Source organism: Rhea pennata, chromosome 6 (genome assembly GCF_028389875.1).
Source record: "Rhea pennata isolate bPtePen1 chromosome 6, bPtePen1.pri, whole genome shotgun sequence".
NCBI lineage: Eukaryota > Metazoa > Chordata > Aves > Rheiformes > Rheidae > Rhea > Rhea pennata.
In genome coordinates, this window is record NC_084668.1 from 15,976,432 (window position 1) to 16,120,610 (window position 144,179).

Below are 144,179 nucleotides of genomic sequence, written 5' to 3' on the forward strand. Positions count from 1 at the left end.
GTTGTTCTGCATAGGCAGAAGGTGAAGAAGAATTGGAAATTTAACTGACTTAATTTGAAATTTGCCTTAACTCTAGCTATGATGAAGGAAACATGCCCCATTAGCAGAGGGAATGTCACCATCTCACAGTTGAATGAGGTATGGACAAACAGTCCATCTACTCAAACAATATTCATGCCTACTTCTCTTGTGGTAGCCCCTAGAAACCAATAACCATCAGCAGCCAATTTTAGAAGTTTTTATGGAGGCAGAGGTAGATCTGGACCCTGTTAGGAATTGCTTCTCACCCACAACAGACAGCGGCAGAATAAAGAGGCATCTTTCAAGGGCAGTGAATGGATTTATTCTCCAACCATCTTCACAGATATAGGCCCTTCAGTCAGTAGCCATTCAATCGGGAGAAGCACCAGCTTTACAGACTTTCTAGTAGTTTTTCAAACACAAAATGGCTGCACACATGGATCAGCTGCATCCTGTGTCTGATGCCCAGCAGTGACGATAGATTTAGTCTTGCCCTGATATTTGAAGCTGTCATGCAGTGATGGACACAACACTGTAAGGTGATCTTACGAGGTATTTGCTATTGCTGAACCTCCCAACTTTCCTCAAGGAATGAAAATCTGTGATTTCAAAACAGATGCGATGTGAAACGTTTAAGGGAAAGAGTCTTTGCTTGATACTGCAATATAAATGGCCTCTGGACTTTCAGCCACAAACTGCAGCTCTGTCTCAGCCTTGACTGTAAGACCCCTTCTCCCTCCCTGCAACATGCTGCTCCCTTTCCTCCAGGACCATCCTTCACACATCTTTCTCACAGCTGCTCACAGCTACCTCCTGCAACCTCCACAAGCCTGGTAGACCCTGACATGGAGACTGCTTTCAGTGCCATGCTGCTCCTGGGGCAGCTCTCCACCTCAGCAGGACCATTTTGCATGCTGACCCACCCAGGTCAATCTACTTGCAAAGAAGAAATGTGCCCTTGCACAAGCATGTCAGTAACACATAAGGGTTCCCCCAAAGGTGGTCCAGGGAGCCACCAAGAATATCTTGTCTGCAAAGCCCATGAAGTGTTTGGCACACTGGCTATTTAACATTGGGCTGAGTTCAGGAGCAAAAAGAATCATACTCCTTATAATGCATGGATCTCTGCCATATATCCATCCCTTTATAAGCACCTGGCTTGATCCTATTTCTTTTACTATATTTCACAGTGTGGGTATAACCAGTTCTGTAGCTTTTACTCACCATGGGGTGTTGCAAATGGACTATTTTGGACCTGCAGCCTGGGCACTTTTACACCACTGAAATTTGTTTTGTCACAGAATCCATTACAGGGAAATGGTGCTGTGCAGCACAGCAACTCTTTTGTACCCCTGTAAAATATCATATAAATCTACTAGTCTAACTGCCAGGAGGGACTGCAAACAGGCTAAGGGAATTCTGTGGGAAGCCAAGGCTATTAAGTGCTACTGACAGGACTTTAAAATAGAGGCAACCGCTGGTTCTTTTAAACTCTGTGCTAATGACTGTTACTCACTCTCTCCCCAGCTCCTCGTTTCCCCTCTTTTCTTTCGAAGGGGTAGCTCATCTTCTATTTTTTTGCTGAAAAGCCAGCCCAGCAGTCATTATCCTCTGCCTTTTTCCGTTTGGCGGCTGGACCATACACCTGGGCCTGACCCAGCCTCAGATAGCACAGCTTTTATCCTCTGAGGAACAGGCAATAAAACTTGCTTCCACATACTAAGTAAAGCAGAAAAGAAATTACAAAGCTGGCAGCTCCAGGGCTTTATCCTAATTACAGAGCCTGTTTCCCCAGCTGAGATAAGGCCCATTAGCTTTTCTCCATCCCATCAGGCTGACCAACATCACCTGCAGGCCAGTTTAAAGCCCCAACAGGAGGCTAAATGTGGGGAGGATGCTTTTCTCTTTTTCAGAGCGGGGGAGGTCACTCCCCAGTGTTCTTTTTGCCTTGATTTTTTCCCCCAAACCTGGGCTGAAACACATTGAAGAGATGAGAGCTGCACAGGAGATCTGTGTTGAAGGACAGCAACCATGACATGGCAGCAGCAGGACCATAGCAAAAGCCTTGCACGCAGTAGTGGTAAGTCCTACGTGATCTATAAAGGAGTTGCTTCTAAGCAAGGGCTTACCTTTGTCCAAGTCCAGCTCCAAAATCAGCTGCATCACAGGCTATACCAAGTGGTGAGCAAGATCTGAAGGCTGTAAGAAAGCATCAAGTTTGACAGTGCCCAAAGAAGACACCCTTAGCTCTGTGTGTCCAGCAGTTAAAGATGGCCTACTGCCTTATCCTTCCTGGTACCTGAAGGGGTAAAGTCTTATAACACTGCCTCTGGTATTGGTGAAAGACATTTTACCCTCTCTGGAATGGCATTTGTGAGAGAGATGTTTTTTTCCAGCATGTCCTCAGGGGAAGACAAACCAATAGGAGACACACATCAGCCTAGCATGATAGGCCTTTGGCAACAGATTTCCTGCTGAAACAATGTGGACGCTCATGAAGATGAGGAGGAGCTTAGCTAATCCCACAGAATGCCCTAGTTACCACCCAATGCCTGTTGGCAAGGAAAGAGTAACCATGACCCCAGCCCACAACAGGTACTTGTGGCACAAGGGTGCCAGAACAGATAACACCCCCATCCACTTTGATGCAAACCTGTGCAGGTGAGAAATGCCACAAGGGTTGACTTCCCATAAGGGGCCATTGTGCAGGTATAAGGCCTTGGAGGTAAAGTTTTGTATGTGCAAAATGCCTCCAAAGAATATTGCCTGCCCATTCAAGCTGAGCCCAGGCAGGGGTTGGGCTTCCTACAGACTAGGGGAGCAGGAGGAATATAACATCTGTACATAGAAAAATATGTTTTATCCAAATATTTAAAGAGGAGCAATGTGTTACTAGCTCTTGATGAAAATTACATATAGTGGTAATCAAAACCTATTTAGGGATTAAATAGGACTTGGGGCAAGAGACCCCTAAACCAGCTGCAACTTTTACCTTCTCAAGGTCCTGGGCTTCCATGACCTCCTGAGATCCCACAGCAAGTCTGGGTGAGAGTAAAGACTGAAGTCAGCTCTCCTGAAGCCCCATCTAGCTGAACTGTCTTTCCTGATCCAGTCCTTCCTCACAGATGATCTCTAAGATTTCAAATCATTTTTCAATAGTAAAGTAGCAGACCCATCAGATTATAGATTTATCATGTTTGCTGTACCTTAGCATCTGGGATTTTTGTAGTTGCCAGCTCGCCATGACACAAGGTGAATTACCAGCATCTTGCAAATGGGAGCTCCAAAAGCATCGAGGCAGCTCAGGCACCAAAACGCCACTGATTGCAATAAGCATTAGACACTGTCAATCCCCCCCAGGCACTTATCTGAATTTTCCAGCACCTAAACACCTTTGAAAATCCAGCTCAAACATTATGTTGTAGCCTCCTACCAGGTTGTCTGAATCATTTCTTAATCGGCACAAAAACCTAGCAGCCTCTGTGCAATTATCCAGCTGACAGCTGCTTCCTATATAGCAGAGCTAACATTTGTATGAGTAAGTATCAAAGCGAGACAGCTTTTGTACATCAGCACAGGAATATTTGGCCAGAAAACAACTAAGCAGTCTATCAAAGCTGATGCATGTAACTACACAGGCAGCAAAAGATGGTTTCCAGATATGACACAATGTATCTGTTCACCCTTTTTTTCTTCTTTTTTTTCCTTCTCCCTTCCTCTCCTCCCCAAGCAGCTAATTAGAGCTTATCTTACACCTGAAGACTGGCTCTTCTACCTGAAGCAGAAGCACTCTAGAACTGTCATTGCTATGAAACACAGCATGGCCCCAAGCAGCAGTGTCACATTGCAAAGGCTTCCCCCAGCTGCTGTCCTGCAGATCAGGGTAGTACCTAGGGCTGGTGAACAGCTGGTAGCTTTGCTGCTGCCCCTGTGCCAGTGTAATAGTTCACCTTTAGTCACAGAGAGAGTAATTTTGTCTTGTTCAGCTCAAGATCTTTTTGTTGAGCAAGTGTGATGGTGGACACCAGCTCTGGCCAGAAAACAACCTCTCAGCTTTAAAACCTAGGCTAAGTCCACATCCTTCCTCTAAGGCCATAGGCTAGCAATGTTCCTCTATCTCGTTTAAATATCCGTCCCTAGTCATATGGACCAAGGCATCAAAGTTGCTTAGATATAAAATTAACAGTTCTATACACAGAGCTGGGAGAGACACAGGCAGGAATAACTTCAGTGTCGGATGCGTGTGGTCTGTTGAACACACACACATGCAGGATACGTTTGAATTGCTACAGCCTCCATAGCGAATGATGCTCCCATGACAGCTGATACCTCAGAGGGCTGTGTCCTCCTCAAGCTACAGTCAATCCCTTTACTGATAGTGTCATTTATACATGCACTAGTAGATGAGGGATAAGGAGAAAAATTATTCCTCTTCTTTTTCATGTGCTTTGATGGAACCTAAATTAGGCCTTGCAGGACCTGAAGAGTGCCAAAACAGTAGAAAGTTCAAGCAGGAAAGAAAAAAGACATTACAAATTTAAGCAACTGTAACCTCCTTCCCCCCCACCTCCCCCAAGCTTAGAATTAAAAGCTTTTAAAAAGCCTTGGCTAGACACATTGAGTCATCAAAATTTAAAGGCAGAATTATTTCAAAGGAGATGCTAACCAGACCTTTAACTCAATAATGGAGGAAGAAGGGAAGAAGTAGGGCAGGAGATGATTTAAAAAAAAAAAAAAAAAAAAAAAAAAAAAAAAAGCCCTTGGAAGCCACTGATAGATTTGGGCTGGTTGAATTACTGTAGTTATTGACAGTAATACTTCTGAGTCACTGCAAATCCTGTGCTTAATCTGCAGTGTAGATTACTAGAAAAATGCGCAACTGGAAATTGCATGGGATATTTTTGAATAAGCTGGGTCACTCACACACTGTCCTCTTCTGAGCAGCTTGCTTCTTGGGCTTGCAGCCACAGTGCCAGAGGCTCCGGTCCCATAAAGTCTGTTAAGGCTTGGATATGTGTTTAAGTGGGAAATGATATTACACACTTTCCTGAGACTGTACGTGCTCTGTTAAAGGTTTGCAAGGAGCTGAGTGAATAAGTTTAACCAGTCTTCTACAGATGAAAGCTGAGGCATCTGCAAAAAGTAACCAGTAAAACCAAGCCTATTACTAGCAGGCTGCAGTTTGACCTGCAGGGCTCTGTCCTGGCACTGGAACATTTTTAGGGTGCAATAAATTGAAACTAGAAAAGGTTAAAAGCCACTGAGTGACCCAATAAAGGAGGGAGCTGGCTGCAAGGATCTCTCCTTGTAGGAGGCAGATCCCGATGATCTGGCCTCTTTCCACTCCAGTCACTGTCTCCCTTCCTACATTCTTCCTTCACTTCTGGGAAAATGCAGTTTTCCACAATTCTTCTGTTTCCCACACTAAATTGTTTTACAGCATTGCACAATGGCTGGTGTGCTCCATTTCGGAGGGGCTAAGAGCAATGCATGATACGGTGCCCTGATTCCCAAAGGGTGATGGCCTACCTAGGGATGGGTGCCTTGGCAGGGGTGTACACAGAAGCTACAGGAGCATCTCCAGCTACATTTTGATAGGTGAAATTGTCACATCTGTAAAGACCTGTTAATTAAAGAATAACATACGTTTTCTTCCCACTAAACATGCCTTCCTTTCTTGTCCAGCATCCCATACAAAGTTCTTTCAATGCTTACCTACTCAGTCCCCATGTGTCTTATTAGTGTTTGTAAATTCACCTTTGGTTCTAGCCCTATCTTTCATTTAAAAAATGGGCTTTTTCAGAGAGAAAGCATGTCTCTGACCAAAACCCTGCTAACTGGAAGTTTCCATGTTCCCACTATGTATCTGCAGATCGGGATTGTTAAAAACAGTACACTTTTTGTGACTGGCTCTTAACAAGAGAACCATGTTCAAATTACTCCAGCATTTAAACCCACAAACAGGCTTAACCCCAAACCAGCTAGAATCAAATAAATCTTATTTGATTTGGATCTCTTCTTTAATCCAAGGAACAAAGGCATCAGTGGACATTCAAGGGTGAAAAGGTCTAACTGGGATTCATGCCTCCTATGCTTTATCCACCACTGGATCCAGGATCCTAGGGATCAACAGGACTGGTGCTCTTTGTGACTCTGAAAATTGGCTGTCATCAGTTTTTCCCCTGCCCTTTCATCTATTTAGCCTAGTAAATAAAAAGTATTTGAGGTTTGGGTACATTATTCTTGAGATTCAAGCCCCAGTTTTAACACCTGAAAAATTTCTGTAGGAAGTTGATCTTTGTCTTTCAGGCATCCTAACTGATGTCAAGAAATTCTGTGTTTGGTTCTTTTTTTTCTTTTTTTTCTTTTTTTTTTTTTTTTCCTGACTATTTTAATATGACCGCATCTAATTGAGCAGACAGTTGCACTCTCTCCCTGCCTTGGGTTTCTTAAGTCTCTCTAAGTCCTACTGAATTCCCTCATGCTAATGGAAGCAAAAATAGTGCAAGGCTGGGGCCTTTCTCCCAGGGAATGCTCCCTTTCTAAGCCAAGCAAAGCTGGTCAGCATTTTCTCCAGCTGGGTAAACTTATGTCAAAAAACGTTGATTTAACAGAATCATTAAGTTTTGTGGAACATCACTAACTTCACTCAGAATTTTTATAGTAAAAATGTTATGGCTAGTTTTGGAGGTTTTGACAATACAGTTTTTACTTGCACAATAACATCATGTAGTTAATTTCAGAAAACAGGTGTTTATAATAAAATGGAAATGTTAAAACAGGAAAATAAAGAAAACAGGAGTTTGGCAGAATGATATTCTGCCAAAGAATATCCGAAGTGAATATCCATTCTGCCAAAGTGAAACTGAACTTTGGTTTTTCATCCCAATTTGCTTTTAAGCCAAATTGGGAAGTCTCAAACTAGCTGTCAAGTAGAAAATGAAGCTTTTCTGTCAGCTCCAGTCCACATTCTTCCTTGCATCTGCTTCTTCATTCACAAGGCATTTTTGGTCAGAACAATAATGGCAGTTTCAGACTTGCAGTCTTAACAGGCAATTCCTATGAATTGAGAAAGGTGTAATTCTTGCAAAGGGTCTGGGAAAATGCACACAAAGCTGTGCTCCTAGGGCTTCTTCACATAGCTCAGGCTCCTTTGCTTGCAGCTGACCTCCCTTGCAGATGCCATGAAATACCCATGTAGGGTAACACTTACAAAGAGCTTGAGCATCAACGTGAATCACAATCAAGTGATCAGACCATTTTCATAACTGTATGTGTAGGGAGGAATCCAACAACTCAGTCTAGCTGTGGGCAAGGAAGACCTTCCCAGCTGCCCCCCCTCCCCCCAACACATCAGGAAGCTATTTATTTATACATTAGTATTATTTATGATAAATGAAGTGTGCTGTAAACCTAAGGCCGGAAGAGGCTGTGCAGATGGAATAAGATGCTCCTCAGATGGCTGCTCTAGGGAGAATGAAATGTTTGCACAGAGCTAATTGCCTCATAAATTGGTTTTATTCTCCTGGCTGAGGCTAATGTCTTCTTCTAAAGTTAATAAAAAGAACTCAATTTGCTGTTTGTTCTGGATTCTGTACTAGCTAAAAGAGCTGCTCAGGGGCTCTGAAGGGGCCCAGATGATTCCTCAAAGTCATTGCAACTTGGATGCTAAGTGGTGACAACCAAGGTGTTCCCTGCCTATTTAATCTGCTTTCCAAAGATGCTATTATATTGGATATCTTAGGTATCCCCAGTAAACGTTTGAGGAAAAGCAATGAAAATTGGCAGCTTCCCACAGTAAACCCCATGACGGTTTGGGGTTTGAGAGAACAGGGCACATATTTATGCCACAAGAGCATAGCAGGCTTCAGTACCACAGCAGTGCTCAGGCTAATCTCATTCTGTTTTGTAAATAGCATCAGAGATATTAAGAGCTGAAGAATCTTTCACACGGTCTCTTCTGTACCCATCCATTTCACAGGTCAGTCTCATCAGCTAACTAGCCAACAACCTGAGTTAAAAGCGTGTCCATCAGAAGATCCAAGTCTGAGCAACTCTACAAAGTTTCATCAAGTTGAGCCTGCAGAGTTGCACACAAAACTGATGTTCATTGACAAAACCCAGCTAGCAGGCTGGAGTTACTACATCTGCAGATACATAGCTCAAGGTCTCAGCCACAGCTAGAAGCAAATGAAAGAGCACCCATATCCACTCTTTTGCCATGTTTAGGTAAGAAACAACCAACTATTCACAGCTTCTATCCATAATCCAAGATGAAGAGCAAAGAGTGAGCCCCTTACAACCCAAACTCCTTGCCTTTTTAGCCAGGAGGAAAATAAACCCCTTACCTCAGATGTGCCCAAATGAAATTCCTGGAGAAATGAGATGATCTGGATCTAAAAACCTGTGGACCTCCTTTTAATTTATTTTGAATATCTCTTCTTTTTCAGTTAATAAACTTTTCTTCTTGAAGAAAAAAAAATCATTATCAAAACCTCCTCCCACAGTGTTGCTCTAAGCAAAAACATAGCCTGTTCAGGGTGGGCTCTTCTTCCAAGGCGATCCTGGGGATAGCCTGTGCTGTATTGGCTTCTTTCTCTCTTGCTTTAAATACAAAGATTTCACCCAAACATCAACATGAATAGTAAGAAATGGCAAGAAGTGGGTTCAGCTGGGTCGGTATCAAGATAGGAAAGCTCTTACCAAGCATTTGTGAGATTCCCAGCACTGTCAACTCCAGGCGTCTTTCCCAGGGATGCTGTGCAGAGGCATGTGTATGACACCAGGTTTGTTGGTGACATTTGCGGCATGTCTCTGGGGCCAGAAAGGCTTTAGGGGGAAGGTTTAGAGCAGCAATCCCAACCCCTCTTGATAATAATCATAGTGGCAGCCACCACGCTATGAACATGATGCCGCTGCCTCGTGGAGACCCCACAGCAAGCCAGCCCCCTCTCTCATTGCTCATAACAGCTAATTTGGGCAACTGAGCAACTAAGACCAGGGCAGTACTCAAACCAGATTTAATGTGAACTCAAATTAGATCTTTTATTTTTCTTGGGACGTGAGGATATGTTGCTAAATAATAATATGCTTGTGTGTGTATACACACACACACACGTATGAAGACGCACCTTATTTATTTTTGTATATATGGGCTGTTCCGGGTGCTCTGGGCCAACCACAGCCTTACGCTGCTGGAGCTGTGGTTAGATGCTCTACACAGCCACATCAGTGTCATTACACCAGCTGCAGCCACCACACATAGAGGAGCACTTTGATAATCTGAGATAATCAGGAGGGTGTTAAAGCTACAGATTCTTAACCAGACACAAATTTATCTGGAGTTTAAAAAGAGAGAGACAGAGAGAGACAGAGAGAGACAGAGAGAGACACTCAGTGGAGGACATCTTAGCAGATGTCCAAGACAGTTGCTTGAAACTTGACCTCCTCCTGTGTATTGAAAGAGTCAAGTCCTCTCCAGGAAATTCTGCTGAGATTAATTAAATAGGAATATGAAGTAAGAAAGAAAGGCTAATTAGATAGAAATGTGAAGTTACAGGATATGAATGCTGATCATCCTAATAATAGACAATAATGCTCTTAACGGGAGTTAAATTGTTTGTTTAATGGATGGAATGATCTATAGTTATATAATATATATGTACTTAATAGTAAACATTTAATTACCAACTTTAGTTGCATTTTTCTTGTGTGCGTGGAGGAAAGCATTTCATAAAGAGTGGCTAGATAGGAATAATTTACACTCCTGCAAAAAAACAATGTGTGCCTCATATGTGGAAGAGCAACCGTGTCGAGTCTCAGCTGAATGCAGAAAGCCCAAGAGAACCCAGCAAAGCCCAAGAGGTGCAGTCAGCAATGCTGGGAGCTGCCAAACAGGGGAAACACACAGAATGAAATACATGTCCCCCTGATATGGTACATCATTTCCTCTCCTGGGCAGAGCATACAGCCTCTCCTGATGCGCCTGCCTATGGCAAAGAGGGCTGGGAAGCAGAGGATGGGTACCCGACTCCCCAAGACAGCTCCAGGAGTGACTTGGTAAGGCACCAGGAAGACAGCTACATGTTGCAGAGAGGCAAAGCCAATCTCCAGTGTGGATTATAAGGAAAAGCTGTCAGGGCTGAAGGCATGCCTGGAGAATTTGAATCCTCATGTGATCAGTGAGAGCAAAGCCACTGCCTGGCCCCTAAAACACCCTGGCTGCTCCCCTCACAGACATGGTACTTGGCCTTTCCTCAGATTTCGCAAGAGGAGTCTGAAACCTTGCAGTTCGTATGCTAGGAATTATATGTCCACGAAGAAAAAGATCTCTTCCTTCTAGCATTTGTTTGCTGCTCTGATCTACCTGTTCTCCCAAGGAAAGATGTTAGTTGTTGAGATTTACATAAGGCATTCATCAAATTCGGGTTGTGTTGTACTGATGTAAGGCACTCACCGCTTTCAGGAGTGCCTCCGTGTGGCTGGATTGACGCATACCTAACCACACCACTGCCCTCAACAGCAAATACCATGTCTTCTGCAAAATCAATAGTCAAGTCTTTCCTGAGAGCCTCTAACAGAAATGTACAGTGGTAATCCTGGATACGAGAGGGCAGGTCACTCCAGGCAGCCTGCAAGTAAACAGCCCTATTTGATCTCAGAGGGGCACACAGCTCTGGTTAGAGACAGTGGAAACAAGGCACAGGGATTTCTGAACACCTGAACGTAAAAGCAGGCTCCACTCCACTGTAACAGCTGGCATCGTGGCAGTCACAGAAGGTGCCCTAAAGGGAAACACGATTTGCCGGCCCAGGACACAGGATCAAAGTCTTCCAAGTCCAACAGGGTTGCACTGCTCCTTTTATTGGCGTGGAAGTAGCATGGCTCACATCGCATTCATTTCACACACCTTGGACGGGGTCATGCTAATCAAAGGACACGAGTGGGTACAGTTTAATTTTAATACCTTGCGTTCCTGCTGGAGCTCTTCTCCTGTCTTACTGCAAAGTAGCTGGGACAGAGGCAATAACCTGCACTTGCTCCCAGCAACGGGATGAAACGGGAGAAAAACTGCAACAGCCAAATTCTACTGGCAGGATACAAGCAAGAAACAACTTCCCTTCCGATCTGAGAAGCTCTGAGAGACAGCCCAGATCCCCTGCCCGGCAGGGTCATCTGTAGAGTAGATTGATTTATCCTGCTCAGATTTCAGAAACTAGTTTCACTTGAATGTCCTTGTTATCACAAAGCTCTGCCACTCCCATGTGTCTGATGTAGCCTAGCTGGTACCTGAATATCTGTAAATTAATTCATGAGAAAATACCCAGGCAAGCAGAGTACATATGAGGAAGTTGTTCAATCTCAGCAACAGCCTGTGTTTCCAACTGCAGGTAGACATGGGATATAGCCACTTCCAGGAAGAGAAAATCAGAGAGCCAAAGAGAGTTAGATCCTATAGCTAGTAAGTCCCCTTACAGATCTAGCCCCCTGGCATTTGAGAAGAATCTCACCAAATACCTATCGACAACGTATCAAAATAGCTTTTAAATTCTGTCCACCACTTCTGGCAGACAGCTGTGCCTTGCACACAGCTCATTGCCTCCTAACCCGGTGATAAGTGATGCTACTCCACTACTTGCACTGCCAGGCCAAGGAGAGAAGGCTGGCCATTAACTGCCAGTGATGAGCTAATTAATCACAGGCACTTGCTGAATTCCTGCTCCTGCACCATTATTAATAGCTCAGCGGATTGCGCCGTGCAGCGGGCAGCAGACAGCAGCTGCCTCACCTGTGGAAGTGCCAATGCTGCTCTGCAAAGGGCACCTGTGTCACCCAGCCAGAAAAAAAAAAGAAAACAAAAGGAGAAACAACTTTACTCCAGCAATAAGGGCCTCCCTAGAGAGTCCAGCATCTCACCACCTGGGTCCCAGCGGCTTTTGGTGCTGAGCTGCAGGGCCTTATCTGCACTTGGGTGGCCTAGGCATGTGTGCCAAGGGACTGAAGGGAAACTCCAAGTCAAAGAGCAGGTATTAGGGATCTGGCTGTAGTGCCTAAATCCTGCTCCAGATGTACAAATCTTATCCAATGTCTGTGTGACCCCATCCCCAAAGACAAGCACAGCCTCATCTCACAGTGGGGTGACAAGGCTAAAGGCACCCACTACCTGCCCGCAAGTCTGCACTCATCCAGAAACACATGAGCAGACAGGAAAAGCAAGGGTTAATACATTCCCCTCCATCCTGAGCAAAACCCTAGCTTGGCACGAACCTCTGACATGCATTCAAGCAGCCTGGGCCAGGATTTGTTGCTTATTAACAAGACAGTTAAGGGACAGCTCTCTCCCAGCTCCAGCAGGCCATGTATTTATCACTCCAGCTGACCTTGCCTCCACTCTCTCACTCCTCAGGAGATGCTATTAAAATTCCAGCAGGGTGAAATCGCATCTGTGGTCTTGCCTACGTACCACTGGGTTGCCAACCTCCAGGCTTCAAAACTCAAGGGACAGCAGACAAAAAAAACCAAGCAAATAGATTTTAGGAAAAGTAATTTGGACATTTTAGATCTTATATTCTTTTTCTGTTTTGACTTTTAGGATTGATATTGTAGACCACTACAGCCACTTGGGCAACAAACCCTTTAAAACCTCAAATTCCATTCAGCTAGAATAAATTCAATTCTCGTTGTACCAGTGGCATCAAACTGAAGTGTAACATTTTGACTGCATCCTGTGGTATCTTCTCTCCTCAGAGCCAGGTAGGTTGTTCAGATAAACTAACATCCCATGACAAGGGGAAAAAACCCTTTTGAAGGCCACCACTTTGGGCCCTGACAAATAGAGCTACGCATGCTGCAGGAGACTCGGCATCTCTCACCAGGCATTCAAGGTGAACCTATTCATCCATTTCCCCTCTGCCACATCCTGGCATATATTGTCTTTCTATCTCTATATGCATCTCTTACACACAAACAAACCCTAACTGCACAAAGCAGCAAAAATTGCCCTGGCTGCTTTGATGTTAATGTGCAGCCTCCAGGTGCTTCTGTAACTCATCATGGACCTTTACAGGAGACTGATTTCCTCGCTTCAGCTAAATCCCCTGAGCACTCACAGGCAGTAACGCCAGGCCCACACAAACAGCGCCGAGGCTTATATTTGCATCCTGCTGCTCGTACCTGCTGGGCTCACAGCTATGGTGGCACAGCTGGCCTGTGGGCTATCTCTGGCCAGGACATTGCAGCCCCCAACATCCAAGTTTTCCTCAGGCAGCACAGGGTATCATCATGCTGAAGGGTCACCCTGGTGGGATGTTCGCCTCCTTTCATGCAGGGATGCCCGAGCAGCTGGGTACAGTGAGTTTGGAAGAGCAGTGCCAGAAAGTGGCACAATCATGCCAATGTACAGGTATTTACCCACTTGTGCCCAGGTGGTCCCTGGTGTATAGGCACTAGCCATTACCAAGCAAACAACCCCGGCATTTAATGTCATAGGCATACAACACTGCGGCCGCAGCCTTGCCAGCCTCCAGGCACCCCAGCCTAGCCCTGGGCTTCTTCCATCAGTAGAGGCTTCCTCCAGTGTATTCCCATGGTGAGGCCCTGATCTGTCACCATGATCAGGGCTCCTCAATGCTGGTCGTGGGAGACCCACGAGCCTCTTCCTGCTCTGAACATGCACTGCAAGGGCTCACCTTGTTACAGCATGCACCTTGCCAGCGAGCTCAAGTGCCGCTTGTTTGGAGCAAGTGGGCATTGCTGGGAATGAATCATACAGCTGAGCAGAGGTGGCTGACAGTGAATTATGCACAGAGCTTCCCCTCAGCCACCTTCTCCCCTCCCGTTTTCTTTACGCTTGTGGGTGATGGAAACAAATCTTCATGAGGCAGGGCAAACTCAAGGCGTGCATGGAGCCCCCCTGCCTCAGGGCTTATTTCCTGCCCTACAAGCTTAGCTCCCAGTCCTTGCAGAGCAGGCCTGGCTCAGCCTGGTATGAGCCATCAGGCCAAGCTAAGACAGAGCTTAAGTCACCAACTGCAGCAACTGTTTTGGAGCACAGCCTGCCTCTTCCACTCCAGCCGCTGCAGGACTTGATTCAGATCCATTTGAGTACCACAGAGGTGAAAGGCTAAAAGGCACTAAATCCTCTACGCCACCTGGAAATGAAGGAACTATGCAAATATGGTGTGGCCAGCTCTCCGCTTTGGTGCTGGGGCTTGCACACATACACACATTAAAACAGTCTGGCAGGCCATTCATCAAAGTGCTAATTGGCACCAGTTTGCATCAGATCGTATTCCAGCCCTTGGACGGTGTTTTCTGTTTATGCAATATGGTCTGCGTGCTCCTGCACAAGCCTGTTTGGAATCAGGCTTCTGAGGGAATGCCCCAAGGATGGTCTGCTATGAATTGTGGATCCCTCTAAATCCCTTCCATCTCAGGATCCCAAACACTCTGGTTGAAGGGCAGAAACACCCTTTCTACAAGTGGAGAAAATGCCCAATCAAAAGGCAGACCTCAAAGCCAACCCAAAAACTAGAGCCATCACCTACAAAGACAGCATAGCAGCAAAACCTGGAGCTTTCCACCTAAGACTTCCAGACAAGAGCTCACTTCAGTATGGCAAGGCAGAAGGGAGCTGGGAGATGTCCTGGCCATTGGAGTTAGGCAACCAATTTGGTGTCATACTCCCATCAACAAACTTACCTTAAATAATGAAGATCACATCACCCTAGAGTCAGCAGCTATTCAAAAAGCAAAGGTCTTGATTCCATCAACACCTTGCACTCTTGTTGACAGGTCCTTACAATAAGCAGGCCCAGAGACAGCTGTAAAAAAGTTTATTTTGCCATTGTACTCATTAAGGGAAAGACCGAGAGAGCCAACACTGCCCTTTCCATTCTCTCTGTTGTATTTACTCCCAATTTTAATGGCACCTGGGCAAACCAAACCCCTCTACTCAACTCTTTGAGGAGATAAAAGTCCTGAACTGTTTCAGCTTCCTAAAATAAAGGAAGAAAATGCAGGGAACGGGGGAGAGTGGGAAGAGAGATAGAAAGAAAAACTGACACAGGACTTAGGATGACACAAATTATATTTCTGAACATTGCCAAGAAACAAAATGGGACAAATCCATCTAGTACTTGTCACTGGAACTGGGCGTCACAGCTCTGAATACATTGGGAATTGTTCAGCTTTGTTTAAACAAAACAAAAAATAAAATAATTAAGAAACACCCAAAAAGCAAATATTTCTCAGGTCATTGTCATTAAACTCAGAGACTGAACTAACAGAAGGAAAAGATTGCCAATACGTTGCCAAAATCATCTCAATTTGATTCAGTTAAAGAGAAGCAATAAGCCCAGGACTGCATCTGGCAAGTTTCACATAATGACCGTCTATGTGCAATGCAGACTAGGAACACGGTTAGCAGAATACACTGTAAAAACAGGTGAAGGAATTACAGCTGTAAGATGCATCAAAATATCAGCTCATACAGACCAGTCTTAACAGATGTAGTTTCTCCATTTAGTTTCATAAATAAAGTTTCTGAAATGACCCTTAAATATGGAGAAAACCTCCATTTTTCAGCCTCCGTGTGCCAGCCTTCATGCCAGCCAGAGACCCCAACTTTCACAAGGGCTGATGGGCACAACCCACCCCTGGGCACCATTGGAGGACAGCCCTCTTTGGCAGGAGTTTGCTGCTCAGAAAGGCCTAAACCAAATGACGCAAGCAGTGAGGTGTCTTTGCAGTAGCCCCAGGTGCAAATGCACTGAGGTATGTGTAGCAAGAAACAACCTCCCTTTGGTAACCCAAAGAGGAAAAGCTTTTGCTTATTTTCCTGACATCAGCATTATCAAGCTACAATGCACACTATTCATTGTTCGACACAGGTGTGTGTATCTTGTAGTTTAACACTTCAGGCTGGTGAGAAGTGCACTACAACACTATCATCCTCTGAGAGCGTGGAGCAGCTGGGAAGCAGGAAGAGCTGGAGAACGGGGCCAGGTTCAGAAAGACCTGGAGGCTAGTGAAGTCAAGAGGCCTTTACGCACTCTAATATCTATACTGATTTTGCTCTCATCGATTTTATAGCATCCATTTTATGGCAAATTTAGGGCATCCTCTGCCAACTGCACCTCCTCAAGGTCAGACTCTGAGTGGGGTCAACAGCCACAAAGGGAGCAGAAGATGCTCCTGTGAGCCTAACTGGAAGATCTTAGCTTCTCTCAGCTTAGGATAGAGAGCACAGAGCAAGAGATGCAGGAGCCTGCACCTGCATCGCCAAATCAGGCCAAAAATACCACAGCAGCCAAACAATAGAACAGCAAAGGAAGTTAAAGGAATGCAGCACTGGGGCCACTACTGACCCACACCATCCGGGGAATGAATGAAAATCTAGGCACTACACCAAAATATAATCTCTAGTCCCTTGCGGGCACAAGGCCTCAGTGTCATACTGTTCTTTCTTGCCTCAACTAAGTAGTATTTATTTACTTTCCTGCACAGATAGGGCTTAAGGGACATAACAGCCTGACCATTCACTCCTTTGTGCTAGCAAGGATCCTCCCAGTTTTGGAGCTTTTGACTCAGCTCAGTTCCTGCCCTATGATCTAAAGGCCTTGAAGCAACTTTCTATCTTTTATCCACTCCTGTTTTCCAGTGTCTAATCTCTTCTGAAGATGGGCCACTTGCAGCACACAAAAGGAGTGACCTTCCAGAGTTAAAATTCCTCTAGATTCAACAAAAGTAGTGATAAAGGAGGGGCCAATGCTTGATATGGCCAACAGGCACCATTCAAGGAAGTACACATGCAAAAGCCTCATTGACTTGTATGGCACTTAGAGCACCTGCTTCTTTATATTGCACAACTGCAGTTAAAATGACAGGAACCAACGTGATGCTGAAGACTTGCCTTTGCTCCGAGGACAGCTATGGACACACATGCTGGATCCAGTCCTCACTAAACCGTACAGGATAGTGCAGAATGGGCCAACCATCTGCTCAGAGGAGATCAGGGAAGCTGCAATCTGACAGGAGAGGGCTGTGAAAAACTAGGTCCTAGAGAAAGGGCACTGTGATAGAAGCACACAGGCCTTTCCTCTGGGGGAGTGTTAGCTTTTCCTTGAAAGGGCTGAGATTCCTCTGCTTCCACTAGCAGACGTTTATCATTTGGGGGAATGGACTCCACAGTGCCCAAAACATCCATTATAGAGGCTAAGAGCACTCAACTCCCTTGGCACAGAGCAGAAAAGACGTTTTGCACAGGACACATGTCTACATTATTGATCTCCTTTGAACCAAGAGATTGGGCAATCAAGGCAATCACCCTAAAATGAAAAGGTAATTTACCATCCTTCTATAGGATCTACTTAAACTTGTGTCTTTCCCTTTCAAAAGACTACTGAGAAACGAAACAATGATATCCTGATTTTGGGTGAAGGAAGGAGCCCTTACAACCTGCTCCAGGTCATAAAAGAGAGACCTCCCCTGACTTAGAGATCTTTGCCTTGGCTATTCTCTTTGGGGAGGAAGACATGGTAAGGGTACTACATTTGTGACCTAGAAAACTGCAGCCAGTGGCTTCAAGGAGCTAGTCTAACTTTATGATTCATTTGCCACAACCCAAGTACCTGGAATGAAGCCTGCACACTCCTTTTTGTTATGTGGCCTTCACAGCCAAGAGCAAAGGTTGTAAAAGCAGATGGTTGAGAAATGCCCACACACAGCAACACAGACAAGGCAGAAGTCCCACCTGGAACAATGCATTCATCTAATCTGGGACCTCTTTCCCTAATTCTACATAATAAAGATGTATTACTGACATTAAAATAGAGAGAAATAGGGAGAAAGAACAACTGGGTAAGTGATAATTCCCACTGAATGACAGGATTAGGCTCAAGCTGGAGAAGTGTCATAAATTTATGGTCATAAATCTATGACTAAATAGACTGATAGAGCAAGAAAGTCTTTCTAAACCAGGTTACAAAACCAGTCAAGGGCAAGGGCTGACAAATGCTTTTATAGTTCACCTGGTAAAACACTCAAAGAGGAGGTTAGATTGAAAAATGACAGCTTTGCTGGGGCCAGATACCCTGCAATCCTAAAAACATGCAGCGTAACAGTCAGTGGAGCACAACTGGGCAACAGGCTTCTTTAGATTCTCTTGAGTATATAATGTATTCACAAAAAAAAATAGTTTTGGGTTTTTGGGTTAAACAAAACTATCTGTCAGATTAAGGGAAGGGGAACAAAGCGCAAAAAGACCAGTATTAAAACATTTTAAGCATTCTCAAGACAAAAGGTTTCACATTTTTGCTTCAAAACAACTCTTCATAGCCCAAGTATGTTTAAAGTCATAATGTTTTTAAAAAAATGAAAAAGTAACTCTAAAAACAAAATGCTGAAATGTTTCATTTTTGATTTTTATTTTGATTTTTCCCCTGTTTCGCCTCCCTTAAAAAAAAAGGAAAAAAAAAAATTGTTTCAGGTCACCCTTACAATTTCAGGTCATCCTTACAACTTTTTTCCTCCAGATTTTTCAGTTTAGCCTGCAAACTGAAAAACCACTGTGGGCACAGCCTACCTGATAGTTTACTGTCCCTCTGTCTATATCAATAAATCCTAAGCCAAAGTAAATGGGAAGTTTGTTTCACCAAGTAATATCAACCACAGTCAAGGTATTTAGCTGATGTAAAAATACTGAAAATCAGAGGAGTTGTACCTGTTTACAATGGGCTGAACATGACCTAGGAGATGATAGATTTCCTGGCTCTAAATAAACATCATCTACAAGCTTCCGGCTAAGCCATCTTACTCACATATAAGGCAATTTATAAACTCTGAGTCCAATCCTGCACTTTCAGACTCTGAGATGCACTTGCAATCATTTATATGCAAGCAATGCAAGATCTAGGCAACCCCTCCTACCTGCTCCAAGCAAGGGTTTTGGGGGGTTGGGCATGAGGAAGTGAGCGAAGATGCAATATCCCTCATACTAGTAATATTTGAGCATCATTCACATGACCTGAAAAAACCATCCCTTTTGTGCAGAGTGTTACCACATCTGCAGGGACAATACAGTACTGGATAGTTGCTCTGCAAGCTCAATAATACAAAAAGGCCTTAAAAGGATTTCTTTTGGGATAGTCACCTGGTTCAAGCACAGCAGAAGACAACAACAACAGCAAAAAACCCACAATAAATTAGAAATCAGCACAGCTTTCTAAATGCTCTAGAACAATTACTTGCAAGACACAAATCATAGCTCTGGTACTTAGAATCTTGTCTTTTTTTAAAAAACGATAATCCACAAGTTTTGCATAAAAATAAACATTTTAAACTGAGCATATTATGTTAATTGGATCAACCCGCTTTTTAATATATATATATTTCTATGTATATTTAAATGTATTTTTTTTTAAGATTAGTCTTTAAACAAGTAATGGGAGTCACAAATGCATAAAAATAGATATTTTGGAAAGAAAGAGCAGTAATAAAGACAATCTTGGCCAAAAAACCCTATCACACAACTAAACAGGGCAGTATTTGAAAGCAATGGCTCACTATACTATAACTTGAGGAGTCTAGTCCTTCTGTATTGTGAGCAATTACTCCTAAATACCACCTGTTTTTGGAACAGCGGTGTAAAATATAAATTCCTTCAAATCTATTTAAAAATAAGGAGGGGAGGTGGATGGAATTTGGGCACACCAGATTTTGATATCTATTATATCGCTGTAAATACCTAGTACAGATCATTTCCCAAGTTGAAAGCAAGTGGAACTCCAGCAGTCCTTGCATTTACAAGAATATAGCTTCAGATCAAAATCTGACACTTCCCTTCAGACCAAAATTGTTTTTAAAAAAATCTACTACTGCCCTACAATGTTTTTTTATATTATCCAACAAGTAATGAAAAGAGATCAAAAAAGGTGGGATTTTCAGTAGTGTGTGTCAGCATTCTCTGCATCTTTGACAAAAGCCAGCTTCTAACAGTTAGAAAGATTATTTCATAGAGTGATCCTGTCCCTTTGCAGCAGGAGGTAACCTCACTGTTAAAAATCCCTTCAAGGCAAAAAGATCATGGGGATAAAAAGAAAAAAAAAAGAAAAAAACATAAAAAATGATAATAGCCTGACCTGCTTGCCAGCTGCATCAGTATTCAAGTAAAGTTTAAAGTACCTTTGTGGGATGTCAGAGTCTTGGAGGGTCAGAACTGGCTTATTTTAACAAGTGTAATACATAGTTTGCTTTTTTAAACTAAAAAATAAAAATAAAGAAAACCCTTCAAAAACAAACAGGAAAGGTCTAGGAAAATTCTCAGCATCAGTTTTAGACCACAGAGCATCATCTTGACACTGACAATTTGATATTCTTGCCTTCCTCTTCTAATGCATTAAAATACCATGAAGTCATGCAGCCATTTCAAATGAGTATTTTAAGAACACAGTTTTCTTGGAGGTTAACTTGCTCACCAGCACAACACTGGATAAATCTGATCTAATGATACTTCATTTAAAGAATGCTTCAAAGGAAAATAAGAAATTCCACAAATAGCAATTCAAATTAAAAACACAGAAAGCAAATTGGTTTTTTCCTCAGTGTTTTTTCTTATATAGCCTTTCAAGGGAAAAAAATTTCTTACATTATCCCTTTTCCTTAAGGGTACAATATTTAACCAGCCAGATTTGATAGCTATCCTCCATCTAAGCTTTTCTGAATCTGTTTATAGGGGTTAAGGGGCAGGGGATTCCCTCTCCTAAATTTCAGAACCATCTGAAGTTTCAGCATCTGCTTGTTTTGTCTTGTTTCTCCTCTTCAATTTGTCACTCCTCTTAGCATTTCACAGGTCAATACTACTTTGAAAATTTCAGTTTCTGCATTTGGAAAAACTCTAGACTTAGCACAGCTTCATGCATTTCATCTCCTCCATGCCCTTCCCACATAGCTTCTTTTTTCTTTAAACGTATAAAATCACAGTCTGCGTAACACTGTTTTAAAGAAAGAAAATAAAACACACGCGCACCCACACACACATACATTGTATTGGTGAAAACTATACACTAAATATTTCTTTTGAACAGCGTAACAGATATTTTGGCCTACTGTAAATTGAACACATGGGGAAGGCTGAGTTTTTACGGTTGCCATGCAAGCCACCTTCAAGACAAAACAGATGAACCCACCCAAGAGCAAATGGAGCTTCTACTCTCAAGTCATTAGACAAATATTGCCTTTCTAGGGATCAGACTGACATCTCACCAATTTAGGCAATGCAGTGTTTACAGAACCACACTGAGTTGCTTCTGTATCAATTTGCTGAATTCAAACGCTGTTAAATCAAAGTGGAAGAGAGTATTTGACTTATTATTAATATGTATGTATTTTAATAATACTTTGAATTTCAATTTACTTCTAAAACCTTGCCCTTTGAGAAGAACACACCCTTTGAGTTGACACTTTTTTAGGCTTCTGTTCCTTTAAAATTCTCATCCTTTCATTTTGCTGTTCTTTTTCAAAAATCTACTGGAACACTTGCTCTCGCAGCTGGTGGGCTCAGGCTTTCACTGCACCCGCTCTGTGAAATTTTCTGGGAAAACCCCTCGGCATTGGTCAAGTTCCTTATGCTGGATCCAGTCAGACTCCTTCACGCCCATCAGCCATCCTTCATCCTGGGAGGAGAAGACAAGAGATCAGATACTGAGGGACAGGTGAGAGCAGGGAATTTTCTTAGGGAATGCAGGCCAAGGAGACATCAAGGCATATCAAAGCCATGCTCATAGTTGGCTTGGAGATGATCCAGGAAGGATTGAGGTGGGGAGGCCCTCTGGGAAAGATTTCCTTTTGCCTTTTAAACAGAGAGAAGACCAAATCCCACAGGAGTCAGTACCAGAATTTCTATCTAATGCAGAGTGCCTAGTGACAGTAAAATATTGCAAATAATTAGTAAGATGCATGTCATAATTTATACGCACTGAAGCAGGACAGATTCTGCTAAAGAAAGTTCCTGGAGTTATGGAATGGGAATCACCTTCCCTACTACCACTAATTAATCTGTTGGGGTCTAGCATTCTCCACAGTCAGAAAACAGATGGGCACCTCCGCAGTGCAATTCATCCCTTCTGTCTTGGGCATATGTCTCTGAAAAGGGTGAATCATCTCCTGGAAGAGCTCATGCTCCAATCAGGGCATCTGGGTGACTAGCATTTTAGACAGCTGAAAGAGGCAAAGTAAGTTTTGCTTCCAATGCTAAAAGCCTGGGGAGATGAGGAGCTCAACTGATCTCCCCAAAACCCTGTACACTGTTCAGCTTGATGTAGAATGTAGTTGGCAAACTGCCCATCTGTGTTACACATGTCAGTCTTGAGGTCTTTCACAAGATCCTCCCTAGCCACCAAATGTATGGATCTACAAATCAGGATGAATTTTCACTGAAGTGAATAAAGTCCTGCCTGGTAGAACCTGTCTAAGAGGAAAACCAACTTCCCACCCTCTCCCTGATCTCTGCCATTTGCTGAGTACTGACATTTCTGCTCCATCTGAAGCATATAAGGGACAAAAGGTACTCAGGGTGGGAAGGCTGCACTGTTTGTAGCTCAGGTGTGCATCTACTCTGTTCTCTGTATACCTTGGAGCTGCCAGCAAGGAAGCATCCCATTAGCATGCAAAAGTGCCCATTCATGTGAGTCATTTGCAGTGGGAAACCTATCGGTTAACATTGCAGCACAAGGTGGCAGAGCTACATGGAGGATCACTGTCTCCAAACATTGCAGCTTGCTCTGCATCCACCCCTCTAGACAAAGCATGCATTAGGCTCATTTAGAGGTACATCATCACATTCAGCTACATAACTTGCCAGGACAGAAATGATCAGACAACCAGATGCTCTAAGCTGTAGGAAATGGAACATGCATGCTGGCAGAAGTTACCTGTGAGTTTACCCAAGGCCAAGCAATACCTCGTTTCAAACAGTCTTTAAAAACATGCCTGCACTGCATCAGGAGCAGCCTTCCTTAGGGGATAATCCACAAGGCATGTATGGCTTCTCATTGCCATTTTACAGCTTCTGCCCTCTTGTCCTGTGTTCTGAACATTTGATGTAGCAGCAGCACAGACCAGTCACTGCAGTCTGAGTTCCCTGCACCTTGCAGGTGGTGCCTGGTGCCTGCAGGCTGAGTTAGCCCTTACTGCTGCCTGAGATTTGAGCATTCAGGAGATATCATGGGAATGGTGCAAGACAGAAGCCCATCTGCAGCAGGCAGCTGCAGGGGCTATGGTAGGACTGACACACCATCAATCAGGAAGACAAACAACTGGGTGGAGGACACTGGGCCCAGATGTTTGGAAGACAGCTTCCTGCTCACAGCACAGCAAGTACAAAAGATCATCTATCTGCATGTAACATCTGTGCAATACAGCATGAATTCATCCCACCACATCCAGCTACAGAAGTCCTCCTCAGCTCTAGGGATTAAAGGTAAGAACTCAGAGTTACTCTTGCCGATCTTGAAACAGCTTCACTTAAAGCATCAAGTTAGAAGCATTGCTGCCCTCAACTCCTCCCAACAAGAGAGATGAACCTAGGCCTGGCTAACGCACCTACAAGCTGGCACCTAATCTGCGAGATGGAGACATGGTCACCCTAAGCTTCCTCCACTCACGTGCACAGTTCATGCACCTGTTAACAGCCAGCATTTTCTGGCTGAATATGGTCAGGGTTAGGGAAATGAGCTGGAGCACAGGATACACTGTAGGAGGGTTAGAGGGCTTCAGTGCAGCTACAGCATCGTGTTAGCAACACTCAGAGCTCACCCTCTGCAGCTTGGAGAGTCTTGAGTTCATGGCTGTTGCACCCACATCCAGCTAGAGCGCAAACATAGGGCATTGAAAAAAAAAACTCTGCTCAATAAATGCCATCTCCTACCACTGAAACTAGGAGAGCTCCCACTCATTTCCCATTCAGGAAGACTTCTGTGAAAGAAGTGCTCACAAATCCCTGGCCAGGGCCAGTCCCACTCAATGAAGAGTCCTGTATCTAAAAGGAATCACTGCTCCTACCCCATACAACCCTTCCCCCTAGAGCATCTAGCTCCATGGGAAAAGCCAGAACATTACAGTTCCCATTTAACAAGCAGCAGCAACATAATTCACAAAGTCAATAGCTAAGCCACAAAGATGACCCACATCTTCTGTGGCCAGTGAACTACATCTTCCCTTTAAACCAGATCTCTTCCGGGCTCAGCCAAGCACATATATCTAGCATCTTCTGAATCAATTTGGAGAATTTCTTTCCTTTTCCAAACAAAAGCCTGGAGACTTGAGCCTGAGTTTTTACAAAACTATCACCTCCCTCAGCCAAAACAATGAAATTGCTACAATATCTATCAGCTGGAAGCCCTTAAGCACAGCAACCATAGCAAGCAGGGAGAATTTACTAAAGGCTTTTACAAATAGCTCAGATTAAAGAAAACCATTGCCAGCTAAATTCAGGTTAGAGCTGGAAAGGGATATGGTTTTTTGGAGCTGAACATCCTCCTCCAGCCTTTGGTTCTGCTGCCATCTCCTGGTCAAACACTCCTTTAGAAATAGGCACTGCTATACAGAGTATAAGACAACACCAACAGCGAGCTCCTTTCTTAGAGCTCCAGCATTTCTCAAAGGGGGAGAAAACATCACCATATGCAGTGGGTCACTCCTACTAATGCCACAGTCAACAGCTGCAGTGGTCGCAGAGGATGTCCATCAAGTTTAGGAGCACCAGAGAGGCAGAGTAGGGACTCTGTTGTGCTCCCTGATCAATGAAGCTGTCTTAAACACCCTGATAAGGACAGGAAACCCTGGCTACTTCAGTGCTTTACACAAGATAATGACTCCACTTTCCAATCACAAGCAGAGTGCTCTGCCATTGCAGGAAGCCAACTCCAAGCTTAAGTACAACCTGCCTCTCCAGCCAGCTCCCAGCCACAAACTGATGGCTCTGCACCCAGCCAGCAGACTGTTAGTGGAGAAAGAAGCAGTTCTGGAAATCCCTTTGCTCACCCCAGCCCAGGCATCCCCCACTCACCTGGTCCTCAGGGTTCTCAAATGGAATCACAAGCACAACATCCCCAGCCTTCAGCTGCAGCTCATCACTGTCAGTGGCTGTGTAATCATGCATGGCCTGGACCTAGGAGAAAAGGAGAGGAACACTCTGGTGAGGCCAGCCCTCTCCTGTCCGAGTCTGCAACACAGCTCTGCACTTGCTTGATTCACAGGATGACTCAGGTTGGAGGGCACCTTGGAGGTCCTCTGATCCAATCTGCTGCTCAAGGGAGCACAAGTTTAGATCACAAATATCATGTTATAGGGTAATAATCACTTTCCTCGAATTAGTAGCTACATAGTTATTAATACAGCTCAGTATGTGGTTGCCCTTTGTGTGCCCTTTTGCTACAAGGGCATCCTAGTGACTCTCTCATTCAACTTCTTACCCATCTTCCGGGTCCTTCCTCAGAAGGGTTGAGTTCTCATGCTATGGGCCTAAAATCTCATGGGGTAGAAAGCCTGCATTTACCAAAAGCTGCACTGTGTTGTTTTGCAGCTGGTCTGCAGGAATATTAGGAATTATAGCCTCCCAGCTTAGTCACAGAAAACAAGGAGAAGAAACATAGGAGTATCAGTTTGGAAAGGACTACTTTCTACAGTCTTGATTCAAAGGTCTCACATTAAAGGAATCTCCTAGGGGAAGATTCCTCATGTGATCATATCCTGCCATGTTTTCTCTTTGGTATTCAGCCTAATGTGTATCAACATCAACATGTTACAGCTTTCCTACTTCAAACCACAGCTCTCCAATTTAAGATCTACAGTCAAATGCTGCCTGTAACCAAACTGAGTGTGCTGAGCCTCCCATGTTCCCCCCAGTTTTTCTACTCTTTTACTTTTGGTAGCATCTCCCCGAAGAGGCAATGTATGGACATGACTGAACAGAATAAAAGCATTTTAAACAAACAGAAAATGAGACTGTCATCTCCCACTTCCAGGACACAATGACTCTTTATTGCCTTGCTGCCATATTTTGTAACTCGTGTTAAATTTACGGCTTACCCTCACTCAGAATCACTTCTTCCTCCACACCTTCAAAATAAGTTGCAAGTACACTACTGCATATTCAGAATCCCCACCACATTTCCCTGTCTAATCTTATGTTTTTCCCTTTTCATCCTGACTTTTTGATCCCCCCAACATGAAACCCTGTCCTTACTGGTGTTTCCAACTCCTCACGTATTCCTGTTGGCAAAGTTCCATCTGATACTTGCATCAAAGAGCTAAATCTTTCCAAATCTGGTTTGGAATCCCACTTCCCATCTACCACCTAGAGTCTGTGACTGATACCACCACTCCAGAGATCAGAAATAGCTGCAGAAGAGAGAAGGAGTGGCTGCGTTTTATAACATAGCAGGCATTTATATTACAATACTTTTATACTGTCCTTTGAAAAGGAAACCGAATAGAGTCAGGAACATGTTGCTGGAGAGGATGGGACATCTCCTCTTCAACTTCTATTCATCCTTTCAACATGACCCCCTATTACCATGCTGACCAAAAACAGTTAATTCGTTACCGAGATGGTTCACCGCCACCGCCCCCACCCCTCCCAGCACACACTCACCTTGAAAAGAAACCCTGGGGGCATGTCAGCTCTTTCAGAGGAAGCTGCTCCTTCCACGGTGCCATTGACTGTAGCAGGGAAAGTTTCCACAACAACAGCAGGCAGAGAGCTCTGGTATTGGGCAGCAGCCACAGAAGGAAAAAGCACAGCTGAGAAAAGGGACTCCAAAATGGCAGTTCCTACTCCCACATTGAAATACTCACACTAAAGACTATTCTGGACCTCAAACATATTTGAGGTGTCAGTGGGTTTTCCCAGCACACTAGTCAGTGACAAAAACACCCCAAATGACAGCAGAGGTGGCAGCGAGAAAAGGCAGGACTGGTGACTGGTGTCTTCCTTTGCTTTGGGCTGCAGTGGAGCAGAGAGGTTTTGAGGGTTTTAACTGGGACCATACTGCCTAGTATTTCCTATTTACAGCCATCACCACACAGTTCTATAGAGCCTCTGTAGAACAGAAAAGTTGTAGGTGACGGCCTGGAGAAACCAAGCAGCAACAAGATGGGACTTATTCCAGCCCCTGTAAAAGGGTGGAAGTGTCAGAAAGAAGAAACCTGGAGATTCAGAGGCTACCAGCAGAACCCAGAGGACTGGGAAGATAAAGTAAACAGCAGGCAAAGGGGCACCCAGCGGACAGCATAAGCCTAACACAGCACCTGTGGGCAGGCTTTAGGATACGGGTGAAGGAATAGTTTCTCTATCAGATCTTCCTGCAAAGCATCTCCCTAAACATCAAACAGATCCTGGCTTCAATGAGCACAATAAAACACAAGGGCTGAGTCTGGCCTCTGAATAAGAGGACTGTAACTGCTGGAACAGCAGGGATGTGCTTTTCCAAGCAGTCGCACGTCTCTTTCCAGCCCAGTCTCCTGCACGTCTGCTCTACCACGAAGGGATCTGACAGAGAGAAGGGACTGCATTCTTTCACGGTGCTTACCGAGGCAGATCCTGAATCGGCTTCAGTTTTAGATGCTTCAGCTCCAGCTGCTGCTTCTGATCCAGCTGCTTCAGCACCTGCATGAGCTGCTTCTGCAGGCTGCAATACAAAAGCCACCCAGGTAGAGTTATGCTCATTACAGCTGTGTGTGCAGAAACTGCAGCTTATTCTGAGCATTGTACGCTGTTGACTGCTGCCACTTGCTGACAAATAGGTGAGGAACTTCAGGCTCTTGCCAGGCCCCTCCACCCCATTTCTCTGTAACCTAGTGAAACGGTAAAGCCTGTATTCCTTAATTCTAGTCACACAGCAGACAATACTCAAGAGAAAAATCACTGCCACCTCAAAAATCCTGCATGCCTCTTTCTTTGTAGAAACTTACAGACCTACCTTATAGATGCACAGTGTTACCACATCTAGATCTCCCACTTGTATGTGAAATATGTGAATACACAGGCCTACTTACATGCCAAGGAACAAATGTCTGTAATAGGCTAGTTCTAAGGATCAATAATCAAGGATTATTTAAGCCTTCACATACTCTTGGAAACAGAAGAGCCTGGTAATGACATGCCCAAGTATGAAAAATTCTCTGGATTCAGCAGCCTCGTGACATTAGCACTGAATAGACTAAATTGAAAAGTGTGTTAATTTTCAATAATAAAAAAAACCCCCAACTTGATTTGGGATGAGCCTACACAGTCATGAATGTGGATTTTGCTCTTAATATTCTGTTCTTAAAAAATTGCTAGGAATATTCTGCAGAGTGCGTGCACACGTGCATGCATTTGTGTAGGTGAGGAGATTCTAGCACGCATAACCACGGAGAAATATTCAGCATCGCCTACAAAGCACTGCCTGGCAGAGGTTATTCTAGGAACCCTGAAAATTATAGTTTCTATACATGACAAAGGACAAACCAGATAAACACCTGTGATAAACTTCTGGCTGTTCAAGTTCTTTTTCTCTCAACTGAGGCTGTGTTAACTCTGTTCCAACACAAAATTAAACAGATTCACTTGCCCATCCCTTACACTCCCAGAAGACACTAAACAACAGAAGTGTCACAAAGTAAACCTGTTCGCAGATGTTGCATCCAACTGGGCTCAGCCAAGGAGCAGTAATTTCTTAAATAGTGTTAAACCAACTTATGTTGAATCATATGATGGAATCACCTCCCACTACATGTCCACTTCTACACTATTTCTCTTTGGTGAATAGCTGAAATAAGGATCCTATTGGCTGTCCCCTACAACAGTAAAGGCGGCAGTCGTTGGTAAGAGATGATTCAATAGGCATAGCAAAGGTTCCTCTTCTGAACAGTTTTAATTTCTTCAGTTCTCTTTAATCTCTTCCCATCTACTAACAGAAATTGTAGATGCAGGAACTTAGTTATCTCTGGTAGCACTAATGCTGCTTATCGGCCCCTTTGGAGATTCACCAGGCAGCATCTAAGAAGACTCCCAACAAAAACCTTGGGAGTCCAGTTCACAGAATCACGAAAAGGTGAGGTGGGTAGGGACCTCTGGAGATCACCTAGTCCAACTCCCCTGCTCAAGGAGGACCACCTAGAGCACATTGCCCAGGACCCTGTCCAGATGACTTCTGAGTATCTCCAAGAACAGAGACTCTACACCTCTCTGGGAAACCTGTTCCAGTGCTCAGTCACTCTTACAATAAAAAAAAGCTTTTCCTTACGCTCAGACAGAACTTCTTGTGTTTCAATTTGTGCTTATTGCCTCCCATCCTAGTACTGGGTACCACTGAAGTGTCCAGCCCCATCCTGTTTACACCTTCTTTTCAGATATGCATTGGTAAGATATCCTCCTCAGTCTACTCTTCTCCAGGCTTAACAGGCCCAGGTCTCCCACCTTTCCTCATGAGAGATGCTCTAGTCTTTTAACCATCTTACCAGTCTTTCTCTGGACTTGCTCCAGGAGCTCCATCTTTCTCTTACCCTGGGGACCATCTTCTAACTTGTGACCCAAGCATCTTCATTGCGAGTCCATAGTCATTTGTTCTCTATACTACATAGTGTGCAAGACCCTTTGTAGAATCTAATCAGAAATCTACTTTATATCTGCAAAATACCTGCTGCTGTATCTGGATTTCCCATTTTTAATACATGTGAATATACAGGTCTTGGCACACCTATCCAACTTATATATCTGGTCCACAAACGCCCCTGAATACAGTCACATCCAAAGTAAGGCACTGTCCAGATTTCTTAATGATGTAATTTTTATAGCCCTAAATCCTACAAAGCACTTTTGCCCAGGTTCAACTAAACAGCGAAGCCCTTGCCTTCCACCAATTTTACTGTAAACCTAGATGCTTTTTTGAACCTGGGTTCTGCAGATACTCCTAGCCCGCTCCATGGTGACGGAAGCCCAGGCATACAGTCTCTGGACTGATCTCAAACCTCCCCCCAGCCACTAACCTTCACTTGTATGAGAATGCTCTCTGGCACGATGACACACGGATCAACCATGGTTACATCAGATTCTGTATTAGCATTTCCTTCCTTCACAACCCTCTTTCCATCTCATTTTTTCATCATATCTGGCTGACCCCAAGCCAAGATACGAGTTTGTACCTAGTGCTTGAGCAGACTCAAGGCACCAGTCAGGCTACTGAACTTAAATACAACATTAATTGTGAGCCTGGCCATAGGAGACCCAGCACTGTGTAAGGCAACAACCATGACATCCCATAAATCAATACTCATCTGACTGCTATCAGCATGTTGGTACAATGTTCTAAGTAGGTTTCTAATAAAAGTAGCAATAAGCAAAAAATGAACACTTTGGTTTAACAAAAACCCTTTATTTAACTTTCAGTTGCCCTAGTGGTGCCATTTAACACACTTTTCCTCTCTTACCTCCTTCCTCATGTCTCCCCATCACCATATCCACAGGCCTGTACTGCTGGGGGATATTATAAACAGTATAGCTGTAACTGCCCATCCTGCAGATGATACCTATAGAAGCTTTGGTAGTGGTAGCATAAATGCATGCACATGAAATGCTACAAAGACTTCTCCTGTTTAATTAGATTCACTTCCAGGTTGCTTTGTACAAGTGACAGCCAAGTATCTCAATCCTGTTAATGTCAGGAAGTTAGGCATCTCTGAATACATCTGCTAGGTGTACTTATATTTAGTTATGTATACCACCTAGGACCATCACACTCAGACCTCCACTTGAAGTTCTCTGGTGATTTCATGCACACAACACTCCATCAGGAATTCCTGTTCACAGTTTGGTGAGAAACAACGATGCTTTTAAGTATTTCAAGCCTTCTTGTTTCCAATATTAAGCAGTAGAGCAAAGGTAGCAATTACTAGATTTTTTTTCTTAACTAAAATACCCTCTGCCTCCCAAATGACAGACGCAAGGCTGTGGGTTTGAGTAGATCCTTATTTTGTTCAAGCAGCTTCTCTCCAGTCACGTTCTGTTTAATAACCAGAACTGAGTTGGACTATTTGATTTTCTCCTAATCTTCACTTGCTTTTGAGGAGAGAAAGAGATAAGTTGTCATTTTGTGATCCCTAAGGACACATCAGTGCTTCCTCCTGTCACCACAGGGATACTTAGAGCTAGTAAAGAGAGTAAGACTACAACTTGCTTTCTAGCTTGTGATCTGAGTGCTTAACTAATGCTGGAGAAACCCTCTAAAGGTCCATAATCCAACACTTCTTAGGGGCCATTCTGCTGCACTGCTCTGCTAGCAGGGTATTGCTGTATCTCAGCCCTGCCCATCCACTTGTAAGGCATTAATGATATACATACATAAAAAAAAGTATTTCCTTGTGAAAAAAGACTTTCCTTTCTTTTTAAGGCAGACTGATGGTAGACAAAAATAGAAATGACAGATGTTAAACACTGATGGCTGATAAAATGCACACGAGAAACATCTTTCTCAGCAACCCCCAGGCCCATGTGAAGCAGCGCTGGCCATAGTGAGTCTTTGGGCTAGACTCTCAGCAAGGGTAAAGTTGTGGCCTCCCAAATATTGACTCTAGGTGATGACCTGGTTCTTGATAATGGAAACATTGGCAGGGATTCAGTTCCCCAGCACAAGCCCAGGTCATGTGCTTACATCTACGCCATGGGATACAGGTAGCGTAAAATCAGGCTTGGAAACCCAGATCAAGCACTTTCCAGCCACACTGCTGGCTTTATCCAGGTGGGCTCAAAGTAGCTGTGCTTGAAATACCTCCCAATGGGGTAGTCTGCAGCACTCTAAGACCTTCCCAGGCCTGATCCATTCAGAGCATGTAAATGAGTTTCTGGCTTGGGTACGCATACACATGCGGAGTATCCGCAGAATCTCTCTTCTCAGCAAGCTCCAGAGCAGGGGTTGAGGCAGATGCCTGGTAAGCCTTGAGCCTGCACTTAGCTTACAATGCGAATACAGGCTGAACTATTTCACACAGTCTTTCTGGTAATGACGGTCAATAAGCAGCAAGCCCTGTAGATAACCTCAAATGCATATGGTACAGGCAGTAAGGACCAGAGGCGGGTGAATATAGTGGCAGTCGAGAGATATATGCCATATGCAATCAAGACCAACAGGATGTACAGCATTTAGGAGCCAGTGGGGTAGGAGCAAGAGAACATGATGCCACAAGAGGATTAGGTGTGAGGAGAAGCTCACAGCGTCATGCCAAGGGAAAGACAAGCAAGCCAGGAGGGAAAGGCAATGAGGTTACTTTCTGATGGAGGGAGTGTGCCAGACCTGACTTACAAACAAGTCAGCCCTGGGGCTCCACGAAAAATGCAAAAGTGAGTTCAGCAGCACATGGAGCAACTCTGGGTTGGGCTGCAGACAGGAAGAGCAGAAAAGGAAAGGAAAATAGATGGTGCACAAACAGATGGTACTGGCACAATCACAGTATATGGTGAAAGAAAGCCATATGAAGTTCTTACCTCCCATAAATCCCAAGGTAAAGACTAAGTGTGTCAAAGAGCAACAAAAATAACATTTACACATGATTATTTCAGTGAGTACAAACATCACATATGCTGATTAGACTGAGGTATGTTCTTCTGCATTTTTTTTTAAATACTTGAATTTATACATCCCTTCCCATGGCATAGACAAGTTTAAGCACCCAGATATTTGAGTAAGGATAATTCATATCTTGGGTATGGAAAGGAAACACCCAGGACACATTCAGTTATGAGCGGTAGACCATGCAGATAGGAGGAAAAAAAAAAAAAAAACCACACACACACACACACACAAACACACAAGTTTGTGGTCTACCAAGGTTAAATATGCTCCCATGCCTTCATAGCCCACAGATCTGGCATAATTTCAGAACAAGACTTCAACTTGTAACACTGGCTTAGTAGTGAGATGTCTTAACCTCTCTGCCATAGTGCTCCATACAATGCAAATTTGACTTGCTTTGAAAACTGGGTTGTTTGTGATAGGTGTGTAGCTGTGCTTGTTATTAGACAGCATTCATTTCACACTTCTCAGTGATTTAAGTCAATGGTGAATACATTAATACCAAAAATCTGTTACTGCTGAGCTGTTTGAAAACCCTACTCAATATTTGTTGCTTGCTGGAAAGGTAACAAATTGTTTCATTTTAAGGCAAATTTATACTCATTCAATGCCAGTATAACCATTATCCAAGTTATAACGGCTGATCTAGATGAAAGAAGATCCCAGCACAGGGTAGAGTGGGGGAGAAGCATCTTCTGGCAAGTAGCTCGTTCTATCAGGCAAACAGACAAAAAGCACCAATCTGCTCATTTAAAGTTCCAGAAAGAGGCACTTTGCCAAACTGGTTTGTTCCTAATTTGGTTGTACCTAATAAAGATAGCTTTCCACTGCTACAAAATTCTGTCTGCTACTGATGTCTGCAAGCCTACTTGACATGACACTGAAGAAATACCGTTAACACCCCAGTTATGCTTATTACAAACTCTAATGGCAACCACAGGTTCAAATTAAGGAAAAAAATACTCCTTTCTTTGAGTGTGAAATGGAAAGTCTGAGTGAAGGACAACAGCTAAAATCAGAATGCATTTCAAATCTTCCACCCATTTAGACATGAAAATGAAGCACAGACTTTGTAGGTCCATCTGCCTTTGATAGTGGGCAGGACGAGGCACAGGCCAGATGTGATAGATCATGCAGCAACACACTCAGGGAAGAAGCCACGTAACCACAAACTGAGGCTACATTATACCCAGAAGAAGGGCTTCATATAACCTGAATATCTCTCTACAGATTTATCCAGCTTAAGTAACTGCAGATTATCCAAGACTTTGTTTCTTAAAAATCCCTTTCAGGGTAACTTATGGCAGGAGCACAAAGCAGAGGCTGAATCCCCACCCACAGAAAAAGGGTTTGAATACATATACAAAGGCTGCTAGTCTAGTAACGGCACATATTAAGTTAAATTATCAATCGACAGACCATCAGGTGAAAGCACAAGTATCCTATACATACTCACTGCTAGACTGTGACCTGGCTCACAGCCACCTAATCCTCATTGGACTTGCACATCCAACAGAGATGGCCAAAAGGTGCCAATCTGCAGAGCACAGGCCTGAGCATCCAGCCCAGCCACCCAGAAGCTCAGATGCACATTAACATTCACATGGGTGCAGGTCCTGCAACACTTGGCAATAAGTTAGTTATGAATGAGAAGGAACAGCGATATGAACCAACCTGGGAGGCAGGCGTGGGGGTCTTCCCCACAGTGGCATCTGGTTTAATGGGATCAAAATCCAGATCCAACAGGCTGGCTCCCTCCTGGAAGGGCCCAGGGGCATCAAACTTGGCAGCAGTGAGGAAGAAAAGCAGTACGAGCATTAGACACACACATGCGCACACACACACACACACACACAAAAGAGAGGATGTGTGACATTCAGGAGCTAAGGCTGCAAGCGCAGATGATGTAGCAGGAACCCAAAACCTGATGCAACTGACTGCCTAGTACTTGTAGTCGTAGGCAGCACAGCACAGGAACCACTGCAAACCAAACTTGTCTCTTCCTCAGGACTCAAACCTCATTCAATTTCTCACCTGCCCAAATGAGCTCACACAGTGTAAGCACCTGACCTGCCATGGTCAAAAGAATCACTGCCACTACCAGATCAGAAAGGTGTCTCTTCATTTATAGCTACACTCTACAGCTCATACAGCTTCCTAAGTATTTACAGCTCAGAATGGACTCCCCCCAGTCACTTCCTGAAGAATCATCACCCATGCCACTTATCTCAGGAACACAGATCCAGGCAAAAAAAAAAAAAAAAAAAAAGTTTCTGGAATGCAAATCTGAGGAACCTCAGAGCTAACCCTGAAAGCTCCTACCTCCTTCTAACACACAGAGACACAGAATATGACAACTCACTGCTACTCTAGCTGAGGAATTCAAATCACTCACCAACACAAAAACGCTTTTTCCAATGCCTTTCCATTTCAGGACATTCAAGAATGGCTCACACACTAGTCTAACACAGCATAAATTTGAGAGGCTTTGCTACTCTCTTCAAATTCAGCAGAATAAGCTCCTTTGACTCTGAATTACACACTTAACAGACACCGATGGCACATTTGCTGACTACCATTAGTAGAACAGTCACAACAGGTGAATGAATCATCAGTATTCAAAACTGAACTACCACTTCTCACTTTTAGATTTAACCTAATCACTGTGAGACACTCCTTTCTACTCAGCTTCAGAGGAAGCTGTTCAGTCCAGGAAGTTCAAGCAGATTTGCCCCCTTTCCACCAACCTTCCAAGCTTGCTGGCCCTACTGCTTCAACTATCTTTCCAACAACACATCAAATCTGTCAGGTCAGTTCCTGCAGTTATTTCAGTCCCATCATGGAAAAATTCCTAGAAGGTACCAAAAGATTCAATCTAAGATAAAGTCCTCTGCATACAACCCACACTGCTATCATCTTCACCACCTCTAACTTCCTCATATTCTGATTCTCTTGATAGACTTTTCTCTCCTTTACGGTTATCTTCAGCTCTTTCTGCTATCCATAGGCATGAAGACAAGGAACAACCTTCTCAGAGCAATAAACTCTGACTAGCCATCTAAAACCCAGTGGTATTCTAGTACACTCCTCCATCCAGGCATCCAGAGAAGTTCAATCCCAATTCTTACTTTTCTTGGTGGTACGATATCAAAACTTCTAGTCAGGGAAGACTTTTATCTGCCATTTAATACACATGCAAGGGCTAGCACCCCTTATTTTTACCCAGCTCTCCCACAAGACAGCTCACTGGAGCAAAGACATCTAACAGAAGTGGCCCTGACCAAAGCACTGAATGCTAATTATTCTTGGGTGCTCCAGTGAAGGTTGTTCTGGCAAGCATGGTTCTCCCTCAGAGAAACCTCATCTGTTTGAATGTCATCTGTTCATCTCATCTGTTTGAATGTCACAGTAGGTCCCATCAGGGGTCAGGGCACTGATCAGATGCAGAAGAGGATATCTGGCTAAGGGCAGGCGTTCACATGGAAATACATGATACAAACCATGGGGCAGACAGGGCCATCCATTATGACACAGGAGAAAGAAGTATAGAAGAAAAGTAGAGTTGCTCTGCTGCCTGTGGTTTCCCCCTCTTCCAACACTGCTGTCAAATCATCCATCCATTCTGTCAGCTTCATTTATTGCCATGCAAACTTTGACAAAGATTTCCTTTCCTCCCCACTCTGTCTCTGCTCCTCAGCAGCTGGGTGGAAGGTGGCAAACCAGAGGCAAAGAAACAGCATGACACTTGGAAAGCTATGGAATGTGTCACAGATGAGCATTGCTAGAGGCATTACTTGTGCTTTAAGCATTTCAGAAATATATATTATGTATGTATATATGTATGAATGAAAAAATAAAGAGATGTAGATATCTCATGATGCAGCCAGAAAACTGGTCAGGCTCCTGTATACATAAGCACTGTCATTCTCATAGATCACAGAATTCCCCACCTGGATACCTTCTCCTGCAGTGATACAAATCAAAAGGAAAAAGAAAAGGAAAACCTATTACTTGAAATGTTACTCCATTTTCAGGGCTTCAAAATGCGCCACATCACTGGAAAGAAACATTCTGTTGGCTGACAAAGTGCTACAGGTTGAAATGTCAGGAGTTTTGAATTTATAACAGGTGCAGTCCTGCCTACCTAAACTGGGGCCACTTATTCTCTGCAAAGAGAAATTCATGCAATTTCTGTCGGCCTTTCCTGCACAGGTTTGGGCTTTACAAGTTGCCACAAAGCCCACATGTAAATGTGCTAAGAATGCAGAACTGCCTTCTCCTGGAACTGGGAGAGATGCCGTATCAGCATTTGCGGATGTACAAAACCAGAAAATGTATCCTTCATCTACACCCAGGATCCACACCTGGAAATAAGGGATACGAGGGGAGCCATAACCTTTGTACTCTTTAACCTCCTTGCTGAACAAAGGCACTGATAATTCGGTGGCTTCTTCACCAGTTGCATTCCTCCTGTTTCTTCTACACATGGAAGCTCTCAAGGGCCAAAAAGCTGGTTAAAGCTGCTTCCTAGGCACCCTCCCCTCTAAGATGGCTTCCTATCCCCAGAGGCCCAATATTGACTTTCCCTTCTCCCTCTACCTGACCAGGTTTCATGGCATGACACCTCCAAAGAGAAAAAAGGTCAAAGGAAGAAGTTCAGAGGCAGATAAATAAGTCAGGGCATAGCAGCTAACCTGCGAAGGGGTTGTCACACTTATCTCAGGGACAAAATTGTCATCAAACAGACTGATGATGTTCTCCTGCTTGATCTCCTTGGAGGGGGTGACTTTTGGAGGCGGAGGCACCGGAGGCCCTTTCCTCAGCTGCATGCAAGTGAGCACACGGCCACAGCACAGATGGTGACACCCAAAAAAACCAAAGACAGGAAGGAACCAGGTTAGCCACAAAAACTGGAGGTGGGGGTAGGGGGTGGGGAAATCACACACACAGATATAGAGAAGGGTCCATTCAAATCCATCTGGAGAAAGGAAAGAGGGAGGAGAACAAAACAAAACAAGACCACCACCACACTTCCAGAGAAGGTTTGGCATCATTAGTTACACTTCAGCTGTGGATAAGTCTCTCTCTGCAGAGGAGAAGCGTAACAAAATTAATATGCATTGACAGGACATGCATACATAATTAGAACATGTGCAACCTTCCAGAGAAGCACCAGGAAGAGAGCACATCAATTACTGGGAATGCAATTCAATAGACCAAACCAGTACTGCCTTCCTTTGCCATACTTACCAGATCCAAAGGAATGAAAGACAAGGCTTAATTTGTCCTATTATGGACACATGCACACGTGGCCAGATTCTGATCTGCCCAGCACTGGTTTCCAGGTATCAACGTACTGTAAGAAAGGTCAGGAGGAGCTCCTCATGGAGCATTATCTCATCTTAGCTTTGGGTAAGAACAATCCAAACTCCTGAGAAACCATGGCAGCTGTGGGTTCAACACTGCTCTCAGTTTCACCAGCAAGGGACAGCACTGACACTAACAAAGTCACAAATGGAGAACCCAGAGAAGGAATACCAAAGTCTGACCCTGTGACTCTAACCCATCCTAATACCTCCTATCATGCTGAAAGGACTCAGCCTGACACTGCATCCACTCACCATGGGAAGTTGTAGCAGACTCCCCTTAAGGCCAGGCCAACACATTCACATCATCTTCACATTTTTCTGTGTGCAAGGCTCATCACTCATTTCTAGATCAAGCCAACCTTTACAAAGCTGCTATTGTGTTGGAACAAAACAGCTATACAAGTTCCAGTACCACAGCAGCATTCAGCAATGACAAAGCTTTCAATTTACAATTTTGTTTTTTTTTATTTTTTTTTTTTAAATTTTTACAATTACTCGATCTTTCCATTGTACCTCGGATCCCAAATCAGAAAGATAGTGTGACCTGACAACAGATATCTAGTACATCAGCATGAGGCCAAATTCCAACACAGCAGTCCCTGAGTCCTAGTCCTACAGTTACATTCCTCCAGTATGTAACTGACCTCTACAAGGCATTTGTTTTAGATTGCTTAAAAAAAAAAAAAAAAAAAAAAAACTAATGGATTAACCTACTTCAGAGTATTAAAGAGAATGCAAACAATGCAAACATACATTTTCTACTGAATAGTTGGCTAGGGAAAATAATGACAGTAGTGTTTTCACTTCCAGCTTTTTACTGTTTCCAAAGGTAGTGTGTCCATATTCCCTAAAAATAATCCCTTCCCAAAATATCCCCTCCCTGGCAGTTGCAGGAGGGACCAGAAATTTCAGGGAAAAGCTGTTCTCAGAACAGAGCCACCATCTGCAGAAATGGGAGGCCCCATTTACAAGCTCTATACCAAAAAAGATCCTGACTCTTCTGCTGTTCTCTAAAATTCTCAGTCTTCTGTGCCCTTCTGTGCATTAGAGGCCTTAGAGGCCAGTACTTCCATAGTGCCCAGCACATCTCTAACAGCAGTCTAATATCACCTCTCAAAGACAACAGGACTGCATATTAGCCACTGGGTTACATCCAGAAACTGACTGAGCATCAAGAATAAATTCGGTACCTAGAATAAAATGAATTCTCTAAATTATTTCTGCTGTTCTTGGATCCTACAGAGCTTCATCAGTCAAAACTCAGTTAAACTGATTTCAGAAGTGCCACCACTGTTTCAGTGGTGTAATTGAGAGCAAAAGTCTGACCTTTGAAATTTCATAGACCCAGGAAGTCCTGTACTATCATCAGATTACTCAGTGTGTGAAGAGCTGCTAGCAGTTGTTTCTTCCAAAAGACAGAAATAAGCCATTTTCAAGAATTAAAGGACAGAAGGCATGTAAGAGCTACAGTGGCACATGGGAACTGTTAAAAATCCAGTTAACACTTATTTGACCTCTTGTTTTGCAGCCTTTCTCTCCATGGCCTCTGCTTAGTATTTGCATTGCTATATGAGACAAGGAAAACAGCCAGAGAAATGCACTCACTCATTGCTTTCTGCTCCATCCTCACCACCCTAGGAGTTGTGGGTTACTTCCTCATAGCTCAAAACTAATGCTGTCCACAATGTTTTCAGTTTTCAAGTTGATCACTGTTGACAGAGTAGACCCTTGAGCTTTCCAGCTGGCTGGCAAGCTGACACACACTGAGTTTCAAGACTTGGTCCATACAGGTACCAGGTTTAGCCTTCAAGTACAGAAACCCTCTTACCAACTCTCCCTCTGGAGCCAGCTCCATCTCTCAGCACTCAGTGAGATATGGAGTGGATCTCTTGTTCTTCACTGTAGCAAGGCCTAGGAAAGCTCAATAATATAGGTTGGGAAAGAGCTGCCAGACGGTGGCAGCATTAACTGCAAATACCATTTAAGTCTTGCCTTTGGCCCATCTAATGTTAAAGATGAGGCTTTCCTTGAATATTCTGCTTGCTTAACAAGGGGGTGCCTCCAGTTCCCATTCCTGTTGCCAGCAAGGCAGCAAGTCAACTTGCAGCCTCACAAAAAGCAAGGTTAACGTGTACTATTTAAAGGAAAAAGCAGCAGCCACTCTGCAAGACAAGTCCACAGTCAAGGTGAAGTCTTCAGTGAAAGGCTCAATAAATCTACAACTTCTTGCTCCAAATTTCTATCATGATGTGGAGATGTCTGAAAAAAATAGGACGGTAGTCCTAGGAAGATACAAATGTGCACACTATCCTCTCCCATACCCTACTTTAAAGGTCCTAGCCAGGGCTGTGGGGAAGCAACTCCACACTGTGCAACACTGAGCACTGCAGAAACCCTAAAAAAGTCCTGGAAAGACACTGCCAGACATCAACACATCTCACAGGGCTGTGAAAGATGCATTTGTTAATGAGTAAGCATCCCTTTTTGTCCTCAGATCCTGCTAAAAAGTCAAGAATACAGCTGAAAGAAAATATCTTGAGAAGCTACCCAGAAAAAGGGAAGTACCTACACCACAGGCCTGGATTTGGAATCACACTGCTACTTGTGATAACAAGAAGGAAGTTGAGTTGCATCTATGACTTCATGGAAGTGCTAGGTGTTTCCTTAGCAGTTTGGCCAGAACCCCTCACAGCTTTAATTCTTCCTAGAGACTCTTCCCTGACATCCCACTTATTGAAATGACAGTCCCTGGATTAGCACCAGACAGGAATTTGACCTCGTTGCTATTCATCACTGCTTATGTTTTCCTCTACTTAGGGATACGTAGGGATAGGAAAATGAAGCAAACGTTTTATTTTCCTTAAATCCCAACGTAAAACATATAATGTGATGTGCTGAGTAGCAGTAGCTATATTTTCTACATGAAACATGCCACTAGGCATCTCCAGTGTAAGGAAAGGATTAACAAAGTCACACAGAAGGTATCAGAACCCAGTAATGGACAACCTAGTTCCAGGTATTCACTTAATTTCTTCATAGCATAAAAAAATGAATGACCATCTTTTACATGATATTTTATCTTGGAATTAAAGTACAATAAAATACAGTTATTCTCCTTATCCATATCAATATTAAACCTTTTTTTCTTCATATCCTCCTGAATCAGGGAAGTTCTGAAAAGAACCTGGACCACTGAACTACACAAGTTAATTCAAATGTAAGGAAAAAATTTCCTAACCTAGTATAACTTCATCCTCCCTAACTCCTCCTAGTCATCCTAATAGATGGCAAAATACATTATTGCTGGGTCTCTCACATGATATTCCAGCTCCTACAGAGGGATTCAGAAACAGCTTAGTTCTTCCCTACATGATATAGGGAAGACCAAGGAGCAGCTTGTATTCTCAGAAACATCATGTCTGCCCCCACTGATAGGGAACAACTGTCATCTCATATTATCTGTGCTCAGCAGCAAGAGAGGTCAAAACAAGCAAAAGAGGGAAGTGTTTGACTCATGGAGCCTGTGCATCAGTGGTCACACTACAAAGTGTGTGGTCAGTGTCAAGGGGACACTACCTGAGATGGTGACTTTGGGATGCTTGCCCCAGGTGCTTCCAAAGAGGACGGCTCCAGCTCATGGTTGACAGTCTTGGTCTCAGGGCTGGTGATGGGAGATCCATCTGGCGGAGGCGAGGGGCTTTTATTTGCTTTCCCTGGGGTGCTATCACTGAAGAGAAGAGAGAAAAAAAGTTTGAGCCAGGCCTTGACTGTAGAGTTGTCCTAACCAGTATAAACCAGTAGCCTCTATTGTCTCTTTGCTTCGCTAGCCAGATACATGATCAAGAAATCTGAAGTCTCTACAAGCTTCCGAGAAGCATCTTTGCTGAGTCACTTCCAGCCCAACACTCTGCAGCAGGACTACTGTGCAGCAGGCTACGCCACCAAATTCTAGCTGCATGGATACACTTTTCCTCTTACACAGAAAATAACCCAGGCCATTTTTAATTCTACTAGATCCTAACTTAAGTGCCTGATATTACATGATGGACTTTTAATATTGAGAGCGCAGAGGAAGAAAGGAATTTTCAAAACTCATTTGTTTTTTAAAAATGTACAGCCAAAGATGTCTTCGTGAGGTGTTGCGCTGACACCTGCGTGGGTTGTAATCAACAGATCCACCACGTAGAGCTAAGGCAGTAATAGCAGATCATCATATTCCTCTAGATAGTAAAAACTGTCAAAGCTGGAAGAGGGGCAAAGTAACCAGAAGTTTCATAGATAATCTAGACAGAAAAAAAAAAAAAAAAAGTGAGATTTTTGGCTACTAACAGAGAGTTGTTTAGTATGGAAAAGCTCTTCAATCTGTTTTTCCCAGTGATGAACCCCTTTTGCTCTTGCCTTCCCAGCTGATCATTTTCCCAGGACTGTTTCTGACACATAGCCAGGAGAGATTTTTCAGGGAAATAAGATGCAAGAAGCCCATGCCAATAGCATTTGCTGGTTCATAACTCGGCCAGATTAGGACAGATTTTTCACATAAACGGCAAGAGGTACATGCCTTACCCTAAGAGCATGCCCCAGCCAAATTTCAAACCTGTGTTTCAAAGTACGGCAACATTAGAGATTTAGTAAAAAGCTGGTTACGAGAGAATTTCAAAAGGGATAAAAGTAAAGCCATTTTCTGTTCTTATTCTCAGGAACAGCTGATTCATTTGGGGTGAAATTCAGCTCCACAAAACAGCAACTAACAAACTTATCTCAAGTGCACAGACACTGACAAGGGATACTTTAGCACAAGTGGCTATAGTTTGGCAAAACTATACACACCTGAATATGGAATATTACAGAATATTGCAAAAGGGCTGAGTAACCTCAACCGCTGGGAGTGATGTTTGCCTCCACTCATTAAAGGTGGAGCTGCAGCTCTTGCAAGGATAAAGCCCTTGGGATAAGGCTGGAAGGAACAAACCTTTCTGCAACTTAAGACAATAAATTCCGGCACAGAGCCAGATTGGAGCAGTGTAGACCTGACTGCGAAGAGACACCAAGATTACTTCTTCATTCTGTTCCAAGAGAACTTACAGCTCTTGAAATATACATCCACTCACACTAGGATGCCTGAGGTCTGGTAGTCATTGGCTAACATGCATGAAGGCCACATTCCTAAACACTCATGAGTAGGGGCAGCAAGGCAATTCAACAAACCTCTCCTTTCAAGCAAGTGTCCTCCTCTGCTTGACACTGCAGCCTTCAAGCTCCCCCATGCCCTCTTCATTCACTTCTTCCTTATCCTTTTCCCCCCACCATATATATACACACACACATCACACATTCCCTCACAAAGCACTTGCTCTCATGTCCACATGCAGGTCAGATGCTTCTGATGATGCTGATGTCAGCAGCACACTAACACGATGCAGCAAACCCAACGACATTCTATGCCAGCAGCTCTCATCCAGGGGACATCTGGGCAGAGGAGAGAAGGGGCAACGAAGCGGGGGAAAAGGGAAGAGGAGTGACAAACTTGTATGCCAACTCCCACAGCTCTTCAGTGTGACTGGATATGCCTTCCTCGATGATCCCACAAATCACTTCAACAGGGAGGGTTCTGGGACAATGCCAGGGTTGTGCTACTGATTAAAAGAAGCTACGGTCAGAGGGTGAAGATAGGGAAATCCTGCTCTAAATGAGAGTCATCACGAAACAGGAGGCGTCATAACTCATTTGCAGCACACAAGCCCAGAAATGATTTCAGAAGAAGCATGTCTTGCTACCATTCCCATGGCAACATCATTACAGCATTGTCTGAGGCTGACGTAATGAACCTGCTGAGCCCAGGCTCATAGAAGACACATGTCTGAATCCTACTGCACCACCTTTGGGATTCTCAGAACAGGCCCCATAACAGTACCCTGCCCTGCTGAGGGTTGCTGCAAAAGAATACGAAGGATGGAGATGTATCATCCGGGACTACCTGTGATAAAAAAACAATCAGGTCAGGGAAGTTTCTCAAGATAGCGATAAGCGTAAATGCAAAGATTCAAGTGTGGGAAAAGCCAAGACATTAACCTAGGAAAAATCCAGGGTGAGATGAGGAAAATATTTGTCAATCAACTATTTTGCTTGTACAGATGTGAAAAGATGACCCTTGCTGCTGGAACTGGGCAGAGGGGAGACTATCACTAGTCACTATCACTATCTCTAGAATAGGAAGCACTTTGGGGGAGACGGGGAACACAGTGATCCATAGCTGGCTTGTAAGGACTTCTCAAATGCCTAAACAACACTGGGAGGATTAGCTATCAGCTGATCAGGTTAACCAATACAAAGGCAAAGTTCTCCACCTATGATTTCTTCAGGTGAGAAAGGAGTTCATGCTTGTCTGCATAAGAACAGCTTCTAGGTGGGTGACCTCTGGTGCTCAGCAGCAACTTTACTTGGAGGTATAATGGTGAAAGGCTCCTACATGAGAGGCAGCCCAGTTTCTTTCACTCATCCTACAAGGGCTGAGAGGGCCCCACACTAAAACCCTCATTAAGTCACTGCTATTTACAGCTTGTTTGATGTGTTGGCTGATCCCCCTAGGAAAATGCCAGTGCTAATTTTGACTGAGCCTTTTACAGCCCCCAGAGTGGCACCTTCATTCCTGGACTTGTTGCTTTGCACGTATTTAGCTGGTCAGACCAGCACTGAAAGCCTGTCGCTAGGATCCTGTGGGCTTCGCAATTCCCTAGGGAGCACATACTGCCCCATGCAGTGCAAACTGTCTCCAAACTGATTGTCTCCTTCAGGACACACAGGAAAAGCAAGAACATGGGATGGTTCCCTCACAGACTCAACATGAGTAAAAGAAAAGCCAAAACAAGATGACTGCTCTGTTTTTTCCATCTTCCCATAAGTGACTGACAGGCATTGCCAAATCCAGAAATACCAGGCAGGGAAGGGAGGAAGGTGTCACCTTTCTCCTACAAATCACAAGCTAGGAACAGGGTTTAATGCAGTTAGTTACTACAGTTGAAGAAAAAGCCAAAATCCTTCAGTTTCTCTTAGTGTTGAGTTTCCAGGCCCCTCTCTGGCCTGCTTCATCTGTTCTGGTAGATCAGACTAACATCTGCATGAAGGTTTCCTATGTAGCTTGTAACGATACTGTTTTAGAGGATGGAACCTGCTTTCCAACATGGTAAAAACAGACTTGTCACCTCCTGCCAAGTTAAAAACAAAAAGGGAAAAAAAAAAAAAAAAAAAAAAGGAAGAAAGAAGTTGACATCTCAGCTACAGGCTCAAACACAGCCTTTTAGCCAGAGGTTATTTTTTAGCATCAAAGCAGACTAAGCATTTAATAATTATAAATAAATAATGAAATAGCACCTACGCACCCAGATGTACAGTGGTACATACATACATACATTCATGCTGCAGATCAAACAGTGACCAAGTCCCAGAGCATTCTCCTCCCCTGTGCCAGGAGCTGCACATTTCCCTATCACCCTAGCAGCTGCTCTGCCAGCAGGGATCTCAGCACAGCCCAGGTCAGGCACCTTAACTGCTAGGCCAGTCAGACCTCCTCTGGGCAAAGCAGGAGGAAGTTGTGGTTAGAGTTCATCCAGATGGGATCTACTAGCTCTGTCTGCTATAGCCTCTGCCTGGGCAAGCAACAATGACTGGAAATGTTACACCTCCATGCCTGGTCTGGTCCGACCAAATGTAGAGACAGACATCCAGAGAGGTATTTGTGTTAATAGTCCTTTTCCTATAGTAGGAAACTTCATAATGTTAACAACGCATCCTATTCATTCACCACTTTCTATTTTAGAAAATAATCAAGTTTTGCCTGTCAGCTTCCTTGTAAAATTATCATTCTCCTGCCTCCAACCCCTCATTCTACAAAAGATGCTCAAGAGAAAAAAAAGAAGGGTTGTGTGACTTGCCCCAGTCAACAGGAAGCTGGGATCAGAAAGCAAAGATTCCAGGTCACCAGCGCTTGTTTTCATTGCTAGGCAGGACATCAGTTTGAAAGTTATAATGATTTTTTTTCTTCTTGTTAAGACCCCAGAGAAGGAATAGCAACATCAATATGAAGTAAACCAAGAGATAAGGGAAGTTTCTATACCGTTATGCAGCAATTCCCACTTTGCTCCAGAGCATGTACTTGTCAGAGTCCTTGGCCTTGACTACTGTAACTCTAGGCATTGGAGCTCTCCAGTATTTCAATGCCATCACTGTCTTGAAAGGCAAGTTACTGATATTGCACTTTACACAAGACAAAAGGCTTTCCCCTTTTCTTTCGCTCTGCATAATTTTTAAATGGATGCAGCAAGACTGTGAGGATCCCCAGGAACGGAGAAAGTAAGAAGCAAAGCTGCAAGTGTCCCTCTCCCAGCTCATAATTCCTCCAGTGCAACAGGTAGCTAGGATAGGACCTTTTCAGTACAAAAAACTTGCCCCACTGGTCCTCCCTGGCCCAGCAGGGAATGAGAAGGCAGCATTTTAGACTTGTTCAAATGGTCAGGCCCAACCAGGTAAAACAAGATCATGTTAATAACCAAAGCTGCCCCTAATCCTCATGTTAAAAAAAAAAAAAAAAAAAAAAACACCTACCACACTTTTAGTTACACAGAAACAGCTCAACAGACACAATGCCCGTGCTTTCAGACTGTTTTCTTGGACAGGTAAGGGAGCAAGGATTCAAAACAGGCACACAAGCAGTTAATGGATTATCCAGATACAGAAAAATCTCAGCAGGTCCCAGCAGGCCACAAACACATTGTATCATGCAGCAGACCCCTCTCCCATCACAGAGTTAACACGTGCCAGACCATTAGAATAGAGCAACAATCCCTCCAGTTTTAGGAGCTGAATCAAACATATCAAAACGCTGCTCTCCGTACCGGTACCTGCTCATCTTTTTCCTCAGCCTGGCGAACAGTTTAGTTTTCTTTCTGTTGAAGATGGCACGCAAATCATTTCCGTTACAGGATGGTACAGTCAAACCAGAGAGGAAAAGTTAAGCTTCCAAGCATCCATTCACTTGGTGCCACAAAACTCCCCATTATCAAGATGACAAACTCTCCTCTCACATACACGAGTACACACATACGCACACACGCGTGCACACACACACCCCTCCTTACAGTTCACAGACACTTTTGTCCTGGTGGGAACAGGCTTGGAGAGAGGGTGGGAAAAAGTTCTTTGTTCCTGTCAAAGATTTGCATACATATGAGCAAATTAAAGAGCTTTCCCTGCTCTTCGGAATATGGGGCCACGATGCACATGGACAAGCAGAGAGAGATGGCTGTGTAGGACATTTACAGTTCCCTGCTGGTCTTTTTCACAGACAATCAGCTCCCCACCCTCCCCTGTATGTTACTAATACACAGGGAACAAGCCCCCTTCATTTATGCTGTCTGGACACAGTCCTAAACATGGAACCAGATCAAGAGTTCTCCTAGTATGTCTTTCCAATTTTGTCAATCACATTATGATAATGTTACAGATCTCCTAGGTTTTCCAGACATCTGACAGCCCTAAACATTCAAGGACTTTCAAAAGTATCTCAAATATATATCCAAGTTCCCTAGAAACCCATCAGCTAGTTTGTGCTACTGTGCTATGTAACCAGGCTGATTTTATCAACCAGGTTTCTGTAGGTGCTCCCAAGGATGCTGTGGTCATGAAAAGGATAAATGCCTCTCTTCTAGCACCTCCCAATTCATTTCCTGTTATTGTATCCATCCCCAATCCCCTTCCCAACAGAAGTGTTAGGGAAGCATCTGCTCTTAATGCATGCCACAATGGGCAACCAGAACAGTAACAGGTATTTCCTCCCGCACAGTGCTGCTCCAGCCCTACAAACATCACCACAATGGTTGGCCAGATGTGATGGATGACACAAGTGCCTCACTACGTTTCCTGGTCAGTCTAAAACACCTACTGTCCTAGCAAGTGTTTGATATATCCTCCCACAACCCTCTGCTCCACTGTCTTCAGGGGAACAGAGCCACTTTAGGCAAGTCTGGCATCTCAGCTGAATTCCTACCTGCACAGGCTCCTCTGTGTGCTCATTTCTGTTTTTATGGCCACGTGGCCTCCCATGCAGCCAAATAGGGCAGAGTTGCAGCTGAGACAACCATCATATCCCCCGGTGAAGCTAGCAGTTTGCATCGGCAGGAATCATGACAACAGGTAATTTATTTTCTTGGAAGCTCTTTCAGGCCAGGAATTTCATGCCACAGCAACAATAAAAATGTCTTGGCCAAGCTGTCACTGCAGCTTGCAATAACTTCCTTGAGAAAGGAAGGAGGAGGAAGTAGCTGGACAAAGCAATGGCCACAACTTTTACCATTACATCATTCTTTTCTGGTGGGTGCTGCTATCAGAGACAAGGCACATGGCAGTAAACAGCTTTGCACCATGGTCCTAATAGGCACCTTGTGCTAATTTTGGAAGTGGGTATTATTTTCACAAAATTTTCTACTACCATCTTAGAAACCTGATGTTAGTAATCCAAAATTCAGGGGCCAAAATTGAGTGTCCTCTTGAGTGTCCTCTTTTAAAGTTAAAGAGCATCACATTGGAACAATACATGCAAGTAATCTACGCATGACTGTAACAGAACATTAAAAAGGGAGGTGAGACAAAGGAGCACAGAGGTCTCAACAGCTGATCTAGTCTTTCCAAATCAATGTGCTGAAACTGCAGCTTGCCCTTACTTCATGCTGACTTCACCTCCCCCCTCAATCAATATACCAATTGAGGACGCGACCTGTGTTCCTGCTCAGCCGGCATGTGGGATTAGCTGCAGCTGGAAGTCAGAGCCCTGTGTTGTTTCATCACTCACGCACTTGGACAGAAGCCAGACGCTGCCTCATCCAGTGCCTGACCTCTCCCTCCCCTCTCAGGGCAAGGGAATGTGCAGATTTACAGTTAACTGAAAAGGACAGGACCTAACCAAGGAAAGGAAACTAAAGGCCTGAAGGCCACACTTATTTCTTGTACGCAGGCAGATCGGAGGCATTCTGACAATAGGTGGCCTCATATTAGTGAGGCTGCACAACCCATGTGGAGGCAACACATCCTATTTCAGTACATAGCAGGGCATAAGACTTTGGCAAACAGGAAGCTCCAAGTTGGGAGAGCCAAAGAGGAGGCTGGGGAAACAGACAGGATCTTGACTCTTTAGAGATCACAAGTTGCAGGTACATGAGGGAAGCTTCAGAGGAAAGATCGGGGTGAGGGCAGGGCAACCAAACCAAGAAAGAAGAGCTGCTCAGTATCACAGTGTCAGTGCACAGAATTCAACTTTAAAAACAGCAGAGGCAAGAGTCAGTTGCCTAAACATCCATACGTAGTGAAAGTGTAAGCCTCCAGCTGCTATTACAGAAAGTGTTGTGATGTCTCTGCCAGCCCCAGGTACAACCCCAGACATGCCTTAGGAAGTTTCAGAAGGGTATCGGCTGACTACGCATACAATCAAATTGCTTCCCAAATGACAACGTGGTAGTTTCAATGTACCTAGAAGAGACTTCTCCATACCACAGCCTCAGCCTGCCCCTCTTCCCTTGTCAAGGAAAGTTACTGTTCCCACAGTTACTGACCTGGGTTGCGCTTTAACAGGGAAGGCATTGCCCGAGTACTGCTTGTCTAGACCCAGCAGGACATCATGGAGGTTTTGGTTCAACTGCAAAATGTAAAAATAAGAGAAAGATTTTGAAAAAAGAGCTCCAAGTGTCAAAAGAAAGCCTGCGCTGGCCAAACACAGACTTGCACCCAAACACATGCACACATTCAGCTACCCCAAGAGAGGACAGCCCCCATCTTTCATAGAATCAGTAAGGTTGGAAGGGACCTCTGGAGATCAGTTTCCACTCTTCCTTTGGGACAGTGGAGGGAGGAGAAAGGCAGGCACAAGCTACTGCACTCATATAGTTGAAAAGTTGCTGGTATCTCCTAGGAACACTCTGTCTCACTTACAAACCATTCTCTAACTCTGTACCACTTGCCCCCCCACAAGGCACCACTGCAAAGCAGGCAGAGCATTTTCCCAATGGAATGCTGGAATTGAAGCTTGACTCTAGATTTGTAGCCAAAGCTGCTCCTCAGGCTTGCTCATAAAGCCGGGATATGGCCATTTGGACTGTGCAACTAAAGGCAACTAATTTCAGTCATCAGCAAGCCTTGACTTCATGGGCTGCCTGGGCTATCTAGGTATGGGCAGAACTTAGATCTCTTTGCAGAAATGCAAGATTAGGCGTTAAACTCTCCCCGGCACCAATGGCTGGAACATTCAATGCCAGAGACTCCTTCTCTGAAACAGCTATGTCATCAACAAGATGAGATGCCAGATTTATCTTTGGTAGGAAGAAGGATCCAATGCAGTCACGGTCAGAGGCACCCTGCCGGCAACACTAGCAGTTAACTGGATGCTGCAGCAGTAATAAGAACCATCTGTTTCTTATGGAACAAAGCAAAAGCTCTGCTCTTATACAAAAACCCTAGAAAAATAAAAATCCAAGACACACAAGCAGAGAATTCCTGTCTAACACACACATTTTGTATTAGTTAACAGAAATAAATTGATAATTATAATAATCCTCCCTGTCCTTAACAATCAGTTTGTCCCTCAGTGGAGAGGAACAAGCTATTAATTGGAAAGGTCCCCATGAAATGTCAGCAAGGTTCAGAATTGATGTGTTATACCAAGGCAGCAGGCCCCTGACTGTTGGGAATTAAATGACTGTAATATTGCTCATTGTGTAACAGCTGTCTTGTTGCCCAGGGGTGGGGAATGCTGGAGTTTTCTAGCTTGGGCAACTGGGAACCATCAGGATTAGTGCACCATACACTGAGGGCATGTAATTCTTAGGGACAGTGTACTGACCTATGGGACTTGCACTTCTCTGACCTTTAAGCAAAATGACAACAAAAATGCACTTGTAAAATAAAGCTATAACAGGAGGGGTTTCCCGTAGACTAGTGCTGAGATCTCTGTTGGGTGCTGGCATTCAGCACCAGAATCCAGTCTGCTACCAGATTAAAACACTGCTTACTGCTGTGATTCTCAACCCATGGCCAACTGGTAGCCCATATAAAGGCCACACTAAGCACTTAAAACTTTCTTTTGGGTCATAGGGTAGGAAAGAAGCCAAAGCAGCAAGTTACTACCAGCAAATGTCTTCACATGGGCCAAAGCAAGGCCTATCTCAATCTATCAGTTGTAGACTGGCATATTTTTTCCATGCTGTTTTTGTTCCCCCAAGCTATATAAGGGCTCACAGCAACCTACTGACAGGCAAAGCTAACAAATAGATGTCAGGCATCAAGACAAGCCCAAACTGACTTCTCCCCCTGTGGATCTACAAGGTCCTATATCCAAATAAGCCTGCCAGCGACATAAAATCTCCACTGCAGCATTACCCTCTGATCTGTTCCCTGTGCTCCATTCCTTTACAGTACCATCTCAGACAACTTTGCTCCCATGCAGTTCATAAAGAATGAAGGTTAACATTTTGCTTTGCTGTGGGGAAAATGCTCCATTTTCTCTAGCTGTATTAGCTCGTTTGTTGATCGGTTTTTATTAACAGTGAGGGCTAGCAGGATGGGCAGTTGCTGTACCTTGCTCATTTCTTTATGGAAGTTCTCTTCTAGGCCCGCTATACTCTGGAATGTGTTGACGTAGAAACCAACACGACTGCCAAATGAAAAACAAGAAAAAAAATATGTAATGAGTACAGTGCTTTCCCAAGAGCTTTTAATTCTACCTCTTCTGTTACCTACCACCCACCGTTCCCTTTTGAATTCAACACTCAGGTCTGGTACGTGCTGGAATGCAAGGGTTGCAGAGAAAGGTGGAGGGGGTAATGCAGCAAAGGCCTGTTACGGGGCAAACGTTTCCTAGGTGAGGGCAGGTATGGCAGAATCTGAATTTCTGCTGGCAAAAGGAAAAGGCAGATGCAAAGAAAAAAGAACACAGACAATGGTGGGGTGATAGAAAGGAAAAGGAAGGAGGCTATGACGTAGATGGGATGTGGGGAGAGCCAAGGGAAATTTGGGTAGCAGGGAAGGGTAGGAGGACAGAAATTAATTCACTCCTCAGCACCAGGGAAAAGCACCTAAGTGTGAACTGTTTGCATCAAGGGCAGAATAGCGAGAGAGCATAGGATGGGCACAGAGAGTAAGAGGAAAGCAAAATGGTTACGGTTGGCCAGATAACTAGAACTTATGAACCACCCATGGCATCCTTAAAAACCCAGCAGCTGCCTACCTGCCTCCCTCTAGCCAGTCTGCCAGCTGCCAACAGAGATAGTGCAGTACCCAGCTAGAGGAGCCATGGCAAGAGGGAGGTTCTCTCCAAGGCCAGCAGCATCACCATTCTGCGTGTATAACCACCCAGATGCCTGCAGCACTCCCAGCTCCTGGGGTAGCATTCTCAGTCAGGCCTACAAATTGGCCTTTTGTGTGCAAAGAGTCATAACCCAGGTTGAGGGAAAAAAAAAAGGGGGGGGGGGAGCAAGGGCAGAAATCAGCACTTGGCTCTCTAAATCTGCTGTCTACTGTAGAAGCCGAGCCAACGCCTAGCAGAGTTGGCAGAATTTCTGAGAAAAGCAGGATACAAAAGGTATAACCAAACCAAGCACAGAAACATAGTTTCTGCTTGTAGTAAAACTATGAGTTCCAAAATCAGAAAGCCCAGGGTCAGCCTGACTCAGGGGAACCTTAGGACAGGCTCTGAGATGATCTAGAAATTAGGAGCAGAAATCCAATCCAAGGAAAGGAGTACAGTTTTTCAAGAACTTAGGTCTTCACCTCATTCAAACTAGCCTCTGTACAAACCTCCAGCACTTACCTATTCCATAGCGAAGGCAGCTCCTCCTGCAGGTCAACGTTCATCTCTTCAAACACCTTCTGAGCCTTTACTAACTCTTCTTCAGCCTTAACAGACATGGAAGTATGTCAGTTCCAGCACAGACAAGTACTCTGCATGGCTGAGGCAACTGTGACTCATTTTACTTCCTTCAGAGATCAGGCAAAATTCTGGCATGGGGAAATCCCAATCCCAAACAAGTCTACCAAGAACCAGGGTTACATCACAAATGACCTAACACCCCTCCAAGCTTGCATGTGTTACCCTCAAGGTTTCTCTAAATGGATTTCTCCCCCCCTCCCCCCATTTGACTACTCAGAAGGGAATTCTGACATCTATTCTCCAGTGCACTGTAAGCTCCCCTAGCTCCAAAGACTGAATGGGGCTAATCACCCACTTCAGCCTCCAGCTTGAGTACAGATGAAAATATAGTGGCTCCTGCCTCTTGCTAAGGTCTCAAAAGAAGTGAAACCCATCCCAAACAGCACTGAACCCAATAGTTCTCCCTTGTGGGTACTTGCTCTGCTCAGGTAAGGTCATGCCAAAGCATCTTCTTTTTCAAAGAAGGGAGTAGGTCTGTACCCTCAGCTCATACAGCTCTCCCACAAAGCAGTGCAGAAGCAAGGAAGGAGTTTGGAAAGCATGAATTGTCCCAACAGGAGGCCAGGCTGGAGTGCTTGAGCAGCAAGACTTGGTTTCAGCAGCCTCAAATGCTCTCCATGGACATAGGTAAGGGCCTAAGACAATGGCAAATCCTGGTGGCTGCAGGCTACCAGCACAGAGAGGAAATGCGCCTCATACAGACCTATTTTGCCCCAAACAAGAGTTTAAATTTGATTCACCAACTCCCACACCGATGCATGAATTCTGACACACTTCAGGGACAAAGTATGATCCTGATTTCTACTGTTTACAGCAAACACGAGCAACAAGCATGTTCTCCTTCCCAAATTTGTCCTGGATAGCCTCTTCCTCTTTTGAAGATCCTGGCTTAAAATCCAGAGCTTTCTAAACAAAATGCTTCCATTTACTAACTTGCAACAGCAAATTAGCATTCTCCCACAGCCCAGCACAGTGGGATGCAGAATAGTGAATCCCATGTGAGCAACTCAGCAACACAACTGAACAGGAAGGTCAGCATGAGTGCCTACTTGTATGTACAACAGCAGGAATGTCACAAGGCCACAGGATTCTTCAAAGAGCCAGTAAGCCACTGTGTTGCTGGGGGAACGCATGCCTGCACTCACAAGAAACTTAGCTTCTTGTCCCTTCTATGAGACAAAATTTTATCTTCTTTATGCCAGCCACATTAAATAGTACTAAGCTGCATTTCTTTAATGAAAGGCACAAACAGAGACAGAATTGATGGAAGAAAGGTCTTAAAATACACTGCACAACTTAGAGTCCTGTTCCTCACACCATTGTGTAGGACTCGTACGCTCTCCATCTCTTTCCCAGCTATTACAAACAAGGAAAGTCTGCTTCTGCTCTTACTTTCTAACTAGCTCCACCTTTCAGAGGGTCACCCATCACTGCCAAGGGCAGAACTAAGACTCTTTGAGCTCAGACCAGAGGAGATTGTGATGCCCTCAGAAAAAGACATCACAACTTGCAGTTATCCAAGAATTAAGCTGACTCAGTGACAAACAGCAGGGGAAGAACAGATTAGGATGTTTCCACCAAGGAACCCCTGTATTTGGCTGCTATACTTGCTGAAGAACCCAACATTTAAAGGTTTGCACAAAACAAACAAAAATACCATTTAACAGGATAACTAGTTCATGCTGAATCAGAGAGGATGACCACAAAGACTCATTCTGCCTTTAACTGTCTCCATGAATGTTCCTAATGTAACTATTTCAAAGGGAGGGGAAAAAAAAATCCCAATCCAACCTTTACTTCATCTTATTCTAATTTCCACACAGGGCTGATTCTCATCCCAGGAGACAGAATAGCTGGGAGATGAGACATCATTAAACACTGTTAGTTTTTTCAGGTACAGTGGGTATTAAAAACAGTTCTCTCTCTCATTTACCTGTTTAGAAGGTCAAAGAACCTAGAAATCAATGTGTGAATAGCACGACATCCCCAGGCAAAAGCAAAACCAGCCACAGGCAACGTTCACTCTAGAAAAGAGGTAGGGATCAGCAATCTAGCAAGTGCCCATTGCTCAGCTAGTGCTACTGTTCTCAGTTGCAACACTGAATTAATTCTTTACTCCTTTGTTGGCCCATGAATCTTATGATTGAAATTATTTTGCTTAGATGCAGTGGTCCTGGCACCTGGGATAGCACAGACTGCTTTCAGCCAGAGCTGGAGACAGACATCAACTTAGTCATGAGCCCTGCTAGAGGAAAAGCCAGCTAATTCAGCAACAACGCTGGCTTGCGGGGAAAGGAGAAAAGATACAAGTTTCAAGGACAGTTCATTACTATAGTATCTGAACACCTTCATGCTTTCATCTTTGTTATCCTGATGGAGTTGAAGGCAGAAGAGGTAAGGCCCAGATCCATGAAACACAACCTCAGAAAACCTTTACTCTTCTCTTTCTCTGCCTGAGAAAGGGAAGGTTTGAGCAAGAGCTGAACACCACAAACATTCTCCTAACCAGCACCCTCACCAAGGCACTGAGCATAAAGCATAGCCCGTTCAGCTGAGATAGTGATATTGTTTTCTACCACACATCATCAAGTACTCATGAATATCCTGCAATGTCAACCCTGGTGCTTTCAGGTAAATTGGCGACCATGTCCCTTAAGGCACTATGCTGTAAGCTGTGCATTGCTCAGAAAATAGTTTAAGACATCCATGAAGCAGGGGTAAGGAGGACAGCTGAGCAGCAATCCCATCCTAGGTTCAGGCCCCAATTAGTCCCAGTCAGAACTGCCTCTCTCTGGAAGGGCAGCAGGGTCCAGGGCTCTGCTTGCAGGCTTTCCACTGCAGATAGACCAGAGAGACATTGATCTGCTTTTACTATAGAACCAAGGACAATGCTTTTAAATCCAAAATCAGTGTTTTGGTGGAGAATAGGAAAAAGGCAAGAATTTGCTGGTCCAAGCCCTTTCCTTCTTTGTTCTTAAAAGCAAAGTGAACAAAATTCATAAACAGAAGCCTATGAAAGCAAACCTCCCAAGAGCTTCAAAGAAAACATTTGTTTTTTGTTGTTTTTATCTGCTAAAGGCATAGAAAGCTAGTGGTTTGAATCCTGGAGGGAGAACTTGGCTTTACAGTAGAAATAATAAATCTTGCTGATGTTTTTTTTTTTTTCGCTCAAAGGTTGTACAGTAGGGATTTATCAGACAAGAGACAGCAACATGGCTGTTGGCAAGGAGAAGGATTTTTTGTTAGCTTTAACTTTCTAAGGCTCTTAGAAAAATGTCATCAATTCCCCTACTTTTATCTTGAGTTTAATGAGACTTAGGGTTGTCATTAGCATCTCGGCTCCTGGTATCATGTGAATACAGAAGCCTCTGCCTGCTTGTTTTGTGGAGAAAGGCTGGAAAACTTACAGGTTCAGAACACAAACTATTCTTCTTCCTTCTTGGGATTTTTAGTCCCAATCAAAACGTCAACAACAACAAAAAAAAAAAGTCGAAAGCGCACACAATTAGAAACACAAAGCAGAGGTTGGCACTACTGTTATTTAATTAAAGAAAAACTTAAGAGGACTCAAATTCATTTGAAAAAAACCTGAGGTGACTGAAAACATTGACATCATTTACCAGGAAGTTGATACGCCTGAAACATGGCAGTGGAAGGATTACAGAAATCCTTGTCACCCACTTGAGGGCAAAGTCACCCAGTAGAGTCAAATTATTAACTCACAGTAGCCTGTCTAAGATGGCTGTGTAAAGGAAGAGATGTACAATTTCCCTGGGTAAGCTGTGGGCAGAAGTATTTCTCCCAGTCACTCCAGCCAGCTTGAGAAAAGGAAGGACACCCACAAACTGATTCATTTACCTGCTGCTTGAGAAGTTTCCCAAGTCTGCTCTCTCCAAAGATACTACCAGCCAAACAGATTATTCCCAGTATTTCTGAGGTACAGAAAAAGCCTCCAGAAGCCTGCCAAATTTCTTTCTTCCTTCAGTCAAGGATGAAGGCATATTTCCTCACTTTGCAATGCATCCTAAGCAGGACTGCTAACAGCTGTTCTGTTCCCACACTTTATGTGGCAATCTAGTACTTTCATGAAAAAAAAAAAAAAATCAGGTGCTTCATAAGGTGAGAGTAATTATGTGTTTCTAAACTGTGATTCATTTCACTAATGAGGAATCTGAAAAAGTATGAGGATTTGAATGAGAACAGATGAGCTCACCAGGAATTTGTGAATAGGTAGTTAGCTCTCTCCTAGTCTGGATTATCATTTACTATCCTTCATCCATGAAAAGTGTTTTATTCTTTTTCTTCCCTTCACCAACCATGCTCCTCCTATGCAAGTAGAATTAAAATTCTTAATGCAGTTTCTCTGAGCTCTTATGTCTTTCAAGATGCTATAACCTAAATATTTGGTCAAGTCCTGCCATATTAGGCAATCAATTTCAACTTGGAAGTGCTCAAATCTCTTATGTGAGGTGCAAACTCTCTGGTCTGGGCCCATCTCTTCTCCTGTGCAAACTGAACCTCTGCATCTCTGGAAATGGCTCTTTCAGAGCGCAAGAGCCAGGCAACGTCTGTTTTGGAAACCTGGATTTTATCCTGGGTGAGTTTGGCAACCAAACTCAGCAGCCACAGAAATTACTTTTGAAGTAATGTTTTGCTTCCAGCTTTACTGAACAACAGAAAAAGAAATCAATTTTTGAATGTTTCCATCTTTTCTTTTTAAGCAGCAACAATAAAAACGAAATGCTTCTCATTTAGAAGAAAAAAAAAAAAGGAAAAAGGAGTAACTGAAGGAACTACAGCACACTCCTCTCTCTCTTAGCATTCCTCTACAGCCTCTTTTCATCCTCATCTCATGTTATGGGGAGAAAATAATAGTCTAGTCTGAACACACGTGGTTAGGAAATCAATAGCTCTGGCTATTCATTTCAAAACAGATTCATTCACTGATCAGCAACTTCCATGTATCCACTATGGCTCAGGAGTATCAAGGACAAACTTAACAGAGGGGACTAGAGTGAACGTTGCCTAGAGATTAGTTGCACAGTACAGTCCAGAGCCCAAAATAGCACATGCAGGGTTAGAGCCAGGTAGATCAGCAGTCACCTGATTTCGGAGCAGATTAGTTTGTGCAACGAGGTGAGCTTGTAGCTTCCCTTGACACCACTGAGGCGCAGCTTTCTCAAGCAGCGAAACAGGCTGGGAGGGGAGGGAGCATGTTTGAGTGAAAAGAGAAGAAAGTAAAGAGAACAAGACAGACAGAAAAATAATTTTTTTAGGATTAAAAAAGAAAAAAAAATCACAGAGACAGTATATACAGGCTGGGCCAAATCAATATCACCAAGGCGAGAGAAAACACAAATATCCTGGTGTCGATCAGTTAAGAATCCTTTGAAGCATGCCAAGTTTAGCAGTAATTAATGCTCCAGTGTGGGCTGGGATACCGTCGACCAGCTAGCCAGCTGCAAAGAGCAACAGACAAGTTGTTAGTGACCTAACACATAGACAACCCCACTCCAAGTCACAGCTGTGAAGCTCCTTAAAGAGAGGTCAGGATTAAACACTCATTATCTGCATGCAACAGCTGAAAGTTCACAGTATTTATTTTAATGGCAGGTTGCAAATTTAGTGATATATGGCAGGAGTCCTGGGTGGGAGAAGGACGTCCATGTATTAGAAGAGGGGAGAAAGAGATCATATAGCTCCCAAAAGTATTCGCATTGCTGTTACTGTTACTATAATGTCATGAGACATCATTCAGTTGGTTCCCATTTTTATGCTCTGTTATAAACAAGATTTGTCTTTCCTAGGGGCCTGTCACCACATTTCAAAACACCTTACATTGAAACATCCCTACTTCACAGGAAAAAAAAATCCTTCATTAAAAAAAATATATATATATCATGAGAGCATTTTGGTCAATACCAGCAAGTGCAGCACAGACAAGAAATGTGCAGATCACCAGGTATCAATTTGAGTAGATGAATTCCTACAGAGTGTTGCAACCATAGCAAAGATCCCACAGAAACACACACCAAGAATACCACCATACCCCAGGGAAATTCTACTTTTATCCCTGAAGAGACTGAAATATTGTTTTCAACACAAGACAACTGGCTGGTCCTCAGGCGTTGAATACAGAACCAGCAATTTCTTTGCCCTGTAAATGATGCAGTGACACCTGAGCCAATCTTTTTTCTATTCGTTTGTCAGAGTTAATCATAGTGCATGCACTGACAAGCAGATGATTGATGACCAACAGCTTAAAGTACTGCTAATTGAGCATTAAACATAGTCCGTTTGCCTGCAGGAGAGAATTGGCTTTGTGTCTTCCATAAAGGAGAAATACCAATATCACTGGTATCTCCCTACACCAGAAATAACTGTAAAGGAAAGAATAAGAACCCCTCTCTCAGCTTAGTTACAAGATAACGACTCAAAGCTATTATTTTCCCACTCGCCTCTGGCCTGAATAATCCTGATGTCCGCACTTGAGAGAAATGAAAGGTGTCTCCCCACCTCCAGACTGTTGTGTCATGACCTGTCATGTGCAGCAGGGTATGCGGAATTGAATTCCCTCAGGTTGAGGGAGTACACCATAGCCCATTTTCTGGGCAAGCGTTCTAATCATGAGACTCCTGTAGAACGAGACTGTCACCCTCACTTTTCTTTAGCTCTATTCAAAATAAAAATAAATGTTAATAAAATTTTATTTTCTATTGAATGCTTTGGGGTTAAATCTGAATCAAGCTGTTCATAGAATGTTGGTGGTATTTCACTATCTTCCAGAAGGGGCTGAAAGACACGGGGTATCTGCTCAGACAGTGTTGTCCTGGCAGGTATACAAGAAAGAACTAAATATTCAAGGGAATTTACAGATTAAACAGTGCTACCACCGGTGAGGTTAGATAATCTGAAGCCAAAGAGTCATGGAGGTGAGTTTTAGGACCACTGTTTTGGACTTAAGGCATCTAAATGCCCCTAAGTTTTGGTTTAGATATCTATAACCTCTTAAAGCTCCAGATATCAGCCACCCTCTTGACAAGCTTCATCATATGTAAGAGGCAACCTCAATATGAACACGCACGCCTTTAGGCGCATCACACATGTTAACCTTTACACCTAAAGTCTTAGTCTAGCAGAGACTAAGTCACTGCAGGAAGAAGGCACGAAAGAAACAAGCAGAGTTTTCTCTCATCAGGGCATCTATCTTCCTGCTTTTGGGTATATTCAGTTTCCAGTAATTCTGATCAACAAAAGACAGAACAAACATATACATCCTGTGCACACAAGAAGTTAACGATGAACTTGCAACTTGCACACTAGGAGTCTCCATCCTAGGACATCAGAGGACTTTGCAGACACCATTAATCTCATGCTTGCAATGCTCAAACACTTACTCTCACCACAGCTCTAACATGGGGTAACAGAAAGCCCAGAGCAGCACATAAACCAGCAAATTTTGCTGTGGCACTGCAAGGCTTTGTTTCCCAGAGGCACATGTGCTTTTCCACCAGTGCTTACTGGTCCTGCAACCACTGAGGAAACACATCTAGGCCTTAGACACCAATCAGACCAATCAGTGCTCACTGATGATGATGATGGGTCTGAACTAAGACAGAGTGCGTTCTGCCTCCTCCTAGAAGGATTAAAAAGATAAGAAAATACCTAGCCAAACCTCAGCAGTGTGCAGTATCTCTCTCAAACAAAATATACCCAGTGAAGAGATACAGGTATACTTTAAACCCAGTCAGTAGGCAAAAGCAGTCCTCCTGAAATAAAAGGAGGACTGCACACTCTTCTGCTTCCTTTACCTTTGCAATTTTGGTTTCATCCTTCTTCTTTGCAGTTTGCAGGGCCTCAAAATGGTGTCTGGCGCTGTCGTAATCCACAAGCTTTCTTCCTCGCTTCGCTATACGAGACTAAGAGAGATGGAAAAAAGGATTGTGACAATCTTCCCCCCCCAGTCAAGGCCACAGAGTAACTCATGAAAATGTTTCTTCACTTAACCCAGCCAGCTTCTGAAGCATCCCATGCTCTGTCCACACCAGAAGACATTAGGTAGCACCGCCAGATACTCCACACAGGCTTCCCAGAGAGGCAAGCCTGGGAATTGCCTGTGGCCAACAACTACTCTGGAGTAGGAGGAGGAGAACAGACTCAGCAAGGGAGACCAAAGGGATATAACAAAAAGCCCCACTTCTGGATGACATGAACATCTTCCAAACTATGGCTTACTCAGGTGCCCAGGTTCTACAGACACCTGCTTCCTCATTTTCAGAGCCTCCTGAGGGCTGCAGACAGCCTCTAGCTAACAAGCTCTCAGCCCAAGTTCATCTGGTAGCTCAAAAAATTCACAGCTCAACATGAGAAGGCATTTCTTATGTTGCCAGATAGCCCAAGCCCCTTGCGCATGCTCGGGGTATGCACAGGAGCCAGCATTTCAGTCCCTGCCACAGGAGGTTCAGGCACAAGCGCACACCAGGCGTTGTGACCACGGCCACAACCAGTAGCCCATTATAACTAGCTATTACGCAAGAGAAGTGTGAGGGAGAAGCTGTAGCACTGTACCACAAACAGACAAGATACAGCAAAGCTGTGACACACACAGGGAGGGAGTCAACCGCCTATCAGACTTGCATGCAGGGTAAGAGCCCTAACAAGTCCACGACTGGGAATTCAGAGTGTAGGAAGACTCAGATCTTTGGCCTGTTACTCCAAGATACCTCTGTTAATCAGAGGTGCCTCAGACTCTCTCCCCCATTCAAGTTTCACCTCTGTGAGGCTCAGGACCATTTGGCCACCCAGTTTTAAGAGCCAAACACCTCACACCTCTTGCCTCTTCGCTCTCTACGAGCGCCCCGCACTTTCTAGGTCAGAGCTCAGGTCTTCCCAGCTTAACCCTAGCATCACTGCAGCTCAGAGAGCCTGGTCCAGTGATCAGCAGGCTACAGACAGACAAAAGCAGCTATGTAGGAAGCCACAGCAAAAAAAGCCAGAAGCGTTTTTATTCAGTGATAAATAAAAATAGTGATTTATTTAGGAGAAATAAAAACTGGAGGAAGAAGAATCAGCACAGAGATCTACTTGCAAAACCCAAATCCCCCCACTGCACTCAGCAGAGAGTTGTGGTCTCACCTCTAGGCAATTTCAGGTAAGTTGCAAACCACAATCAGGGCTGATCTTTCTGCCAGACCAGCTGGGACCAGTTCCCACATCCCCCCACACACTGTTCTGTACCGTCAGCAAATGTGCACGTCACAGCAGATCTGCAGAAGCACAGCCACATGCACACCCAAACTGATTTCAAAGTCCTTTGCTCCAAGAGAGAAATCGCAAAGAAGTTGAGCCATTCCTCAGTTGAGGTCATTAGAAAACACCTCCTTGACATCAGATTTTCCTCCAGGCTCCTGACACTGAGGGGACCATTGTGGCAGTTTGCCATCCTGGGAAACACTGCCAGTTGGACAGAGACAGGATGAAGGAGGGGGCTTCCAACAGCATCAAAATCTGAGGTGCTCGTTAATGCATCTTCTACACACTCCAAATGAAACAGCCCAATTTGGGATCTGAGGGAAGGAATTTTTCCCTCAGGTCAGACTGGCAGAGAGAGCCTGGGTTGAGAGGGTTTTGCCCACCTTTGAGATGTGGCAAATTGCCACTTCCAGGTTCCCCTGCCACCCCACAAAACATTTGGTATCATGCCACCAGCCTCTCAACGATATCTTCGGTCACTGCTGCCCCATTCTTGCACTCTTTGATCCTCCAGCTATAGGGCTACATTTGTTCTGGAGTATACAGAAGTGTACACAAGGCATGGATATGCTGCGAGTCCTTCTGGAGTAATTGCTGATCATAAAATTGCCTGAGATGGCAGAAACAGGATTTAGTCTAGCTGTGCAAGCCTGTAAGGTAGCTTCCCTGTCCTACCCTAGGACAGCTGGGGCTACCCCATCACCTGAGGGTAAAACATGAATTCCAACAGATGTGTTTAGTTCTTTGTAATAAGGAGTAAATACCTTTCCCATCTTAATCTGAGTCTACGTTTAAGCTCCCCTCTCCCTCTCATTGATGTTTGGTTTTGAATTTAGCAGAAACAGACCACCAGTGTCAGTCACAGACAGATATTCAAATTCCACACCTATTCAGAGCTGGGGTTACAGTTCATCCTTTCTGGGCTCACTGCAGCCTTTGGACAACTGCGCTCCTTGCATATTCTGCAACCTCAATCAAAAACTCACTCAGAAATATTAGAGTACGTAAGAATGATACTCCAGGAAGCTATAGATACTAACTTGTAAAAAAGGCATATTTTTTTTCTTTTATTTCCTTTGAAAGAAAAGAAGTTAGAGAAGAGATTTTATTATTTTCCCCCTACAAACTTTAAAAATGATTCCTTTTAACTTATAAAAACGCCTTGCTAAAAGAATATCATGTCTTCACAACCCTGCTGAAAGTCCTGTTGGGAGTCCAGGAAATTCAAGGGAATTTTTCCATTCCCTCAAGTGAAGAAAGATTTGGAATACTTTTGCTTTAGTATTTATCAAATAAGTAATGCATGCATGATCTAACTGATCACACATTTGAATTATTGGGCTGTTAACAAAAGCTAGGCCTTTACATAACTAAATTAAAAGCATCTTCTCTCCATAAATCAGCTTTCATTAATCACAGTAATGCCAGAATTCCAAGAAAAGCAGAAAATTTGCTTTTGTAGAGAACAATAGCCAGAAAATTATTACCATGACAACAACAGAAAACAAACCAAAATATTCTGTAAATCATATACGACTTCTTTTCATTGTGACCCTCAAGAACGGTAACTCCCTTACGTGAAACCAGATTATACCTTTGAAAAGTTGCAGGAACTTGCCACAACCGTTCTTTTAATAGTTTTTAAGGAGTTAAACACAAACTTGATCCGAGCCACTTTTCAGCGCTCTGCAGTGACTATAATGATGCATCCAGCTGAATAGGGCTTTTCCAGAAAAAAAGATATTGATCTTTTTAAATTCATACCATTGAAAGTCCATTTTAAGAAGATCAGTGAAATGTTACCTTTCTTTTGGTCCCTACAATAAGACATGGACACATCTCATTTGTCTGAAGAAGGGAGTCAAAGGTGTCTAGTAGTCTCTTTAAAGAAAACTTTAATTCTGCACAAAACTACTTTCATTTCCATTTTCTAGAGCAAAATCTGAAAACTAGAAAAAAGTTACATTAGTAATAAACATCTTAGCATCCCATCTGGAAGCCAGGAAGGAACTTTGTTAGTTTGGTGCCTGACCCCTTGAGTTTTTTGGCAGAATTTTGGTGGTCTCACTCTTGTCTTCCTTTGAAGATCCCAATCTAAGATCTCAGCAGTATCCCAGCAGAATTAAGAAATCCCAAAGATGCTAAACATTGAAGAAATGTGGCATGCTGAGTTGACCTAGGGCACAGCCAAGAAGGCTGGTAAAATACTATTTGGACAGAGTCTGCAGGAAGCCTGAAACAAAACCTTCTGCTATGGAAGTAGTGCAAGAGTCACTGCACTGCTGATTGAGGCACATAGAATTGCACTATAGGGACTGACCAGCAATAAAGCCTCATGTAGGTGAAAAGTGGCAGCAAATTTCTTCCTTCTTACCCATTTCGTATTTCCTGGGACAGAAGAGGCTGAAAATTGAGGCAAAAACAAGGAGACTCAGGAGGCAAGCACACTGCTCTTCAGCAGCGGTTTTATAAACCTGTGACCTGCCCCACATGGGTGCAGCATGCCCCTCCTGAAGCAACAAATGTCGACAAACGTTTTGAGACACATGTGGTGGGGAAAGGATTGTTTTCACTGGGAAGAAGCCAAGCTGATACTTCCCATATAGAGATATCGTTACTCATGCTTCCATATGGTGAAGACATTTCCTGCATAACTTTCTCAGACCAGAAGGAGAACAGATGATAGCGGGGGAAGGGAAGTTCACAGGACATCATTCAGACCTATGCTGGTGAACACAGGACTTCCCCTCAAAATCCTGTACAGCATCGTCCCCTTCCCCCACAAACAAGTGGCAATATGCACCCTCTTGTTTTGCAGTAATATTTTATCTTTAGCATCTCTCCCCTGGCTTCTTCACTCTGTCATTTTTAAGCCCAAAAGGAGAACACAGTGTTTTCATAGGACCCAGAACTACAAAGATCCTGGCTGCTGGAAAAGAAGAGCTTGCAGCAGCACAGCCACCACTTGTAAAGAAGGTATCAAGGGCTAAGTATGATCACAAGACAGTGCAAGTAATATGACAGGCAGTTGCTGTAGGTTCTTGTACAACATGCATACATACTGCCACCATGACACTTGTGGTCCTGCTCACGGTGACTCCGTAGAACCTGGGCAAGGTAAACTCATCATCTTTGGCCCAGAAAGTCTCCTGCCCTGCTTTTACTGTATCTTAATCAGCCCACACATTCAGGCTCTGCATCTCAGCTAGGAGACCATGTGCGTAAGTCCACAGGAAACAGATCCTACCACCTCTCAGCTGTCTATTACCAGCAGAGATGCTGTGTGGGCACTCTTGCTCTGCTCCAGGGCAGAGTCAAACGGGTTGCTTATGGTAACCTCTTTGGCTTTGGAAAGGCATAGACAAAGACTGCTCACACACTTCAGTGCATCTCAGAAGCTCTGTTCCTCTCCATTTGTTCCTTTTGCGATGTCAAAGTTTCTGCGTATGCCACTGCCATTCCAAACACACTGCATCCGTGAAGACTACGGAGGGAGCTCCAACTAGCAGAGAAGGGCTGACTCTCCAGGGACCCCCCACACGTGCACAAGAAAAGGCAATCCTGAGCTGCAGTCATCTGCAGCAGCAGGGCAGTTCCAGACGATCAGCTTTCAAGAGTTCACAGCTCCTTATCTTCTGACTGCTAAAGAGGAAAGGAGTTCACAGAAACACTTCTACAACCTCCCCAACCCAGACCAGTGTTAATCCACAGGCATATCTCTTGCATCACTGTGTATTTCCCCCACACGTATACCCTGTTAAAGAAGAAGATGCCAGAAATGGATTCTTATGAAGTGTTATCTGCTGTAATACCCTAGATCATAAGGTATAAAAAGAATCTTACTTTAATGTCTGGGAACTGGCCAAGGTATGTATCCATGGTCAGAAGCGCCTGATCCACCAGCTTCTGATGGAAATCCGTCCAGAGGAGGTCATTGTTCTGAAAAACAAAAGCAGTGAGCTAACTAATGGTGAGAAGAACACAGAATTCCGCATTTCTGTTTGTGTCAATGAGTGCTACAATCAACAACTTCCATTCCCCAGGGCTCTTAAAAAATAGTTATTTGTTTAGAAAAACTACGGAACAGAGAAGTGACTTGAAAAAAATAGCTTATGCCCGAAATGCAGAAACAGGGAGTGCTTGATGTACCTAGTTCAGGCAACTTCTACAAGGACACAGTGTCCGTCATGAACCTTTGAGAACCTTTCTTTTCCTTTGCTAGCCCAAATCCACGCAACAGAAGGGAAGATGAAGGTTAGGTGCGCTTTACCTCCCCCTCTCAATCTCCTCCCTCCAGTAGCCACAAGAATAGGCCACTTGACAGCACTAAGAACCATTTTCCGCTTTTCACTGCAACATACCCTTCTGAAGGATAACAATGAGAGAAAGCTATGCTAGCAGTCTTCAGCCCTCACATGACCTGCCTCAAGAGCCCCACAGAGGTCACATTCAAGGTTTGTTCCTGAGCACAATTTACCCTTGATCTCATCTTAGCCATGTTAAGTTTCCATCAACAGCTTGCGTTAGGTGGAAATCATCTCCCCCTTCTGTTTTTTTCCTGCTTGAACAAATGGTTTTGGTGAAAATATTAAGTAAAAATGCCCACTTTACAGGAGGTTGTTTTTTTTCTTTTTTTGGGGGGGGAGGGCGGGGGGGGGCAGGAATAGCACTTTTCTCCTGTCTGCCTTTCTCTAAAAGGGGGAAACGAACAAAGGCATTAAAAGGTGAAGGGAAGGCTGAAAAAATTCCTGCAGACCCTCAGAGCAGCTTCAGTCAGTTCTCAGGCCTCATGCTCCCTTTGACTTCTGACTGAGATTTGTTGAAGGCACAGTCTCCCAGGAGACACCTCAGCAGCTTAGGAAGAAGCAAGACCAACAGAAAATATGAAGCCAAACCAGCTGAATTACAAACTCTATCATTCACTGTAACAACACTTCCTAATGGAAAGCTTCCATATTAATGTAAGAATTGACCTGGAAACGTTCGAGTTTCATTTACTTCTTGGGTAAAAATGCATACATTACTTCAGCAAAGGTTTTTGCTTCTTCCGGTTTCCCCTGCCAAACAAATCTTTCTCCTGCCTCCCTCCCTAATTCTTCCCCACTGCTCCAATACTACAACTGCCGTAGCCCCACTTTGCAACCTCAAGGCAGATGGAGCCACAGAGCTGAATTACTCCAGCTGCTACTCAGCAGATCATCTCAGTCATGGACCTGGGGGTACCTGCCTCCAAGCTGGACCACCGCACACATGCAAAGGAAGAACCAAGCTGCCAAATGACAGGCTGTGCCCTAAGCTCCACAGAAAGTGGCTGGGCAATTTGGACAGGCATCACCTTATTAAGAGATGAGGAGAACAGCAGGTTGGGTTCCTCTGGCAGGCCAAGCCTAGGAACCTTAAGTACTAGACAGAGTCTTACCTCTGCTATTTTATTCGTGTCATCTCTCCCAGGCCAGTCTGGCTCATAAACTTCCTGCAAACACTCCGTCAGCTTCTTGGAGGCCTCGTGCATGGCTAGGAAAGAACAGATTACCACCTTAGAAAATCGCTTTATCCTTCATCCTGAGGGATGGGGACTCAGAGGTGTTGAATGGATTACAACAAATGCTAAGCTGTTCCCTACTGAATGCCTGATGAAGACAAAGATGAATGGTAACCAGTAGGAGAAAAGAACTCAAGAATGTAGTCGTATCAAACCATCCATGCTCATCCTCCACTAGGAGATGAAATAAGAGGATTTTCTGCTAAGATAGCACCACCACTTTTGGCACAAAAGCAAACCCCATTCCACCTGGTCTGGAAGAATTCTAACATTCCCGTCAAGATGAGGCTCATCGTTCGTAAAACCCATTGCTCAGATAGGGAACACCAGGACGAGCATGGGTTACAGCATACGTAAGCACTAGAAGGGAAAATGCTCTGTTTACGCAGACCTTACCTTTTACGGAAGCCAAGTAAGTTCGGAGGTCCTTCTGCAGCCTTGTGCCTTCTGACTGTGAAGATAAGGAGAAAACTATCAGTTATTCTCCCATACAGAAAGGGCATAAGAGGGAGGAGTCAAGCATTTCTAGATAAAGAAAAACTTCTTCGTCCCCCTCTAAACTGCCCAAAACAATGCAGTGACCAAGAAGTCACTGCAGGGACACAAGAACAGTTTGTTCTGATTAAACTGGAACAAGTTGAACAAAAATTATGCTCGAGAAAGGTGTACAGTCCAATGGGCCTTGCTTCCAAGAGAGAAGAACATTATTTACAGCATACAAGCTAGAAGTGCACCTCCCACCTACGCACCCTTGTACACTACTTACCTCCTATAGGGTTACCTAAGCCTTTTAAAGGTACCTAATCTGCCTAGGGGACTGAACAGAGTTTGCAGCCTGTGAGGTCTGCAGTCAGAAAGATTTCCAAAGAGAGGTCTACTTCTCAGTTTGGCCATGAACCCTGTTCCCCCAGTTCTCCTATGCAGCTGGGTGGTTTGTACCTGAGGTTCCTATCCAGGCCCCTCTTTGGCAGTAGAGCAGCTCTTTCACTAGTTGCAAGAGTTTCTTATTATTTTCAGCATTAATGCTTTCCCAAAGCACCTTTGGGATCTGCTTTCTTTCTGCGCATGTAGTACTTGCTCTCTATACTCTATAGGGAGCTGTCAGGTATACGCTTGATTTTACACAAACCTCTCAAGATGCAGACAGACACTGTCAAGTGCTACACAGAATAAATTCTCACAACTTCAGTGCACATTTAGAGGATGCTTCCTAAACTCAGAAGTAAAAAGAAAGGGAAGATAGTAAAACTGAAATCTGGGAAATGAATCCTCTTTCCAATTATCAGAGAGTAGGAGGTTTGAAGGAGTACAGAGAATCAAAGAGGTATGGTTGATCCTAAAGATGTTCAGAAAGAAAATATCATAGCACAGTAATTAAATTGTAAGCAAGTAAATGAAGAGAAAAGAAATAGTAGGTGTATATACCAGAATAATGAAACTCCACAAAAGGAAAGTAAAACTGGGACAGAAATAGAAGACCCAGGGCTGATTCTGAATCCCTTATTCATTTCTCACCTCTGCACCATCTAAGGAACTAACTTAAAACCTAAGCACAGGAAAAATGATATTATCTCTTGATGTACGAGAAAACCACAATAAGTTGTTCTACTCAAAGCACATTGCCTCTTGATATAGGAACAACTGCGTACTCAGAGGAATCACCACCAAAGTTTATAGTGCAGCAAGACAAGCGCAACATGCTTCAACACGACTGCCATCTTGTTTAAGCAGATATTGCCCTGTTTGCAGGCACAGTGTAATCCAACTCCGTGAACAGGTATAATGTGAAGGACAGTATGTGCAGGAAGAGGCATATTTAAAAATAGAAGTGCTATGCTTGGGAGGCTAGAAAAGCTCTCTCTCCAAAGTCCTAATGAATCATCTACTACGTAAAGTGCTAGGAAAAAAAAAGATGCGAGAGTTTTGTTTTCTATTACCAGAATTATTATTTACACCTTATTATTTACAATACCTTGTAAATAGGCTTTACAATAGCTTGTAAAAGGCTGCTTCTGAGGACTCTTTAAAAAAGAAAAACTGTTCTGGGTATGAGTAAAGCCCCAAAACCCAGACCTTCCCAACCATAGTCCCCTTAGTGGGAGGTAGACACATGCAAGTCAGATCCACAGATTTAGAGCCATGTATTTTTAGAACAGCAGCCAGCACTTTTCACCAGTCTCTTGAACTAAGAGGTGTGCAGAGAGGGTCCCACTGATTGACAAGGCCTGCTATCACAAGGCAAAACGCGCAAGTGTCACAGTTTTCCATACTCAAGAGAATCTGGTCTTGACCCCTCTTTTCACATAATTAGCAGTTGCAGGCATTGCCCAGGAAGCTGCGACCATGAAGGTCCTCCAGCTCTGTCATACACTATTGCTATTCTCTGTAACACACAAACTTCACATTCAATAAATCTGAGCTGCAAAACTGAGAAATGTCAGGCTTGCTCTGCCCGAACTTTTCTTGAGCTGCAGCTTTATTTTACTTGCCTCAGCTGTGATAGCAACTTCTCTAACTGACTAGGCATCTAAAGCTAATTTGCTTTGCTTTTGTACATCTTTGTGTGGTACAGCCACAGTTTTATATAGATAGCAGCAACAAACAGTTATTCTATATGGAATTTATTTATAGCTAACACAATCATGTAGCATAAAGAAATACAGGTCTAGTACGACAGAAGCAGCCTTGAGAAGTGGAAGGACAGGATGCAGCATACAGGGGGGATGATTAAGAGAGAGAGCACAGACTTAGTGTTGGAAACCCCATGGCTACAAACAACTCACTGGTGGTCAGTTTAAAAAAGGCAGACCTGTAGCTGGACAAAACTGGTTTTAAGGGTAGTAAAGAATACAAAGAAATTGTATCTAACAAAGGTAAAGGGCACCATACATAGCAAATTTGGATGTTTTGTGGCACTGTAGACCAATGAATAATGGTGTAAAAGTGTGTGAAGCCATCTAAAGATGACCCCCAGTGGATTCAAGAGAGAAAGAAGAAGCCACCAGCATGAACATCACATTCCTCCCAGCAGAGGACTCCAGATGCTGACAACTCACTGCAGCAGTATTACTGCATCAGTAATAGTGAAACCCCAATGTTAGGGCTCAGAGGAGCAGTGGAAGGGTGAGTAACACCATAATATTAGATAAAAGGGTAGAAACTAAGTAATGCAAGTGTGCAAGAATTTGAACTGCATTCTTGTTCCTTCTTTTTCTGTAAAAATGAGATCTGGACAAACAGGGGTTTGGCTCTTAAGATTTTTATTATACTAACAAATTTCTGGCTTTGTTTACATATAACCTATGTTTCCTCTTTTCCTATGAACAAGACTTTAACAATCCAAATCTACACTCCAAGAGCAAAGATTAAACCCACAACCCAGGAGGGACATTCAGAGCTATGCTGCCTACCCTGCAGGCCAAGGCTACACCTAACACTGTGGGAGATGGGCAGAGGATACAGCCCACACCAGTAGCAGCTTGTCTCTCACATGCTTGGTGTGAAACAGTGTAAACCAACCCAGCACTTCCATAAGAGTGACAGCTCCTGAGCATATCAAAACTCAGCAGCTCTACCAGGCAGAAAAATGAAGCAGTGCCAGGTGTAAGGACTGCCACGAGCCTCCTACTCTCTCCCCAGTGAAATATATTTCAAATGCCAGGGAAGAGAAGCTGAAGCCTGGTGAATCTTGGGCAGAAGCTGCCCTGCACCTTTGCAGCAGGCCTCTTGCCCCCTGTCCTGTGAGGATGGTTTTCTGAAGAGCTTGTTTGGCAGTTAGCAGCCAAAGATAGCTTGTCATGATGGAGGGGCACATGTGCCAGTTGTGCTGCTTGTCAAGCCTTCAAGAGACGTGGCAGAGCCCTGCAGAAGTATGGCTATATCAAGCTCGTGTCATATAGCAAGTCCATCTGTCTGAGCTAAAACACCCCTACCATTCAGAAACCTCAGATTGGTGCTCTCATACCCACCTGAATGAATGAAGATCTGGAAAGTGCAATGCCTTCCCTCATATCCGTTCAACCACCATTTAGGAAAACCACAAGATACCTTGGTTGAAGAAGAATGAACCATTTTTAGGCCTGCCCTCCATTCATCAATGTTACACACAAGCATTTATTCAAAAGTGGCCCAACACAGTCATTAGAGTCAGGAGACCCTAATCAACTCAGTAAACAAGACCAGTGCCTCTGGGATACTTTTCAAAGCTCTCCTCCTGTTATAATAACCCTCTGGTCACATCCCAGCCAATTCCAGAGAACAACTATTCTGCAAGAAGCCTGCAACAAAAGATCAGCTTTCCTCCAGACTTGTTTCCAGCTAGGGCACACTTCATAGGAAAGGCCACAGAAACCTCTCACACAGCTATACCATACACACTCTTATATATATATAGCTCAAGTTCCTCTCCAAGCCTTTTAGCATCATAACACCTCAGCCCTGGACACTAACAATCCAGCCAGCTCACACTTACAACCCTCCCTGTGTAACAGATACTGTTTAAATTTATGCTAGTAATGGGGGAACTAAGGGCCAAAGCAAAACCAATAGACCATACGTAGCAATTGCATAGCAGCTCTGGTTAATCTGATAAAGCATTTGCAGATTTAATTTCACAGACTACCCTGCAAAATAAGAACAAACTCAGCTGCAGGGGGTTATACAAGTGCTTCTTCACTAGACTTCTCAATGCCCCATGGAACTCCTGGCTTTTGAAATTTGGAGGAAAAAAAATCCCTGACAGCCAGAACAAGAAGTTTGGATTTGAGGGTTTTTTCAGTTTACGTTCTTAAAACGGCTGTCCTTTTCTTGATTGCTGACATTTAGTCTGCACAATGATATGAAAAAAATACCCCTGGCAAAATCATGCCTCTAGAAAGAAGACAAACTGAACTCCTCCATTACAAGGGGACACCATTGGTAGACATGGTATAGAGACATTACATGCCCTTCTGAAAAAAAAGAACAGCTACTACTACTGCCAAGAGAATGAGCATCAAGTCTCCAGAAATCTCTAGTCAGCCGGTTTAGCTATATCTCAAAGTCAGGTATTCATTGCATTCAGCTGTGGCAAATCCCTTCTCAGCTGGTTTTGGGACACAGCAGATCCACATCTGTCGAGTCGTAACAGATGAGAAGCAGCTGCCATTAAGAGCTCCAGAAGAAGGCACAAAATATATCAGGGTACAAAAGGGTCTAAAGGATTTCTTTTTCCCCTGCCTTTCCCACTCCTAGCACCACCCGAGTTTTGGTGTCGCCTGCGCTGCCTTCCAGGAAACAACAGACAAGCAAAGCTCCCCTAACATCAAGCACCACTGTAGCCACATCCAGCCCTGAAAATCCTCTGGAGTAAGTAATGTTTTCCCCTCATATCAGTGGCTGAAAGTTCCAGGTACAGAACATACCCAGTTCAAGATATAATCCTATCTCTGTCTAAGCAAAGGGCGGGGTGGGGGGATTAAATAAATGCAGGCTACACTAAAAAATACTTGTGTGCACCACAATACAGCGATGAAACACACATGCAAAAGAATCAGCTTAAACTTAACACTGTGGTCATGCAAAGATAGAAGTTAGTTTTAGAGCTTGATCAGCCCTGGAAATATGTTTCCTGTTCATCATTTGCTTTGTTCATTTCTCTTTTGCCTTTCATTGTGTTTAGAAAAGTGAATCTGCCCTGCTCCATTTTATTTTCCATTTCTAATCAGTTCTCTCCCCCTCCCCTCTGCCCAGCCCCATCCACCTTTCGGAGACACAGTGTTGCTCTTATGTCTCCACTTCCAGCTCAGCAGGAAAAAAACACTGAAAGAGACATCAATGTGATCTCTCATAAGTGAGCATAAGTGGGTTAAGAGTAGTGGGTCACTTCTATATGACTACAGCCTCATTTAATTTAATGGGTTTTATTTGCATATTACAGTAAAAAACTGGGAACAAATACTGAAACAGTATGTAATTATGTATCTCCAATTATCTTACCAGCTGTTTGTTGAAGTTTTGCACACACTGTTCAAACTGCTCATCTTTCGTTTCATCTGCTTTCCCAAGCTTCTGAAGGACCTGCAGAAAGAGAGGAAAAAGAGAAGAGGCTTCAAAAAACAAATATTGCAAAGCAGAAATGAACTTGTAAAGAGTTACAACTTTTGCTCACAAAGCAGAAAGAATGAAAAAGTTTCCCTTATTCTTGTTCTCTTGTACTCAGAATTTCTGGAATATTTCTCCACCAAGTCACAGTTTGAAAAAAGGGCTCAGATGAGTCAGGATGAACTCAGATCTATTATATTTTGCTCTACAGAAGAGCACAAGCCATATTTGCCTGTCACCAGTCTAACACTTTCTGCAAGCAGGGCGATACCAACCCAGCTGTTTATCTCCTGGACAAACAAGAAAAACCACATCCTTAATGCTTTTTGTTGTGTGGTTACATTCATCCTGGTTTAAACACTAGGCTCTGGTCCAAGATTTTTTTTTTTTTTTTTTTTTTTTGTTGTCTTGGAACAGCTCAACTGCACCCTCAAACATGGAAAGCCATTCACTCAGTGATTTCTTAAGAAAGAGAAGGTGGCTGAAGCAGGGAAAGTTCTACCTTCTTTCTTCCTTTTCCTACTCTGCTCAGGCTTTGCACAAGCTGGCTGTTGAAAACAATTTGGGATCTTATGCCATGAGTCTATCCCACTCCAACTGTCACATCTGAGAGTGTCACAGCAGCCAGCCCTGTTCCTCTCTCAGCCTCTCTGCACAGCACAGCTATCTGCAGCCTGCATAAAATCCTTATCAGGCTACTTCCCTAATCACAGCTCTCTTTTAATGATTTCTCTGTATAGCTAAGTGGGCAGCTTGAGGGCTTTGAACAAAGCCCTTCATTTTCCAGGCAGGAAGGCAGGTCCACCATAAGAGAGTGAGGCAAAGTACAGCTGCAGAGGAGGGCAGCAGCTATTTGCTGCGCCCCAAGCAACTCCAGCAGCAGGGACACGAGGATGCAAACTCTAGCTAGTTAGGCTTGATGAACAATATCTTTGTTAAGCAAAAATAAAAGCTGACCATGCTCAAAATAAAGCCTTGTCTCCCAGGGCCAGTAAAAATATAAAAGAACCCACTCAGTCCTCACTTGCAAGGGATTCTAGAGAGCTGGAGGGGGCTAAAAGGGTGTTGAGTGAAAACCTTGAAAAGGAAGCAACTGGCTGCCAGAGGGGCAGAAAGCACTGCAAAACAGAAGCTGTTTTCAGCAGCAGGCCTTTATCATTCAGTCCCTCTTAATGCAGAATACTACCAAGGTGTAGAAGCTGGTGTAGACCTTCAAGTCTAGAAGGTGTCCACTAGTAACTGTCCCCAGACCAGCCACTCCTGGGGACTACCAGGCAGCCACAACAGCCACCCAAAGCAGCTGCTGCTAACTCCCACTGCCACAAGTGGATCTCTTCAGAATGTAAGGAGGACTTTCCCCCTGCAGGGTGAGAATCAGTCAGTCTTTGGTGTTTTAGCTCACAGAAGGGCATTGAGAAGGTCCATGCAACAGGATGTCATCATCTATTGCCCTAATCATTTTATTACATAGACATAGTACAAATATCTTTAGCCCTGGCTACGTGGCCAGTCTGCATTCTGCTCTCCCCCATTAAAGTAAACACATTCCCCAGCTCATTCCTGGCTGCAGGAACTCACCCTAGAGCTAGGCACAATAAATCAGTGCAAACTTTTAGCACCTGGCTCATAGGTCTCATTATTTAGGATTAGGCTGGGATTGGGCATCTAGGATAGAATCACTCATTTTCATTCTCCCTCTGTTCAACATCCTCCCTTCACTTCCAAGGATCTTTGAGGTTTTCAAGATCAGCAAAAGAGAGGAAAAAAAACTGACACATACAGATGAACGCCGCCTTGCTTGTAATCAAGGACTGATCTGAAAAATCTCCAAAGCCAGAAGCACAACTCTCTACAATTTAAGTGGTAACTATAAACACTGCAGCTACAAGTCTCTTATGTGCTTGGTTGGCAGGCTACCCAGCAGAACGCATGCAGCACAGATATTTGCTTCTCTCTCTTCAGCTCCTGGCACACAGGAGCTTGTTGGAGAGCAGAACAGCAACATTGGTTGGACAGGCAAAGCCCTGTACAAGAGTCAGTGGTGCCTCTGCTCCAGTGAAGGAAAGTGCCTGTCACAGGTCCGTTGCTGTAGATCAGGCTACATATTTCTCTACCATTCCAACAGATGACAAGGATTCAGCTTAACTTTATCTTTCTCAGGTGGTATGGTGAGCCACTTCCAGAAAGAATGTTGCTCAAAGCTCAGATGTTCAACTGTACTCCAGGAGGCTACCAGATCTACGGAGCAAGGACTTCCCACTTATTGGATGGCTTTTCTACACGTCATCAGGCACAAGAAAACAACCAACAGAAGTGCCCATCAGCAATACTTAGCAAGTATACAAGTTACAAATTCCAAGGAGAAATAAAGTTTCCAATATGAAGATCAATAGAATTGTTGCAGATAAAAAAGTAGCTTTTTATGGGGTAATAGACCTGTGCAGTTAATCAGGAGACAACATGATGCTTTCAGGCCTGGAGGGAAGGAAAGGAGACAATTTAGTTCAAAAGATTATGTTGCTAGGGGTCAAAGATTTAGAACAGACTCAGGGCTTCTGGATATAAAACACTACAATCAGTGCTCACAAACTGTTCGTTGGGATAGGCTGCACTCCTGCTTCCCACGTGGCCAAGAAGCTGATCTGCAATTCCACAGTTTCTAATGGGGACAGACATACGGAGTCTGGGATCACCCAGCCAGCTAGAAAGCTCTTGTTCCACTATGCTGAGAGGTCTGCACAAGCCCTGCAAAACACCTGGTACTCCCAAAATCTCAGGAATTCACTGTCCAGTTCTAGGAAAAAAAGCTTTTGTGGGAACAGTTACACTCAGCTGAGGAGCTCTACGAGGTGGGAAGGAACTGATGAAGAAAAACTTGCACACTTCCCAGAGTGATGGGGCAGGCAAAATAGAAGAGTCAGGGAACACTAGCAGAGAACAAAGGCAAGAAAAACAAAGCACACAACAAGAAAAAAAGAGTGAGACTGTGAGAAGTGCTCTGAGAAGTGCTCTGACTTCCCTCTTTTTTTCTTTTATCTCCTACAAGAGAGCTTGTGCCCTCAACCCTCCCCCCCCCCCCCCCCCCCCGGTCATATATGCAAGTCCCAGCCATACAGCCCATGTTGATCCCCCCCATTTTTTCCCATGACACAGTGGAGAGATCACAGCTCTGCACTGCAGCTTGACAGGGGTTTTCTTCGCACACAGTTCTCTCCAAAACACCAATCTGTCCCACGGTATGAGCCTGTAGGTCTAATCCAAAAAGTCATTTGAGTAGTTTAAAGTCACAGCTCCACAAGGTTGGTCCTCAAACCTGCTCCCATACAGGCAAGTTGTACTAGCAGGTCCCTCCAGACCCCCCAAACTATATGGGGGTGGAGCTGATGGCCCTGGATGTGCTGTTGACTGCAGGCACATCCGTTCACTCTGCTAATAACCTGCGAGTTCACAGGATAACTTCTCTCCCCAGGCCGGGCAAGTGCCGTCATAGGTCAGGCTATTCCGGGTGAGCCACGGCTGCTCCCTCCCTTCCCCCTGCGATAGTCTTTAATCCTCCAGCTCATTGCAAAGCCAGATAAAGTTCGGATGGAAACTTTAGCTCTATTAATGGAGTAGATTTATCAGGGTAGGAGTCAGGGCCCCAACACAACTCCCAGATCTCAGGACATGATTGGATTAGTGTGGGTGTGATCTGTCAGCTGCTGTCTGGAGGCAAACCACACCAGGCAGAAGGCATGAATCTGGCATTTAAAGGATTAAGCAGCAGCCATGGCTAGGTTCTTTGGTCTGCCCTTGACCTGAGAAGTCCCAGTCTTGCAAAAGGAAAGTGACCATTTCAAGAAAGTCGAAGGTATAAGCTAGGAGGAAGGAAGGAATACTTCGTACCAATGAGGCAGTTTAACCCAAGATATTACAGGATGAATTTCAGCTTAAGGCTCTAGCATTGCTGTGGGTTCTAGTCTTGGTTCACCCAAAGACATGATGGGGATGTCACCCCAATATTTTTGGCTTCAGGGACCTAACATATATTTAGGCACTTAAACATTGGTTTCCAGTGCTGCTCAGAACCCAGGTCTGTCCTGTCAACTAGATTTACAGGTGCTCTGTGTTTCTGACAAACTAGGCACGCAACTAAGCACTCCAGAAGCTCCAAACACAGCCAAAACTCCTTTCAGTTTTCCCTTTGTTTAAATAGAGGCAACAAGGAACAAGGAGATTTAGAGTTTAACAGAAATATTAAAAGTGCTTGAAAATCCTAGCAGGTAAAAGGTTATTACAACAAACCAAAAAAGCCTAAAAAACCCCACACTTTTCACATCAGGAATGCATTTGTAAACCTGTTGTTGCAGGCAGGACTATCTGCAATAAGCTTTAAATGGGTATGTTTAGGGAAGTAAGATACCACAGATAAGATGACAGAGGAATCTAGAAATTCTTCTTTAACAGAAATCTGGCATTCTGCTAGAAGTAAAGGCAATAGCTTTTGAAAACTACAGGTTTTCTCAGCAACATGGAAGTTTGCCCAAGGAAATCCAAGCTACAGGTAATCCCCAGAATCAACAGGGTACAATTCACAGGATGACTACGTGTTATCTGAAAAACATGATTTTGTAGGAGGATTCAAAAGGAGTGATCTCATCTGTCTGCAGTTTAACCTCTTTTTTCCTGGTAGCAGGAAGCATTCCCAAGAGGCAAATCCCTGCACTTCTCAGTACAGTGCAGTTTCCCGTGCTCTGTTTTGCATACCTGATGCTCATGGACAGGATATTAGTTCTGTGATCACCAACCTCTCTGACAATGTAGTAACACCCAGTGCCAAGTAGCAGTATCAGACAAATTAAAATTCAGTTCTGCTCTGTTCTAAAAAGCAACTTTAAGGGATTCATATTTACTGCTTTCTAACAGGATAACATACTCCAACTGCTTAATGCAGCCCCACAGTAAGAGCCCTGAAAACCCAAATATTCTGAGCATGCCCCACAGAGGCATGCTACATGAACCAGTAACTAATGAAACTTTAGTTTTCACAGCATAAGGTTCATCCAGGCCATAGGTCAGTTTAGAAAATGCTGACGATGAGCAGGAAGTCAATCTGACGTTCAGATCTCAAATAGAGCTAAGTTTGGATCCAAAACCACCTGAATTTAGGGTGGACCAGTCTTGAGGAAGTGGGATTTGTTGAGCCTACAGCCAAGAAAGGATGTGCCCTGATGGTCCACAGCTTACTCTACGCTGCATTAGAAGAGCTGTGGTCACACCCCATGGATATAGGCCCTATGCTCCTAAATCCCTCCATCCTCTCCCCTCTCCTCCCTTCACAAATGCCTCCGACTCCTGCAGTATCTGCCATCCCCAGTGTAGTATCTCCAGCTCTCTCAAGCCTCCAATTACCAACTGGGCAAACAGGCAGTAAATACTGTGACTAATCTTGAATTGCCAGAGTGGCATATGCCAGTGGGTCAACTAGCAAGCTGAACAGAACAAACAAATCTTTGATCTCATACTGCAACTTACACTTCCATGGAGAACATTACACTAGGAAGAGGGAGAGAACAGTACCAAGTCAGCTGGAAAGCACAAAGCAATACTACTAAAAAGAAAGAAAAACAAAGGAAATTTCATAAGCTATTTAAGCCTGGTTTCTTTTCTACCCAGATGAAATGCGACTTGCTCGATGAAGTAGATTTGTGCTCATGGAGCAGACTAAGGAAGAGAAACAAGAATGAAAGTGGCAGACTTGCTTCCCCTTTGACTCTCCCCAGGAATAAGGCATGTTCTGCTGACCTTTTTCCTGCCTCTAGGCGGCCTGGAAGACAGCCTGGTTTTCCTCATCTAAGTATGGCACAATTAAGTCTTTCTTTGAAAGACGTGGACAAAGGCAGATGGGAACGGAGAGGAAGAAACTCCAAATGTCTTGACACTGCATTTTAAATTGAGAAATTATTCCTGGGGCTGAGCAGTCAGCAAGACCTATGATGACTGAGAGATGGGGAAAGGGCAGCTACACACTTAGGGCAGACAGAGGACTTCTTGTTCACTTATCTATAAAAACACAACACACACACAATGAAGCCTGCAAAGACAGGACATTGCCTCAGGCATCAGGCCAAGAGTTGGGAAATTGGGGCTTTGTCAGAGACTTCCTGTGTGACCTGGAGAATCTATGCCCAAGTGTCATATCAATCTAGCTATGAAGAGAAGTGTTTCTTCTGCACATCATGGTAAACAGATTTATCCCTGGCATCCAAGCTGGCAAATGGGAAACAGAGGTACTAAGAAATGAGATGACCACTTTGTTATCTTTTCAGTGCTCAGCCCAAGGTACCTTGTTTCTGATTTTCAAAGGTATTTCTCTGAGAAAAGTCTGTGAGAGTTCACTTACTTGGCCATACTCTAAAATCAAATCTAAGAAAAGAAACCCAACATCTAAAAAAATGTCTGTGGCCATATTGGATGTTCCAAGATTTTAACACCACAAAACTACAGACATGGTAACAGTGAAGAATTTAAAGCATTAGAATAGATTGCATTGAGATCCTTCACTACTGAATGACTTAAGACAGAATTTATACAAGCATTTCAGGAGTGATAAAAGCAGGATTGTACTCTTCACAGGGGATGGATTTTGTAATGCCTTTCCAAAGCTGGTACTCCCAAATCCTGAAAGCGACAGCAACAGAAGCTCAATCTCCTGGCCCCTGAACAGAAAACCTCCCTCAAAAATCCCTATTCCTTCCTCCACATCACCATCAAAGTGGTTCAACATATATCTAAGCATGTCTAAGTAATAACGGCAATTACAGCTTACCTAAGAAACACATGTCACTGCTACCTTTCTTATATGACACTATACTGCAAATTATCTATCAGAGTAACAGTGCATTGCCCTGAAAACTCATTCTAAATGACCATCTCTGACAGCTATGAAAGAGCAGTTTCACCATGAACTGCATCTTCAGGACATGCTTCTCAAGTTTAAAAAGACTAAGGATGGTCATATTGCGTGACTTGACAAGGCTTAACCTCCTCACTCGCTTTATAGTCAGTAGGAAAAAGCAGGAGACCCACTTTGCTGTTCTGAATCATTCTCTGGAGAAACCTTCTTCTCTGTAACAGCCTCAGAAGGACTTCAAGGCAAAAAGCTTCACCAGGATAAAACTAATCTCTTAAGAATATACCTGTTTCTGATCTCTGCACGCCAGTTGGAATACAAGAAAGATGTGGAAATAAGCAAAGCAGGTACAGGATTTTTTCAAAGTCTGGTAACTTGGAGTGATGGTCAGCCAGTCCTCAAGGCTAAGTCAAAACTGAGTAATAACCCCAGAAGGGGGTCTCCAAAGGACCTGTCCTACTTTTGCAACGTTGCACCATGCTAGTCTAACTCTAGTCCTGCTTCGAGTATCTTCCTTCATACACACTGCTAAAGACTGCCCTTTTACTTTCAAGAAAAACAAGCAGATTATTTGGCTACAGCAGATTTTTTCTGTATAGCATTTGCCATCCTTTGTTTAAACTCAGAGACTTATTTCAGCAACTGCAAGGCACAAGCATATAGTCATAATCCTCTGAGGATCCTAACCACACCATGTGCATCACCCAAGACCTCAAGCAAATCAAAGTTACTGTGCTCAGTTTCTTCCTATGGGAGAAGGCAGCTGGATGAGAAGACTGAGTTAGTTGCTACACTAAAATATCTCAAAATACTCAAAACCAAGGTCAGAAACACGCAAATCAGTAATACTACAGGGAGAATATCATTTCGCTTTCTTGCGGTAACAGCATCATAAAAAGTCTTTCATACTTTCAAAAATTTGTGAAGGTACTTAAAATTACTTTATGATCTTCATTACAAAGACAACTAATTCAAGCAAATTCTTTAAATCTCTCACTCTTAAGGTGCTTCCTCCAGTGCTTAGATCGCTCTGAGGACTTTCTCAAGCTACAGGCTGTTGACCAAGGGATTCACATCACTCATAGAAAGGGCTGTTCATATCACTTCTCAGCATCCTAAGATCAGAGAATCAGGCCTACCCTCAGACATGTTCAGCCCAAGTATGGAACAGCAAATAAGAGGAGGGAGGAAGATCTGGGCACTTTAGCTCCTCACATCATTTCATCTCCCAAGCCCACCCCACAGCCTAATGATAAAGGATGATGCTGTGGCACAACATAGGAGTAGCAAAATTACCAAATGTGCACAAGGTCCAGAGACTCTCTTCCCCTCAACAGTCACTCTGTGAGCCTAGCAGACCTCAGACCGTATCTGCGCTTGGAGGTTAGTTTACATGCTATGCCAGAAGAATTACTGGACAGTAATTCTTCTTTGCTTTGTGAGCCAATATTCCCACACCAGCAGGCAGAGCTTTATCTCCAGCCTACAGAGCCCCCTTGGAACTGAGTACACAGGATCAGAACCCCTAGTCAGTTTTCTGTGCTAGGACAAGGGCCAGAATGATTTTCATCAACAAGATTACCTCTTCCTCCATCTCTATTACTCCCTCAGCAACTGCAGTAACATCTGCTGAGTCCATTCCTCATCTCAGCATGACATTTCTGCAGACCAGCACAAACAGGATCCCTTTGTTTTGGATTTTCCTGCTGCAGGTTCCTCCCATTCCTACTTACAGTACTCAACTGTTCGAGGGAAGTGCTCAATGCTTTGCTTTCAATTTCTACTCTGTGACCAAATCACTTTTCTAAATGGGGCTTTGACATTTCCCTGCCTTAATATCACTCTGGGAAGCCTGGGTTACCAACATCTGCTAGCACCGTCTCTAACTATAGTGTATTGTCAACAAATAAACTAAAGAGAGTAGAAAGGCCAAGAGCTTCATACCTGGCTGGCACAAGCTTCTACCTGTTTAGACAGCTTCTATCTGTTTAGGGATCAAGCATGAAAGAAAACACATGTCCTGTTTAACTCATTGCTGCTCCACTATCTCATGAGCAAAGTGTTATCCTCTAAAAGGTAAAGCCTCCATATTCAAAGAGGTTAAGTATGGGGACTTTAGAGGGTGGGGAGAATGTTTTTGCTAGCCTCACTCTGATTGCTGCTATGCTCCCTGCAAAACCAGAACAGTAGTTCCAGAAACCTTGGGGTTTTGGATACTTACCAGGTTGGAAGTTTCTCCTCCACTACCAAAAAGAAAGCCTTTCACATACAAGTCACCTACAGGAGAGGCAGCACCTTTTTGCAGGCTCAAGTCACATTGTTCAGGTGGTAAAGCATTAACTGCTCCAAATATCAAGGGTGGGAGCTAAGGTCCTGGATGAAGATACTCTCCACCCCTACCTTAAAGTAAAAATTTTATGCTACAAGAGTCAGTCATTGTGAAAATGCCTATGTTGCTCATGTTTTTAAAATATGCATATATATGCACACATGATATTTTTGCGTATTTTATCAAGACATTAGGGCCCTACCTAATCTGAACCACTGCAGGTGGCTGCTCACAAAAAGATTCCGGAGGAGAAACTAATCAGAGACCCACTGTAACTCACTCACACACATACTATCACATGAAGTTAGTAATCTCCCAGAGTATACCTGCTACATTGAAAAAGGCTTGTCAGCATTTATTAATGCTCTGATTAACCCATGAAAGGTTACGCGAACTGCTATGAAAGTTACAGCTATAATATTCTGAAATGTTATACAGAATAATGTTGACTTAACAGTCAAAGTGGTTTTACTTATTTTACTCAGTCAGTCTACAGGTTTCAGAAAGGCAATCCTCCAAAAGAAATTCATAAATCCATATAATCTAAAAATAAGCAATCACTTTTTTCAAGATATAAGTCAAAAACCCACTGAGAAGGCTAAAATCTCCAGTCTAGGAGAGTAATAAGGTGCTTTCCTCTCTTTGCATCTATTTTTTTTTTTATAGGAAGCTTGGAAGTACAATTGCCTAGAGGTCTAAGCACTGAGATTCCACTGTCAGCTGGCGCATCTAATAAATATAAAACAATATATGGATGCAAATTGCATTTTATCTAGTACCCACTAGGGAACTGGGTTTTTGGTCAAGAAGTAGGGTAGTTCCAAAGTGGTTGTCTGCTCACTGATTTCCATGGTCCGTCCTCTTCTCTCCTAGGCATTAAGCACTTCACTTCTTTAATCTATCGTCTGTAGCACTCCAAGAATAACATTTTCCATCTCTCCTTTCTCTGAACTTTACGCTTACAGTTACAGAAGCAATCTCTCTCAAACTACTGAGAGAGTCTCCTTTTATTCCCCCATCTTTGACTATGTAGGTACCTCACACACTCAACACTGTTTGGCAAACACCACTTAAATAGGAAGGGAGCCAAGGTTAAAACTATCAGCTACCTGTTCCGCCTCCACCAAACACTCCCTGTAACACTTCTGCACCTTCCAACAGCTACTTTGTGAACAGTTCTGTATTCTACATGAGAAGCATCTCATCAGTGAAAATATGAATGAATGCACAGAAGATTCCAAAATTTGCCTTTATTACAGAGAATATGATCAAAATGACAAGAGAGTAGTCTGTAGGGAATCTAGGTTTTTTGTTTTGGTTTGGTTTTTTTGGTTTGAGGAGGAAAGGCCATTTACTGATTTAGACTTCTTTTTTGGTACCTTCTCCAAGCTCTCAAAGGGTATCATCAGGGACCAGAAACAATAAACGATTTATTCCAGCTCTTACACAGGACTCACAGCATTGCTGACATCCAGACAGTTTCATGAGCATTGTACAGATACGCAGCCAGTACAGAGATGCTTTAAAAACAGTTCGTAGTCATCCACTTCATTCCTAAGGCTCCGTGCTCTAGTTCTCGTGAAACTAGGCCACGACATCTATATCTCAGCAAGGCTGATGGATTCACATTGCCATTTTGTGGTAAGCCGAGAACCATCCTTTCTCCAAGGCATAGAATCAGAGTTCTGAAACCAAAAGGCACAGGAAGCACAGTGCAGTTAATATGCACTAATTCCAGCCTCATACAGTCTCATTAAAGAAGGAGATAAAGACGACATTCAAGTGGAAGTAAAACCCAGAGGCTCAGCCAATTTTGCGCGGCATCTGCTTTGGCAAAAAGCCCATACATAAACTCTTTGGGGAAAGAGGCAAGTTCTATACGCACTCCCTCACTTCTGTGTCTGAGAGTGCTTTAAGGAAAAAAAAGTTGTTCACAGTACTTTTAAATAGATCCATTTCAGTTTTAAAGCAAAAAATAAATCTCAGACCTCCACAATATCCCTCAGATACATTTAAGAACTACATTACAAGCACGTTACTCTTTTTAAAAAAATTATTTTATGTAACATTAAGTGGAACAAAGTTACAGATAGAATTGCTCCCCAAACAGTAGGATGGCCAGTATTTTTAATTATCTGTCCTGGGAAAAGAAAGATCTAAAATATCCTTGCAGAAAGTGTTAAAACTGATAACTTGGAAGGCTTATTTTATAAGAGACTCTACAATAATGCTCCCTTGGTAGCCAACCACTGAAAGACATTTGAAAAATTCATAGGTCATAGGGTCAGCCCCCAGATTTTCTCCAGTTTAACAGGTTGCTAAGCACAAGTCTTCTCTTCTGTAAAACATCTACTGTGAGCACATCCACATCAGATAGTGTTTGCTCTGCTCTCACTAGCTATCAGCAAGATGGATGCTAAACTTTGAAATCTTCAGTGGAAATGCACCATGGAAAGATTAAGCCAGGGCTACTTGGCTGCAAACATCTCCTTTGCTCCGAAGATCAGATCCAGAACTCTTCGCATCCCTCTCCCCAAACCACAATCTAAAGACAGGGGACATATAATTATCAGGTACATAAAAATTATATAGCACCTGACGCTACATTTGCAGAGAACAGTGCTCTTTCACACTTCACTGTCCTGTTTACATCAGGCATGAATTTACTGGCAGTATGAAAGGTGATGCTATCCCCATGCCACCAGTCACTTCTGTGCTCCTGTAGTAGGTGACAGGCATGACAAGTTCAGCTGCCCCTCTCTTCCATCTGATCATGAATCCACAGTACTGTACAGAGTCCTCATCATTTTCTTGTGTGGCAGAAGATACATCTGACACTCCGGGTCACGGTGAGAAAGAGCATACCTCATCTACCACAGCTCTGATTTTGGAGGGTCCCTCATCTGACATCACCACCATCTACACAGGCAGAAAGAGTGCTGTGCTGAAGCACTCTCACTTACGCCAGACAGCAGTTTGCTGAGCATTTGTAGCTGTAAATCCAGCAGAGTTCTTCACATGCTAGAGCAGCAGCATTAGGTTTGCTGTATCTTCAAACTTGGAACACCCTTTCAAAATGCTTCTCATTAATGATGGGATCTCTCAGTATCCCCAGGGAAGCAAGGGACAAGCCACAGAAATTCAAGGACAGTAGTTTTTCATGTTTTACCTCCCCTCCCAAATCTTCACATCAAGATCTCCCAACCAAGGCAAAGCACCGCTACTTAACAACTCAAGTCACTTTTGCCCTTCACATAGCTCCCAGTTCTCAGATAACTAGATCTGATTTGAGCTCAGCAGCTTTTATTTTTGACAGCAGTCTCAGAGCTCAGTTACCAGGCTTGGACAGGTAGGCTCTCTGCCCAGCTCCTGGCTGGAAGGGTGGCAACAGATGTTGAATATATTACAGACAAGTGGACATGAGCTGTCACTCCTAAAGGAGAGGAAGAGGCACACTGAGGAAACTTCAACACTGTAACTCAGTAAGGGGTCTGTTAAAAGATCTTCAGTCCTGCTTTTACTTCTGCTATGCACCATAGATCAGTATTAAAAACTGGGCTAGGAAACAGAGGTAGTAATTTAAAATAGTGCCACAGAATATTGCAGAGAGCAATAAAGAGGTGGATTATGATGTGGCTCAGAAAAAAAAATCTCTTTAATCAGAAGGAACACCTGTATACTACCATCCCAGAAAATCCCAAATCCAGGGAGCCAGGACTCATGATTACAGCAGCAGTGCAGCTGCCTGCCCCGTCTGCTGGGCATCACAGCTCACTGCATGCAACCTCAAGGCAAGAGGTCTTCCTTGTTCCAGAGTCACTTGATGCAGTGGAATCTACACTCCGGGGTTTTGCCTTTAGGAACTGCTGCAGTACATAACCATACTAACAAGAATGAATCTGGACCATGTGTCTGGCTTAGCAAAGGGCAGAAGGGTTGCAAAGCACATAGAACTGAAAATCCCCAGGTCTTCTGGACAAAAAGATGCAGCTCACTTGACAGATATCAAGTGACAGTTTAAAACATTCCTAGCACTGCTTATGTAAGTGCAGCTCTGCAAGCTTGAAGGGAAGGAGACAAATAGAAGCAGAGGAAAAAAAGAAAGGAAACCCTCTCCAGTCAATCTTTTCCCACGTATTCAATAGTTCACAACAAGAAATTCAGAAGCAAGCTCAGGTAGATACGCTGACACATAGACTGCTGACACAACAGAGGAGATCAAGCTCCTCTGCCCTGGGGATACACTTGCCCCTTCATTTTAAGATGGGAATGGAGCCCAAAACAGATTTCTTTCCTACAATTTATGGCTGAAACCACTTTTAAGTGCTACAGTTATTCTGAAATAGGTTTCTCTGGCTTGTGCAGATGGCCTCTCCAGACAGTATTTGCCATCAAATCTCCGCCTAAGTAACTGAGTGCTGTCCAAAGTCACAGGTGAGCTCTCCTGAAACATGTGGCCAATATGCTCGTGAAGTTCATGGGGGACTAAGCTCTGCCAACTTTCAGAGTCCATTTTTCATCATGTTGCCCAGAGAACACAGGTGCAAATCCTTCATGCATAGAGCAGAAGATATAGAGTGTCTAACCCCAAGGGATAAGGCTAAAAAGCAGCTATTTCTATCTGTGTTATATGACCAGCTGCCAAATCAGTTATTGGCAAAGACAGCGTCAGAAGAAAGTCATGCTTCTACAGACCCAACAACATAGCAGAAGACAAAACAAACCATTCCTTTTTAGGTTTTTCATCTGAAAAAAGGCTTCAAAGTGATAGTGTCTGAAGGCCATTCTCACCCAACCACCATTCAAAAGCCCAAAGGTTCAGGACACCTCTTGCTCAGCCATCACTGGCTGCTTTCTCAGGACCTGCTTTCTCACGACCTGCTTTCCCACTCAGAGTGCTCTGGCTTGCTTGGGACCCAACAGGACAGACTTGGCTGACAGCGCTGACTCTAAGGCAGGGCTGAGAATTGCACTGCCAGCTCTGTTCTGCTGGGCTTGGCTGCTGTGGGAGGGGAAGGAGGGAGGAGATTCTCTCTCTGGGGGGTTTCACCAACAGGATAAGCCTTTTAAAGAATAACATAGATGCACAGAAACTGAAATCTCAGCAGTCAGCTAAGATCACATGCTATTTCCAGATGGTTTACGGATATACACCCATAAATGTGTCATTAGCTGTGCAAAGGTGTGGCTAAGGCTACTAGCCAGCTCCAAGTACAGCTTGCCCCCTCCCTCAAAAACCCGAACAGACAGCTCCAAAGCTATGGATGTTTACTCTGGGTTTCCAGAGAGGAAATCAGAGTGGCAAATAGGGTAATAATTCTTCACAATCGAGGTACCTTAAATAAGGATCCACAGCAATCAGATCATGTACACCCTCGACTGTCTCCTTTCAGATTCTGATCATGGTTTGGAATTTCTGTTCTGTTTTTACTTGCAGATGTCTTCTCCTGCTTTTTATCTTATGAGACACACACAAAAATCATCATCTAAACTTAGAGTGGAGAAGTTAGCTCTGCTGTAAATGTCACTGGGTTTAATCCATGGCTGGGAGGAGACAGAGTTTGTGTCACCGTCAATCAAAAGACGGGCAGAGATACACTACTATAACCAACACCATTGTCAGCTGTCTCCTCTAAAGCAAATGCAGAGTCTATTCTCAGAACCGGTGAGCCTCTGCTATGGCCATTAATAACCAAAGGAACTGTCAGCAACCTGCAGCTCCTCCAGGTCCTATTCCACACACCACCACTTCACGTTACAGTCTCACTTAGAAAAAAAATTGTAATTTATAAGTAGACCTGCATCACTTGTGCAAAATGAAAACATTTTATATGTTTATATGCCTTTGGTCTGCAGAATATTATACAGGAATACAGGAGTGGACTGAACTAAGCCTGAATTCAGTTCACTTACATCACCCACTCAGATGTTGGCCACAAAAAAAAAAAAAAAAAAAAACAAAAAAAAAAAAAAAAACAAACACACATTTGTTTTTAAGCCCCGACCCCAACCACATCCTATTACAAAGTGGGTGAGAGGTAGCCTTGCACCTGCAGTTTTTAAACTTGAAAAGTTCTCTCCCCTTAATCTAAACAATTCTAAAAGAATCTAAATCATTCTTCGGGAAACAGACAGATTCTCAGTGATTTAGAAATAAACTCCATTGCCCTTGGCTGAATGATTCCAGGTTTATGACAGTGCCTGGGGACAAATCCCAGCCTACTCGTTTTGTCTGCATTTCAGGGATAGAAAAGTACAGGGAAGGGGACATCTCGTTTTACATTGTGGAGTTCACACTTCCAATACAGCCCTTTTGTTATAAAGCAGAAATGGTGCCTAGGGAGGAGGAAAAAAAAAAAAAAAAAAAAAGAGTAACCCAAAACCAGGCTCCTGATTTTGGCTTTCTCCATGGAGTTGTAAAGCAGTTGAGAAGAGATATATGCCACACTCCCTGGCCTCTGAGTATGTGCATCACTGGAACTGCAGCAGCTTATCAGTACCTAAACATTCTTTGCCCACTCAATTTATAATTATCTTCTTTTTCCAATATTTGAAGATCATTGACTAAAAAGCACCCTCATGTCTACATACAACACAGTCATTCCTCTAATCCTTATCTGTCATCTTGCAAGACAAATATCAGCCAGACTCAAAGGCTGAGACAGTCACTTGCTCCAAGTGATGTTACCCAGCTGCAGCAACCCCTCTCAGCATCTCTCTGCCTCTGCGATCTCTCTATTCAGCATCCATGTGAGTTCGTAGGTACACACACACCCACCCCTCTGGTGCATGGAGGCAGGGAAAGAAAGGCTATACTGACATGTTGTAAGAGGCCCTAGCTCCTGCAAAAGAAGTCAAGCTCACAGTTCTCACACTACATGGTTTTCCCATACAGCAGACTGTTCCTAGCAGCTCTTGGCATGTTTTGAGAAGTGTTTCAAACAGCCTTTTGGAAGTTCAAGGAGCCCAAGTTTGGGCTTCTTTGTTCTCTCCTGCAGCAGTTACCTGTTCAAGTCAAAGTCCTTTTTAAGCCACTTGAGCTGTTACAAAGCAGAACCATAAATTTATTGAGGCCAGATAACAAACAGGGGAGAAATAAAAGTTACCAGGAAGCTATTACCTTGCCAGGAATTATTACCTCTCATTCATTCTCACTAAAAAGCCAGAATCTTCACTGTTAAAATACAACCCCTTTTCCTATTTCATCACAATACTTGATAAGCCAGAGCAACTCAAGGTATTTACATGGACAATTGTTTCCTATTAAATTTAAAAATGGGATTAGCTTCATATCAACACAGGGAAAACTCTAGCTTTCAAGCTAACATAAGTACTGATATTTCCAAGGTGGCTGACTGTATTTCTTTGAATGGCTCAGTTGCATTATTTATAGGAAACTTGAAAAAGACAAAATGATGGTATTCTAGTACTCCATACTTGTGGCATAAAGTCCAGCCTATTATCACAGGCAATTAAGGTAAGAGGGAATGTCTGTGTTCCAACATATATTCTTTTACCATAGATCTCATTTATTATAGGAATTCATCCACTTTATTAATACTGTGAACATTAAATCCTCATGCTGAAGCAAGCCTGAGCAGCTTGCAACCTTCAAGCATTCACAAGTGAAAGCAACAAAGGAGTCAAAAAGAAACTCTAATTCCAGAAGAAAATGGGGTAGAACTTGGACCATCAACAGTAATATCCACTGCCCTCTCATATCAGAGGCTCAGGTGCAACACTTCACTAAACCACCTCTGCATTCATTGCAGAGCTGGGCAGAAAACCCCACTTTCTCTCTAACCAAAACCTTTACAACAAACTCCTTTTCATGGGTTCTCTATGGGAATTTTTGTCTCTTAAAAAAAAAAAAAAAGAAAAAAAAAGTTGAAGTTGAGTTGAAGTTGAGAGTTCTACAGAAAGCACTCCTGTGTCACTGAAGACCTGATTTTGTCAGTTTTCAGCCACATTCTGCCACGATAATGAAAATGCTTTCACATAAACCTAGTTAACATAAGATTAAAGAACATCAGTCTTGTTCTGCAAGTCATTTGATGTGAAGTTATACAGGCTAGCAAAGTCAAATGTTCATCCAGAGCCTAGAGGCCTGCTGACCTGTGATTAAAACATGCTTGCGTCTATAGCCAGTAGCACTTACAAAAAGCAAAGGCTGGAATTGCATCTAGCTGCTTTTATGTCCCCTTGCCTAAAGGCTTGTTTGCAGAAAGTTACCAGGAGTCAGCCACAAGAGCAAGTCCAGGTAAAACTCAAGCTCATCTCTCCAGACTACAGCAAGGCATTTTAGCCACTCCACTTGCTCTTAAAAAGTCACGCCAGTTCACTATTTCCCCCACTCAGTCATATCATCACATCATAGAGCTGTGTGGAGGTCCCTGTAAGCACCAAGTCCACACCCAGGCTGAGAGCGCACCACCAAAAGAATCTGCAGTGGCCAAATTAGTCTTCCATGCCAAGCTAAGTATTTCAAAAAAAAATTTTTTTAAAAAAGATTCCCTTGCAGTACCAAGAACCAGTGTCTTAGAACTCCACCTTACATAGCTTAAGCCACATGTTCCAATTGTACATGTGTATACCAGACCAAAAAAAAGAGATTCAAGGTGGATTTGAGTGCCTCTACTCAACTATCTCAGGTTACATAGGCTGTAAAATCCCTTTGCTCTGCACTATGGGAGGACAGGATGTTTTTATGATTACAGACCTTTGGGATTTGCCATGCTAAACAGCTCACTGTACAACATCATCTGTCCCACTGACTGCTCCAAAGCTGACCCAATGCATATGAACCAGCTTCCCAGGTTAGCCAAGAGCTAGGGTTTGAGAAGACATCCTGCCTAGAACACAGATTTCAGGAGCTGAGTCCATAAAATATCACCAAAGAACTCTTAAATACAAAAATGGCACTTAAACCAGAGAGGATCAGTCCAAAGAATTCATGGGCTCTTACATTTCCTTCAAACCAAACATGTTAAAACGTGACACAAGACAGATTCCCTGCACTATACTGGATGACAAAGAAAGATTAGAGTACAAAGTCTACTTAAGAAGTCAGATCTAGGAACCTGCTAATGCATCCCTCTGGTCTCTGACTCACTCTGCAGCGATATGGACACTGATGCTTCAGCCAGCCACAACACCTCGCAGCAAGCTAGCTCTCCTAGAAAGTTAGGCAGACTCCTTTTTTGCTCAGCACAAGGAGAACACAAGGACATGACTATGCACACTGGAACAAGAGCACACAGTATGCTTTTTATTTTGTATTTGATATGATATTACAACAGGATCAGCTAACCAGTGAGGTTGTGCCCTCAGATCAGCTCATCTTCTCTACTGCAAAAGAAAAGCTACTTCACTACTGCAGTGACAGAAGTACCAGAAAAAGAGTCGTAGCCTTGAGGTAGACTTAGTGGTGGAGTGCTTAGAATGCCAGTACCCCATTCAAACAGCTCTATTGTATCTTTGGGAGGCATGCACCACGATCAGCACAAAGCTTCCTGTGAAGTCCAAATAGCAAGAAAGGAACAGACAAGCTTTTGTGTTATCCACTTTTCTAAAATAGATAACTTGCCCAGTTAATTCTAACAACCAACCTCATTTAAACATTAACTGTCTCCAGACAGTCATGGACCACTTTGGGTAATAATCAGCCTCCTATACAGCTTTTTAAAAAGTTTCTCTCTGCAGTGAGGAGAATCATTTGAATCTTCATCATAGAATATCAACATTTTAAGCATTTATTATTCCACATTATTACATGTAAGTCTTTCCATCCTTTAAGTTAGAAAAGAGGCAGAGTCAGCAAAAGTTAGCTTCTCCAGTAATTTAGTCTTTCTGAGAAAAAGTTACACAGAGCAGAACCCAGACCTATACTAAATGGGCAACAAGGAGTGCAGTGATGAACAGATCAAGTAAGGCATAAACAATAGATGATCAAGCATGGGAAGAAGCAGAAAGTTGTCATAGTTGACACACAGGAGTTGCTGCAAAAATTACCTACTGCTTCTCCAATTATCCCTGAAAGTAGTTACCAATCAGGAGGTGAGATGAGCTAAGACAGGCAGGAAAACACAGGCATCAGCTAAGCAACCTCTAATCCACAACCCCGGCACCCGGATTTGAGCAGGGAGTTCAGCTTCACCCAGGTCTGAATCTGACAAACCCTTCCCAACACACTGTGCTTCCAGCGGTTCAACACTGCCTGCATGAGGGAGGAGGATAATTTGAAAGAGTGGGATGAGGGTAATAAACAAAGTATCTCTGAGCACACAGAGGACATGCGAGGCGCACTGTTAGTGCTCATTTAAAACCTCTGGAGCAGAACAAAAGCCTCGCTAAAGCTTTAAAACATTGACTCAAACAAATCTGCTGCATCAGGCACTGAGCACAACACTGGGACGAGAGGGCAACAGATGCAGGAGATGGAGGGTGTTAGAGAGGAACCAAATAAGGGTCCAAGCTCACTCTACAACAGTCATGCTAAGTTTGGGGTGGAGGTTCAGCTAGTTCAGTCTGCAACTCCCTAAAAACATTTTCCCACAGAAGCAGGGAAAGCATGGAAGACCCTCCAGTTGTTTCCAATAAAGAGATTTGTCTGGCAAAGAAAAACAAGTTCAAGTGACATTTCACAAACCCCTTTAAAGAAGTAAAGACAATCTATCATACCCCAAGGACCACTGCAAATTGCAGTCTTTCCATTCCTTGGTGTCTCTGCTATGATGCCAGTAAGTTAGCAAGTAAGGGCTGAAGTAAGTTTATATATAAGGATAAACCTCTCAAGCACAACCGCCTTAGTTTGCATTCTTCACATTCCTGGGAAACCAGGATTCCCTTTACATGGTAGTAAGAGGAAGGAGGGAAGAAAACACACAGACACTGAGTTAGCATTAACAGAAATCCAGGAGATCACACCAACCTCTCCAGTACAGTAAGGAGAGACTTTTCAAAACATTGCATTCACCTCAACATTAATACTGGGCAAAGAATTACTAAACTGCCTGAGGAATAACGGGCCAATCCTTTCATCTCAGAAGCCGGTGAAGCAGAGCAGAGTAAGGAACAGATTCTCCTGAAGTCACACTTCTGTTTTGAACAGGGATCTCCCAAGAACCTCCAGAGAGGGATTCTCTAATCACTTCACAACTGATCCAGCCTCATCCCACACATCAGACTGCTTCTCACCCTGCACATCTGATCGCACAAAATTCAAGCTACAGATAGCATCAGTCACATCCTATACTTCAGAGCTGGTGGAGTCTCAGGACAAACTCCGGAGCTACCTTCATCAGCAGCCCTTCTGGACCACAAGATTACAGAAAAAAGACAAATAATAAAGATAGGTAGTAAAATACCTTATCCCTAACTGCTCTTCACACAGCTCCACATGGCATTTTGAGTTCAGGTGTCAGTAGGGCATGCACAAGCTTTATCCCTGGATTGAACAGGCCACTGCAAATGGTAGTTTGAGAAGCAGAGCAAAAGCAGAGCACCGTCTTCAGGACAGGCACATGCTGTCTCCACATTCTGCTCCATGCCTGCCTTCACCCTAATTGGTGGCCAGCTCAACACCCACATCTCCATCAGGACAACAGATCTACAAGCCAAACCAGTCCTGTCAGCTTCTTTCTCCAAATCAGAGAGAGCTTTGTGCAGAGAGCAGGCTATTCTGTAGAGATATTTTTGCTGACAGTCCAATCCATGCCCAGCTCTATGCTCCAAGACTTCCTGCCAACAAGAGAACAGCAGAGCAGAGACTTTCTCCACTTTCATTGCTCTCTTCTTCCTTTTAGATTCCTTTCTTCTGGTTCAGCTAAGGGGAGGGAGTGGAGAAGCACGCGGGGGGAGGTAGAGAGGGGGAGAATGGAAGCAGCAGTTGAAGGAAAGGATACCTGTCCTTCAGATCACCTTGCATAATACAGAGTAACCACTACTGCATGTGCTGCAGAAGCTACCAAAAGGCACATCTCCCTGTCTGGTAGTGTTGAAAGATTCATCTCTAACAGCAAAGTGAGGTAGGTTACTACCCCTAATCACAAGCTAACGGGCTATCTTAAACAGACTATCTTAAAAAGCAGGGTGAAGGGAAGGATAAGCTTGTTTTTACCAGCCATTCTGTGTTTATCTGAAGAGCAGTCTTCTGCACTAAGGGCTGACTATGAGTTCCAGGATTGGAGTAGGGGGAAGGTAACCTAAATGAAGATGCACAGAATCAGAGCCCAGGGCACAGACTTGGGCTTTTAAATTAAATTCCTCTTTAAAAAAAGGAAAGCTAAAAAAACAAAACAAAAACAAAACCAAAAAAAAATCCCCTCACTGAAACAGACAGAGCAACTGAAATGCATATGGAAGGTCTGTGGGTGCCTGCCCACATGTAATTTGCTCAATATCACAAAGTGTAAAAAAACATAGGCAGTTACCCAGAAACCAAAGCCAAAAAGACGACAGCGGGTCAAAATTTCTGGTCTATAATAAACATAAGGGAACATTGCATCATGTTTAGCATGCGGTCTGCACACTTCAAGGTCCCTGAAAAAGAATTATAGGAAGTAATCTGTATGACTGACACTTGTAGAGAGGCTAAACCTCTGGAATAAAAAAAATAATAATTAAAAAAAAAAAAAAAGGCCCACGGATCACGAAAGTTTGAAACCCTACTCTAGCCCATCTCTTAAGAACAGAGATAAGACCTTTTCATGAGGCATATTCCTCATGGGAGTTTTAAGAGAGCCTCCCACAATTTCACCAACACATTCACAGAACACCTAAAACAGGATTAGGGGGAAAAAAAGAAAAAAAAAACCTTCACCCTAGAGCCAACTCAGTCCCTCAGGCCTAACTCCTTCAACTGCAGTCAGCAGCTGATGCTTCCAACAAAAGAACAAGCACCACATTAGTCTAACAAAAGAGAACCTACTTGAATTAGGAATAACAATTGCAACTTAAACCTGGAGAGGACAGGCTAGAAAAAGCAAGAGGAAACAAAGGTGATAAAAATTTCTTTCCAAAGCTTTGTAAAGTTCTATTTTCTTATAGTTCCTGGGCAGAAGGGGGGGGGGGGAGGAAATTGAGCAACATCACCTTCTTGATCCCCAGAGCCTTTCTGGGCTGACAGTAAGGCTGTCCAGACAGAGCACATCCCAGGTTACGCACAGCCAGTAACCTTCACATTCAGCAACATGCATGTGGCTGCAGTAAACCACTGTGAGCAAAGACAGCTCCCTCCTCGGTGCAGAGGGCGTCAGCACGATGCGTGCTAACCCACGCAGCTGTCTTCTCCAGTATCGTCACATCAGCCTCCCGGGCAGCTTCCACATACTAATTTTGGCTTGGCATGATTTTAATAAAAACGAATCATGACAGCAACCAGCAAGTGTTCCATGGCTGCCGCTATCCACACTAATAGCTCAGGAAAACGAACAAGGCACCTGCGCACCGCTCCATGCCTTCCTCCCCATGACGTAAATGCCATCAGCTAAATACTTCTACTATCACCTGTGAGAAAGAGGTGTAGGCATTAAGGCTACTGTCAGTAGCTGACACAGCAGCTGCCCTGTTCCCCAGTCACACTGAACAACTCTGCAGAGACCTGCTTGGCATTAGCTGTTTGCCGATTAAGCATAAGCTTTTGATATCTTACTGGTAAGAGGCATGCTCTGCCACCTCTCCTTCTCCATCTGTCACGGTCACATAAGACAACCTTCCTCCTGGCCCCTATGCTACCACAGCTTCACTTCCTCCTCCTTAAACAGCCATATAACCACAGCCAAACAAGGACAGGAACTAGAGCGCTCCCGCAGAGGACAGAAAACTGAGAAGGGAGCAGAACTTGCATCAGGTGGATGTTCCCAGCTTGTGCCTCTGCTCCCAACTCCCTTCTCAAGCCCTCTACTCCAGGAACAGCTGCACTTCAGTATTAGTGTTGCACAGCCTGCAGAACTTAGAAAGTTCTAAAAAGATTTAATAAATGTTACTATTGCTTGAATAAACACAGGATTAGACAAAAATACTGAGATTCAGCTGTAAGAAAAATTAGTATTTTTTAACAGTGAAGAAAGACAAGATCTGTTAGTCTCTGTTGACTCAGATTGTTATCGGCATCTGGTTACAGAGGTAGTATTGGTTCACCCAATACTTACCTTCCTCTCTTGCAACTACCCAGCGCCACTTCATTCGAGTTTCTGCCCTGCTCCCTCTCTCAAAACATGACAATCAAATGCTCCCTGACTAGTGCAGCAATGTCAAGCTGAGGCGCACACATCCCAAAATGCAGTACCATCACAGCATATCCTGGGAAGAGGAAAGTGCCAAGAAGAAAGTGCCAACAAGCACATCCATGTGCCTGACTTCAGCTCCCAACAGCAGCCTTTGTCTTTAAGTGGTTTTCAGCAAAACTATGTCAGAATCAACAGGGATCAGTTCCAGCAGCACTAGGAAACACAATGGCAAAGAGGAAGAAAAAAATAATCAGTGTTGTTTCTAACTTCTATGTACCTCTGGCTTGCGCTGACAGAGGCTGCATGTCAAAGGAACTCAGGCTCCTGAAGAATAGCATCCTAAAAATCTTCAGACACTGGGAAGGAGATATGGAAACCATCCTCTGTAGACCATCCATTCATAAAAGCATTCAAAGCTACAGCCACCTACTCATTCTTAGGGGAAAGATCCAACTGACCTTAGTTTCCAAGTTGAAAGCTCTGCTCTGAATTCACCTCCTATAAGGACCAACAGGGCCTTCGCTTGAAGTACATTCTCCAGGACAGCTGGATACAGCTTCCTCTTCATGCCCATTTCCAGAATAGGGCTAGTCTGTTGAGGGGATCAAAGGAAAATTTTGCCCTGGATTGGAGAGGTGTCCAAAGCATAGGTGAGCTTTTGTAAGGCCACAGTTTTCATGAATACTCAAAGCTTCCACATCCCACATGGCTACTAAAAGAAAGTCTTATTGCTCCCACACTCCTTCCTGCCTCTACATTTTCTCCCCCTTGTGCTAACCCAAGCATTTGAGCACCCATGTGTTGAACAGGATTTAAAAACACTCAATTGTAAAAGTAGCAATATAGATCTGGGTTAAAAGTAACCAACAGTTCCTGATTTTCCAACCTGTTTCAGAAGGGATGGGACAAGTTTTCTCAGCAGCATCTACTTACGCCTTCTTACAAAGTGTTGGATCATTGTTTACACTTAGTCACACTGCCTATGAGAGTGGATCTTTGGCTAAAGGACTAGATTCAGTGGCCGGACAATTTGAACTGAACACATCCTGACTCTCCCTGGAAAATATCAAGATTTAATTCTGATGAAATGTGCATTTGGCAACTCTAAAAAAAATCACTCCCATTTCTAAAAGGAGAAGAATAACAGCAAAATCTTTCTCTATTTAAAGATAAGCTGGTAAATTCCAGTCCTGGTCTTCCAAATTTTTTAAAAAGTTCTTAGTTATTCAAGTGAGACACAGAAATCAGTCAGCAACAATTTCATGTAAACTCATGCAAATTCAAAGCTTAATTACTCAAAACTTTGGCTTCACTCACCAAGAATCTTTTCTAAACCTCACTTTCTTCACCCTTTCTATAATGCTTCAAGGCTTCAGTAAGATCTAAGCAGAAAAAGAGGTGAAAATCTGTGCTACGCCACATACAGTATGACCCAAAATTATGGATAAACCCGTAACAGCAAACCTCCAGAGCACTTTTTCTTGGACCTGTGTGACTAGTTTCCACACATCCACTCCACAGCAACACTGTGCAACTCAGGGCAAACAGAACTGAGTTGTCTACCAGAAGGCATCAAATGATGCCGTGGAAAAAGATACTTGTGGGTAGCTAAAACTCAAACTCAGACTTTACATGTATTATGAATTCAGTGCCATAGCTAGTGTATGCTTTTCATTTACCTAAAGTAAGTACCAGCAATAACAAATACTACTGGAAAGGAAGTGTACTCCTTAACCAAGCTGGTAGCAAGAAAAGACAGCATGGCACAAGCCTACCCATCCTCAGTTCACCACAGAGACTAGACTCCGTGGCAATTTAGAGATGTTTGTCACCTAAAGTGGAGGGCAATGTTTACTGTTGGAGATGAGGACTCTTCACTTTTAAGCAAATCAACAGAGGTAACATGACAAATACTGTAAGCCACAACAGATACTAAATAGCTATCTGCACAAAGTTCTTCTTGTTAGGGTCAAAGACTAACATGAAGAACAGGTAAATGGGCCCTAGAAAGTATGTACATGGGTTACCATCCTCCACTTCAGCTCACTTTACAAAACAATGCTATCTGCACCTTACTGCAACAGAATCATAGAATCAGTAAGGTTGGAAGGGACCTCTGGAGATCATCTAGTCCAACCTCCCTGCTCAAGCAGGGTCACCTGCTGAGCATGTTAGACAGGGTTGCATCCAGGCAGGCCTTGAAGATCTCCAGAGAAGGAGACTCCACAACCTCTCTGGGCAACCTGGTCCAGGGCTTCATCACTCTCACAGGGAAGAAATTCTTCCTCACGTTCAGGCAGAACTTCCTGTGCTTCAATTTCTGCCCATTGCCTCTTGTCCTGTCACACAGGGCAACTGAAGAGAGTTTGGCCCCGTCCCATTGACACCCTCCCTTCAGGTACTTGTACACATTGAGAAGATCCCCCCTCAGTCTTCTCTTCCCCAGGCTGAAGAGGCCCAGCTCTCACAGCCATTTGTCGTTGCGCAGGTGCTCCAGCCCTCTGATCATCCTCATAGCCCTACACAAAGATTCAGTGTATTCATACTATGCCTTGACTTCTGGCTCACTGTCATTATAAGATAATCAGTATTTTCTAATGCTATAAATGTAGGAAAAATACCTCCAATAAGTCAATTACCAAATTAATACATGTGTTGCTGCCCATACATGTGTTGCTGCCCATACATGGACACAAGTCCAGACTTGAACTCAGCATATTTTATTTTTCAAAATTAAAACCCTCCACTGACCCTGTCTTAACAAGAATAGACTTTGTCTGAAGACTCTTGACAGCCAGGGCAACACGACAACTGGACATTGCCCAGGAAAGATTGTCCAGAAACCTGCAACAAAGTCAATGGTTAATGGACAGACTAAGAGGGGCAAAAGATCCATCCCATTGCATGGAATTGCACCATCTGTCTTAAATGTGCACAACATTCATTCGTGTTGCCACTGCTGCATTTTCTTTCTAGATTTCATTTAGGTCATTGTGGTCCTGATATTCACAGGAGTGTTATGAAGATACCAACCCCTTCTGTACAGACACTGGACCAAGGAACATTGGTAAATCCAACAGAAAGCAGATGTCAATGAACAGCCACATGGAAACAGGCAAACAAGCAGGAACAGGCCAAGGGGAAAATAACCCAAATCAATTCACAGGACAGTCTTGTCTCATTACGTTAAAGACTGTAACAGCTGAGACATCTGAGGATCCAAGATCCCTAACTCCATACATTACAACCATTTCAGCACAAAGATTACTGCATATTGCTCAGATCTTTGATTAAACCTTTAGATGAGAAAAGAGCCACTGCATTTTGATGTGTTATTTCCTCAGTAATAATTAGAGCTCTATTATTAAACATAGATCAGGATCAAAGAGACAGCTTCATTTGTCTTCTGATCTGGTTGCATAGCCATAGGCAAAGGTTAAAGACAAGGGAAAGAGAAAGAAAAATTACTGCAAGAAGAATCTAGAACAAGGATTACATAAACATTACTGTGGAACAACAGGGATACCAAGAAACAAGTATTAACTGGAAGAGGAAGGATTGTCTTTGTTTTGTCAGGACTGGAATCAGAGGAAAGAAAACCCAAAGAGCGAGATGTTGGATGTGACAGCTGAAGTTTTTTCCTAAGAGCAGGAGAAAATGGTCAAAACAAGGGCACTTTCTCCTTCAGTAAAAAGGAGGTAGGTGCACAGCAAACAACAACAGGCTCCTAGGGCTTCCCCTGCATATCTGGGGTAGGGGGAAGCCCTCCTTTGTAGCAGCCTGATAAAGGCATCCAGGCCTTTAAGCACTTGGCTTCCTGCCAAGTGTTGTGATGACTAGTGATGACAGTGTGGGGATGGAAGGGAAAGGGAAATTGAAAGGAGGAACTTTAACAAGGCACTGCCTAAAAGCAGCTGATGTTATCAAAAAAAGCTTCAGTGTTAGCTCAACAGATGAAGGGAGAGCAATGTAAGCAGAATCAGAGTTGATCATCAAGATCTTGTGGAGCACAAGTATCCAGCTGCACACATGCACCCACCAGTGCGCGTGAAGTACAGGGACATCTTTCTTTGAAAAGAGACAACTTCCTTCCATGCATCATGAGAAACAAATACATCAATAACAGCACTGGTATTACCCCCTCTCTATATGCTGTCAGAACAGAATACTTTCTTTTTCATCCCCTACTCCAGAGATGGGGCACAAATAAACCATAAATGCCAGCAGAGGGAAGACTGGCAGAAAGACTGTCTGCATCATCGCAACACAGGCCTAATATGTTTCCACTATGGAGAGCGAGGCAGGCCTACCTGCATTAAAACAGTGATGTCAGGAGTAGAGAGCAACAGTGCGATGGCTTGTTGCACTAAACAGTATGCACATATTCAAAGATTCTTCCACCTCAACACAAAATCACTTCCTTTATTTTTTTGCAGGTTACAGAATGAGATATCTTGAGAATAAGCAACTTGTCTGTGGTGATACAGGTAGTCTGTAACAGCGATAAGAAGCAACTCCAAATTATATGTGGGTCAATGTTTAACATTAACCATAACCCTTTCCTCCTTACAGGGGGGATACAGAAACTGTCACAATTCCCTTCAGAACTGGGAAAAGCTGCACTAGAAAACTGTCTTTGTCATACACACTGTTTGAGCTTGAACAAATCATGATGCCTTTCCATAACATTCATTTTCCTTTCTATCACAGTAGAGCTATTATTTTCACACAGCCCCTGAAAAAGTGCAAAAAAAACCCAAACGCATGGTCTCACAGCTCCTGAACAATGTTCCCTACCTTTCAAAGATCATCATGTTATCAATATACACTTGCAAGATAAAGCTTCTGACACAGAGGCAAGCCCAATTATTGCTGTAGGAAATTAAAGTGTTGATTGTGTTCCTGGCTCTTTCAGGTTTGCGGTTTCCAAGAGTTGAATGATGGGAAAAGCCGGATGAAAAACAGTTTACTTCTCCAACCTTGAGTCACTCTTGTATAGGCTGAATCCCATCTGCATAGGGTCTTTTCCTTCCAAAAAGGCAGGACACTAACTGCACAGTGAAAGCCAGTACAAGGAGTTCAAAAGAGCATCCCCACACGATAACTCTCAGACAAGAGATACAGGACTGGAGCACGCAGAACGTATAGGTTTTAGTCCCAAATGATACTAGCCCAGGTAAATAGACAATAGTTTCCCCAAGCTTCTCATTTTTTGAATTTTTGTTTCACCACAGAAAATATCTTGAGGGGTGAAGTAGGGGGAACAGATGTACAGGAAGGGCTCAGAGTAGTATATAGTCCAGCTCTGATAAGCAACCCTACGACACTGTAACAACAAACCAGGGCAATTAAACAATACACTCTTCCTGAGCAGGGGTCCCCCATCACAGTTTTTTTTGCTTTTTAAAGAGCAAGATACATCTGGAGTTAAGCCTTCAACATTTACAGTGTGTCAAGGAGTTATCTGAAGTTTACATTAAAAAGACCTTCTCAATGCTACAGATCCAGAGCCAGCCCATGGGGAAACAGAGAAGGAATCTGAGATGGCAACAGATAATGAGGATTACAAATCTATCTTCAAAAAGTACTTGATTCACCTGATGAGGAAGAAAAAGCATTTTACTTTCTGCTTTTCAGTCTATTGAACAAGGAATTAACCATTCCTTGAAGATGACCTCTCAATCCCCCAATCAAGAGATTAAAAATGCAAGAAGTTCGAGTTTTTTCAGGCCTCTATATCCCTTGTTCCTATTCACTCTGTCTAAAAATACCTGTGAAGGCTTTTGATATCCTTCCACACCAGCAGTATGATTGGCCCTGGATCTATGCCACCCTCTAGGCTTTAAGAATGCACTGCAAGGTCTCTCTCCCAACATAGCCATCAGCTGTCCTTTTGCCTTGTACTGTCCATCAGTAAAGGTTGGCAGGCAGGTACTGAAGGCTGTAAAACACTTTACTTCCATGGTCTGCCACTGATCAACCCCCTCGCCCCCCCCCCCCCCCAGCCCCATGCTGGTTTTCATTCACAGTCCATTCATGATGGTGAACTTCAATTCACCCAGGAAATAAACTTGTGTTACTGTTATTTTGCTGGACCAAGAGGCACATGTATTTGTGTTTACAAAGGGCACTGAGGACATACACAGTTAGCATTGCACTTACAGCTCCTACCAACATCAGCAGTGGCATAAGAGCCTCTTCAAGAGCAGGACTCAGTCCCTACAAATTCAGGTTACAGAAGACAAGACTGACCATCACTTTGGCAATGTCCTTCTTTCCTGTCCTTCTAAAAGGGCTCTTTCAGGTAAGCACTAGTACTAGTGTCATTTCCACTGCAGACAATGTCACTTCTTCCCCTCTGGATTCTAACTCTCCCCCTTTCTTCATTGCCTTTAATATAGTTGGGATTCCACTCAGCTCTGTAAAACACATCTGATCCTTTAATATGATCAGATATTCTCCTGTGGAAGAATGCAAAAACATTTACGTTTGTTCCTGAGCAAACAGTCTGTACAATTCCCAGCACGTTGCTATTCTTTCTCACTAGGATTACCAAAACGTTTATTAGGGCTAGGTCGTTCCCCCATCACCTTTCACCCACACAACCTCATGAGCCCATCACAGAGACTGGCAATTCTCTCATCAATCCTACCCACACACAGTTTGTAGAGAGATCAGACTTGTGTATAATTTCTTGGCCTCCTATTTGTGATTCCACAGCATCCCATTTTGCAGGCTCCTCTACTCATAAAAGATAGGAGAGGGCTGGAGCTAGAAATTACAGGTCTTTTTTAGCAGCTTATATTTAGCTGCCAAGATCTAGAGGGATAGAAGAATCTTACATTTTATTCCAAAAGTTTTCCACAGTATCTCAAAGAGCACCATCACTCACAACAATTTTAATGACCTGATTTGCCATGCTCCTTGCTATCTGCCTCCTCAAGCTCTTTAAGACAGGATACTTGTCCTATCTCTTTGGTTTACTTGTTAACAAGCACACTGCACTGTTCTGCATAACAAGTGCACCAACTCAAATTCACCTCACGAGCACCTCTGCCTTCCTCCAGCTATCCATCAGTTGCCATTAATCCACCCTTCTGGGTAATCAAAGCTCTTTAAGCATATAGCTATGAAAGAGCAAACCCACTTTCTGGCTGCAAGCTGTGTTAGAGGGCATGATGACCCTGCAGGTACTGTAATTGTGAAAAGCTACACTCCAGAGGCACCAAACGGTGCATTTATGGAATCAGCTTCCCACAACAGGACAGAAGCACAGTAGAAAGAACATTTTTGCTTTAAAAGAAGTTCCTGGCACACTCAGTGATACCAGGCTGCATAACAACTTAACTGCAGTCCTGCATTGGGTTTCCTCCCCTTACGATCCTCTCTGTACATCTTTCTCACCTAATTTGAGAGTGACTTTGGCCAGATCATCTTTCCCTGTGTGGAAAAATCTTGAGAAGTGCTAGTATTATCATTCCTTCTCCCTCACCCCCAGTGGTAAGCTGTTTATATTATCATCTGAACTGTACTGTAGTTATCAAAAATCAATACTTTGGAGAGTGAAGAAGCCGCCACTCAGATGACATTAAGACCCTTTACCATCACTACATTAATGTACAGCAGCTGCATTTCCAAACATTAACTACTCCTTGATTAACACTCACATTTTAAACAAGAATTGAAAAAAGAGACCTTGGAGACAGTGTTTGGCATCAATTGCAGGAGAAGAGGCACTGGTGCAGCATGAACCAGCAGAAAAGGAAACATGCTGTTAGTACACACAGAATATCACAAAATTAAGGTGGTAAGGAATTACAAGATAGTTTCTTTCTCTTATCCCAGAACAAAAATCAGTTAAGATTTCATGCATCTATGTAGACATAACCTTTTATGTGCAGTAAATCACAGTCAGCTTACAGGGATGAATGAACATGGTGGGCAGAAGGAAGCTTTTTCATCCATTTCTGCCCGCCTGAGCTTCATTATGAATTCAGACAGGAATATGACTGTCAAGGATAAAAATAAAATTGTCACCTGACAATAACAACTGATTTTTGCTGACACTTGCTTTAAAAATGGGAGTGATGGGAGAACCTTACCTACAAAGACATTGTACTAATACTAAGGATGTGTTTAACCGCAGTTGATAAAATCCCATAAGGGACTTTCACAAACGAGCATGTGGCAAGAATGTTTTTGAAGATGCTCTCACAACAACATACAAGCGCAAGTGGGAAACCTCAGCCAAAAACCAGAACAACAGAAAGGTCATCTATGGAAATGAAAGCATTAATCATCCAACTCCTACAGTATGAGCTGAACCAAAGTTAATCTGTATTTGCTGTCACAAGAGAAAACTAATGCACTCTGTCTTCTAATATCAGCCTTTACATGGACTGTTTTCCAGAAAGAAACAGCCATGCTGGCAGTTTAGGAAAATACACAGCACACCCCAGGATGCAAGAGCTATTTTCCTCAAGGCACTTCTACACCAAGCACATTTACAAAACAAAAACACCACACAAATAAATCATCAGTTCTCAGGATGTTTTACAAGCATTAGTTCTCACCATCTTTGCACAAGACAAACTGGTTAAGCAGAGATGTCCTTACATGTGTAAGAACAGATTCATATCAGCCATCTCCTCCTCTCAGAGGGAATTTAGAAGAGGGATAAGTCCTGAGCTGATGGACTGACTGGGGTCCCTCACGCACGTATGGCACCATTCCACGTACCTGCTTCTCGAGCACACTGTGCTCCAGATCCAAATCCTGCAGTCCCAATTAGTGTTTACATGATGCTTCCAGCGACTTTTTTTCAGTATTCTGTTTATCCACCCCTACCACAGGTAGTTTTGAGGATTTGCTTCTAGCATCATCCAACTCTAAATTAAGTCATAATACAGCAGGAGTGGTGCTGTGACAGATAGTACAGAAAAGTCATTTCTCTGCTACCTTGGTCCTTGCAGTCCTCTTGTGCTGCACTCCCACACCTGCATGAAATTCAGTGCCTGTCTATTCGTAAGCCATTCAATTACCTTTGACTCCAGATTCCTGTAAGGGCTTGTGTTGCATTAACCCTGCTTTGGTCTCATTATTTTACCTCTGTGCATATCTCTCTGATCTCCTTAGGGTCTTTTACATTATGCCTACCTTGAGCAATAGCTACCACACTTATCCTAAGCTTCTACCTTAGCATAAATTCAAGAATGAAGGACTGTCCTTGGCTAGGAACAACAGCACAAAAAACTGAAACAAAAATTACTTCTTGACTCTTTCTCCCTCAGGTATACCTATAGCTCCGTGCCTTTGCATACACACATATACCCTCCCAAACAGATGACTGATAAGTCATTCTCCCTACATTTTCATTCTGTTATTGGCAGATTTTTCCCCTCTATAAATGCACAAGCTTGCCTTGTTTTATGAAAACTTATTGGGAAAACATACTGCCTTTTTTTCCCCCCCGCTTTACAGATTTCATCTGTCAGGAAGAAAAGCAAAGACACCTCTCTCCTACCTTTCATCACCATGTGCATCCTGTGCTCTGTGGCCCTGCTTCCACAACTGCTCATTCAGCCATACTTGTACCAGGCTAAGCTAGGGCTTACTTCCACTTTACCTTAACCTCAGCAGCAAATCTCTTCAACACTCTAGATCGTTAGTCTTTCCTCTGCCCCTTGGGCTTGTTGTTGCCGCTCTCGTCTCCCACCCACAACTTACTATCCAATGCACCTATTTGTGAGGCTAGTTTGAAAGAAAAACAGGTAAAGCAGCAAAACTGAAGGGACGATATTTGGGCAGCAGCACAGAGAAGCAGAAAAGCAGCAGCTATGGATGACTTATCTTAAGGTAGATGTGGTTTAAAAAGTACTGAGGAACTGAAACCCCAGCTAAATTAGCTGGGTTGATTCAAATTGTTGGTCAGCACAAGAGCTGATGAAGGCTTGCACAATGTGCTCCAGAAGCAAGTACATGGAGCAGCAAATGTACACAGTGATAACTATTTGAAGGTGGTGACTCCTTCCACCAAAACAAATCTACACACCTAATTTGAGAACTGCTGGAGATAAAGAACGTAAAGAGCTTCCAGCATTTCCAAACTCTGCATCAACCTTGATGCCTAAGCAGGCAACTGATTCCAGAAGTGTAAAAAATCTAGAACTTCACCAGAAGACACATAAGCTCTATTACATCAGCTTAAGCATTCAGCTTTGGGCTATCAGATGTGGGATGCACAAGTTGCACATGGGACATACCAGAAAACTGAACAAGAAACTGATCACTGAACACACAGCTGTTAGATGTGCTTGCACAAGAAAGCCACCTTTGCCATATCTAACTGAATGCCTAACTCTTAACTCCATGGGCTTTTTTTCTTTCTTCCCTCCTTCCTCCTCTGTTTAGCTTGTTATTACTTAAATCATGCAGGTAAAACACTGAATTCCTCAAAATTCCAGCTTTTCAGCAAACCACAGATTGGAGAGAATATTTATCTATCATTACTTTGAATTAAAAAAAAAAGGGGGGGGGGCAGATCTCCAGGAAAGCAGGTAAGTTTCCAACCTACCTTCTGTCTGCCTCAGTCTTAAGACAACATCAAATCAGAGACCAACAAAAATTGGGACACTCTGCTATGGAGCTGGGTATTAGCTACATAGTAACTGTAGTAAGGCCAAATGGCATCATTTAATTCAGCTGGCATCAATGTGACATTCCAGGCAACAGGACTTCACAACATCAGTGTCTTATTTGGGTAGGCATTTAACACAGCTTAATTAAACCCTATCTATAGCTAAAGGTAACACTAGTAAGAGGAACAGATAGCATAAATAGCACTGTTTGCACAAATGCCCCTTCTCATCTCCTCCTCCCCTGCAACACTCATTTTAAATGCTGATTCATTTGGAAGAAGTATTTTTATTTCTATGCAGACACTAATGCAAAATGAAGCTACCAAATCAGGACAAAATGTAAAAGGCATTTGAGGCTATGCCTGAGCCGGAGAAAGAGATAAAGAAGCAGGTGTGTTTGGGAAGGAGGGGGACAGAGAAGCTTTTGTGAGGCAGAAATATGAGAGAAAGGGACTCCAGAAGTGACAGACTGGATGCAAAGCCCTTAAGAGGCTAGAAGACCTCCAGCAAGTGTTTGCGACCGCTGTGCTGAAAAAGGAGGGGAGTTTCTCAAATACAGGACAGATCTGGAACATGTAACATGCAGGACAGGTGAAGGGGGGAGACACACTGAACTTTGGATAAGTTGCTGAGACTCCAGGAGCCAGAGGTGGATAAAAGCAACGGATCAGACATGGAGGAAGGTTCAGGAATGCCACCCTCCATTGCCAAGTTGGGTTACAGAGTGTGGCTTACCCCAGTGAAGTGGGAACATACAGAGCAACACAGATAATCAGCTCTCATCAGGTCTTCCTAAACAAGTCAAAGATTCTTCTCTAATATGTTTTTCTAGGGAAAGTTTCAAATCACTTGATCTGACTTTGTTAATTATTTTAAAGTCAGAAGGAAGCAGCTTTCAAACAGTCCTTTCTTTCCACCTGAGAAGACCACCTCTGACTCCAGAGGAGTTAACAGATGAGTAAGAGCAAATTTGAGAACTGCCTGATGGGCCAAGTTCTCCTGCTATGAATTCGGATAAGCCTACTGGCCTCTTTACCAATTTACTTGCTTAAGATCTGGGCCATGTTGTCTTTGGATATGGAAAAATGCTCTCTCCAAACAGCCTTCTCAAAGATTCAGATCTGAGCTGCAGATCTGGATCTGATAGCTGAGAAGACACCCAGTTAAACTCACCCCAGACCTAAGATCACCAGCACAGCAACATAGCTCTTTTCACCCACTATGCACGTCATAGTGGCATCCAGCCTTTATATTCACATTTCTCTTCCTCCCTGAACTATTTACATTCATGAAGGGCCACAGGAGGGGAAGGGGAAAAGTAAAATAGTAGTATCTTAATTGAGACTCTCCACAATTTACATTGAAATTGCTTCAGGATAGGGAAAGGCCCTTTTCAGTATGTATTATGAACACACTGCCGTCACTAACAAATAATCATACTGGCAACATATCACGATGAAGGAAGCATTATCAGAGTTAAATCATTCTTTGAACAGCTCAAATTTATTTGAGTACAGCAAGGCTTGGCCTTTTCCATTCAAGTTACAGGAAAGGAATTCCATATTTAGTATTCCATAGTTTTTGCCCCACTATTTTCCATAACGGCTGAGGGAGGAGGGTGGGAGATAAGGTTGGTTCTTCTGCTCACAGACTCCTGGAGCTGCTACTATCCCAAAGCTTACTTTAACTTATAGGAATGCACATTACCTAGGAGATACTAGAGAGCTACAGGACCAGCTTTTCTGATATGGAGAAAGATGCAGAGATCTGCATTTCTTCAAATCTCAGTCGTTATCTCTAATTCTGTATTTAAATCACAACTGTCCCTAGCGTCTTTCCAGATAAGTCCAATGGGATATAACAACTTTTTCATTTTGGAAATATTTTCAAACTCATGTCTAGATTGGTTAAATCACACATCGTCTTTGGCCTGATAAAACACGCAGTTGAGTCAAGCAGTATGAAGTTTAAAAAGAAAAGAGAAGAACCTACAACTTTTAGTTGTTTTCAAACACTAATTTCTGTAAAATTGAAGTTCCCTTTGCATCCCGCTAGCAAGCGAGCATTGCAGTTCTGTTTAATTCAGTTTTAAACGAGAGTGAAAATATTTGTAGTTTAACTAGTCCAATCTGTAATTACCCTCCTAGAAAGATAACTTTCAAGTGAATGGAGAAACTAGCACAGTTCTTATCAAATTTTAACAAGAAGTCATAAACCTACTTAAAACCTACTTAAAATACACAAAACAAACTTTATGATCAATGAAGAATCAAGAAATAAATCACTTCAGAACAGGCTATCAGCTTTCCAAACCTTTATGTCAAACCTTCACACAGGGCAGTATTTCAGACTTTGATACCTGTGTATCATCAAGAGATTACCAATGGCCAATGGTTTTCACAGAGGGATTACTCACTCTTAAGTACTGCTTTCTTCTGAAACAATAAAATCTGCACTCCCCATTCTGCCTGGCAGCCTATATTAAGAACAAATTGCCACCCAGACTTCTCTTTTCTTCTAAGGAAGGAGACAAAAAGTAAGTCAGCGCTGTCTGGCTTTTATGCTGTCTCTAACTGTTTCACAATTCCTCAGTCTCTCTGGAAATGCTTACTGAGCTTAATTACTCAAAGACTTTAATCTACCAGCCACAGGTCTAAACAAGTTTACCCCAGCACAATTTAAGTAGTGGAAATACCTGTGTGACACCTGTGTACTTGCAGAGGTATGTGCAACCACATTATCTTTTCCTCAGTTCATCAAGATTTTCCATAGCTGCTTTAAACCAATTCTGCAAGGCATCTCTGTCTGGGTCTGCATAACACACTGAACTCTGGCTTCCGAGTCTTTCCTCAAACGTGTACGTAGCAACCAAACCTTTCTTGAATGCAAGCTCCCAACACAATAAATTCAGCAGACACTTTAGAAAAAAGAAAAGTCAGACACTATATAAAAAAATTTATTTACTAAACTGAACGTAGGTGATAACACTCATGCTTATACCAACCAACAAGTCAACAACCAGATCTTCACAGAGTTCTGTCTGTATAACCTACACATAAATCTATCAGGGTGGGCTATTCCTAGTCTCATTTCCCAGGGCTGTTCCTTCAGACCACAGAAAGATCAGTCGAGAGAGATGTGTTTCAGAGTACTAGCTAAGAAATAAAAACTAAGCAAGCAAGTCAGCAAAATAAAATTGTAAGCTAAATTAAAAAAAAAAAACACAAATCCTATTTTCTGCTAGTAATGATACTTCCAGTTTTTTCTTTAGGAATAAGGGGCTGAACCTATCCTGCAATACCTACCAGTTAAGTAAAGATCAAGCAATTTCAGAGGACAGCAAGGTTAGGAGATATTCCAAGGGATATCTGAACCTTTTGAGATCCAGTCACTCACACACATTTACTGGGGAAAAAAAAAAAAAAAAAAAAAAATCTGCCAAGATTTATTTATCCCTTGTACTGATGCCAGAAGTTCATGCATTTCTGAAGAGGTCCCCACTCATGTCCTGACAGTATTAAATAGTGAATTAATATCAGAGAAAATAGATTTAAACTTGCAGGTCAAAGTATATGACTTCCTTCTCCCTCCAATCCCTTCCCTTGAGAGAGGCTCCATTTTGGTTTAGCAGTACAAACACCTGAACAATACAGGTTTGCTGGCACTCATGGCTTCAGTACAATAGATGTTAGAGAAAAGTAAATATCTAGTCCCTCATGAAAAGGCTAATAGAGGGTGACAACGTCAAAATGCACCTCAGTGCTATTCCACAGATGTCAGCAGCTCTCCTAGGAAGTCTTATTCTTATTTTACTACTTGATCCCATTCCATTGCTCTGCAGTGGAGAAGACAAAGTTCTTGTTAAAGCCAGCACACAGTAATCCAGACTTACCCCAAAGCAGAAGCAGCTGGTCTGCACATCCTGATTTTGCCAGCGCACTTAGGGAGCCCTGCATGCTAGGCCCTCAGCTGTGGCCACCAAAAGACAGGGCCTCAAGTCTGTTCTACTTGGGAAAGTCAAGTGCGTCTTCATGATAACGTCAGGTTGCCAGTACAGCACTTTGGGGGAAGAAGGTTTGATCTCTGCATCTGTAGGTGCACAGTCAAGACTGCCAGACAACATCTCACAATTTGCAGCTCACTGCAAATTTGATTGTCACCGTGACCGTCAAATAGGTACCCTAACACCTGTCAATCTAAGCTATCTTCTCATCACTCAGGAAGCTTCTAGAACCAAAGCTTTAAGACAAGCAACAGAATCTTGCTTCTCTGCCCAAAGAGTCAGGAAGGAGAGAAAAACTTGCATTGTTATTACTATGTTCTTCCCAAAGAGGCCAATCCTGTAAGATGCTGAACGCCTCAGGCTGCAACACTGCTTTCCTGAACAGTTTGGCTAGTCTTGTCATTTACTAGTCACATGCCAGAAGTGTATGTGATGGTGGAATAAATAACATCTGCAGCGGGAAAAACAAAGCTTTGCTTAACAATCAGCATGCAGAACGGGGGGACGGGACAGGCTGTTTTGATGTCACCTCCTGACTTGATGAGTTTTGTAGCACTAATCCCACCCTGCGTGGGCTCTCACCAAAACTCTTCATCCAATACAGTTCTTACAGCTGCTTTAATGAACCGCTACAAGTCCATGATCTCGCATGAAGAGCGGTGAAGAGTCTGCTGTAGGACTAGAACTCACAGGTAAAAGACAGTGACCAGGAGTAGCTCTGGGCCTCTTCCACTGAGATTTTGCTTCTGAGAAGTCCATTGCCAACCCCACAGGTAGAGAAGCATCTTCACCAGGACACTGTAAATGCCCTGCAAATCAAACTGTTCCATGGGTAGAGGAACACGTAGAGCCTGGTTTCCTATTTCATTCTCCCACCCCACCTGCCTCCCCTTCCCGTGCAGATTATCTGATACCCAGTAATAGAGTCTGAGCTCATACTGAAATTATCTGTGCATTAATTCAGATCACTCTCCTCTACCCAGTGCCTGCTTTCAAGCACTCTTTAGATCCACAGTATCTTTGAGATTCTATCCCTGTCACCTAAGCCTTACATTCTTGAGAAACCAAGCTAACAGAAATAAAGAAAAAAAAAGCCCTTTCCTTATCTTCTGGGAAGTCTAGAGCGGGGAGGGGGAGGGAATCATTTTCTTGCTAGATTGGCAAGAGAACAACTCTTCTGGCTCTATTGATATTTTCTACCTCCCTGACAGAGCAAGGCACACTATTCTGCACCACCCTACCCTATGCAAAGCCAAATGAAAAACCATATAGGCTTTGAAGAGAGAGAAGGATCACAAAGCAAAATCAGTATGGAATTTTCTTCCTCTCACAGACATATGGGATGCTTCCTTCTCAATAAAAGAGCTTTTTGGATCTGTTATGTTTCATTTAAAGCTTCCTTCCCTGTCTGCTGAGGTTCTACATGATGGGCAGCTTCTGACAGCTGAATCCTGAAGATAGCTCCATTTAAATTTGGTTTAAGGTTTCTGGGTACTGTTCCTTAGTATAAACTCCCGCCTGCTTCAACAGGGCTGAGATTGCATTCCCCAGCTTTCTCAGCTGCCATGTTCCACCTACACGTGGTTTAAGAGACATGCACACCACATACACAGTCTTATCAGAACAACCTCAAAACACAGGTCGTGCCTTTTGCAAACTCTGTTCCACCCAAATCATAATATTCTCATGTTCAGCAAGGAATAGGAAAGGGAAAGAAACAAAGCCTAAGATTCTTTCTTGACAGAGTTCGTGCTACTACAATTGATACATGAGATAAAGTAATTGGAAAAAGAATTTGGACATCAGACCACAGTGGTCTGCTAAAAGCACTCCTCTACCCTCCCTTCAGGGAGAATGTGCTTGGTTATTTTGCCTGGCTAGGTTGCAAACTCTTCAGAAAAGCCTTTTGAACTGTACTGTATAGGGAATAAGTATCATCAAGCCTAGCTACAAATAGCTATGGTCATACTAGCACTATGAGATGAGGAATACAGCCCAGCCCCCTTGGAGGGCACAGCCATAGGCGACCAGAACTTCTCTGACAGAAGGTTTAATAAGAGAAACCTTGCAAAGACGGAGATGGGCGAATATTGGTGGGATAAATGAAGATGAGCACAGAAAGCAGATGTGACATTTCACGGCAACACAAGTAGTGGCAGAGTCCAGACCTAAGCCACACTCCCTCTCTAACACAAAGGTTGTCCAAACTGAACTTCGCTAGGTTCTGGAATGAATCCTTCCCCTGTGGCTAGGGATGGAGAAAGAGAGAAGGGCCCGATTTGTTGGTAAAGGTTTGACGTGTCAGAATTAAAGAATGAAAGAAAATGATAGTCTATTAATGTCACATAAGAACATACCCCACCAGGTTTCAGACTTCTAATTTGATCCAGTTTTGTCATAATGAAAACAGAGCAAGACACCCCTGGTTCCTATCAGGACAGGAACTTTCCACACAGACTACACCTAAAAAGAAGTCCGTTCATTTCTACTTTCTACTCCTCTCTCTCTCTCTCAAAAAAAACAACAAAAAAAGAAAAATAGCGCTCCTGAGGAAAAAGCCCTCCTTCCTACATGAACCTCACTATTTGTCTCCTCAGCTCTGTCTAACAATCTCTAGACAATGTTAATCCTCAATCACACCCAATTCTCTCTGCATTCTCAATTCTCTTCCTAACCCTAAGGAGAGGCTGGAGGAAAACAAACAGGTTGATCCTATGACATGGCCTCACTACTATCTGAGCAACAAAAGATACCCTTGCACTTTATTTAATCCGTGAATTCAGCCCCTCCTGAAACCTCATAGTAGTTACCATGGTACCCGGCTTCTGTCACATCACTGAGACTCTAATTTGTTCAGAATAGAAAGGTTTGCAGAAACAGGAAGAGGATGCTCTTCAAACAGAACGAGGACCAGGTAAGTCTGGGATATTTTAAAAAGTTTCCAAAATTTAAGATAAAAATAGGCCATGCAGTTGCATATTTTTGTTCAGAGGTTGGCTTGTGTAAAGCCTTATGTAAAGAAAAAGCCTCTCAACCCTGTCAGGTGTTTATTGAGGAAGTTTAAACAGCATGCCAACTCCAGGTTCTCTCCGAGACACTTGAGTCATCAAACCTTCCTCTTCTTTGAAGTAATTTAGAACCCATGAAAGGTTCAGAGCTTAAAGCGTCAGTCTGAAAATCCTGCAGCTATCTACAGGATGAGCAATCACAGTGAACAACTCTTGCTGGTTCAGTTCAGCACCAAGGAGAAATAACTAATTCACGTAACTTTCCGCCTGAATCTCCTGATCGTTAGTTGCAAAGGATGATGAGTTAGCCCGGGTTGCATGGGTCTCTTTTGCTAGAGAAGTTCCTCTTGACAGAGATAAGAACTTACTTAATACAGATCTCTGGACATTGCGCAAGTTATTGCGGTGTATTGTACCGAGGCTACATTTCAATTGAGAGAGAGGTTAAAAAGGGTGCACAGCCCATTTGCGAACAGCAAAGTCAACTATTCTGCCCTGTATTTCCTGATGCATTGGGAAAGTATCTTCCAAAAATAGCCAACAGTTTTGCTGAAAAGCTCAAAACAAACAGCACTTCTGAAGGAATATCTTACATACTTTACATAATTGTCATCTCAGAAGGGAAAAAAAGGATGTGTACAGTGTTTCAGTGCAAATTCTGCACTAAACAACAAGACTTCATTCTTTGCTTAACACAAGGCTTAAATTCACCATGAGGGAAACTGCTGAGGTCAAAGTCCCAGGGCTCAAGCGAGGGGGGTGGAGAAAGAAAATGACACTGAAGAGAATTTTTATCCTAAATTCAAATGGAAAGAGGATACACACAAGGAACACTGTCAGCTTGTTTAAAGCTCAAAATACATTTGCCTCAAAAAGGAAAGTTAAACCCTATTTATTATCCCTTCAGAATATTCTTCTAATACATTTAAGTGCTTGGTCTGTTGTACACCCAGATTTACCTCTGCACATTTTTGTTTAACGTAAAAAAAAGTTCTCATCTCCAAACATAAAGACTGGCAGCTTATCCTCACTAAACACACATTAACACATATCTGTAGCTTGAAAGAATATACACTATGATTAACACCAGCACAGCACCATAATCACTGATACCATTTCTTCACATCATATTGAGCTGTATTATTCCTTGCTAGCTGAAAATTCTCATACACAAGCCTGCCTCAGTGAATAGTCCATCCCTTAGAGATAAGGGTTAAGTCCCTAACACTGCACAATAGAGGTACCAGTAAAGAGGAAGTTAAAATAGTATGTAGAAGCCAGTCAGATGACAGAGTACACAAAGCCTTTATTTTTTTTTTCTTTTTTAAAGCCTAGAAAAGAAAGTTGTTCTGTTATATCAGGATTACAATAGCTGAAGGGCCTAGGATTTATTTTTACTTATAAGCAAGTGCTTTGGGCTTTATCTTTCTTTTTTCCTTACAGGGAAACTAGCTGTGCTTATTTGTGCCTCTGCATAGAAAAAGTGATCTCAGATCGCATATTCCTTGAAATACACAGCAAAACACTCCATTATTATTATTGTTCCTCCTATATTCCCTATCCCCAGATACCACCCTATCCTCCATCACCATTGGGGAAGAAGGAAGCAAGTGAACAGGATATCTAGTTGCAATGACTTTATGGGAAAATCTCTTCCTAGGAAAATGATGTGAAGGTGTTCAGAGAAGAAGCAGAGGAAGGGCCTGGCAGGCTACATTAGGCTGCAAGTTGCACCACTAAATGCAGCAATTTCACAGCAGGCCAGCAACTTGGCCCTTATCATCCAGCTTACTATTAGTTAAAAATATGGTTGCCATCTGGTGGCTAATATAGAATGATTGTAGCACCTATTATAATTTCTGGGTGCATCGGATATCAGGAGGCAGATTTCCTGTCCTGTCACCTCCTAGGATTCCAACAAGGAAAAAAGCAACAGATTCAGCCATGTTCAACCACAAAAAAAAGGTCCTCTAAAGTAACAGGTGAAGTGCTACTGGGCGGTGTAAGAAAGGAATCCAGAAGCCAGGAATTTGTTGCTGCAGCCAGTTCTACACTGGAGCTGCTATTCACGTTTGCTTCCAGAGCAGGAAAGCAAATCCAAAGCCCGCTTCTGGTTTCAGTAACTGACCTTAAGCTGGTGCAAGCAGTACAGACAGAATCAGGCCCAGTAGGCTTGCATTACTATTCTGACCCAGCAGCATTTTGGAACAGCGTCAGTGACTCGCGCAGGGCTCAGGCCAGTACCGCACCCAACCCCAAACCTGGGGGATTAAATCTGCTAAAGATAACTCCCCGGGAGCAGCAGCAGCAGCGGGGCCGATCTGTCCCTCCCTCCCTCCCCGCCAGTCCTTATTGAGTCAATGTCATCCCGCAGCGAACCTCCGAAGGCCAAGATGACCGTGCCTGGGATAAAAGCAGCTGATCGATGTCCTGCGTAAAACGCCCGATAATCCCCACGCAGAGCGGGCATCTGGCGCCAGGAGCAGCATGCCAGGGAGATGACCGCGAAAGCTGCCCCTCGCCTGCTCCCGGCGCCTTCCCGGAGCGGGGAGCGGGGAGCGGGGTGCGGGGCAGGGAGAGGAGCCCCGGCATTCAAAACCCTCCCCTCCCCGCGGCCAGGCGAGACGCCGCGGTTTCTGCTCTACCTCTGCTCAAAGTCTGGAGCGCAAGGGCAGTAACACCACCCCGTTTTTAGGAGAAGACGGGCAAGGAAGGGGGCGCCCATCTCTTTCTCCTCGCCGTCCTTGGGGTTACGCACGCAGCCCAGCTACATACGCGGCGCAGCTCCGCAAAGCGCTGCGCGAAACGCAACGCGAGCGCTGCCGAGGGGCCCGCTCTGCTAGGGCAGCCTGCCCCAGGGACCCGAGAGCGAGGAGGGCAGTGCTCGGCCCTCCCCTCCGCTCTCCCCGCGGGACCCGGCGCCGCGCCCGCTCCCCGCCACCCCCCGAGCGGGCAAACCCTCGGCGCCCGCGCCGCGCCGCGCCGCGCCCGGGGAGGGCCGGGGGCGTGCAGCGACCCCAGCGCTCGGGCTCGGAAGGCAGCCGGCGAGATCACGCCAAACGCCGGCGCCGCGGCCCCGCCACCGCCCTGCCCAGCGCGGCGCCGGCACCGGGCAGGCGGAGCGGCGCCCGGCGGCCGCCCCGCGCGGAGCCGCCGCCTCTACCTTCTCCTGCGCCCGCGTGAGCTTCTTCTGGACGTTGCTGGCGATCTTGCCCGCGGTGACCCCCTTGCCGCCCAGCTCAGCCATCTTGCCTGCTCTTTTAACGGCGCGGCTGCGAGCGCCGGGCCGGCGGGAAGGGGGGCAAAACCCGGGCGCACAATGGCCGCCGCCGCCTCCCGCGCCGCCGCGCCGCCTTTTAAAGGGGCCGCGCGCCGCGGCCGCCGCCGCCGCGCCGCCTTAAAGGGGCCGCGCCGCGCCGGGAGGGGGCGGCAGCGCCGCGCGCCGCGGGCGTCCTCAGCGCGACGCGCGTGCTCAACGGCAGCGAGCGAGTGATGTCGGGCAGCTGATAGCGGTTTTGCGGCTGTAACAAAATGCCATTCTTCCTTGTCTGCAGAGATCTGCACCACCAACTGCCATCGCTGATTGTCAGTACTCATAAAAACGCAGAAAAAGCGCTTTTCAAATTATTTATGGACCCTTAACAGAGTTTATAACCCCCCCCCCCCCAAATCTCACAAAACCATAACAGCTTGTTTTTAAAAAGTGAGCTGGAAGATCAAAAGACTTCATCCTTTAATTCTGGCTCTTTAATTCTTGGCCGAGCACATACCAACTTGCTGTGGGACCCTGGACAAGTGCCTTCACCTCAGTCCTGTCTCTGAAAACTGGCAACAATCAAATAAGTAGCTTGTCTCACAGGAGCATTACTACGGCCAGTTAGGTACTGTTCGTACAGAAGCTGGAATGTGTCATGCTAGCAGCTTTTTACCCATTTTGGGGTCTGCCTATGGATTCAGCATGGCTGCACCTGAAGGTTGTTGCAGTTGGAGAGTAATGCCGATGGGGCACGTGTGTGTCTCCACTGCAGAAGACACTGTAGCAAAGGGGCACTGAGTGACATTTAAATGTCATGAAAATTGCCTCAAGTACCAGAAGAAAACACGCCATGACGCACACAATCCTGGATAGGCCTAATTTCCTGTGCTTCCTCGGTACCGTAGCCTGCACAGAATTACTCTCCGCTGGTGACTGAACTGCTCTTCAGTATGGTTGCCCCAAGCCCAGGTAGAAGCAATACAGCAGGCTGCATCCTGCCAGTTGCCTGTCCTTGCCCCTCCTCAGTGAGCCTGTGGACCTCTAACTGCTTCAACTTCAACTATGCCACAGCGTTCATCCCCACAGGGCTGCATCTCACTCTGCCGTTCCCACAGAGCAAACACAACTTTCATGAAATTCTGTTCCTTTACAAGAAGGTGCAAAATTTGTCTTCCTGGAATGTAGGAAGCCCCTTCAGCACTGACATTCAAACCCAGTGCTTAGCCCCCCAAATTTGTTCAGCACTGACATTCACACCGAGGCTTAGTCAGGTAGTGGGAGCTTCCTTTCTTCTCTGCTTCTGCACATTTATCTTACTGCTTCTTTGTTTGAGTCTGCATTTGCTCCGTGCACACACAGTACCCAGGAAAGTATCAACCAAAGCTGTGTTGCACAGAGAATTTACATACTTAAGGAACCTGCATTTGCCTTTGTTTAGGATGGAGACTTGCATCTCTTACACCTACTCTAGTTGAAAGGAGATAGCAAAACCTACCTGTGTCCCAGGAGCCTTTATTTGGTCAGATGAGTGCATTACTTCTGAAGTTTCATATACATAGGGAACAGTGTAGCATTCACTGTCGCAATCTAAAGCAACAGAAAAATGTTAAAGGAGACTACTTGGGAGAGCTAGTCCAGATTTTTCCTCTTATATTTCATATATTGTTTCCTTTTCCTGCTTCAGTACTATTTATTTCATTCAGAACTTGAAATAAAAAAAGTTCTCAACAGAGCCCTTAGAAACTGTGAGCAGAGAACATGTCAACGCCTCCTCGTGAGGCTTCAAGAGAGTGTGTCTCTCCATTTATTTCCTTTTTTTAAGATGACAAAAGCCCTGGATTCAGAAACATGCTTAAAGCCACTTTGCTACACTTGCACTATGTTAGCAGACATCATTCGTATTTGACAAAATACTTAGGTATGTTCTTCCATTGTATATAACAATGAGGCAGTAATACAAGACATATTCAGATTCAAACTTACGTGCATACCTGTGATGCCACACCGCATTGCAAAGTGAGCTGCAATTTTACTCAATTCCTTTTTGGCTTTGCATTTAGTATCCGTATTTCAGTGTATTTTTCTGTAGCTATGCAACTGTGTATTTGTCCAAAAGGCATCTTATTTTGCCCACTATTTGAACTGTACTAGGTATTTCCATTACTTCTCTTTCTCCAGTATCATCTACAATTTTGCAGCACCTCACTATTTAGTATCATCTGTGAACATAATTATCATGCTTTTTTTTTTCTTTTTGCCTCTTGCTCTCCATTTCCTCCTCCTTAGCTGAGCTTTTAAGAGTGAAAGATGCACATGTGGTTAAACATTTGCGATGTCAAATATAAAACAGCAGACACTTCAGGGGCTGAACACATTCTTCTGCATCCTATCTCATGTATTTGTTCCTCCTGCATAAGTCCTTCTTCAGTGAAACCGGTTTTGGAAAGATTTTTGTCTGATTACATCCTTTCAAGTAAAAAGAATGAGACTGTAGCACATGAGTTGAAAAGATAGTCCATGGCAAACATAAGACAATTGTGAAACAAAGATGACCACAAACCCACACTCACCACAATGAAAAATGATGACAAACTGTGTACATCTGAAAAGCCGAGATTAACAAACAGCATCCACATCTCAGCATGAGTCATTTCCCAGTTACTTCTGTGCTGATCAGATCAACACCAAAACTACAAAGCACTTGCGGACTTCCAGGTGTGGCAGCAAACGGCATTCTTCACCTAGCATGAGATCCAGTCAGCACATACAACGACATGCTACTTTTTTGAATTAACTTCACGTAAGCCAATTTAGACGGCTGATGTATGCTGAAGACCCCTGCTATGCGAACAGAAGAAGCTTCAGTCTCAGGTCTATCCATCATCATTCTAACTTTAATCTTTCTTACTTATGTTTTTACAGTTTCACAGGTGTAAATCATTTCACATATCAGCAGGACTGCACATAGCAATAGAGATAAACATACAGGCTAGCAGGTGAAGAATGCCTTATATTCATGTATGCCTTGTATTTGGCTGGGCTATTTAACCTTTTAGAAATCCTTAGTGATAGATTCTGCACAAACAGAATTAAAAAGGAAGAGTTTGACAGTTACATCCAATTCCTGGAATAAGATTCATTAGGTTTAATACATGAATGTTTGTCAAATTTATTGTAACAACAGATCCTAGGACACTCTTTGTTTCACGTAACTGTAGCCAGCTAAACATGTCTAGTCTAATCTAAATTGAGGTCATCTATGCTCCTATGGTCAAGAGAGAAATCAGCCCCTATAAAGGATCAGGCAAGAGACAGAACAGCTTCTGAAAACATCTCCCTTCTTCCATAACTATAAAGGAAGATTAAATGAATAGCTTAGATAGCTAAAGCCAAGAAACCCAGGTGGGTTATGAAACCCACATGTCGTCAATCTCGCTAACAACTATATGGCTCATTTACAAATCTCATAGGGAAGAAACAAATATGACAAATAGGACAGCATAAATGCACTTATTTGCACGGCATACCTAACGTGGCTTTTTTATTGTTTTCTTAATTGATTAATATCCTAGTCAATGATGCTTCCTTTAGGTCTCAGCCCCATAAAAGCATTTTACTTCTCAGTCATCTCATTAAAGAGAGATGAACTGCTCACATCTTTACAGTGAAGCATATGCTTAAGTGCTTTGCTGGGTTGGAGTCTATTATTTTGCAGTTTAGATACAATTTATTCCCTTCATTGCATAAATTGTTTTTATATCTTTCTTATCCCCTCTCCTGCTTTTGCTAAGTTTGTCCATCTGTGAGCAGAACATTGTTTTCATGATTCCCAATTTAAATTGGTACAAAACTTTATTTCTGAGTGATTTCAGCAATGTGCCTACTAATACATCTTCATCTATTCTGACTTGAACCTTTTGATTGTAGCTTGCGCATTTAGAACTACTAGACTTATTTAGAATTAGAATTTAGAATTATTAGACTGTAATAATCACAGTGTAACTGTTCCCTGCTGCTGGTGGCAAAAACTTTAATGAATAATCTATTTCATTTAAAGAGATTTTTAAAATGACAACAGCTGTGGTTTCTAACATTAATGCAACTGGAAGTATATATTCTCTGTTCCAGTTAAAGAGAAGATTAAAACCTAGTAGCACCAGTTTTTGTATTTTTTCATTTAAAAAATCTGGTTTTAAGTTTATAATTATTGTGCTTTTAGTTGGAAGAGCTGAGTTAAATAAAAAGAGATATTTATGGCAAATATATCATTATTGATTTCTTAAAATATTTCTGAGGGATAGACTTATTTGCAATGAATTATTCAGACAACACTAAAGCCCCCTACCCAAGTACTAATATGACAGAAGATGAGTCTGATGAATCACGGTTTCTTGTTTGTATTCAAAGCTAAGGCTCAGATTTTAAACAATCCCAAATCCTTCAGTTGTATGGGCCATAGTCTTGTTTCTGCTTTAACTTTAGCCATAATACTAGAAGCCAGTGGGTTTAAGTCATTGCCAGCATCACTGGCACTACAGTGGTCTTGTCTGAGAAACACCCATTTAAGACAAGTAAGTCTAACACCTTGAAAACAACAAATTACACAAAATGTGTTAGGTACTCTAACAGAGCTCTGACTTCAACCTTGCTTGCTTTAAACAGCCTGTTTGCTTTTTTCTTTCCATTTCAGATCATGCGTTCTTCTGGGACAACATTTGGGAAGAGCCTAAGATGACTTCTATCTTTCCATTTAACTTCATAAGATTACTTTTTTAAGGGTAAGTCAGACATCTATTTCACAATTATCTAGTTTGTTTTAGCATTCTTTTCTGACTATATTCTCCCTTTGTTCTCTCATAGAAAGGTGCTGGGAAGGACTGGGAAGTTTCTGCCATAGTAATAGATAAGAGCTTCCTGATTGTGTGTTCCGTCCTTTAAAACAAAAAGGAGATGAAACAAATTTAATTTAAATTTGTTCTCTCTCATATCTCTCCAAGTTACAACTTCTTTTGAATCTCTTCACTGTTTTGCTATGAGAATAGAAGATATGCAAGTGTAACTCCTCTTGCCTCCAAGACACAAACAAGTACTAGTAAGTACCTACTACTACAGCACCAGCACAGAGAGGGCTCCAATTCTTCCCAGTTTTGCCAGTTTAGCTCAGAAATAGAGAGGAGTAGGAAGAAAAATAACAGTAGAGCTTCGTCTCTTATGTCACTGAAGACAGTCCCTTGATTGCAAGCTTGCTTGAATCCTTGGGAATTATATGGTGTTCATGATATATCTTGCTGGGTCCTCAAATATTTGTAAGATTTTTCACTGAATTTCAAACTTAAATGTCTCTTCCATCCATTTGCCATTTTAGATACTTCATTCAGTTGTATGTAGCTATTTTCTAATTTCTGTCTGTAAGGACTTGCCACCACAAAATCAGCTTAGGCCCTGAATTTGTGACAGATTAGTATACTTCACTAACAAATAAAGTGGTGAATCTTTGGAAGAGTAGGAACGATTTGTAAGTTTTACACAAATATACTTCCAAAAAGCTTAGCAAAAAATCTCTGTGCACTATCTTGCAGGAAAAGAACAGTTTGGGACAGATGAAATAAATGTTGTTAGCTTTTCATTATGACCAATCAACAAAGTGCAATTAAGCAAATCCTATGCTTGCTCTGGAAATTATTGTGAGAATTCTGGAAGCCTTCTACTATTTATTAAAATATTTTTAAAATGGAAATTGGTTATACACTCTGATGAGTGGGGCACTGTATCCCAATCTTCAGCTACAGCAGAATACATGGCCATCTGGAGGCCAGACTGGAATCATACAAAGGAGCCAATCAATATCCAAAGCTGACAGATTTGACATTAAGACTCAGACAATCTTTTGTTTTTTTCAAACATAACATCAGCATAATGTCAATGAAATTCAGAGAGTATTTTATATAAAACATACCTCTGCAATGTTTCACACTGGTGATGACCATGCCAGGTAAAGAGTTATGTAATGATAACAGCTGGCCCGGTTGCAATTTCTTCCTCCTTGCTTCCCTTTACTTATAGTATCATTTCTTTTCCTTAGTAACAAAACCGAGTGACTCCTTCACTATGAATTATTTACAAGAGCTAGCTCACCTTCATTTACTCTAAACTCACTATCACTTCAGATTGGTTCATTTTTCAAAATTACCCAACCCTTTACTTCTCCTGTTTGTGATTTGTTTTTTTCAGAAGGTAAGCATGGTAAGCTTCTGGTTTGGGCATGTGCAGTTTTCTGCGCATATTCAATATGCCTCATTCCTATACACTCTATTCTAATTAATAATTCCTGAAACTTACCATAGTGTTTCCATAGTCCTCAACCAGGACCAAACTGCAGAAAACACAGGACACACAGATGCAAGAAATGATTCTTACCTTTAACAATTCAGCCATTTCCACCAGATAGATTTTACCAACTCTGTTAAAGACTTTTCATAAAGATTCAGGGAAATACACTGAAGACCTCAAAAGAATCAAAGATCCACAGTAAGTAATTTCAAAGTTTATTGTCCAATTTTACAAAAAGCACTGCTCAGAGTCACTATTTTTTATTAAAGGCAAATCAGTATAAATCTTTATTTTTATAATCAAAAACATTTTGATAAAAAAAACCCAATGATGCTATATAATATGGGAATTTCAAGTAGTTTTTCAAGTTGTGCATGTGCCTTCGTTCTTTGTATTGCTACCAGGGCACACCCAAAGGTTAACTTGTAGTGTAAAGAAAAGGACAAGACCAAGAGAGCTGAAATAGATGGATACTGGTAAGCGTATATGTGTTGGAATCACTTACATTATCAGGACATAAGCTGCATCACCTAAATATTCCATCTTAAAAATAATGTCTGTATTTCGGTGCATTGTGATATGCTTAGAAAAGCAGAAGTGAAGTACAGGCCATTCTGAAAGAAAAAAGCACATGATTCCATCAAGATGGTTTCTAATGTGAACTTCTCTTTGCTGTTCAAACATGGATTCTAACCTAAATTCTAAATACTGTTCTTGATTGCTGCACATACTTATCTATTTCCAACTCTGGTAAATTATCTGTTTTCTTTTACTTGTAGACTAATATTTGATCCATGACTGATGAGTACTACACCAAATACTTACAAAGCAGACTTAGAATTAAGATTCATCTAGCTAGCTAGCATTGACATATTTCTCTTCACAAACAAATAATCTGACAATCAGTATATACCAGTAAGCCACTGCACATTGTAGCTGTTCAACTGTTCAACTTCCCAAAAAAAAAAAAAAAAAAAAAAAAGGCAACTATAATAAGATGGCCTACATAAACTCCATCACAAGAAGACAAAACAAACTGGACAAGAATAATCTTGCATAGCATGATCCTCTGGATGCATATATGCTAACAGGTCTTTGGAGATCATAGATACAAAGACAACATCCCTTCCTAGCATGCCAGTATGCTCCAGATTTATCAAGTCTTACATGGTAAACATTTGGGAAGGCAACCAATCCTACATTCCCTAGATAGAGCTACAAATAGGTAGGAGTCACCTGCAAATCCTACCAATACTTCTTCTAGTCATAGCCTCATAGAGGTGTGATAATCCTAGAAGTTACACAGTTCTTTCCTACTGAAATTATATATTCCTATCCTATATAGGAAGCTTTTTTATAGGGGAAAACAGGAAGGTTTGACCTTGCTATTAGTGCAGCATTTTTTAGGAGATAATTAATTATCCTATGCACAAAACTCCTAGCAAACAAGTCTTCATCTTCTTATATAAATATAAAAAATAAATAAACATACACGATTATTGCTCGTATACCATATGGGATGGAACTCTGCCCTAAACATGTTTTGATAAAGCTAAATCAGAACAGCCATGCTCATTTATGTAATGTTTTAAAGGCTCCTGTTCATTGATGTGGAAGGGTAGATAGAGTTCTTTGGACAAAATACTATTCCCTGGTTGTCATGACTTTAGAGATTCCTACCCCTTTAGTGGAATTGTTCAGGTGATCATGGAGAATATACAGAACAATTGCAATTTGAGGCCTGGTTTGCTGAGGTAAATTGTAACCAATTTTATTTAACACACCAGACTTCCATTTGCAATAGTCAGCAGCTGCTGTATGAGGAGCTGTGTTGCATCTGCAGTAGACATGGCACTAGATAACCGGAGACAGGAAGCCATCTCTGATCAAAAATCAGAGCATGCCAAGTGGTTACAATCATGCTAAGCTCCCCAACAGGGAACAAAAGTCTGTTTCACTTTTCTAGCCTTTTTTCCTCCTTCCAAAGTCACAACATTTTGAACTAGATCTCTAGTAGTGCAGGTAGATACTGTCTTTGGTAACTGTTTCTCTCTGCCATACTGAGTCACCCCTTAAAAAAAAATACTACCTAACAAAATTAAAGTATGAGACAATAGGCTTCCTTGTCTTGGTCCTTCATAGACTGCTTAGAAATAAATAATGACTCTCAGTGTTCCCTGGTCCTTAGACTGAAAACTGTTCTTCTAGTCAACTTGTCCAACATTAGCCTTCCTAATTTTAGATGCAAAGCATATGGTAAAGATCTGGATGATGGCTCCACTTGCTGCATTATCCTAAAGACAGCTAAAAATGATTTAACTCTTCTAACTTTTTTTCTAACATTATGCAGTTGCAAATACAAGTCATAAGAATGGGATGAAGTCACCTAGGAAAGAGTTTTTCTATTGAGATTTAGCCCATATATGAGAAAAGCCTTAAGACACTGACTCTTAACCCATCACCTGGGAAACACTGTAAAATTATTCCTACCATGTATTTTTCTGTACTTCAATTCAGTATTAGTTTACCTGATTTTGGCAACAGACATTTTACCACTTCTCTGGCAGAAACTTAGATGACTATTTTATGTGCCAGTAGAATGAGCATAGTGTGCTATTTTTTTCCCTAGCCAAATAATTGCATAAATTTCATCTGCTCTCTTCTGCTAATATTGAATTGTGACATGCCAGCACCATGTGAGTTACCTACGTGTGAAAATTATTATAAATATATGTAATACCAAATTAGACATCAATGTAATTGCAGTATTACTGTTATATTCTTCTGTGGCCAAGCATCATGACAGATTAAAATATGAATCACTGCCTCATATATACTCCCATATTGCATTATTAATCAGGATGGCCCAACATCAGAAGATGCAGAAAGCAGAATTCAAAATACTGAAATTGTTCACTGTAGGCCTAAACACCACAATCCTGCAAACACAATTAGACACATTTGCTTTCTGGGAGTAGCATGGCTGAACTACATCTCTCTGGTTTCAAAACAATCTGATATACCCAATTAATGGACAAATAGCCATTCCATGCAGTCTCGGCTGATAGGAAGTTCATTGATCATCTGCATTATGATATGAATAAGAAAGCTGTGCCAGCTGAGATTAGGGTCTCAGAAATTTGCATCCTTTGTGATATTTAAAATATAGGTTAGGATAGAAGTTAGATGAATGGCTGCTCTGATATCTATATATGTATCACAAAACTAAGCTGACTAGCAACTAGTAAATGATTCTTGTTTAGACAAATTTGGTGCTGACATTCTGTGAGAAAAGGTATTATTTCAAACCACTTCATCTGAAAAAAATGGTGTTTTATCATGTTACTATGATTACCATGCATTTTAGTGGCTATGAATCTGTGACAACAACATAAAAGAACTATCTCTAAATGTGATAGTGACTGCCTTTTCAGTGGTATCCAAGATGAGTATTTTAACCAAGCCCTTCCAGATGTGTGTAAATAATTCCCCACATGCCTCTTTAATTCTCTAACCATTGAGAAATACTGCTCCCTTTTTCAGTCTGGACCAGACTATTTTTTGCAGTATTTGGGAATCTTGATGCAAATTCAACTGACTACCCCTGTCTACATAAAGGAGATAGGAAGACAGTCACAAGTTGAGCTAAGGAGAGAAAAAGAGATTTTTTAAATGATGGTTTTCAATCTTCTCTGTCTGCCCTGTCAGCTGTAAACCGAGGCAAACACTAATTCAATTAGAAAAACAGCTGATAACCAATTGTGAAAAGAAACCTAGCTGCTAATGTAAACATGGCTGAAATCTTAAGACATTACTTAAGAACTTAGTTGAGGAAAGCACTTTTGCATCCCTTCTTACTGGCTTTCCTTGTGCTAAAGATTTCTCTCCTAGCATAAATTAGCGTATTTGACATACATTACAGGTGTTATACTTAATTGCATCCTAGGTTTTCCATGTTACAAGTTCTTCGAAGCAAGCTGATCTTCTGTTTAAGACTAGATTGCCACAATTGTGGATGTACCAATGTTGATGTATTACACATTTCTCAGTCAGTAATTCCTTTAGCATATTCATCATGTTTTTTATCTAAAACTCTGTGGTATTTCCCATAAACACTTTTAAAAATGAAAAAAACAACTGTCAGATTTTGGCATGTTTTCTAATTTTAAGTGGTAGAACATCCAGCTTGTGCTAGTGGGAAAGATATTACATACTGCTGTTTTTCAGACCAATTGTAGTAGTGATTTGCTTTTGTATGTTTTGTATTCATGTCCTCAATATGAAATGACCATCACTTTTTCTCTTACTATTACACTTTTTCATTGTTTGTGTTCCAGTGTACACTTTGAACTGTACAAATCTCCTATAACTGCTAATATTCAGAGTAATTATTAAGTTAAGGCAATCAAACAGGTCAGTTTGATAACTGCCTACATGCATGCTCCTGGCTCACGGCAATGCAATTTTGCTTAAACATTCTTTAGTGGAGGTCACTTCCATTATTTTGTATTTGTGAGAGGCTAAGAGCCATCATAAAGTTTCTGCAGTTCAGCTCACAAGTGGCAACTTGAATGCAAAGCCTCAGCTGCATTTTGCAGATGAAGGAATTTATCCTACATTAAATGTATCCCAAACAGCTACTGTTGCTTACTGGTTCTTCAAGAGCATGGACTGAGCAACTTGCTTTTGGAAACACAAGGATAAATTCAAATAAAGCTAGGCAGTTTCAGAGCTCATGTTCTGTACACAGGAAAGCACAAAGAATATTTTTGCCTTTAAGAAAAATGTTTCATTCATATTTTCAATTTTGTACCTATTTTCTCTCAGAAGTATAGAAATAATACAATCTGAACAAGGTATTCACCACTTTCAGCTTCTAGTTTAAACCCCAATTCTGTATTTCACTGATTTTAAACATTAAAATGATGGAAGTAGATCTTATCCTTAAACTTAACAGTGCCCAATATTCTCTTGGAATTGCTTACACCTTAGATACTTTCTTCCAAAATCGCTGATTGTGGCCTTCCTTTTATCTTCTTCTTAGTTTGCTTCAGTGAGTTAACACTCCCATTTCACTGTTCTCCAACCAGATAAACACTTGGCAGCAAGCAGCCTATTTCAGACAAACACTGCCAAGACTAGTACAATACCCTTTCAATTGGTGTCTAAAGAGCCACTGTTTACTGCAATGCAGGATCCTAATTAACAATGGAGCCTGAATCAAACAAAATATCCCCCGAAACTATTTCCTGTCTTCTTTGCTCTTATCTCAACTAGACTACAATCTTTTCAGATAGGAATTGTCTTTATTTTGAATTTTGCATGATAGTAGGTACATTGTTGAATCTTAATGATTAACAGATTCTGTTAAAGATAAACCCCAGCAGAGGACATACAGGACTGCAAAGGCTGAATTTTGTCTAACTAGGCCTAAGTGAAACTTTGATCACATCATATTATTTGTTACATGCAAATTTCTATTTTAAGTAAACATACGCAGAAGACAGATACAAACTAATCACACTAACACACACACACACAAGATATACAGGGGCTGACAGTCTTTATCAACCAAGTATAACAATTCCTTTATCTTTAGGAATTTTGAGTAAATACATTGCTTTTAGCTATTGGTATCATACCATTTTTTTCCTTAGATACATAATCTGGCTTGTACTAAGGAATACTACAAGGCAGCACCATCTAGTGGTACTAAAACCAGAGCAGTACTTTTCAGTGATTCACAAAAAAAAAAAAAAAAAAAGATACAAAATGTGGTTTTGGTTTCTGTGAGGAAAATTACACTTGGAGACCATAAAGGAAATTCTCAGGTGAAAGTCTTTTTAATATACCCATATGACATCTACATTGATTCATTTTTTAAGTCAGAATGAAAATGCATAAGCCATGGGAAACAATCACACACCTGAACTCTCTGGGTATACACACCAGTATGTCTGAATTGCTCTCTAACCTCATCCCACTTCTCTCTTCCTCCCCTATCCTACCCAAGTCCAACAGCTCACCTCTCCAGTTCCTTAATGTAGATCTCATGTGCTCTTCCATAAACTATCTACTTAGTATAGCACCAAAGCCTGTCTCCATCCTGCACGGCTTTCCTTCTCCTTATCCCCAATTCTATATAGGACAGCACAACTCATCTGCCTCTAGCTACAAGCACACCTCCAGTGCCACCTCCTCTTATGTTCACAGCTGTCAGGCATGCACATCTTCACAGTCCATCATCACAGGGGTACTTACAGAGCTCATAATTTTATTCACCACTGGCATATAGTTTTCCTGGAGTTGTGACTACCTCACACAGGCCTCATAGGTCTCCAGCCTATGTACCTACAACAGAGTAAGAAAAAACAGAGAACAGACTGACTGAATACAGTGGTTCTAGTTTTGAGTGCATGAACTATCACGAAAAAATAAAACCTAAGAGTAGTTCTACGTTTCTAAACATCCAATCGCAATGCTTTCATGAACTTCCCCTTAAACTTTTCTTCCTCATTTGCTAAATAGATCTATATTTTCCTTCTTACATTCCATAGTACACATTGAGCAAGGTATTAAAAATGCAAGGTAATCTACCGATTTCTGAATTTGGATATTTTAGGGTGATTTCTTTTCAAATTCTTTGAATGTTGGTTTATACTGTTGGTGTGTGTATATATGTATATACGTATATACATATATATATATATAAAATACACACACACACACACACAGCCTCAGGTAGGCTATGTTCTTTGGAACACCTATAGTCACTACTGCTTTATAAACTCCTAATACTTGCTTTTATCAATTTCAAAACACTAAAACAACTGCAATTATCATTCAAGCAAAAGGTCTGAATGGAGAACCAGAAGAGGTCTTGTGTCACAAATTTTGGTCAACTCTTATATAACCAAAAACTACTTTATACAATTCTTCTTGTAACTGGACCATACTCCATTTTTAACTATTTTTTCATGGCTGGGCAGGGAGCTTTCATCCTCACATTTCATTACTGGAAATTTATTCTAGACTCTCACTCTTTTGGCGGCTAGACACTTTCTACATTTGCCTAAACCTATCCATGGCTAGCTGGTGACATTTATTTTGGTCAAGCTTTGTCCTTTGTTCTACTACTCCCATGGCTACACAGCTTCCAAAAGCACCAGGGCTTGATCTGCGAGCTTGTGGCTTATGGAGCCAGTGTAGAGAGCACTGTAGCTAAAACCCTTTCTCTAGGCACAGAAATATTCTTCATTAACTTAAGAATCTTAATAGGCCCCTTACCTGTTCAAACTGGACTCCGTCTTTCTTGAACACATAACCAAACTGTACTTCAGATGCAATCTTACCTATTTTTCTCCCAGTCTCTATCAGCATTGCTTTATCTGATACATTCTAGGTTCACAGATGTATTTTTTGTTATTGCTGCACACTGTGATTATCTAGGTCTCCCTCCTCACATGTCACTTTCAACTGGTAAGCTCCTCAAATAAATTGTTTTTATTCCCTACATACATGTCTTCTGCTATTAAATTCCATCCCATCTCTACCATTCACATTCTGGATCTGCTGTTTCTATATTCTATACCTTCAATTTTTGTATCATTAATACTCTTTTACATATTAAGCAATTATCATTAATCAAAATATTACATTAAAATCAGTCCCAGACTATTTCTTGAGTAACTTTGCTAGTAACTTTCCTCCAGAATGATAGTTCTCTTCTAATGTAACACATTATTATCTCTTCTTCAGGCAGGTCGTTACACACCTTACATTCTTGTATTAATCCCCATCTTTTCTAGCTGAACTAGTAATTTCTTATGTAGTAGTGAATCTTCCAGTCCTATCCAACAAGCGAAAAACTTTAAAACGCTAAAGAAAAACGCAACTATAAATAACAATTAAAATGAGAACAAGGACTTGTAAATCCTGTATAAATACTTTATTATGTTTAAAAGAAAAATAACATGTATACATGCTCTATTAAAAAATCACAGATTTTCTGTTTTCATGAAAAGATTCAAATGCTTTAAACAGCATTTTTAGAATGTCTCTTCCTTCTCGTAGAATGATGTATTAGTTTGGAATTGGGACAAAGTAACAAAGGTACTGAACATACCAGTGGCTGGTGTTTCTAATGACACTATGACAATGCAAAAGGAGGGCCCCAGGAGGAATCCAAATTTAGATTCAGCGCTTGGGCCTTTGGTTCCCAGGACCACATAAACTGACAGAGTTATGGAGTCAAACACTCAATCCACAGATTTTTAAACAGACCTTTGCAAAACATCTCCTTCAGAATGTCAGCTGGCTCTAGCAAATAAAACTCTTCAGTCTACTTAAGATGGGACCATTAGAAATAAAAATGGAAAAGAAAATAAAAAGGAATGAAGTGAAATCTTAGAAAACAATATAGGAAGGAAAGCTCATTCAAAAGAAAATCCTTCCACAGATTACCATCTGTTCTTATAGTACATATATATGCTCAATATAGGATTAACTTTTTAAAGTCAACATGTAAACATTTAATCTTCTTACAGATCAGATTCATTTTATTTAGTATTATTATTTTACATAGGAGATCCATAGGAAGAATGGAATTCTTTTTTCTCTTGTCAAGACCTTCAAAAGGCACTACAAAAAGTAACCAAAATACTATGTATCTGTAAAACTCAGCTATGCAGAATTTCCTGTTCACTATTAAAACTGAAGTATATTATTTAATTTGTAACCTACCTTTGACTTTTCACAGCTAGATGAGCAAAGCAGACTAATGTGATTTTAAAAATTGAGTTGCACAACTTTTTTCTAACTCTGCATGTCTGACAGTTTCTGATTATCAATATGTAAACTACTTCACAAATAACAATCAAAAACTCAACATTTCTACAGTTATCTATACAGTATTACATAGTTAATTTCATATTAGAATATGCAAGCTTGAGCTCTATGCTCAAGGGATAACATGGTCCCAAGGTATGAGGTTTCTCTCAAGAATGACAAAGTAAGGTTAGTGCTTAGTGAAATTAAATTATCAAAAGTCTCATGCAAGAGAGACTTACCTGCTGGTTGTTCTAGGAAAAAGAAAACAAAAACAAAAAAAGTTTTTCAAGTGTATATTCTGCATTAGCTACTAGATGTAAAAAAAAAATATAATAAAAAAACCCTCAAAACACTTTAGTAGTCACGTTTCCATCCTACAGAAGGCAGCTATACACCTGTCTATGGTTCAACACATTACAGTGGAAAGCTTCCAGTTCTTACTGTTAAAGAACTCTAAAGATAACTTTGTTATTGTTGCAGCAGTAGTATTTTAATTAAATTAAATGACAAAATACAACAATTACCTCATTTTTATTGTTTACCTTGTTATTTGGTTTTGGCATACTAGAACAATGAAAGTGGCTTGTGCTATTCCACTCTGCTCCACATTACTACTATGCTTTGGTAATGAGGACACTGTCTGGCTTTGTAATTCTGCAATGTGAGGTTTAAATCCTTAAGAGTTTAATTTTTAAAATTTTTCTAATGATAAAGAAACATATGGGGGTTATGCTTGGATATTTTTTAATTGTCCTGAATTTTATTTCTAAACAAACAGATATAATTTGTATTTTTTTAATCTTTACATTTCATATTACTGCATTCACTGCTTTTTTTTTTTTTTTTTTTTTTTTAACATGTAGAGTAAATGCTTTTACAGACAAGAGAAGAATGGATCTCATAATTTCACTGATAGGTGGAAAATTTAGAAAAACACACTGGAGGATAAGAAACAGGAAAACACCAACTCATACATGCAGCTAAATTGCATATATTATACAATAATTCTATCTGTTCTCAAATAGACTCAGAGGAATAATTGACTTTTAGGACTAAGCAGTGTAACAAAACCACTGAATGATACAAAAAATGTCTGAATTTCACTTGCTCTTTTCAGTGCACGTGCTGGTACTACTAGAAATCTTTCCAGGGAAAGAGAGCTTTCCAATGCAAAAAGGAATTCCTTCAGAATATAGTTCCAAATATGCATCTTTTATGATAGAGGTAACTTCTCTACTGTACTGCTAGAACTAAAACAGAATGCAAGACTTGATCATTTTGTTATACAACTATAAACCAGAGAACAAGTACGATCAAACATCCATGAGATGTATCTGTTTCCATGAAAACTATGTTAAGTATTTCCAAAACATTTGAGTCTCACTCTCTGTCAGAAAATCTCACATTGATGGAGTTCCCAGGAGTCAAAAGTCCATGAGTTTTGGCATGAACTGGTTCAGTTTTGGGAGAAATTTTGATCTCAAATTTCTGTAGCAACTGCAAAGACAAATATGACAAATATTAGAAAAGTTGCACAATTACAGATGAAGAGTACATGTTTGATAAGAAAACTGAACAGCCTCAGTTCATCACAACTATCATTTCTGTTGTCAATTCCACTGAGTCTGACTGCTATGAACCCCACATAGAAAAAAAACGAAAGTTGCTGCAAGGTGAAGATTATTGTTAAAAACCTTCTAATCTTCTTCCTTTGATTGAAGGAGATTTTATTAAAAAACAAAAACAAACAAACAAAAAACCCCACCAAAACAGAGCCCATTTTTCTGACGAATTTCCCAAGACTAGCCTAAATAGTCTGAAATATCAGAGCAACTCTCAAACCTCCTCATGAGCTTTTTCTCTACATGTTTTTGACTTCATTTTCTTTAAAATTAATCAGTGGGTGCTTTAATAAGACAAAGCAATAACAAGCCCAAATTCTATGGCACATTTCTCTTCCTAGGCTGGGGAAAATAAAACAAATAAGACACAGCAACTGTCCAATGCACTAGTGAAACAATCATAATATGTTGGGGCGTCAGATATAAGAACCTATCCAGAAGAAAACCACTATAATTCAGTCACACAAGTTTTCCATGTATTAAGCTTTTATTTCCATACACTTACACTTTAGTGAAACTGAGAGGACCAGTTGCAAACATAAATTAGAAATCATGGACTAAAACAAAATCCAAGAGTTTTAGCACACCCCTTTGTTTTATGACTGAACAGTCATCTCTTCTCCAACTTTCAAAAGGAAATATCAGTACCTCCTCAGCCCTGAAAGTCCCATGTATTTATAACAGAAAGTTTTTCTTAATATCTAATCTCAAACCCTTTTCTTCCTATAAATTAGACCATCTTCTCTTAGCCTTCTCCTAGTGAGCATAGTGAACAATTCATTGTTTCTCTCTACCCAGTATTAAGTATTAGAAGACTGATCAAACTTTCATCTCATTTGCTTTTCCACACCTTTAACTCTTGTTATCGCCTCCTAAATTTCCTCCAACTTGACTGTACTGTCCTTAAAATGTAGAGACAGCTGTACACCATTGCCCACTGAGGCTTCACCGGTATTTGGTAAAACAGAGAAATTACCTGCTCTTTCTGACAAATTACCTGCCTGCTAATGGCAAGAACTTGCTAAGAATGACAATGCCTTTTCAAAATTATCATCATGTTGTTGACTGATTTTTTCTACATCCCTCAATCTATCTCTACAGTACTATTGCCTAGCTAGTTATTTAATGATTTGTATTTATGCATTTGATTTATTCTTAAGTAGCAACGGCACCTGTCCTTAGTGAACAAATTCCTTTTGATTCAGGACTATTTCTTCATTTTTTTCATAATACCTTTTTTCACATTCTCCGATTTTAACCTAATTCATGTCAGTTGTGTATTCTGTGCAAACCCTAAAAGTATTCTCTAATCTGTCATTTACACTGTTAATTAAAATACCAACTGAAATCAAACCCAGGACAGACTCTATAGAATTTTACTCAAATATTTTCCCAGTTCAAGAGCAAATACTTGATAGCTACTGCCGCTGGATATTTCTTTTTCAACCACACATTTTGTAAGTACTTCCAACTGAAACAGATTTTATTAATTTAATCGTGAGAACAACATGTTCACATGAAACACATGAAAATACTTCCCAAAGACAAAATACATGATTTTTTCTATTTCTACCACATTAGATCAGTAATTAAGTCAAAGAAGAGAATTAGATAGGTTTGACAAAACTTCGCATTGATCAACTCCATGTTTCATGGGCTTCTATTTTTAAATCACTTAAATATCATCTAGGTGTTTATAAATGGATTGTGTGATAATTTTTTTATTCCTTAAGTACTCTGTGGTAAATTTAATTAAGCTTTGCTTTGAATACGTACAATGTCTAAATATTTTTATAGTTAAGTAACTATAGCAAGTTTCCAAATCTTGAGGTCTCATGCACAATCTGATCTGAATGTCTGAGCCAGAGGGAGTCTTGTGAGTGATACAAAATTTAACAGCCATTGAGAGCACCTTCTTTACTTAATGAAGCAGTGCAAAACAGTATGTGTTAATATGTACTAGAAATACTGATTATTTATATCTATATATTATGTATTTATAAAATGACAATATAGTTAAAGAGAGAAGAAAGAGTAGTAAGTGACAGAATAACCAAAGAACATTTAAAAATTAAGCATTTGATTTTGAAACTTCTCCTAATACAATTGTCAGTAAGAGGATATGAAAACTGCTTATCACAATATCAGTCAGAACAAGGATATCAAAACTATTTTTACCTCTGTGTAAGTACTGAATTGTTTGTGAGCAGGCAACCACCCAAATATACATTAAGGAAGACTTGCAATTTGCTTACAAAAACCTACTGTACTACATCTCTATGATTATTTTTGTTTTTCTTAAGCCTCTCCAGGATGAGTGTGCTAGACAACATTCCAATAAATAAGTAAGATTTTGTGCATAATATGATATCCAGAACTGGTATGCAGAGAAAAGAATCATACCAATATATTTTTCTTCTTGTAATGCTGTCACAGATTTCTAACCTGAATCAGTGCAAGATGAATTTCCAGCTCTGCAATTCTTTTTCCTATACAGCTTCGAATGCCATAACCAAATGGGATTGAACCAAAATTGTCTACTCTGTCCAAAGTATCTTTCCTCAGCCAGCGCTCAGGTCGGAACTCATCTGCCATTGGGAAATTTTCTTCACTGTATGAAGTAGTATAATGACAGAGTGCCAGCTGTGTCTGAGGAAATAAATGACAGTTATATTTAGTTAAATCTAATACAGGTTAAAAAAAAAAAAAAGTATTTTTAATTCCTGTGAGGTGATAAAAGAATATGTAAAATTTAAGTATCTTTCACAAATTCTAGAAGAAAAAAAGATACAAAAAACCCAAAGATACAAAAAAGAAAAAAAAAATAAACTCCTTTCTCAGCTGTTCAAGAGCAATAATCTTCAAATTTTGTTGAATATATTAGAGAAGATGCAATGGGGAAGGAGATGGAAACAAAAGTCATAGGAATTCAGAACTGTCTCAAAAAGGTATTATGACAGAAACAGAGAAGAGAGATACAAAACAAGGGGGAAAAAAAAGGATGAAAAGCAATAATAAATGATGATGCTTCCAAATAAATATAAAGTAATTTAAGATTCCTGACTGTTTTAAAGCTACATTGCTCTAAGATAAGGAAAGGAAACCTGTCATTTTAAATAGAACTGTTCAGCTCTGTCCTGATCTCTGTGTAATCTTTGAATAGTATAAAGGAAAGATTTTAAAAGAATTTAAAAAGGAAATTAAACTCCTTCTACAATGGAGATTAACACCCAAGAATTAGAAAACTGACAAAAATAACAAAATTCATGCTTTTTCTTTTTTTTTTTTTAATCAAATAGTAATATGGTACAGAGATATTATCTACTGAGTTCTGCATCAAGAATATTAAGAACAAGCCAAGATTGCAAATTTACTTAGAGGGTGGGAAATACTGTTTCTATTAAGGGGGAAGGTCTTGCATTTTTGTCAAGGTGTAATGTTTAAAAAACTAGCAAGAAGTCAATTATAAAATTATTTTTTTCCATATACACGGGCAAATTATTATAATGCTTTCTTCTTAATGCTCTAACTTGGTGACATCTTTTGAAATCAATCAACTGTATGTATGTTCTAACAGATCGCATCTCATACACAAAAAAAAAATTTAAATTTTGTTCTCTCTAGAGGACTGCAATAGAACCTACCCCTTTAGGTATCAAGTATCCTCCAACAATCAGGTCTTTTTGGGTCACTCTTCCATTTCCTGGCAATACTGGATATAATCTAGAGACAATATTTATAAGAAGTTAAAAAGTAAAAACTAATACAACTTTAAAAGTTTAGATTCCATTCTGATACACATTCCCAGAAAAAAAGGTTTTTAGGCAGTACAGATCATCTTGGAAATTAAAAGGCCATGAAGCATTTGTGAGAATATGATTAATACCTGAGAAAAAGTATTTACTACTAACTGGCGATTGAGCTATTTGGTCTGTTTATGTATTTGATTTATACATGCACACATGTGCAATCAATCACTCAAGCTGCAGGCTCTTTAGCAGTACAGAGAGCTGAAGAAGGCTTGCTGATACCTTCTTTTAAATCCCCTTAGCTTACCATGAATACTTAACATATAGAATCATAGGATCAGTAAGGTTGGAAGGGACCTCTGGAGATCATCTAGTCCAACCTCCCTTTCAGCAGGGTCACCTAGAGCATGGTAGACAGGGTTGCATCCAGGTGGGCCTTGAAGATCTCCAGAGAAGGAGACTCCACAACCTCTCTGGGCAACCTGTTCCAGTGCTCCATCACTCTCACAGTGAAGAAATTCCCCCTCACGTTCAGGCGGAACTTCCTGGGCTTCAATTTCTGCCCATTGCCTCTTGTCACCTTGACAAAAAAAAAAAAAAAAAAAAAGAAAAAAAAAAGGAAGAGGAGGAAGGCATGGTGGGGACTGCAAAGAAGTAAACTGAATGATATAAGGTTTGAAGGTAGTACATATCTCTCACCACTGGGGCAAGGTAGTTTCCAATGGGACTGGACAATCTACCTCAAAAAAAAAAAAAAAAAAAAAAAAAAAAAAGGGGAGGGGGGAGAGAGAAAGAGAGAAAAAGAAAAGGAAAGGAAACAGGGCCTGTGGAGGAATTTGTGGATTTGTAGTGCTAAAGCTTCATGTTTCTTGAAGAACATTCAGCTATGTTATCTGGATAACTGAGACTGCAATACAGACAGTCTAAGTCAAAGATGCTTCTTTTCTTGCAATCTTGAGGGGAATAAACAAAGAGAAGTTATTCAGCTCTGTGGAGCCCAAGGATTTTGAAGCTGGGAGAAGTTTCAATAGAAAAGTATCTCTCTAGAATCACAGCACAAATTCTGTGGAACCTCAGTATAACTTTTGAGTTAATGGGTTTGGAATTGATATCTTTGCCCTCAAATAGAAGGTTTTCAACAGCAATCTGTCTCCCAAGAAAATGCAGAGATTCTTACACAAAATCTGACAGAACAGCAGTTCTTGTGTTTTGTTTCCTGCACTCAGAGTAGCTTACAGTAGGAAGTTAGAACAGAATATAAAAAACAATAGAATGTGTTATTATTTTACATCCGCTGTTACTAGTGCAGTGAAGTCTTGTTCTAATGAAAAAAAGAAATCTCTCATAAAATAGAGTATGACATAAAAAATAACAGGGTAATAAAGCCTGGTGATTCATATGTACTTTGAAGGTTCATGCGAGAAATACACTTTTGGGGCATTAGTGCATTATTCCTGGAATCCTTGCCAGGGAGAGATGAACATGGTTTTTCTTAATTATGCTCAGCAATTTGTTTGGCAGTCAAAGAGCTCAGCACAGGTTGGATAAAGAGTTCTGAATCACCTGCTAGAAGATAGACAGTAACACTGAGTGGTAGCTGCATGTGATGTAAGGGTCTGTCAAACCATACTAGCTTGTAAAAAATAACATCACTGACAGCAATCCAGACTTGAGCAAGTTAGACTCAAAACTTTTTCCTGAGAAATTTGACTTGGAATTTGTACTTACTAGGACATACTGTAGGAATAAAAGAAAGTTGACTTCCCAGAAAGCATTGAGGCAGATGTAAAGAAAATTATTCTATAGAGATAAGATGGAAGGAACACAAGTAGATGCTGAAAAAGATGGCATAAAAGAAAGTTTCACATTTTCTTCATTGAAGTTGTAAGGTACAGCAGTGTCCCGAACAGCCCCATAGCATATGAAACAGCCTGGAGTCAATGTTACATAACTAATGTATTGTAGGTGGTCTGATCCTATAGGACCATCTGAAAAGTGAGGGGCACAGAGCCCACTCCCCTGGGAATAAAATTATGGAGATAAGAATGTCTCTTCCCTTTTCTGACCATCCCTTTCCAGACCCTTTTTTGGTCAGGACTTCATAATTAAGATATCATCATCTATGAAAAAGAGGAGGCTGAGATCTCAGCTGGAAAACAAGAACTCTAAAATCTGATCCTTAAAAAAAAAATCAGGCACCAAGATTTTTGACACTGTACCGAGATGTAAAAGACCACTCTATTTCTTTGGTTGTACAGGAGGCGTATAGAGCTTATGGTAGATTCTTAACAAGGCACAGAGCTGCTGTCTATCACAATCTCCACTGTCTTAGAAAACGGGAGCACGAGCAGTAAAGAGAGGGGATCTACAGCAAGATACAGGACCATCACTTTGGTAGGTACATTCAGACTTGAGACAGAAGAAGGATCTGCTAAGGAGGCAACCTTCAGTTTCTTCTGATCCTCTTTATTTGCCCTGAAGTTGAAACTTGGACAGATTGTGGTCATTGGCCAAACCAAGACAATAAATGTATCCACCGCAGAGAAGGACTTAGTTTTTACAAGTTAAACAAGGCTTAAATTCAGATACCTTTGTCACAAAAGTCACTGAAGTAAACAAAAATTGCTTCTCCAAGTAAAAGACAAATAAAAAAGCCAAGAGAAGCTTATGAAAACATGTTAAAGCTAGAGTGACACAATTAAAAGATCTCATCAAAACAAAGAAACTGTGGTCCAACCCTGAGCTGAAGGACAATGAGAGTGATAGATCACCTCGCCTACCTACACTAGGCACACCCTGCACAAGCAGAGGGTGAGAGAAATGTGGATAGAAAAATTTGAGACTACTTTATCAAAACTGCTTGAACTAAAAGGTTTACAGCTTGAGTGACTGCACACATATACAGTATTACTATGCAGATATACAAACCATTTGAAAAAGATCCAATTCAGGCTCTGACAAGGATCTCTTACACGGCCTTAAGCAAAATAACTAGTCTATATCTTGACTTAGTCTTTTTATCTTGGGAAAAACAGTAAGAATAGGTGCCTGCAGCTGACCATCAGACACAATAACCCTGCCTGAGAGGTCAATCACAACCTCAAAGAGAGGCAGCGACCACAAGCCAAGTTGTGCCTAGATCCTGTGGGACAGGCATGCTGGTCAGTGATGTCACTGCCCTGCCTGTGCTATGGTCACTCTGGGCTCCCATCTCATTCTCCCTCCTGGGCAAGCCCCATTCTTGCTGACACCCTGGCACTCCAGATCTACTGGCAAGGCGCTGGGGGGTTTATAGTCCATAACACAGACTAACACTTTACAGGCAAAAATAAGCTTTCAGTTACCTACCTTAATAGGCATAAATATGTGATATTATTTCTACCTTGCTTAAAAAAACATTAAATAAACATTATACAAACTATCATATTTAATTGCTTGAAAATGTCTGTACACATTACTGCTATAATAAATAGAAGTAGAAGCAACAAATAACAATAATTAAATAAAAACGTTAGCTTTGACTTGAAAGTCATTACAACTACACAGAATTTAACATTTTAAGTAATGATTTGCAGTCACCTGCTACTTACCTCAGGGTTTCTTTGAGCACAGCTCTAATCAAAGGCATCTTGGGGACATCGTCAGCAACAGGAACTTGGTTCCTCCCCAGCTTATTGACTATTTCCTCATAAACGCGTTGTTGAGCCTCAGGGTGCTTTGCCAACAAGTATGTTGCCCAGGACAAAGTAAAAGAAGTCTAAGGAAGAAACCACTACCATCATCATCAAGTCCAACAAGAGTAGATTAAAAATAATTTCAAGTCAAGAAAAACAATCAGTTTTCAATTATTTGTTTCATGTGTGTGCTGTTATAAAACAGATTGGCAATGACTAACATCTGGACTCAGTGGGATGTTGTCAGATTTCACCATCCCCTACTTCAGCCCTTTTCCACCTAAAAATTTTCTATATACAAAAACAATTCATGTTGGTGTTTTCCCAGTAAAATATCAAAAAGCAACAGAAAGGACAAATGCAAACAAAATTGCACAAGTAATACTGAAACATAAACACTATAAACAGTAATGGATTAAATTAACTATTAGTTTTCAATATATTCCTTTATCGTTCCTCCCAAAAGAAACAATTTACAGGAAACAAGAGAATGGTACTCAGAACACTACTTGATCCATTTTAAGTATATGGCAGTCTCTTCACAACATCCGCATAACAATAGAATTGATATTAATACTGCTAAGATTATATTTCATCCTTTGGTAAGTGATGCTACATCACAGTAGTCACCTTTTATCTCTTAAAATCTCACTTGAGTGAAATGGCACTATTAAACCATTTCACTTTAAGTTTTCTTATGAAAACTTTCAATAGTTTTCATAAGAAAACTTAAAGATGAGTTTATGTATTTAAAATGATCATATATACTTCATTTTTCTAATGTAACATTTTAATGTAAGTAGGTAAAATAATCCTCCCCCCCCCCCCAAATAATTCATGATTTTTATAATCATCAAGACTGCAGAAAAGAGTTACTCTGTGGAAAATAATTTAAAAAACATCTGTACAAAGGAAGAAATAGGATACACAGCAGAACACACTTCAGCTTTGAGCACAAGACGATTTAAAGGAACTCATTATTGAATTCTTTTCCACATCAGCTGCAAAAATTGCACTTCTGTGCATATTTGTGGTTTAGAATACACTATGAGAGCATGGTAAACCTCCATCTGCACTAACAAGCAACCAAATGGAGTTTTCCAACTCATCACGTTTTTGTGGTCCAATATTTACCATTCATTCCATCATGACTCCTTTGTTTATATTACCTGGATTTCAGGGACTGTTCCATCCAAATACTAGAATCAGGACTTCTGTTTCTATTATCAGGTGCATTCAGATATTAAGGTCTAACAAAGGGCCTTATTTGAGCCTGCTTCCCTTACAACCATCACTGAAAACAGAAACCTTATCATAAATAATGTATTTTCAGTGTTCCTAAGTATGGCAGGAGAAATGACACTGTAAACATACTGTTCCTTATCTTTACTGTTTTCAATATCTTACAGCATTTAAGAGTGAGAAATTGTAATCGCTAACCTAATTTTATTTAATTAATTTTAATTGTATTTTTTAACCTGTATAATGAAGATAAACTACCAATCTCATTTTTTAGACAGTAAAGGATTTCATTTTCAACTTCTCACTTATTGGCAAAACAAAGCTTAAGGTTGTGAACAGTGTATGGGTGAAATACCACAAAACTTCTGGAAATGTCTTATTTGGAGCTTACATTTAAGACTAAAATAGAAAGCAAATTTGACATGACAGTGACCTTTTATGTCTTGTCTTCAAACTGTGGTAAAATGCTAGAAGTACCATTCTCAGAACCCTTCTTTTCTTCTCATAATACTGAGTGGCTGTTCCTTGCTAAAATATAACCACG

At 42.3% G+C, this 144,179-nt stretch overlaps 2 protein-coding genes across 15 annotated transcripts in view; both read right to left on the reverse strand.

Annotated features, from left to right (window-relative positions):
- Positions 1-20,606: 20,606 nt before the first annotated feature.
- BIN1 (bridging integrator 1) lies at positions 20,607-118,230 on the reverse strand. 14 transcript variants are annotated; one of them, XM_062578520.1, is made up of 18 exons: positions 118,097-118,230; positions 73,732-73,812; positions 68,152-68,206; positions 67,633-67,727; positions 66,057-66,152; positions 60,773-60,880; positions 52,842-52,927; positions 51,611-51,686; positions 49,594-49,676; positions 46,891-46,935; positions 41,573-41,723; positions 37,322-37,450; positions 34,302-34,409; positions 27,609-27,707; positions 26,672-26,782; positions 25,085-25,186; positions 23,833-23,883; positions 20,607-21,692 (listed from the first exon to the last, which is right to left on the reverse strand). In XM_062578520.1, the coding sequence occupies exons 1-18, from the start codon at positions 118,178-118,180 to the stop codon at positions 21,585-21,587; spliced, it is 1,668 nt and encodes a 555-aa protein (XP_062434504.1). In that variant the 5' UTR covers positions 118,181-118,230; the 3' UTR covers positions 20,607-21,584. The 14 variants fall into 14 exon arrangements, with proteins under 14 accessions (XP_062434504.1, XP_062434503.1, XP_062434505.1 ...); XM_062578519.1 differs by having other exon boundaries at positions 46,885-46,935; XM_062578521.1 differs by lacking the exon at positions 46,891-46,935.
- Positions 118,231-134,728: 16,498 nt separating this feature from the next.
- The window catches only part of LOC134142238 (cytochrome P450 27C1), a 23,170-nt gene continuing 13,719 nt past the window's right edge, over positions 134,729-144,179 (reverse strand). Inside the window, exons 6-9 of the mRNA XM_062579092.1 lie at positions 142,310-142,476; positions 138,615-138,693; positions 137,416-137,619; positions 134,729-134,845 (exon numbers count right to left, since the gene is read on the reverse strand). Of these exons, the coding sequence (XP_062435076.1) occupies positions 134,729-134,845; positions 137,416-137,619; positions 138,615-138,693; positions 142,310-142,476 (567 nt within the window). The remainder of the gene's footprint in view (positions 134,846-137,415; positions 137,620-138,614; positions 138,694-142,309; positions 142,477-144,179) is intronic.

Coding starts and splice junctions, on each gene's coding strand:
- BIN1 (XM_062578519.1), bottom strand. CDS start 118,180: ATGGCTGAGCTGGGCGGCAAGGGGGTCACCGCGGGCAAGATCGCCAGC. Junction 73,813..118,096: donor TCACGCGGGCGCAGGAGAAG/GTAGAGGCGGCG, acceptor CTCTTTCTGCAG/GTCCTTCAGAAGCTTGGGAA. Junction 26,783..27,608: donor CCGATTCAGGATCTGCCTCG/GTAAGCACCGTG, acceptor GCCCAATACCAG/AGCTCTCTGCCTGCTGTTGT.